Source organism: Lineus longissimus, chromosome 18 (genome assembly GCF_910592395.1).
Source record: "Lineus longissimus chromosome 18, tnLinLong1.2, whole genome shotgun sequence".
NCBI lineage: Eukaryota > Metazoa > Nemertea > Pilidiophora > Heteronemertea > Lineidae > Lineus > Lineus longissimus.
This window is the reverse complement of record NC_088325.1, coordinates 7871252-7995108: the sequence shown is the minus strand read 5'-3', so window position 1 is coordinate 7995108 and position 123857 is coordinate 7871252. Positions and strand designations below refer to the sequence as shown.

General features: G+C 42.8%; 2 protein-coding genes across 2 annotated transcripts; one reads left to right on the top strand and one right to left on the bottom strand.

The window, feature by feature from the left end:
• Positions 1-2746: 2746 nt before the first annotated feature.
• LOC135502204 (protein FAM221A-like) lies at positions 2747-101908 on the bottom strand. Its single transcript, XM_064794858.1, has 5 exons — positions 101774-101908; positions 101412-101509; positions 101086-101276; positions 6656-6758; positions 2747-2756 (listed from the first exon to the last, which is right to left on the bottom strand). The coding sequence occupies exons 1-5, from the start codon at positions 101906-101908 to the stop codon at positions 2747-2749; spliced, it is 537 nt and encodes a 178-aa protein (XP_064650928.1).
• On the top strand, positions 76006-98109 carry LOC135502462 (uncharacterized). Its single transcript, XM_064795300.1, has 4 exons — positions 76006-76325; positions 95885-96769; positions 97128-97318; positions 97629-98109. The coding sequence occupies exons 2-4, from the start codon at positions 96296-96298 to the stop codon at positions 97987-97989; spliced, it is 1026 nt and encodes a 341-aa protein (XP_064651370.1). The 5' UTR covers positions 76006-76325; positions 95885-96295; the 3' UTR covers positions 97990-98109.
• Positions 101909-123857: the final 21949 nt, after the last annotated feature.

The window sequence follows — 123857 nt, the reverse complement described above, 5'->3', positions numbered from 1 at the left end:
AAAATATCGATGATTCAATACATTTGAAATGTTAGAGGGAAAGTTATTATGTTGCACTACAAACAAATGGCAAGAAACGCCTAGTAATTAAAACTTAAGTTGTCATTTTAAAATCGGAATTTGCCACTATTCCGTTATACTACAAACAAATGGCAAGAAACGTCTAGTAATTAAAACTTAAGTTACAATTTTTGTGTTATGGACCAAAAAAATAAAAGTTAGGTTTGAATTTTCTTTTAATTTTCGTTTTCGCATCATTTTATTTGTTGAAAGAATAGTAATACATCCTGTAATTGAAGAGCGAGTGGGGACACCTCTTCTTATCTCTTACAATCAGGAGGCAATTGTGATAGCTTTTGTATTGCCTCATCATTACCTTATCACTACCTCACATGCACCAATTGTTTTTTAACTGCCTCTAAGTTATGTTTGCATTGCCCCGAAATTAGGCAGCGTTTAAGCAATACAATGCCTCTATTGCCTATTTATTGCCTTTCAAACTTTATGAGTATTGCCAATATTAAACTGTAATGTTCCAACATATCAAAATTGACTAGGATACAGTGGACGTCTGTCTTCAATGATAAGCGACTGAGTGTGACATCGGATTGAGTGAGCTTCTTGTCTTTTCAAACCACCCAGTGTTCTCGCCAGGCCATTTAAACGGGGCGCTGGCGCCCCGTTTAAATTTTAGCAGTGAAAATGCGCCCCGTCTAAAATTAGCCCGCCCTGTTAAATTTGCAGCCGCCCTCTTTATATTCACCTCCGCCATGCTTAAATCCAGGCCAATAGTTACACAAACACAGCCGTAAATATCGCATATAAACATTCCGCCGTCACTCAACGATCATTATCCCACCGCAACACGACTGCCAGCCATCTCAATTACCCGGTACAGCAGTAGGGCCTACTACCATTACTATCCACGTGTTCCGGCAGGCGATGGTCGGCCAATAACAATCACCCGTAGCCTTGGCAACGAGGTCAAGGGAGTGGACAAAAGCGCACCTGTACGATTTAGCGGCAGAGCGGGGCCGTTGTAATTATGTCAAAAGAGTGCTTGCAGGTGCTTGCAGGTGGATGATAATAGCTGTCAGTGTAAAATCAGCAGTCTCTTTCAATTGATATACAGGGTACAACAGGATCAAACGAGAAGAAGGCCTCTACAAATTTTTAATAAAGTAAACATTGTTCATGTATAGAAGCGTCGATCATCATCATGTCATCATGAAGAAGCACAGGGCTTGTGCAGTTGGCTACTGCGCATCTATCTTTGGCGCCGCTATCTGGTTACAAAATACCATGTGCTTTGACGATGTCGGGGTCCGGGGAGCAAGCGGGGAGGGCAAGGCCAAGGGGGATCAAAAACTTTTTTTGGAACCAGTGAATTTTATATTCGTACAACTTCACTTTTTTTATCGTATAAACTGTCTTCAGGTGGTTATTTTATGTTGAGTGCCCGTACAAACACAACTTTTTATCTCTCCGTATAATATAGTGTACCCGACCGTACAGCGGTGCACAAACATCGGAAAACGTACAAAATATGGTTGAAACGTACAAGTAAACGCCCTGCGCATGTAACGGTTTGAATACTAGTATTTACGTGGAAACCCCGCCAATGCGTCCCTCCCGCCGATCGACGTGACGCCGCAAATTGCCGTGAAGCGAAATGTTTTGCCTACGATACTAACGCTGCAATGTCGTTTTATATCGTCAGAATTAGGCCTGAAATTGCACCTGAGAGCATCTAGGTTTCAAAATTTTTCCGTAGGAGGGCCCCCGGACCCCCCCTCCAAAAATGCGCCTGCGGCGCATATCGGAGCTCCGGCCAGCTGCGCCCTGTTTGATTGAAATCCTGGCGAGAACACTGCCACCTAAAATAGTTAACTGTCTCATGCAGAAATCAAAAATTACATCCTACTGAGACGGGCTGCTTGATGTTACGAAATATTGGGTTATATGAATAAAGACTAGTAAATGATTTTACTTCAGTTTTGTAGAGAAAGGCCTTGTGTAAATGTACATGGGGTTTTCAGTAAAAGCAATTGCCAGTCTTTATTCATATCACCCATTGTCTCGTTTGACATCACCACATGATGTCTCATACAGGTGACCAGGATTGATTGTGACATCATATCTGATTTCGCTAGGGCTGCCTGCTACGACACTAAAACGGCATTGACATCACCACAAAGACCTATACTCTCACATATGGATGAGCCTGATTTTGCCAAATTTCATGAATGTGATACAGTTGCTATAGAACGTTTGTTTATTGGCCATAGGGACCATGACTTCCGTCAGAAGTGGCATCTAAACAGATAAGATCATTGCCTATTCATTTAACCTTGCCATTCTAATGAAATTGACAGAAGGATGCCACTGCTATTACATTTTATGTGAAACAACCTGACAGATATGTCCATTACAAGTCTGCAATAATGTGGTTCTCAGGTTTATGTATAAATCTACTGCTTCGAAAAAACATGCTGGAGGACACCAACCATTCATGTCCATATATAAGGCACACAATTCAAACACATCCCGGCCACATGGATTAAAGTGCCACGAAATGTACACTCCGGTTTGCAAACTGCTATTTCAGCATCATCAACAGGAACCAAATATTCTCTGGTGTGGTATAAATGGGGAAGAGTGAACATGACAACCGGTCTACCACATGGCGCATTGTTTGACCTTTTCCGCGATATAATGTGCGTGTTCCACAAATGAACGACCTCGTCTAACTCCTCCTGCAAATAAGAAAAGTAGTAGAGTGATTGGAAGGCCCAGGCCTAATGAGAATAATTGTACGGTGAGGACCAATCAACCCGACTGTGTAAGATCCCTTTTGACCAGGGAATCCTGTACAATTGAGCACTCTCCAGGATGGCACTGCTACAATAAAGTGCTACGTATACGCATGTTCATAAATTTAATACACATCCCGCTATTAAAACACGCTAAGAAAAAAATATGGCAACGAAGGGGACTAAACCACAAGAACATCTGAACGCTTTGGAATCACAGTTACATTAAGTAGGGTAAATCAAACTAAAGTATTTCTACTTTTTAAAAACGTTTGATACCTGTAGGACGTTCATGAAGCAAAACTGAACCAGTGATGTATCAAGGAGGTCGCCTGTAAAATGCCCATCGACTTTAATTCGTCTCAGCATTGTAATCCAATTCTGCGCATTCTGACGTCTTAGGATTTCCCACTAGAATTCGATTCTCTGATTATGACAACTTTTTCCATAGAAAAAGCTATTGTTCCCAACCAGGAAGGTCTGCATTTGTGCCACATGTCCGTTTTCGGTACCCATGTCACCTCGTATCTTCTGCGGGCAGCCTTGCCTGGCCTCAACAGCTTCCATGTAATACCCAGCTACAACACGTGGATCACCACTGGTTGAATAAACCTCGAGCCATATTATATTTCGTGAAAACCCATCGATGCAACCAGCTACTGAAGACGAAATGAAAAAGATCATTTTGTCCATGGCTACTAAGTCATGCGAAATTGATCCTATCCCCACATGGCTCCTAAAAAAGAGCATTGGGGACCTTCTTCCGATTTTAACACTTGTAGTCAATGAATCAATGTCAAGTGGGACTTTCCCAGAATGTTACAAAAAGGCTCCTGTGCGCCCGCTTCTGAAGAAACCCTCTCTAGACCCTGAGGTATCGTCAAATTACCGTCCAGTATCAAACCTTCCTTTCATGTCAAAAGTTGTTGAGAAGGTTGTGTCAAGGAGGCTGTCAGATCACTTTGACACAAACAGGTTGTTTGATCCAATGCAGTCAGCATATCGAGCTAAGCATAGCACAGAAACTGCCTTGCTTAAAGTTCACAACGATATTGTCCATGCCATGGATTCTAACAAAGCTGTTCTGTTTGTGGCACTGGATCTGTCTGCTGCTTTTGACACACTGGACCACCCAATTCTCCTCAAACGTCTTGAGAATAGATTCGGGGTTACCGGATCAGCATTGCAGTGGTTCAAATCTTATCTCACGGGGAGGTCACAAGAGGTGACGGTGAAAGACGCTGTATCAGATAAGGTTCCCTTACTTTTTGGAGTTCCCCAGGGTTCTGTACTGGGCCCTCTCTTGTTCACTGCATACAACAGTCCTCTTGGCGACATTATCCGATCATTCCTCCTGCCATATATACTGTTTGCTGATGACAGTGGTCTCTACATTATCTTTGATCCAACTAACCCAACCGTGGTGCAAAATGTTATTTCGAGCCTTACACTATGTGTTGAGTCAATTAAGGAATGGATGGTGAGAAACAAACTGAAATTGAATGACAGTAAGACCGAATTTTTCCTTGCATGTGTAAAGAACCTACAGAAGTATGTGTCTGATCTGAAATTGAAAATTGGCGATACTGAAATTGAGCTGAGTGATACCATCAAGATTCTTGGTGTAACATTTGACAGAGAAATGTCCATGAAAACGCATGTTAACAATGTATGCCGTGCGGCAAATTTCCATCTCTATCGTATAAGCAAGATAAGATCTTTGCTCAGTAAATCAGCAGCAACAAGTGCAGTGCGGACCTTAGTTGTCTCGCGGTTGGACTACGCAAATAGTCTGCTATATAACATCTCTGAGGCCAATGTGCGTAAGCTTCAACTGGTTCAAAACTCGGCAGCTCGTCTCGTCACTAGGGTGTCCAGAGGGGATCATATCACTCCGGTTCTGTGCGCACTCCACTGGCTTCCTTTGAAAGCAAGGCTCGAGTACAAGGTTAATCTAATGGTCTACAAATGTCTACATGATTACGCACCAAAATATCTCGCAGACTGCTTGGAAGTTTACAAACCCTCACGCTCCCTGCGGTCAAGTACAATGGGTCTGTGTAAGGAAATCCGCACAAACCGGGTGATAGGCTCCTCTGCATTCGCAGTGGCGGGACCAAAGCTATGGAATGAGCTTCCAAATAGTGTTCGTGGCCAGAGTACCCTGGGTCGTTTTAAAACTGCACTAAAAACTCATATTTTTAAGAAATTCTTTTGAATCCTTTGCACGTTTTCTTTAGTAATGACTTTTATTCTATCATGTATTAATGTTATGTTTTATTATAAATTGTAAAGCGCTTAGAAGTTTTAACAACGTTAAGCGCTATAAAAATGTTTTTAATAATTTAATAATAAAATTGATACAAAGACCATACGGTTTCAATTTATCATATGAATCAAAGTGCCAAATATAGTTCGGACCTATAGAGAAGTATTCTCTACGGCGCATCCTTCTGCCAGACCTTAACTGAACTCCAACAGGATCAAGAATCTTCAAAAAGAGGCTGACATCCTCTAACGAAACTACAAAGCCTTTCTGAACACATCTTAAATGCATCCATCTGTATCCATATACATCCCCACCTTCTTGTAGCGATCCTTCAATAAAAACTGCCAATTCAACCAGGTCAGATTTGTGCTCACAGCGAAAGATTCGACTCGACGTAATACACGATGGAGGGTTCGTTTGCTCAGTATTATCCTATGATTATGAGCCAGAGATTCAACTATTTTGCTGTAGTTGAGGCCATGTCCAAAAAATTGTACAAGTTGATCCATGCCGTACGTATGTGTAGCAGCGCAATGACGGGCTTCTCGCCGTATGTCCGGTGAGGTGTAAATTTGCAATAAGAAAAAGTCGTAATTACGAGATAAAAGTCGTTATTACGAGATAAAAAGTCGTAATTACGAGATAAAAAGTCATAATTACGAGATAAAAAGTCGTAATTACGAGATAAAAAGTCTTTATTACGAGATAAAAAGTCGTAATTACGACTTTCTGGAGAGAAATTTAATTTCTTTATTGGCACTAAAATGCTGCCGTACATATCATATTCCTTGGCATAAATTAAAATAGGAGTGCGGGAACAAGGTTTTTTAGCAGGAGGAAAGCGAGAACATTTTGCGCCGTCGTATTCCAATATGACTGGTTAGTGGTGAAATCTGCTTTTAATTTTGCAAATTAACATATTCGTTTTTCTAGTTCTAACATCGTCTGAATTAAAGATGCTTTCCCAATGCTTGACTGGTCTGGCAAGAGGCATTGCCAGGAAAACGTGACGTCATTTTGGCCATTCTTCTTACCGCACGCCCTCCCTCTCCGTAAAACTTCCTGACATGGTGTGAAGTGGGAGGACGCACAATGGGAACCACACTGCTGCGATGTTAATAGTTTCTATTTATAGAATTCAGCGGCAGAGATTTTAAGCACGGTAAAAGTAGATTAACTCGGCTAATCTCAATGGATTTTACCCAGGAATGTTTTCAAGGCGAGAGAAACATCTGATTTAAGTACTGCGCTTATTAGATTTCATGTTCATGCCGAAGATTGGCCTAAAACATGGAAGAAAAGAGTGCATTATCGAGTGTTGGAGAGGTCACGTGATTGGACGAGAAACCTGAACAAAGTTTTCGCGCTTTTAGCTGTCAACATCAATGGCTATAATATACTCCTGCAGAATAGTAGAACTAATAGAACTAATTTCCGAAGTTTCCAATAGTTTGAACACAAATCAGAACATCACCCATCAGCTGGACTCAGATCTGCATAAATTACGATAAATAATGAGGTCATCGCTTCAATTTCGCAAAGAAAGTTGACTCCATTCGAAGGTTGTTTTGACCAAATTCCATTGAACTCATTGTTATGAGGGCATTTGAACACATTCTCGTTGATCTTTTCTATAAACGTGTGAAGTTTCGTACCAAAATACGTTTCCGTAAAGGCTTAAAAAAGAAAATTTGTCACTTACAAAATCATCGCTCCGTAGAAATAAAAAGGTCACTGCCATTTTCTTGATGATAGTACTCCAGGTAACCTTGGCGGGAAATTTAAAGCGGAATCATCCAGGGTCAAACAACAGTTTTGCTCACTACCGCCAACCGGTGATATAAATCGACACTTATCTATTTTATATCAAAACTTCTGTATCATGAAGACCTTTTCAAATTTATTTCAAGCTTTTATCTGCTGGAATAGAGCGTCAAAAAATTGTTTTTTCATTAACGCATTTTGCCTCCTGGGGAGCTGAATTTGCGTCGAATCGCCCAAATTTTTTTCCGTAAGCAACATTTTGTGCAGTGTTTATAAGCAAGACTAGATTTGAAGTGCCTCGGTTGTATGATTACAAAATGCCCAACTTTGTCTACAGATGGCTCGATGGAAGGATGGCAGGATGGATGGAAGGATGGAAGGATGGAAGGATGGACACCAATCGAATAGCTATTTGACTAGCTCTGCTGACTTCGTCAGCTGAGCTAAAAACTTATTAAAATACGTATCAAGAAAATTTGAAAATATGATGCAAATTTCCTGAAAATGTAGGTCAACTTGTTTTCAAATATATGTGACAACCCTTGAAAAAAACATGGCAACATTTTGAATAAAATCTCGCAACATTCACGTGACCGAACAATACCACCTGATCTTCCTTTTCCACTGAGGAACGCCATTTTGTTTCCCATATTTGGCACATGCGTCATAATTTATTCATACGAATTCTGTATCCATAGTCATCACTCGAGATTGAAGAACTAGTTTTTCTGCCGACCTGATCACCACTTGCTTATCCGCGAATAGAGTAACAATAGGGAAACACTGAAATACGGGAGACACTGACCGATGATACACTGAAGCACTGAAATACCGATCCACTGTCGTTGTGCGTATATCCATAAGGAGGAGACTTTAGGATTGACATTCACTGCCAGCTTTGGACATTGGCTGATGTCAGGGAGAGGATGGAACAGCAATAATCGTATTCATCTGAAAGAACAAGGAATTATGATATGTTTACAACTATGAAAATTCTCTTAATCTGTACTGTAAACTCGACTATGAACCGTCCTTTCATGGCAGCCTGGATGACATAATTAGACCCCCGAATGGACAAATTACGAACCTTTAGTTCTGGCAAAGACGTGGCAAGTTCAAAAGTTTTGTGAATTTAACTCCAAGTGCCTTTTGCAGTCCACACATCATTTTGCCTTGCGTTCTCAAAGGCGTCTCCTGGTGTAATGAGTAAATGAAATGGCCAGGGCCATTGTGCTCACCTCTAACGTGCCGTCATTGTAAAATGGCGGTGCCATAGGAAAACTTTGACCTCTGTGACCTTGAGAAGTAGGTCAAATCAAAAACCCACATTTATGAAATGAATCCTTGCTAGGAGTACCTACCATAAAAATGTTATGAAAATCAGACCACTTTTAAACGAGCAATCAAACATTTTAACTTTGGACATTAAATTTGGCCCCCGGGTGGCCAAACTAAGAATTTTTCAAGATGCCCGCCTGGCACCCATATTGGCTATCACATTTGATAAAAAATCAAGGATTTAGTAGAGAGTACATAGATATACATCCAGATCAAATTTGGTTGCAATCCAATCATTAGTTTCGGAGTAATAGTACTGTGTTTATTTTTCAAGATGGCTGCCTGGTGGCCATATTTGATGTCCGAACGGCCGAAATTTTAGGGGTGGAATAGAGAATCCCCAGATACATGTCCACACTGGTTTAAAACCTTCTAGCTAAAATAGATAGGAAACATGCTACTGTTCAGTGCATCAGCAAACTTTGACCTCTGTGACCTTGAAAAGGAGGTCAAATCAAAAACCCGGAGGATATATGATGCACCTTTGCTAGAAGTACCTACCATATTTTTTTCAAAATTTCCCGACTACTATTAAGGGAGATATTGCATATTTTCACTTTTAACGTTTGGCCCCCTGGTGGCCAAACCATGAAACGAATCAGACCGAAACTTGGTCTCCAAGGTTTCATTACATAAGGGTACATGTGTACCAAGTTTCAACTCAATAGCTCTAACAGTTACGAAATGTGCCCTGCTAACGGACGACGGACGACGGACGACGGACGCCACGGTTATGGGATAAGCTCACCTCTGCTAAGAGGTGAGCTAAAGATGTGCAGGAAAACTAATTGTCTGATTGAATAATCCGGTTATATGCATGGGCCACAAACAGACCCTGATCCCTACTGAGCTTGGGTCCAACGAGATATTCAATTTAAATGAAATGGCCAGGGCCATTGTGCTCACCTCTTGTGAAGGGAAGATGGATGAAGCATTAGCATGGTTGGGGTACATTTGTACCAAGTTAGGGATCTGTAGCTAAAGCAGTGACAAAACGTGCCGTCATTGTAAAATGGCGGTGCCATAGGAAAACTTTGACCTCTGTGACCTTGAGAAGTAGGTCAAATCAAAAACCCACATTTATGAAATGTATCCTTGCTAGGAGCACCTACCATAAAAATGTTATGAAAATCAGACCACTATTAAACTAGCAATCAAACATTTTAACTTTGGACATTAAATTTGGCCCCCGGTTGGCCAAACTAAGAATTTTTCAAGATGCCCGCCTGGCACCCATATTGGCTATCACATTTGATAAAAAATCAAGGATTTAGTAGAGAGTACATAGATATACATCCAGATCAAATTTGGTTGCAATCCGATCATTAGTTTCGGAGTATTAGTACTGTGTTTATTTTTCAAGATGGCTGCCTGGCGGCCATATTTGATGTCCGAACGGCCGAAATTTTAGGGGTGGAATAGAGAATCCCCAGATACATGTCCACACTGGTTTAAAACCTTCTAGCTAAAATAGATAGGAAACATGCTACTGTTCACTGAATCAGCAAACTTTGACCTCTGTGACCTTGAAAAGGAGGTCAAATCAAAAACCCGGAGGATATATGATGCACCTTTGCTAGAAGTACCTACCATATTTTTTTCAAAATTTCCCGATTACTATTAAGGGAGATATTGCATATTTTCACTTTTAACATTTGGCCCCCTGGTGTCCAAACCATAGCACGAATCAGACCGAAACTTGGTCTCCAAGGTGTCATGACATAAGGGTACATGTGTACTAAGTTTCAACTCAATAGCTCTAACAGTTACGAAACGTGCCCTGCTAACGGACGACGGACGACGACGACGACGACGACGGACGACGGACGCCACGGTATGGGATAAGCTCACCTCTGCTAAGAGGTGAGCTAAAAACGATATCCAAACTCGCATTCTCTCCGACATGTATGATTAACATATAATGGGCGGGCTAATCTATAGGAGGATGACATGAATAGACCCCGAATGGACAAGCTATTCTACATGTTTATAAATTATCAAGAACTACCCTCACAAGCCCTTGTCTGACAACAAAGGTAGGCAAACTATCTTCTTGCAGAGAAGCCCATGTCCCAACACAGGTGCCTTCAGAAAGACTGATTGACTGTCTTCAAGGAGACTGTCAGGCCTTTCAATTGCATGGAGATCAATACACCCAGTATTTTTTCACCCTATTTTGGGCGCTTTTTATACCAATTCAATTCAATTCCGCGCTATAATAGCCTCTTCTGTATGGATGGAGCACAATCACTTGTAAAATAGAAAAATTGCAAGGAAGGTAATCAGTATTAGAGAGCTCTTAGCGAGCTTTATGGTAAGAATCGAATGTGTGTGTGTATACCATCAACGAAAAAAACTTGACCCGGTTGACCGGAACCAGAAAACCTCCACACGCAGGTGACATTTTTGCACGCGAATCGTATACGCTAATGCACAGCAATTTACCTGGGGAGAGATTTTCTTTTTCCAAACAATTCAGCGGGACGCTACGATGTTTACGCAGAGAAGCCGCTGTTCGGTTGAAGATTTCGCCCTAACAGGGCCGAATCAAAGTGTAACGATACCCTGGGGCGAATCGAAATGCATTAAACAACAAGCTGCATCGCTGCCAGAGATTATTTTTCTCTTTCCGCGAAGAAATCGTTCTTTGAACTGGCAAAATTCCGCAAAAGATTTTCCGTCTGCTAACTTTTCCGTAGTTTCAAGCGCACCAACATGATCGGTCCGGGGCTGCCCGTTTCGATGACGATTTCGTCAATATCATGGGGTGTGACAATATGTCGACGGTCTGGTTCCATAAATAATGCAATAATCTTGAAAGTACATTGGTCTCAATGTCTATTTCCCCGTTTCCATGACAAAATCCTACCGTAAAACCTGAAACCACTCGTCCACAACACTGGCCATTTCAATTTTCCGTAGAAAGCGCATGCGCACAAACTCAAACGCACACGCTAACCTCAGGTCTCACAAGCCGGTGCGGAGGCCAGGCCTACCTGCCTCCAAAAATGACGCGACGTCATTTCATGCATACCCCTGTTCCAGCGGCTGTAGACTTGGCAGTACCTTACTCTCACACAGACCTATACATTTCTGAATAGCTTATCTCTTGTAGAATACATCTGACCAAGTTTTAACGTCGTCTAGACATACAGTCATGCATAGACTGATGTAGCACAATGCATGAGACACCCTGTATAACGCAAATTTGAATGAAATGGCCAGGGCCATTGTGCTCACCTCATGTGGAGGAAAGATGGATAAAGAGCATGGTATTGTGTCATGTAGTGTTAGGTTTGATGTAGGTCCAAGCAATTACAATTTCCCCAAAATGGCCAATTTACAGTACATTCGACCTCTGTGACCTTGAAAAGTAGGTCAAATCAAAGAAGACCCGGGTGATACATTGAATGGTTGTTAGAATTAGATGTACCTATGATATAAAATTGGTGCCAATCGGGCAAGTCATTACTAGGAATAATGGCATTTTGATGAATTTAGGATTTGGCCCCCTCCCTGGAGGCCAAACGGCAAATCAGATCGCACCAAACTTCGGTACCTGAGATCACCTGACCAAGGGGTACATGTGTACTTAATTTGTGATCAATAGTCATTGCAGTTAAGAAACATGCCATAGTTACGTCCTGACGGCGAATTTACGTCATTTGACCTCTGTGACCTTGACAAGAAGGTCAAATTAAAAACCTGTGTGACATATACTGTATGGTGGTTAGATGTACCCATGATATCAAATTGGTGGCAATCGGGCAAGAAGTTAGGGAATAATCACATTTTTAAGGTTTTTTGATTTTGCCCCCTGGTGGTCAAGTGGTGAATCATATTGGACCAAACTTCGGTCCCTGAGATCACCTGACTAAGGGGTAAATGTGTACCAAATTTGGTATCAATAGTCATTGCAGTTTAGAAACGTGCCATCGTTACATCCTAACGGCCAATTTACACCATTTGACCTCTGTGACCTTGAAAAGGAGGTCAAATCAAAAACCCGGAGGATATATGATGCACCTTTGCTAGAAGTACCTACCATATTTTTTTCAAAATTTCCCGACTACTATTAAGGGAGATATTGCATATTTTCACTTTTAACATTTGGCCCCCTGGTGGCCAAACCATGAAACGAATCGGACTGAAACTTGGTCTCCAAGGTGTCATTACATAAGGGTACATGTGTACTAAGTTTCAACTCAATAGCTCTAACAGTTACGAAACGTGCCCTGCTAACGGATGACGGACGACGACGACGACGGAAGACGGATGCCACAGTATGGGATAAGCTCACCTCTGCTAAGAGGTGAGCTGAAAATGTCACCTCTATGCCTTATAACTTCAAGATTAACACCTGATCACCACTGGCTAGTGAGACCTCAAACTATTCAGGACAGGGGGGGGGGGGGTCGGCTAAGGTCTTTTTGAATTAGAATATAAATCTTAATTACACTTGGGTCTTGGGATCATTATGCTTATCTCCTGGCAAAAATACCTATCCTTCTCCTGTTGTGTTTAGTTTCCCACATTCTCCCCACTTATTTTCTATACTGCAACAGCGTCTATTAGGTCAACTGCCATGATGGCATCAACCTAACTATATCCCCCCTCTCCCACCCACCAACTACTCGCCATCAATCATTGACAATGGGTGAATTCATAGTTGGTGTTAGTGTTAATTTTGTAAAAGTGTTAGGGCTTTTATGCAGCAACAAGACAACATTTCTGAATGACGCTGCGATCAACACAAACTTAAGGTGTAAAGCTAAGGGTATACAACCTTGTTTGTGGAAATGATGCATCCAGGGCTGCTGAAAAACTATAACACGTTCCCAAAGTTAACACTAACACCAACTTTGAAGTCACCCATTGTGTGCTAGCCAACAGCTTCTTCGGTCAACTGCCATGATGGCATCATCCTAACTATATACCCCCCCCCCCCACCGAGTCTTCTCGCTCACCAGCCCTATTAACGAAGAGCTCCTTATCAAGGCCTGAGCCTTCCTCATATTAGGGAGCTCTTGAGCGAGCTTTATGGTTAGAGTCGAATGTGTGTGTGTATACCGTCAACGAAAAAAACTTGACCCGGTTGACCGGAACCAGAAAACCTCTGCGCCCAGGTGACATTTTTGCACGCGAATCGTATACGCTAATGCACAGCAATTTACCTGGGGAGAGATTTTCTTTTTCCAAACAATTCAGCGGGACGCTACGATGTTTACGCAGAGAAGCCGCTGTTCGGTTGAAGATTTCGTCAAAACAGGGCCGAATCAAAGTGTAACGATACCCTGGGGCGAATCGAAATGCATTAAACAACAATCTGCATCGATGCCAGAGATTATTTTTCTCTTTCCGCGAAGAAATCGTGCTTTGAACTGGCAAAATTCCGCAAAAGATTTTCAGTCTGCTAACTTTTCCGTAGTACGCATGCACACCAACATGATCGGTAGGGGGCTGCCCGTTTCGACGACGATTTCGTCAATACCATGGGGTGTGGTAAGATGTCGACGGTCTGGTCCCATTTATAATGCAATGATCTTGAAAATACATTGGTCTCAATGTCTATTTCCCCATTTCCATGTTAAAATCCTACCGTGAAACCTGAAACCACTCATCCACAACACTGGCCATTTTAATTTTCAGGTCTCACTAGCCGGTGCGGACGCCAGGCCTACCTGCCTCCAAAAATGACGCGACGTCATTTCATGCATACCCCTGCGGCTGAAGACTTGGCAGTACCTTACTCTCACACAAACCTATACATTTCTGAATAGCTTGTCTCTTGTAGAATACATCTGACCAAGTTTCAACGTCTTTTAGACATACAGTCATGCATAGACTGATGTAGCACAATGCATGAGACACCCTGTATAACGCAAATTTGAAAGATGTCACCTCTATGCCTTATAACTTCAAGATTAACACCTGATCACCACTGGCTAGTGAGACCTCAAACTATTCAGGACAGGGGGTCGGCTAAGGTCTTTTTGAATTCAAATCCTACACTTGGGTCTTGGGATCATTATGCTTATCTCCAGGCAAAAATACCCATCCATCTCCTGTTGTGTTTAGTTTCCCACATTCTCCCAACCTATTTTCTATACTGCGACAGCATCTATTGGGTCAACTGCCATGATGGCATCATCCTGACTATACCCCCCCCCCTCCCAACCACCAACTACTCGCCATCATTGACATTGTGTGCTAGCCAACTGCTTCTTCGGTCAACTGCCATGATGACATCATCCTAACTGTATACCCCCCCCCCCCCCCCCACCCGAGTCTTCTCGCTCACCAGCCCTATTAACAAAGAGCTCCCTATCAAGGCCTGAGCCTTCCTCATATTAGGGAGCTCTTGAGCGAGCTTAATGGTTAGAGTCGAATGTGTGTGTGTATACCGTCAACGAAAAAAAATTGACCCGGTTGACTGGAACCAGAAAACCTCTGCACCCAGGTGACATTTTTGCACGCGTATCGTATACGCTAATGCACAGCAATTTACCTGGGGAGAGATTTTCTTTTTCCAAACAATTCAGCGGGACGCCACGATGTCTACGCAGAGAAGCCGCTGTTCGGTTGAAGATTTCGTCAAAACAGGGCCGAATCAAAGTGAAACCATACCCTGGGGCGAATCGCAATGCATTAAACAAAAAGCTGCATCGCTGCCAGAGATTATTTTTCTCTTTCCGCGAAGAAATCATTCTTTGAACTGGCAAAATTCCGCAAAAGATTTTCCGTCTGCCAACTTTTCCGTAGTTTCAAGCGCACCAACATGATCGGTCCGGGGCTGCCCGTTTCGACGACGATTTCGTCAATATCATGGGGTGTGACAATATGTCGACGGTCTGGTTCCATTAATAATGCAATAATCTCGAAAGTACATTGGTCTCAATGTCTATTTTCCTGTTTCCATGACAAAATCCTACCGTAAAACCTGAAACCACTCGTCCACAACACTGGCCATTTCAATTTTCCGTAGAAAGCGCATGCGCACAAACTCAAACGCACGCACTACCCTCAGGTCTCACAAGCCGGTGCGGAGGCCAGGCCTACCTGCCTCCAAAAATGATGCGACGTCATTTCATGCATACCCCTGTTCCAGCGGTTGTAGACTTGGCAGTACCTTACTCTCACACAAACCTATACATTTCGGAATAGCTTGTCTCTTGTAGAATACATCTGACCAAGTTTCAACGTCATCTAGACATACAGTCATGCATAGACTGATGTAGCACAATGCATGAGACACCCTGTATAACGCAAATTTGAAAAATTTCACCTCTATGCCTTATAACTTCAAGATTAACACCTGATCACCACTGGCAGTGAGACCTCAAACTATTCAGGACGGGGGGGGGGGGTCGGCTAAGGTCTTTTTGAATTAGAATATAAATCTTAATTACACTTGGGTCTTGGGATCATTATGCCTATCTCCTGGCAAAAATACCTATCCTTCTCCTGCTGTGTTTAGTTTCCCACATTCTCCCCACTTATTTTCTATACTGCGACAGCGTCTATTGGGTCAACTGCCATGATGGCATCATCCTAACTATATCCCCCCTCTCCCACCCACCAACTACTCGCCATCAATCATTGACATTGTGTGCTAGCCAACTGCTTCTTCGGTCAACTGCCATGATGGCATCATCCTAACTATATACCCCCCCCCCACAGAGTCTTCTCGCTCACCAGCCCTATTAACGAAGAGCTCCCTATCAAGGCCTGAGCCTTCCTCATATTAGGGAGCTCTCAGCAAGCTTTATGGTTAGAGAGTGTGTGTATATCATCAACGAAAAAAAACTTGACCCGGAACCAGAAAACCTCCACGCCCAGGTGACATTTTTGCATGCGAATCGTATACGCCAATGCACAGCAATTTACCTGGGGAGAGATTTTCTTCTTCTACAACAATTCAGCGGGACGCGATGGCGTTTACGCAGAGTAGCCGCTGTTCGGTTAGAGATTTCGTCAAAACAGGGTCGAATCAAAGTGTGACGATACCCTGGGGCGAATCGCAATGCATTAAACAACAATCTGCATCGCTTCCAGAGATTATTTTTCTCTTTCCGCGAAGAAATCGTGCTTTGAACTGGCAAAATTCCTCAAAAGATTTTCCGTCTGCTAACTTTTCCGTAGTACGCATGCGCACCAACATGATCGGTCCGGGGCTGCCCGTTTCGACGACGATTTCGTCAATATCATGGGGTGTGGCAAGATGTCGACGGTCTGGTCCCATTTATAATGCAATAATCCTGAAAGTACATTGGTCTCAATGTCTATTTCCCCGTTTCCATTACAAAATCCTACCGTGAAACCTGAAACCACTCGTCCACCACATTTCAATTTTCCGTAGAAAGCGCATGCGCACTAACTCAAACGCACGTGCTACCCTCAGGGCTCACTAGCCGGTGCGGAGGCCAGGCCTACCTGCCTCCAAAAATGACGCGACGTCATTTCATGCATACCCCTGTTCCAGCGGCTGTAGACTTAGCAGTACCTTACTCTCACACAAACCTATACATTTCTGAATAGCTTGTCTCTTGTAGAATACATCTGACCAAGTTTCAACGTCGTCTAGACATACAGTCATGCATAGACTGATGTAGCACAATGCATGAGACACCCTGTATAGCGTAAAATTGAAAAATGTCACCGCTATGCCTTATAACTTCAAGATTAACACCTGATCACCACTGGCTAGTGAGACCTCAAACTATTCAGGACAGGGGGTCGGCTAATGTCTTTTTGAATTCAAATCCTACACTTGGGTCTTGGGATCATTTAAGCTTATCTCCGGGCAAAAATACCTATCCTTCTCCTGTTGTGTTTAGTTTCCCACATTCTCCCCACCTATTTTCTATACTGCGACAGCGTCTGTTGGGTCAACTGCCATGATGGCATCATCCTAACTATATCCCCCCTCTCCCAACCACGGACTACTCGCCATCATTGACATTGTGTGCTAGCCAACTTCTTCTTCGGTCCAATGCGATGGTACACCGCATAAATGAGGTCGAGGAGAAAACACGCAAAATGAACGATTGGCTGGAAACGATCGCTCGTGAAAACGTGGACTTGAGAAAATCTATGTCAGAGCTGAAGCGTCAGGAGGCACTAAAGTCGTATGCGGAGGTGTTAGCGAGGAAGCTAGGAGGTCACGAAGACAACAAGGAGACAAATATGGACAGTGGTAGCGTGGAATCAACCCATTGTGAAGTAAGAGTTGAAATTACGGGTGAACATGGTGAAGATCAGACTGAAAAAGACAGTAGGTCAGTAGGGTGTGGTTATACGTGGACTGATGTGACACGAGGACGTGGACACAGAGGACGTCTTGGAGGTGGACGTGGTCGTGGCCTTACACATGAAAAACGGTGGCGCTGGCGGAGGAGAATCTCAGCGGCCAATGGCTACACTCAAACCGCCGCAAAATCATAACGTATTAAGGCTAAGGGGGAGCAATACGTCAGTAGATCGTATGAGCGACAGTTCGCAATTCTCCGAGGGTGACTACTGCTACCCTAAATATCAAGAGCGAAAACAACGGAAATATGAGAAAAGAAGGCGAACTGTGATACAAGGAAAGGCAAAGGCACATGGGACTAATTTTAAAGGGGGAGAACCGAACAAGGACCTCTTCATATTTCGAGTAAGCAGGGAAACGGATACGAAGGACATGAAGCAATACATTACGGACAAGGGTTTTGAGGTAGTAGACCTGAAACAGGTATCGCATCAAGAGTCGGCGTTGAAGTCGTTCAGGCTTACAGTGCCAGGGAGTCAATTCAAGGACTTATTCAAGGACGACTTATGGCCAGAAGGCGTAAGGGTCAGAAAATATATCACCTCCAGACGATCTGAGGGGCCGAACAAACTCGTGGGACCTTCATGAGAATTACGCCTCAGACGACACTAATCGGATTACTCATACTAATGAGCTCACTTAGATTGGCCACGTTCAATAGTAACGGACTAGGGGCGGGGCGACCCGAATACCTCAGTGAGGTAATCGAGAACTGTGATTTGTTCTTGATTCAAGAACATTGGTTATTCGAAGATCAGATGTGTAAGTTACAGCAAAAGCTCGGTAAAGATTATATTGTGCACGGACAATCTGGAATGGAGAGTAACGTCTTGTTAATAGGTAGACCTCACGGGGGTACGGCTATTGCTTGGCATTCGGGTATAGAGGCAAAGGTTATACCAGTAGATTGGAAATCAAAAAGAGTATGTGCTACCAGGCTATCTTATGATAACCTGGAGTTATTGGTGTTAAATGTTTATATGCCATCAGATGGAGGGGGTCCAGAAAATGTGAGGGAATATAGAGAAGTGTTGCAAGAAATAGCTGCGATAAAGGAATCAAACGATGCGAGGTACATTATGATTGGCGGGGATTTTAATACAGATCTGAGTAGGTCTCATTCCCCGCACACAATTATGCTTAAACAATTTCTAGAGGAAGAAAATTCAAAATTATTTTTTTTACCAAACAATTTATTTATATCTGTGGACTTGCCACAGCAAATATTTTTTCAATACCTCTCCAAATATGTACTTGAGAGTAAAAAACATGCACGCGTCTAATAGATAGGCCTGGACCCTCCAACCTATGAATATTCATTAGTGGTCTTGTCTCAATGAAGAGGGATCATCTTGAGATATCAATGAAATATGCCTTTTCCCAAGCATTTGAGATGTCTTGACAAACATAACCAAGTTTCATCAAAAATGAACTTGATTTGAGCGAGCTATTAACGTTTTAAAATTTTGTCCGATACAGACAACCTAACTTATATTTCGTCTTCAAATTGTTTAGACTGTCTTCAAGTTAAGCTCATTAACTCGTAGAATTCTTAATCGAATGGTACCGAATCTTCGACAAATCACCAGTGGTCTACAGTCAATCTGAAATAGGAATTTGAAACAATTTTAATTCATGAGAAATATTCAAAAATTTCAATTTTTTGGAAAAAAGTTGTCTTTTTAAAGGATGTTCCAAGGTTGTGACAGTGGTATCATGCTGAAAATGTCAAAATTTCAAATCGAACAATATTAACTTTGTCTGAAATTTGAAAAACAACAAATATATGATGCATTATAAGCATGGAAAGCTAGTTAGTAAGGTGTGAAATGACAAAAAGATTAACCCATATGTTATCTCCCTGTCTGTCACATCCAAGTCTGACACTTCCACAACAGCAACCATTGTCATCGCTATTGTCCTATCAACATCCACCCTTTTGTAATCTCTTGTCCTTTCTTGTGTATTTTCAGTCTGTTGAAGGAAGCATCCCGAAATAGACATCTCCTAGGAGTACGATTTTAAGCAAAGAAAGACAAGTTACGAAAAGACAAGACAAGATGAGGACAAAGGCGAGGAGATTGATAGGAAAACGGGGTTGTCCGAGGCGCGCTAGGTCATCAAATGCAGCAATGAGAACAATGTTCAAGAGCGGACACGTGCGGAGTGGAGGTGTCGAGGTGGTGAGCGACGACGAACGAGAAGTAGGCCTACAACCCGCATGGAGACGACTCACGCCCCAGGAGTACGGACAGGTCACAACGATGGGACACGACGGCAAAAGACACATACTGGATATTAATAACCATACTGCCAAGAATGTCAACTTACTACGGGTCAACATGACAGAAGACAATGATGATGAGATAGAGATACCAGATGAGACCATGGAGCATGATCACGAGAGTTTCGTTGTTCAGACAACCAAACTGATGGATGTGCTCAACGACGTTAACAGGGCCCATAGCGAGTATCACGTGAACTGTCAGCCGATATTCAAATATGGAGAGGTACGTAAGCAGGGGGTATGTTGTTCAGTCACTGTGGTGTGTAAAAACTGTGGTTTTGATTCGAAATTGTATAAACTTTTTGAGGACATAGACACTGGCAAGCGCGGACGAAAAGCCGCTCTTCCAAATGTTGCATTACAGATTGCATTGCAGGACACAATAGAGAATATGATCTTGGGGTTGCATTTGCTGAGACTTTTGAGAAACAGGGCCTACATGTAGAACATTTGACTGCAGATGGTGATTCCAGTTCATTCAAAGGGTTAACTGATGCAACAAAAAAGCTCTTCGGCGGCTTGTTCACGGTGAAGCATCAACTTGACTCTATACATTTGCATCAAGCCCAGACGCGTGCAGGACATAGAGCTGAATTCAGTAAAGGTATGTTCCCGGGACGTACTGCAGAGGAGAGAACACTGTTAAAAACAACGTTTCTGAATGATCTTAGGGTAAGGTCATCCAAGATTTTGCAATCTCTATTCAAGCGCTGCAACGGTGATCTCGACAGGATCATGGGATACCTGTATGACACTGTTGCCTGTGTTGTGAACTGTTATGGTGGTGACTGCACTGGTTGTCCACAGAACGAATTCTCACTGTGCTCAGGCACAACTGGTTCTTGGTGGCACAAATCAACACGATGGTCATCTTACGGTGAGATTCCCAAGTTTAAAATGACAGTGATTGACAAGAACTTGGTACATCTCGTTTTGGAGGTATGCCTTAGTAAAGGAGCGTTGCGACAGCTGAGTCTTGGCGTGACAACCCAGGGGGTTGAGTCCAAGAATCGAGGTCTGTCGGCCAGCGATCCTAAGATTGTGACCAGGAGCAGGAACTCAACCCCTCGTATCCATTCAGCAGCCCACAGAATGAACCATAACATAGCCGAGAGCGGGCGACGGAAACTAAAGTGGTTCAACATCGAAGTCGATACTTGTTGCCGCCCAATGAAAGCGCTGGACAGAATTGCAATGAACAGGCAGTACACAGTCAGGTACCAACGGAGTGCTAGACACCAGAAGTTAGCTGGTGTTTTGAAAAACATCAGGGCAACAGATTACTGCACGAAGAAGAAAAACAAAACCAGGGGTGGTGACTACAAGAAACATGTGATGATAACAATGCCGGACTTGCGAAGGAAGGCTGTCAAGAAGGCTGTTGCACGACGAGACAGACCGCCTGTACCAGAGTGGAAATGTCTCGCCCCAAACAGCAGAAACTATGACCACTCCTACTTTCGGCGACCCTTCCTCTTTCTATTGTTAGGCGCTCGACTTTCACGCACAGAGGATTATGACAAAGATGACTCATATGATAACCTGCGCCAGTTTTGAATTTCAATTCATCATGGTCACATAAAAACATCGCACGGTGTGCTGTCATTGTGACCGGCTTATCCAAAAAACTTACTTTAACAAACGCAAATGTTACCCCCCTCTTTTTTTGTTTAGCCCCTTCCCAATTCAAACAAAAACCGTCACTTTTAGTCTTTGCTAACATTCTCGCTCGTAATTCAGATACTTTTCTCTTGAATTCACCTGCTGAAATAAAAAATTAGTGAAAGCTTGGTACCCTGCCACCCAGCGTGCTCTGTGCCCGACACCTCCCAAAATGAAAATAACATGCAAAACAATCAACACTCTCATTACTATTCACAATTGATGATTGTTATGAAACATATCTAGCCCAAAAAAGTAGAAAAATTTGAAATTATTTGAAATTTTTTGAAAATTTCAATTTTTGGCATTTTCACTTAAAAGCCCTGTAGGACGGGGGGGGGGGTTAAATTTGAGAATTTTCTTTTTTTCCTCATTTTCCAATTTCCATGATATGTCCACACATTCTCAACACATTTCAGCCAATTCAAACGCTTTTTGTGGATTTCAGAGCTCATTTACTATTTTTGACCTGTCACTCAAAACCCTCTAAATAGAGACAAGACCACAATTGATTTTCCAAGCCATTTCCAGTTATTTCAAATGCCCGCCATCAAAGAATGCGTGGAGCTGTGAAACTGAAATTCGGATATGATATACGGGTTAGTCTTGCGAGTAACTGGTGCGATTTAAATTGGTGATTGACCACAGAAATTTTTTTTAAGTGGAATTTTTACCCATTTCGGCCATTTTCACTCCAAATTTGAACCACCCCCAGGGCCAGGTTTTGACCTTATGGCCAGGTTGTCAAAATTCAAAATTATTTTTTTTACCAAACAATTTATTTATATCTGTAGACTTGCCACAGCAAATATTTTTTCAATACCTCTCCAAATATGTACTTGAGAGTAAAAAACATGCACTCGTCTAATAGATAGGCCTCGACCCCCCAACCTATGAATATTCATTAGTGGTCTTGTCTCTGAAGTGAGAGATTTCTCATTTTAGATGTAAATATTGATACAAAACAGCATTGTTACCTGGTTTATTCCTTCACAGCATGTTGCCAACAATATCGTCGTGGTAATTATGAGCTCAAAACGAACTGGAGCAGCAGGTAATGTTGCAAATGCCCTGAATTTGTTGCGTGATGCAAATATGCACACTGCATCTGGGGAAAGGCCTATGAACGAACTCATAACGGATTATTTCTTGGATGATGATGGAGTTGACTTCATTGAATCAGACAGCGATGACGACTCTGTCTCTGATGAGGTTATACCAGCCATTCTTGATGCATCTACTGACCTAAATGAACCAGAGTCTGGGCTTGACTTGCATGATGACAATGTACAGGACAATGCATTAGTCCATGATGATATCAGTAGTAGTGAAGTGAACAACAATGACACTGTCACAGAGGTTGAACCTGAATTTGGCTTAGATGATATTCCTGAGGATGAGGCTGCTATGGCTTTGGTAGACATTGTGAGTGATGACAATATTAAAGAATGTGAGAAAATTCAGAACTTTAAATGTGAGTGCACGCGAAGAGGCAAAAACCTAGAAAATAAAGTGTCGTGTCATACGAAATTGTCCCAGGAATTTATTGCAAAGGTACGGATGGATATGGCCGCACTATCGGATGACGAATGGGACTTGGTGTTAGTTGGCATGATAAGGAGCTTATCCACCTTCAGTGAAGAAACGCAAAGGCCAAGACAAAAGGTGAACACGAAAAGAAAACACCAATGGACAAGGTACATGCTACAAGGTGTTCGAGTATGCCGTTCCACGTTTATATTTGTGCACAAGTAAGTATAGTTAATGATTTGAAAGGTCTGAAACTGAATTAAATAAAACCGGTGCCTTTAGTTTTATTTCAGGAAAATTGTCCAAAAAAAGTGTCCAAGAAATTTACATTTTAGTTTTGGATTTGGATTTGGATTTGGATTTGGATTTTAGTTTAACATTTCAACAAAATTTTAAATTTAACAATTGCCACGGCTCCAGATATGTTACCTCTACATAGATTTTAGAATCACATGGTATTTTATAGCTATATTTTGGCCTTCCTCTTTTAAATGAGATGACTATAGAAAAGGCCTTTGACTGATTCTAATCTTTGCAGTGAATAACTTTTATGACACTGTGACCTTTAAATTTGGAATATTCAGACAAACAGGTGTACATGTAGTCCTTTTCCTTTCAGCACAAGCTTGAATACACTCGATTCCAATATCAAGTTGTATAAAGAAAATGGAATTTCAATTCGTAAGAAGAAGAGGGCGGTAGGCACAAGACGAACAAGCGTTACCTGACTTATGATGACATCCAAAAGGTTGTGCAATTCATATCAAATTTTGCTGAGGCAAATAACATAATACTTCCAGGCCGTCATCTCGGCCAAAAGAACTTCTTCGAAGTTAAGCTGCTGCCATCCCATGTGACGAAAGCTGAGGTATATCGGTTGTACAGGACAGCTATGGGAGAGACTGGCTTGCGCAGTGTAAAACTTAGCACATTCCGCCAGCTTTGGAAGGAACTGCTACCTAAGATTATTCGGACAAAACCCATGACTGATTTGTGTGCAGTGTGTCAAAGTAATAACTATGCTGTTTTCCGCAGTGCCACTCTTAGTGAGGCAGACAAGTCAGATAGGCTCCGGCAGCAAGAAGTACATCTAGTTACTGTTTCAAAAGCCAGGGAGTACTACAAGGGCATGGTTAGTAATGCAAAACTAATCTGTAATGAGCTTGGCATTGTGAAACTACAAAAGTTTCCACCAGTGTCACGTGCAATCAACATGCATTACAGTTTTGATTATGCGCAACAAGTTATGTTTCCCAATGACCCCCTACAACCTGGCCCTATGTATTTTCTCGTGCCGAGAAAATGTGGTGTATTTGGGATATGTTGCAAAGCACTGCCACAACAGATTAACTACCTTGTTGACGAGGGTATGAATATTTCAAAGGGGTCCCAGTCTGTCATAAATTACTTGGACTATTTTTTCCTCAATTATGGGCTTGGGGAATACTATGCTGACCTCCACTGTGACAACTGTTGTGGCCAGAATAAAAATCGTCATGTTCTGAACTACCTCGCCTGGAGGACCATTCATAAACTCCACTTTAAGATCTCCCTAAATTTTTTAATAACAGGCCACACTAAATTTGCCCCAGACTGGTGGTTTGGCTTGTTCAAACAACGTTTCAGGAGGACCCGAGTCAACACTTTGGATGACATAGCCAATGTTGTCAGCCAAAGCACTGTGTCTGGAGTGAATATCCCTCAACTAGCAGGAAAAGAGGATGGTTCAATCATTGTGCCCTGCAAGGTTGCAAAATTTTCTTGATCCATACTTCCGATCATTCCCTAAGATCAAGTCTTACCAACATTTTGAATTAAATTCAAACCATCCTGGTGTTGTTGTAGCTCGGGTTGAGCATGATTCCGTAGAATCGGTTTCTTTCCAGCTATTGAGAGATCCAGAAAATGTTCCTCCTGCAATATGCTCCTTGACAATTAAGCCTCCTGGGTTGGATCTTACTAGGCAAGCTTATCTGTGTGATATCATAAGACCATACGTTGATGACTTCGCTCAATATGTTGTTTGTTCACAGCCTAAGAAAAATCGTAAAACCTAGGTACTACCTTGTCCACAGGTGTGAATCCATTTTTGAGTACACTGCAGGTGTGGAACTAAACGCAAGCAGTTTTTGCTGTTGTTTCAAGTGAAGAATCTATTCATGCTTGAACAGTTTTTATCTAACTCTTGATGATAATGGTACTGCTGGGCAATACTGTCAGCTTTATTTTGTATAAGGTTTGTCAATGTTAATGTTTTGTAATACCAAAATACCTCCATGTAATAAGGAATTCATGCTAGTAACCCCCTCCCTTTCCCAATATCACTGAATATGCCATCCCCCCTGGTGTAGTAGAACACAGGGGGGGGGGGGGTGCATTGGGAAGGCTGGGGCCCCCTGTCAATGACCCCCCCCCCTCCCCGTGTAGTAGAACACAAGGGGGATATTGGTAAGGGGAGAGTGTTGGTAGCTTGCATTCATCTACTCATTTCGGAGTTCCTGTTGATAACCACCTCCCCCTCCAAATATGATAACCCCCCCCCCCCCCGCAGATAGTAAACACAGGTGGAGGGGGCATTATAATGGAAGGGGGAGAGGGTTATAAGCAGGAATTCCTCAATAGGGAGCGGTTCTTTTTATGATGTTAATTATTCATCTACTCATTTAGGAATTCCTGCTGAGAACCATCTCCCCCTTCCCAATAGTGCAAAATGATACCTGTCAAACCCTCCACCCCCACCCCGTAGTAAACACGGGGGGGGGGGGGGGGGCATTATGATGTTAACTGTTGTCCTCTGTTGAAATATGTTTTAGCTAGTTTGAACATGAATATTATTGTATCCTCAAGATGCGGTAACAGTGATGCAGGCCGCAAAATGATGGATTTCTTCATTAAGGAGAAGAAATGAACTTACAAACTCTTTCAAATTTAAGTGGTTAATATTGTGGCAAATAACAAGAAAACAATCAGTACATGTAACTGTAATGTATTTACAGCATTAACAAAAAGGCTAGGTGTTTTATTGTCAGTGTGGAGGTATGGTTGCTATAGTGCTTATACGAGCATACTTTTCTGACTTTTGCCAACTTTTAACACGTTTTTTCTCAAAAGAAGGGTTTACGCCACCGAACATTAAAATTGTCATATCTTGGGTATTTTTCAAGATAAATGGACATGCTATATGTCATTTTAAAGCTGAATAAATGCTGATTCTAAATATATGCATATCTCATATTTGATTTTTTTGTTTATGTGTCTCAAATAGCCAGAGCCAGTCACAATTGGTCTACCTCGGACAGCTCAAGGACGTTTCGGAAAAGGTAAAATCGCATGGTGCCATTGGCGCTCTCAACGTCGAAATCGACGAAATCAAGACATCCAATGCAGATCTTGTCAAAGATCTAGAAGCCGAAAAACTACGTAATAAAACGCTACAAACGGACCTAAAATGTACTCAAAAAAGTATGAAAGAACTAGAAACCCTTTGTCTTGACCTACAGAGGGAGGTTCGAGAGGCTAAATCGGTTGACAGCGAACCAAAGGACCCGCTAGACAACATTGACTGCTGTGTAATAGTTGCTAATCTAGCGGTGGTGCCTGAGAAGGATCTGGCTGCTGAGTGCAGGAACCTGCTAGCAGCGCTAGAGCTCGACCCAACCCCGAATATTCTCAAATGCTTTTGCTACAACCCGCGCAAAGTCGGTCGATCAGGTGTTGTCAAAATAATATTTGAGAACGAAGCCACAAGGAAAAGTGTGATCAAAGTGAAAAAGAGTCTCAAAGACAAGAAAGGTTACGAGAAAGTTTGGATACATAGCTGCAAAACGTTCGCCGAGCGCCAATATGAGAGAAACCTACGGATGATGTTCGAAAAGGTACCAGGAGGGGAAAACCTACGGATATCGGACTCCGGTCAAATTTACGAAGTTGCAATCACGGCAAATGGTCGTAAGTGAAAACGATTCATCTCGGGCAAAAATACCCATATGTGGTTTCAATCGGGGAGGACGCTGATTCAAGGTCTAGTGGTTCAGAGGAGGAGATGGATGATGCACCCCCAGATACGAATACGCAAACACATGACACTGCATAGGCCAGCCGGTTGAAAACAGGCCTTCCGGATTACCTAACAATTGGACAATGGAACGTTAGAGGATGGTCAGAAACTGTGAACCACCCAGCTGGTGCATTGCGCCAGTGGGTGATTCAAAATCAATCAGTGGACATTGTCGTTATATGTGAAACGCATCTTAAAAAGAATGAGAATATAACTGTCTCTGGGTATGATTGGTTCGGAAATAATAGGACTGATCTAAATCCACGCGCCATTAGTGGCTCAGGAGGTGTTGGTATACTGGTACGAAATAAAATCACAGACCTGTTTTCCGTCAACGTCATAGACTAAACATTTGAAGGCATAATTTGGCTGAATCTGACTGCTAAATGTGATCCACTGTTATCCATAAGTGTGTGTGGAAACTATCTTCCACCAGAAAGATCATCTAGAGGAAACACGGCGCAGGAACTTTACGATAAGCTGCTGGACATCACGTATTCAAATTGGGACAACCAGCCACTTGTATTCGCAGGTGATTTTAACGGTAGAATAGGGAGAAAACAGGACAATGCTAGCTGCCCGGAGAGGACAGTCATTGACGAGACACCAAACAAATTTGGAGATCACCTGCTCGAATTCCTGGGAGATGTGAATGCGTGTGTGCTAAACGGTCGAAACTCAATCACAGACAATTTCACCTATGTCTCTGCGCTTGGCCGCTCAGTGGTAGACTATATTGTCGTCCCCGGTTACCAGCTGCCGAATATTTCCGACTTCAAGGTCTTGTTAATGAGTGATTTAGTCAACCCAGCGAACTTTGGGGCTAGATGTAGGGTACCAGATTACTCCTTTCTCCAAGGTAAAGTGGTCCATATCCTGATTTATGCAGACATCTGAAAAGGTCGTTGGAGATCGTCTTAATCAGGGAAAGGAACAGGAAAAGGATAAACTGGAAACCAAGAGGAAGTACAATACCACTAACGTCCCGGAAGACATGTTCCGGAACATGATCATCGAAAGGATTTTAATCCTGGATGTCATTAAAATGACATCCAGACCCAGAGTGACGTGGACAATGCTTATGCGACATTCATTAAGAATTGTCACAGCGAAATGGACGAATTGTTACCGTTCACTGACAGAAAGGTGTACTTTGGCAAAAGACCGCGGATACATAAGCAAAAGCCACGGTGGAATAACGATCTGCAGGAAAAGTGGAAGGCAAGTAAGAATGCGGAGAGGGTTTATCTGAAATGCAAACGGAATAGGACTACCAAGCGTCAACTGTGCGCGAGATTTCGAGACTGTAAACTGCATTCGACAGACAATTTCGCGCGGCGGAACGGCGTTATCTGAAGGAGCGTCTCATGAACATTCAACAGATGAACACGAACAATCCAAGAGAGTTCTGGGATGCAATTAAAAAATTGGGCCCGGGGAAAGAACCGGATAGAATCGAAACTATACGAATGAAGGACAGTTCGCTCTCACGCGAGAAAGGTGATATAATGGACAGATGGACAGAGAAGTATAGTCGGCTATCAAAGCCAACCACCAACCGATCGAGAAGAACGTTACACAGATATCCAGTGGACAATAGAATCGAACCCTAACTTCGATGACGGAAGTATTCTAAACGGCCCTATCACGCGAAGGGAAGTTTGCAAAGCGATCGCGAATTTAAAATCACGGAAAGCAGTTGGTGTGGACGAGATACCAAACGAAATTATCAATTGCCGTAATCTCACGGAGGTCCTCCGAGAATTATTCGATAGAGTGTTCGCGACCAGTAAATTACCCAGTCAATGGAACATCAGCATCATCCACCCGATTCTTAAAAAAGGGAAATCACCCGAGGAGCCGCTTAGTTACCGTGGCATCAGTCTTAATTCCACCGTGGGCAAACTATACAGCGCAGTACTGAACAATAGGCTAAAAATATTCAGTGAAGGAAACGGCCTGATATGCGACGAGCAAAATGGATTTCGCGCCGGGCGAAGTTGCTTAGATCATACATACAGTCTGACGTCGGTTATCAGAAACAGAAAAGGGCTTAAAAAGGATACATTCATGTGTTATGTAGACTTCTCTAAGGCCTTTGACGTAATGAACCGCAAACTTTTGAAGCATAAACTGCACACGCTTGGTATCCGAGGGCATTTCCTAAACAGTCTGAAAGCAATGTATAGTTAAACTACAGCGCGAGTCAGAATAAACAGACACTTCACGTCAGAGTTCGACACAACAGGCGGTGTGAGGCAGGGAGATTGCATGTCTCCCACACTGTTTGCGCTGTATATAAATGATCTCGCGGAAGATATCAAATCACTACAAAAAGGAGTCGACGTTGATGGGGAAATGTTGTCTCTGTTATTATATGCAGATGACATTGTGCTCATTGCTGACTCTGAGGAAGCTCTAAAGGAAATGATAAACACGTTAGAGAGATGGTGCGACAGGTGGGAAATGCACGTAAATACCGACAAAACTAAAGTCACTCACTTTCGGAATAAGACCAAACCGCAGACACCATTCAGCTTCTCATTGAGAGGAGAGTGTATTCAGCAGGTCGATAGCTACAGATATTTCGGATTGGACATTTTGTACTCGCTAGACTTCACCCACAGAGCTAATACACTCGCGTCATCAGCAAGCAAGGTGTTAGGAGGTCTTGCGGCGAAACACTTCGCGGCTGGGGGATTTACATTCGATATATACACAAAACTGTACGAGAACACTGTAGTTCTCATTTTGGATTATGTAGGGGGCGTCTGGGGTTTTAAAAGTTACCCAAAAATTGAGTCCGTGCATTTCCGGGCTATGAGAACATTTCTTGGTGTAGGGAGGTTTTCCGCACTACCCACTATCGAGGGTGACATGGGGTGGACACCAGTCAACATTCGTCACCATATAGAGATGTTAAGATTATGGTTTCGGCTAGTCACTATGGCGGATGATAGACTGGTCAAACGCATTTTCATGTGGGACTATAAACTGAGCAGGTGAGGGAAGCCGAGCTGGTGTAGTAATATCAAAGCTATTCTTGATATTGTGAACAAATTGGACTATTTCACTGATCTAGGTAATAGTGTGATGACAAAACCCATGATAAACAATATGCTTCGGGAGTGTAAGACTACACTTTTATCAAATTATAACGAACAATGGAATGCATCAGTTCAGAACATGCCGAAATTGCGAACATACAGGACTTTGCACAAGGACTTTAGTACAGCCACATATGTGCGCGAGTATTTAGCCATGAGGGACAGATCAACAACAGCGAAATTGCGCAACGGGACATTTAAAATTAATGTGGAGTTAGGCCGGTATCGTGGCCTACCCATTGAGGACAGGACGTGCCCTTATAAGAATTGTCAATCAATAGAAACGGAAGAACACTTTCTATGTGACTGCCCAGCCTACTTGGCTGAGCGGGAACGTTATTTGGGTCCTGGGGTCCTGCCCCTACGGACTCTGCTCACCAGTGGCGGGTCGGGTGGCCCCGTATTGTTGCAGTGCTCTGGCTATCCGGAATGACTCTGGATAGACGGGGGCACTGGGGCCGTGCGGGGTGGCCTGCTCCCCACTCCACTCTCACACTGGGGGTCCTCCCGGGGCTGCCGGTGCGTCCTCGGTGGCGACGCTTCGTGCAGACTCCCCACGCACTGGGTTGACTGGGTGGAGCGTCGCTGCTGGGGGCGATGCGTCTCCCCGGACGGACCTACCAGACCGTTGTCATGGCCTGTAGGCCATCGTATATAATACATAAGTTTTTGATGTGACTTGTAGGCCTGTAAAGGCCGGCTGTATATATACATGCAGATGTCACTTTAATAAACAATAAATAAATAAATAATACATACCAAAAATGAATTTGATCGGACGAACGGTTCTCCTCGAAATTGACAGAAACCAATTTCAAACACGCCGCCCCGGTGGCCATATTGCTAATGGGAACAAGCCCGTTTTCGAAAGGAACCTTCCTCTAGTCACCCCCAATGTACATACCAAAAATTGAATTGATTGTCAAAGCCGTTCTCCTAGAAATCGACGGAAACCCAGTAGAAGACGCCCGCCCGGACGGACGGCGCACGTGACGACAATACCCCTCTAGCCCATTCGGGCTGAGGGGTAAAAAGCAAGGAAAACACAGAGCATTGGGGGCTGATTGGTGATCTCTTCTGATTGGTTGAAAAAAATCCAAAAAATCGACGCGTCGTCTGCTCGCAACAAAGTTTCCCGCAAAAATGACCACAGTAACCACAGTAAAAATTTCAAGATTTTAGCTATCATAATTTATGGGATATAGCCAAAAGTAGTTTTTCACATGAAGCGCCCCCTGGGGCCAAGTGTAGTTTAAAAATCGTCAAAACTGGCAAGAGGCACAATGGCACCATAAGGCCTTCAAACACCCAGAGATGAAATGGCTGGCATTTATGGTTACGGAGTTCGTCAAATCAAAAACCCAGGTATTATGTTATGTAGTCTCATGAGCAGTGTCCACAGTAAAAATTTAATGATTTTAATTGGCAGTATTCATGAGATATAGCCAAAAGATATGACAAGTTTGTCTTTTTCACCTTCCAATCATGGTCAAATTTTTGTGAAACTATCGGCAATGAGAAACAAGAGCATTGCGAATTCAATACAAGGTTCTCATGTTTGCTTTTAAAGCAATCTATGGACTGGTTCCATCTTATATTTCCGAGCTCATTGTCGCGCAGTCTCACTCGTTTGACCTGCGATCGCGGGGGTGTGTCAGGCTGCGGGTGAGTCCAAAGCCGGTTGTACCATCATACAGTGACCGGGCTTTCTCTCTCGCAGCCCCACAGCTCTGGAATGCTCTACCCGAGCGACTGAGATTGTGCGACAACCTTAGCTCATTCAAAGTCCTTCTGAAAACCCACCTCTTTCGGGAGGCCTTTGGATGAGTCGGGGTTTCCATTGTAAAGCGCATTGAGCGGACAATTGTCTGGATACTGCGCTATATAAGCATCATTTATATATATATATATATATATATTGCAAGCGTGGCATATGCCCCCACCCGTGTGTTGGATCCAATGATGGCTACCATGGCAGGTATGTAAATTGAATTATAACAATGTGTTGTGACAGATGAAGTATTTACAGAGAGGCATCAGAGGTTAATTCAATGCCAGGGGCCTTCCTACTTATAGGTGCAGAAGCAGAGCCTATGTTCTCTATCCACCACTGGATATCTGACCTGCAATTCTCAGGGAGTTTGACACCTGCATTAAAGTTCCCATGTGCCTCTTTTAGGCGCTTCATTTTGAAGTTATCACAATTTCTGTAATAGAGCAGGCCATACTCCACCGCAGGAAAGCTGGCCACCATCAGACCTACAAGTTCAGCCAGCTTCCTGATGCTAATCTTAGTGTTCTCAAGTACAAAAATTGCTACACCTTTGATCTTTTCCACTCTTTCATCAGTTAGGAACACAAGCATATCATTAGGAGAAAAGCATAAACTCAACCCCGCGCATGCGCAGACGTGACCCGATCTGACCTAATTGGCAGACCAGCCGGTCAATAGAAAATACATTGAGCACGTAGGTTTTGCCATCTCACGGCTTCCAAGGGAACTGGGGGCAAGTTGCCGATAGCAGACATGAAGGATATAATATATATCTATCCCCTGGCCAAATTTCAAGTAATTTGAAGAAAATTTTAAGTTGAACACGTCGACGGTGAAATTTGCCCGATTTTCCAAGCCTAAATGCATTAGAATTGCTTTGAAAAATGGCAAAATTAGAGAATGTAGTGACTTTGAAGGCTTGTAACTTCGCGCGCGTTGCATGGATTTTAGTTGCCGATAGCAAGTGCAGATGGCGATACCGTATAGAGCACCTCCACCGAGTCCAAATCAAGAAAAACCCATTGATTCTTCTTCCTTAAAATGCAACAGGAGCACACTTTACATTACCTTGAGGATGTTTCGGTTGTGTATGGGTGTGGTGTGGACCTGGCCTGATTATTCCAATGTGTGGTCCTGTTACAGGGCGTAGGCCGGGTGTGGCCTGGCCGGGGGGGGGGGTCGTTACTCCTTGGAAGACCATTTTCAGAATGTTGTAATTTCGTGAAGATGATTCGGTGGTGCATGGATGTGGTGTGACCCTGGCCTGATTACTCCAATGTGGTACTGTTAGCAGGGTGTGGGGTGTGGCCTGGCCGGGGGGGGTCGTTACTCCTTGGAGGTCCATTTTCAGAATGTTGTAATTTCGTCAGAGTCCAAATCGAGCAAAAACCTACTGAATCTTCTTCACAAATGCAACAGGAGCACACTATACATTACTTGAAGATGATTTGGTTGTGCATGGATGTGGTGTGGTCCTGTTAGCAGGGTGTGGCCCAGCTGGGGGGAGAGGGGGCGGGTAGTTACACTTTGGAGAGGAATCCTGATAACAGAGAACACGGTTGACAATAATCGGGATTAACACCGCGAGTGCGTGACAATTCAAAACTTGTTGTTGCGGGATCCATGGTAGCGATTGCGGGCCTCAGATTGGCTGGCGATGTGAACGGTGCTGCCACCTTACGGATAGCGGACTTGCTCCATTTCTCCTAATGTGTACAGAGTCAATTTTAAAACCAAGAAAAACCGGTCTTTGTGCTTGCCTCAAGAAAGACTTTACAGGGTGTGCTGCATAACCACAATCATCTGAAAGGTTAAATGTATCTATGACATTCGTTCTGAAACCCGACAGGTCACCTATCAAAATTGAAACATCAATGAAGGAGGAGTTTAAGTGCCCTTGCTTCCTAAGCTGAGCAAAGAACACTTTGGCAATTTTTGTGAATAATCAGGGCGCGGAGCTGAGACCATTTGGAAGTGCATTGAATTGGAAAATAGTCCCCTCCCAGAGGAATTTTAGATATTTTCTGTCACATTTCCTTACTGGGACTGAAAAGTATGCGTCCTTCCAATCAATGGTAGCCATGTAGCAATTTGGGAAAACAAGGTCCAAGGCATGCTGGAAAGTATCCATGAAAGTATCCATGTTTGAAATGGTGGTATTCAATAAACATATTAAGTTCAGAAAGGTCAAGGATCATCCTGATGCCCCCATTTTATTATCCCTGGTGAAAATGTTGGAAATAAATTCCCCCCGCTCATGCACAGTCTTTTCTACAATGCCTTTTTGTTCCATTTTTTCAATTTGCTCGTTAATAAGAGCAGCCTTGGCCGCATCAAATTTGTAAGGCCTGGGCACATTGGATTGCATTGGCATTATTTTAAACTCCAAAGCTACACCCTGAATATGCTGCAAAATATTACGATCTGTTGTCAATGTTTTCCAAACATCAACATGCTCTCTAAGCTCTCTCAACAGCTGTTTCAGCCCTACCCTGAGCTTGCTGCAAAAAACACTCAAACTCCTCCTCATTGACCTCATGCTTACTTACTTCCTTAGTCTTTACTTGGACTTGGGGAACACTGGCTTTCCCTGAGCGTAAGGCTTCCCTTGATGCTGCCTCCGACGGAAGCTGTTTTGACTTTGGGGGCACGTCTGGCCGTATTGCCTGGGCGTGCCCCACCGCCAATCCCCCGACTGTTGACGACCATGTTGTGCTCGGTTATAATTCTGTGCTCTGTATGTCCCAGGAGGGGGAACTGTGGTCCCTTGTGTGCCCCCTGACTAAATTTAGGGGGGGCAGCAGGTCGTTGCGCTTTCTTCACCAGGGCTAACTTCTCGCCCTCAGCTGCCTCTTTCAAACTTTGTTGGAGGTCTTCCCTAAGCTCATGCATAGCAGCACCTTGTAGGGCCAAGGCATCCATAGCCAACCTAATCGCTTCACCGATTTCGGGCACCTTCACTTTTGGTTTGAGTTTTTTAAGTCTGTTCTTAGCCTTAAAAAAGGAGTTCAGCCGTCCTAACCACTGGAATTTCGCCCTTTGCAACCTTCAATCCAACACGAGCAATGTTCATGTCAGTAATACGCGACGCTGTTGGCAAGATATCCGAGATTTTCTAGTTGACCCTCGGGTTTACCATATTTGGACAATTTTTGGGTCGTAGGTACTCCTCATTGAGGGTTTTTGCCCGATCATCCGCAAGATGTTTGGCAAACATGTCATTGATCAACACATTAAGGCCCAACTTATCATCAATTGGAGGGCCGACCTCCTCAACCGAGGCTGCAAATGCCTTTTTTAACTCATTTAACAGTTCGTCATCTGACTCCTCAGAGTCCTCAACTTCTTCGTCTGACGATTGGAGTTATTTATTCAACTTGTTTTTCTGTTTTCCTTGGCAAACAACAACCTCCATGACCTTGGCCTCATCCTCAGCAGGGACGGCAGGCAGCCCTGTATCAACACTACCTGCCTCACAATCAGACTCATCCAAAAGTCTGTCATCATCAGAAATTGCTACCTTCTCATTGGATTTTCTGGCCGATCTAGTTTTCAAACCAGAAGAAGTAGACACATAGACGGAGAAGCCCCTTTTTTTTGCCGAAGACTTGTCAGCGGATTTTCGGTCCGCTTTGCCAGCTTTATCTACCGTACATTTCTCCTGCTTTTCTTTTGAGGGCGGCGAGGAGTCTTTAAACACCGCCGCAGCCAGGTTAAACTCCCGACATACTGGGCGAAAAGTGGAAAGAATTGAGCAAAAACTTTGTTTATGACATTCGTATTTAGTCTATCCACGCTGTTTTACCGATTGCCCAGGCTACTGCGCAGGCTACCAAGATGGCCGGCCCAGTCCCACGGACTCGCCAAAAACGGCAACAAGTTTCGCCCTGCCAGAAACAAGGACGATAACAAGGGTATCTCGATCCGCCACAGCCGATCCCCTATACAAAACTTATCACAAAAGATTGTTTCCAGCTTCACCACCGTGGCCGTGACAACCACAATAAGTAGATCAACATTTTTCCCTTCTTCAGTAAATTTGATCTGGCGCCGAATTGCATAATTAATTGATCTGCACGCGCATCTCATGTAATATGGTAATGAAGTCAGCTGTATGGTAGAATGGATGTTGGTTAATTTCAATAGTGAAACACTGATGCGTTCATGGAAAGAACAGTGCACTCCTACCAAGGGAAATATGGTGAATATTCTATAAGAATGAAATCCACACAGCTTTCTTATAGAAGTTATAACTCACTGCTGTAACAGTCTGAAATTTTCCTTGTTTGCAATTTGTGAATATTTGATCTATTTTTGTCACTCCATCAGTGGTCGGACCACCTCATGGATAAACAGAGAACAAAAGGTCTTGTAAGAAGTCCAGTAAGTGTGTAGCAAACGGAGAAATTTTGATGAGGCAACATTGAAATCTCCAAGTATCACCGTGGGAACACGAAGGTTAATCTGTGCAGTATTGTCTGAAATAGCACGAATTATCTTCCTTGTAGAGGTACAGTACCGGTACCGACAGATTTCATGCTAATTTCTTGCAAATTTCATAGCATATTCTTGAACTATCCGTGTGCGCAATACCATTCATTTCGTAGGCGAATAATTTCTGAACAATCCTATATAGTGCAAATATTCTTGTGCGAAAAAGCGCCACAAATTTTAGGAATCTTACTATTTGAAAAAATTCGTCTGCGAATTTTCTTTTAGCAAGTTCAGGCCTCTCCATAACAAAGAATACACGACAGATAACACCGTGTGCGCCCAAATTAAGGCAAGACGCCAATAATAGTGTGTTGAAAATAATATTCTTTTTTCATATATAACCAATAAAGCCTGTAAACTTGTTATATTTTATTCGCATATCCCTTTTTTTGGGGGGACGAATCACCAGATCATTGCCAGGAAATTTCTAACAATGCCTCATCGGGGCCGCCCTTCGACAACTACTCTTTGACATATTCACAAAGACATCAGCTATACGCAGTTAAATGAAAAGCTGAGGGACAACCGGCAGAAGCTGCACATACCATAGAGGATTTTTTTGGCACAAAGCGTGAGTTTTTTCACTTTGAAGAGCATTGACGTTTGTTACCTAGAATTTATTGACGGTTACGCGAATTGATCGGATGAGAGGTGCTATGTCATCGACCAGCTGATTCTGTTTGTAAACAATACACCAATCGTGAAACTGATGTCGTTCCTTATAACGACTCCAGAACTAGTAAGTTACCACCATCTTGAAAAGCATTACCGTGGATGTAGTTCAGGAAAGCATCTTTCTTATTGCTGAGAGTCTATCGCATCACCACAAAGCCCGCGAAAATGATTGCTGCCCTATGCTGCGTAGGTAGTTCTCAATACAATCATCTTAAAACCCACCAGTAAGTGTCAAATTCAATTTATAAAGATCATATTTTGTTATTTGTTAATAAAATATAATGTTTTATGAGAGAAAGTAGCACTAATTCGGCCTCAATAATATTTACAGTCTGAACTGGCCACACAGTTAATGACATAGGATTGTCTAAACCCTGAATCTCAGGAGGCTGGCATCCAAGATGGCGGCAATTGATCAAATCCAGTGTCTGAAATTTTTTATTTCGGCACTGGACAAAGTTTGACATTACACCACATGCACAGTGTAAATTGGGTCATCATAAATTATGCAAAGCAGCATGTTACCATGAAATCTGCATAAGAATATTGCTTTATAAGGAAATGTTTGGAGGTTTCCGGCAGCAACAATCGGGTTGCTGAAGAAGAACAGACTTCTAGGAACAAAGTGGTGGTCGTCTTTTTGACATCAGTGTTGCGAATACAGAGTATTTTGATGGAGTTTACGGCCAATTATGGCAGTCTAAAGGCAAAGCAGGAAAGTTTCGAAATTTTACCCAAACTATCTTGACAGGGTTGAATAAAAACACTATTTTTTGATTGAAATCATATCTAATGGGGAAATCAATGCGATTGCCAGTTAGAAAAGTGTGTGCACTGTCCAAAGAGTTCGCAAGACTGATAGCCGTGAATGTTGCCATGTCGGCTTGGCTCTACAATGTTTCAACAACATTGTAATATTTCATTATTATTCGTCAGCAGCCAAGCGGCAAGTTGCTCTGCTTGTATCATTTTTCGCTAGCAAATTATGCCACTGTTAAAATAACGTGGATGAATTTCTGTTTCAGAAAACATGGTCGATTTTTTCGCGTAGGAAAATTCGCCAGGCTTTCTTGCGAAATTTGTAAGAATAATATGCAAAAAGGGTGAGGAATCCAGCTGAATTTCGAGTGAATTTCGTGCAGCCATCTTGGATAGTTGATTCCCCCACTATCAAAACGAACCTTCATCTAACCATTGGCAATTCCCACAGTGAAAATCATTCCATTCCATGAAAGAGTTCTTCTTTAAATGCCCAGAAACGGATTTCAAGATGGCTGCCCTAGTGGCCATCTTGGATAGTTGATGGTGCACATTACTTGAAAGGAACCTTTGCCTGACCATTTGCAATTCCCACAGTGAAAATCATTGCATTCCATGAAAGAATTCTCCTTTAAGTGGCCGGAAACGGATTTCAAGATGGCTGCCCTGGTGGAATCGTGGATAGTTGACGATGCCCATTCAATTTCCACTCAAAGTCAGCCGGCCCTCCTCACGGACTTTCCTTACTGACTTTCCCCCTAAGCGCCGAGATAATCTATTCCAGGTATAGGAGATACCACTCATCATGTAACCAAATTGATTCAGTAAAACTCAAAATTGTGTGTATGTATCAGTAAATTGTCTTTTTGAAATGATTATGAAGTTCATATAAGTTGCCTGTTTATGCCAAAAAACTGCACCAATTGCCTCTACTTAGACTTCTCTTATTGTGTACTAATGAAACCACCCTCCAAGGCTACATGCTGATAGGTTCGTCTGATTCGACTGGTTTGACCGGTTATTTCAAAATGTGAGACGAAAATAGCCGGAATAGCGAACATGAAGTTACAGGGTTTCCGCCAGAGGAAGATGGGGGGGATTCATCCCCCCCTAAAATATTTCAAGGGGGGATATCCCCCCCTTAATTTTGAGCACTAAAGTTTGTTTTACTGTCAAATGAGTAATTTTCATGATTTGATATGAAAAAAAAAACAGCATTTGGGAGCCAAATGTAGCAGATTTAGGGCCAAAAAACGTCTCAGGATGGGTCATATACCCTTTTTAAGAAAAAAAAAATTTTAGAAAAAAATATGTTTTTTAGAAAAAAAATTTTCTTTTCCACCCCCTCAAATTCAATCCTGGCGGAAACCCTGAGTTAAATGGGATAGCAGCGAACAGATAGTTGATGACGCCTATTATCAAACGGAACCTTCGTCTAACCATTGGCAAATCCCAAATTGAAAATCATTGCATTCCATGAAAGCGTTCTCCTTTAAAAGCCTGAAACAGATTTCAAGATGGCTGCCCTGTTAGTCTGATATCTAAAGTATCCGACCCAACTGTTTCCTTCTTTTATGGTGTACTATTCATCAAAAGTACAAATTTACAAGTTATCATTTCTCATAATGTTTAAGGTGAATATTTGACATATCGAACATGTCAAAACACAAAACTAGTTAGCTAATTCTGAAAACAATGCTTACTGAGGGTTTAACTCTTTCACTATAAGGTCATTTTTTTATTAATCAAGTATGTTCAGACAAGTTGGAGACGCTTGATTGGCAAGTGTAATTAGTATAAGTTTTTTAATCAGAAACATGTTTGATTTGTCAAAGTTTGTAATATGTCTCCTTGGTGATTTTGTGTTGTTATAGTTTTCATGGTAAATCAAAGATTGTATATGGTCATTCAGGTCTTGGACTCCAGCCTGTAAACACCAGATTTGGACTCGCCAATCTGTGACTGTCCATTACATAAATGCTGTATTTTGAAGAATTTGGAATATACATATATAACTATAAGAAGAAAGGATCTCCATCTTCAAGTTATTTTGTCAGAAGCTAGTAGTCCTCCATAATACTTCACTTTATCGCCAATATTCCCTCTTTTGGTGCCAGTCCGCCCAACAGCTTTTGCCAGGTGTCCCGATACACAAAAACACATCACAGTAACTCCACTTGAAAACTGACTTGCACCGTTTTGGCAGGTCTTTGTCATTTGCCTGACAGTTTCCTGTAATTCATACTGCACACAACACAACGATAGTCTCTGCAACCATCCGATCGCTTTTCAACGTCAAGGTGAGTGCCTCATCTGAGAATTCTACGGCAGTTTGGCTCATACCCTCTCCGCAACATACTCAGAGAGTCGGGAATCGGCAAGGATCAGACCAGAACCCACTAGAAGCAAGTAGCTTGTGCTCACTCATTCCCAGCATCAGCCAGTCCAGAATACCGAGACACCGGCCGATAATTATGGTAACCAGCGGTATGCTCAGTCACATCCAAGGCGCAGTCAAAGTTCAGTGATGAGCCTAGTCGGAACAGAGGAACAGACAGTTGATGGATGGATCGATCAGCAGACTCCGGGAGTGGAGACAGAATTACCTGGTGAAATGCCTGGAATGCAGGACCAAGACAAATTGATAGCCTACCTTGTGAGGGGGGAAAGCGAGAAAGGCCTACCAGCCATGGAACTTCACATATTCAGCGGTTCGGCCAAAGTTCATTGAGAGATTCCACGAACAGGTGCATCAAAAACCATGGACTAACTGTTAAGACGCACGTCGCATGAACATTTTTTAGTCGCATCTTGCTAGTACAGGGGATAGGTTTTTCTGGAAAGTGCAACACTGAAGCTCTCCTTGACCTAAAATGCACGTTCGGCCTCACAATAAGGTAGCCTGGGCCTATTATGCAGTCACTTCTGGTCCAGTGATACCGGCCCACAACATTTCAATACTTAGGGAATTTCCAAGAACATCAGAGTTCAGTTCAGGCCTCTCAATACACAGAATAAACGACAGACAACATCGCATCCAAATTAAGGCAATACACCAATAATAGTGTGCTGAAAATAGTATTCTTTTTGATATATAAGCAATAAAGCATATAAACTTGTTATACTTTATTCGCAAATCCCATTTCTTGTTCGCGATCGACACCACACACTTCAATACATTATGCATGTTATGTTAATGACACAAGTCTTCCTGGTCTCGAGCATGAACAAACACATCTGTAACTACGATCTGGGATGTATGAATATCCTGACGTGCGCAAGACTTGCAGAAGCGGGACGAATTACTAGATCTTTGCCAGGAAATTTCTCAATTAAAACAATTCCTCATCGAGGCGGCTCTTTGACAACTAATCATACACATAATCGCAAAGCCAGCAGTCATAAGTCTAAACGAAAAACTGAGGGACAACCGAGGTAGTAGCTGCACATACAATAGAGGATCTTTTTGGCAAAAAGCGTGGGTTTTTTCACTTTGAAGAGCATTGACGTTTGTGACCAATTTGACCTGACTCAATTGACGGGACGCACACGGTTACAGGAATTGATAGGATGAGAGGTGCTACGTCATCGACTGGCTGATTCTGTTGGTAATCATACACGAAGAGGTTGGCGTTGCGCATGCTCCATGGGCCAGTGCGCTTGCGCAGTGTAAATTGGGTCATCATAAATTATGCAATGCGGCATGAAATCTGCATTAGAATATTGTTTTATTATAAGGAAATGTTGATCATAACAAACTAGACAGGGTTGAATAATAAACTCTTTTTTGATTGAAATCATATTTAAGTGGGGAAATCAAAGTGATTGGCAGGAAGAAATGTGTGTGCACCATCCAAAAAATTTCACAAGACTGACAAAAAAATTAATTTCTCTTAATTACAACACCTGAAGACTCGACTATGTTGCCACGTCAGTTTGGCTATAATTTTTCAACAACAATGAAATGTTTCATCATTATTCGTCACCAGCCAAGCTGTGAAATGCGCTGGTGGGTATAATTTTTCGCTGGCGAATAATGCCTCGGTGGACAAATTTCCATTCAGAAAACTTGGCCAATTGTGTACGAAATTTGCCAGGCTTTCTTGCGAATTTTGTACAAATAAAATGCGAAAAGGGTAAGGAATCCAGGCGAATTTCGTACGAATTTCGCAGTGGGAAGTAGCGAATGACCAGTACTGTAGATGCAGCCAATTCATAGCAAAGGATCTAACAGCTAGACGCGAATTGGTGAAGACACTGCAGCTGTGCTATAATTGCCTCAAGTCGCACCAAGTTAAAATGTGCCCATCTACTGTCAGATGCAAACAGGATGCATGAGGGAGGAAACACTACAGTCTGCTGCATGAGATCAAACCCCAGGTCCACGAAAACAGAACTTCTAAAGCTATGTATCACAAGCAGGTCAATCAGGGAACCTTCTTTCAATTGGTCAAGATATACGCCATGGAGAACAATGGGAGAATCATACGCACAGTAGCAGTTTTGGACCTCTGGGAGTCAGATAATGCTTATCCACAAGAGCTAGCTGAAGATCTAGGATTGAAAGGAGAAATAAGACAATTCACTGTGAAGACAATGACGTCTGAGGCCACCATAGATTCGTACATTGTAAATCTGAGGATTTGTGCTAAGGACTCAAATTGGGGAGAAACTCTTCACGCTTGTGAGGCACTCCCACAAAATCAGTCGCTTGTCGCACGGCCCTGTTTCAAGAAACAGGAATCCCGAACTGGGTCAAATTTTCATCAAACTTTTTTATCACATAAATTGATAGAAAAAGGTCTAAATTTCGCTATAAACTGTGTAATATTATGAGTTCAACAGGGGATATAACGTTAGAAAACAGCATGTACATCGTTTCAGCATTGTCCAGTCCGTGTTTTATTTCTACCTTTCGAAAGAGCCAATCAAATCTGATCGTTTGGTACCGAATACTCATATGCTTTCTACAGTGATATTTCCCGCAATTTCGCTCTGAAAATCAAACCAGCGGAAACACCGAATTCTGACGATAGTTCAAAATCACATTTTCACCCCAAAAAATAACCAATTCATGTTGAAATTTCTTTAGCTTCATCCAGGATAGTGTACTAAACAATTATCAGAAGAGATCTGCTACAATTACAAACAATTACTAAAGTACATTTTAGAAAATTATTTCAAAGAAATCGGACATTCTGGGGTAGGAAAATGTAAAACATGGTTGACACTAAAAGGGTTAAGTGATCGAAATAGTGACTTTCATGCAAAACGCTGAAGTTGGGATTTATCAAGATGGCCGCCCGTTGCTAATGGCAACCAAATTTTGAGGCCTTATAAAGCCTGCAAATGTTCCTGACAAGTACTTTTTTTTCAGTATCAACCTTGTATTATGTTTCTTTTCAAATAAAGTTCCATAAGAAACTGTTTAAATTCAAGTCATACTTTATACTTTTTTTTATAGATTTTCTCCATTTCTGTATAAAAACTCAAAATTTCAAAACATGAAAAAAGTGAAAAAAGTGAAATTTTGCCCAACTAGAGATTGGGAGTGACCTGGAACACCTTCTCCTGGATAGTCTTTAACCCATACTACAAGAAAAACATTGATTCCTCCCTCGGATTTGATGGTTGCCGAGGACAAATGCAGGAGAAACTGTGAAAAGTGTACTCCAACTTCAAAGGTATTTTTCTCATTTTCGGCGGTTCCTGAAACCATGACAAACCACCAAATTCATTTGGCCATAACTTTTTTATTTATGGTCCGATTTCCAAAAGGTTTGGTGTTTTGTGTAGCTCTTGATGCCAACTAGTCATATATAAGGCTAACTCAATTTGAAAAAAAAATGCCCAAGTGACTGATTTTGTGGGAGCACCTCACATTTGTAAAGCCTGGACAGTGGAATCTGATACGTTCAAGTGTTCGTCGCAGAGACTTAGCCACAGTTGGGGTCATTGTCGGGATCTTGGAATACCGGATTACATAGACACGTCAGAGGTCAAGATGTTAATTGGTATCGACTGCCAAGAGATACACCTACAGCATGAGGTTTGCAGAGGGGGAGAGGATCAACCCATAGCTGTACGGATCAAACTGGAATGGACCATTATGGGAGTAGGCGCAAAGACAGAAGCGGAAAATGAAGCTATCGAGGCCAGGGTTAACTTCATCAAGACAGAAGACCAGGCACTCCAGGACCAACTGAAAATGTTCTTGGAAACTGAGTCATTTGGTATCACCAACGACACCAAGGATCCAACTTCATCTGAGGACAGGCGTGCCCTTGAGATACTGCAGAACAGCACCAAGTTAGTAAACAGACACTGTCAGGTTCCAATATTATGAAAGAATGACTATAGAATGACTATTATAAAAGCAGTGACATGGCAAAAAAACGCTACCGTGGTCTTATTAATTGATTTCAGAAAGACACAGATTTCAAAGATCTGTACTGCAAGACAATGAACACACACATTACTAGCGGATTTGCTCGACAGCTTACAGAGGTCGAAGCAGCATCCATTTTCCCTAAAACATGGTACTTGCCACACTTTGGAGTGACAAATCCGCACAAACCGGGAAAGGTCAGGATAGTTTTTGATGCTGCAGTGAAATCGAGAGGAACCTGCCTAAATGACAACCTTATGACGGGACCAGACTTGCTGAATACAGAATAGTCTGTTTGGGATTCTGCAAAGGTTTCGTCTGTACAAAGTCAACTATTGGGCAGAGGTGGAAGCAATGTTCCACCAGGTGAAAGTAGATAGAGAAGATGCAGATGCCTTACGCTTTCTATGGAAGAGAGATATTGAAGCCCCTGGACCATCCAAGGTTTAGCAATGGACTCTCCTGCATGCGCAAACTATGTACTGAGGAGGACAGGAATTGACAACAAGGATTAGTTCAGCCAGGAAGTCGTTGATGCCATGTCCACAGATTTCTACATGGATGACCTGCATAAATCGATTGACTGTACACCTACAAGCATTACCTTTGCCACAGATGTCATAAAGCTGGCGAGAAAAGGGGATGGCGGCTCCAACAAATGCACGCAATACAGGAGGTCGATTTCGACAAAGAGGAGGCTCCATTACAGAAAACCCTGGGAGTAAGGTTGAATGTTTGAGAAGATATTTCCTGTTCATCTGTCAGCCAAAACAGATTGTCATGGCCAAGAGGGGAATTGTCAGCCTTCTGTCGTCGATCAACGACCCATATGGATACATCACACCTTTCACAATCAGGGCAAAGTTCCTTAACCAGGAAGTTTGGAGAAGCAGTTCAGATTGGGATGAACCTTTGACCAGGGAATTGGAAGAAAGGGGATAACGTGGTTGGATGAGCTGAAGGACCTCGTCTTTTTCAAGTTACCTCGACATCATGAACACTTCACAACACAAGTAGCAGAAACAGAGACACACATCTTCTGCGATGCGTCAAAACTGGGATTTGGAGCTGTTGGATACCTGAGATCTCTCCTAGCTTCAAAAAAACATTTTGCCCCACTGAAAACGATCTCAATCCCCAGACTCGAACTACAAGGAGCTGTTCTAGCTGTGAGACTTGGGAAGCTGCTAGAAGAGGAACTACACTTGAAGCGTATCAAGATTGTCTATTGGACAGTCTCCATGATTGTACTCCAGTATCTGAGAAACAAGACGCAGAGATTCACACCTTTCGTAGCGAATGGGGTGACAGAAATTTTGAAACAGTCAAAAGTTGCAGATTGGTATCATGTTGCGACCAAGTTCAATCCAGTCGACCACTGCACGAGGGGACTGAAGGCTGCATGACTCCAGTCAGAACACATCTTGGCGAATCCAAGCTAAAGGGGAACAAGTGGTTTGTTCCGATTACATTGCAGATAATTTTGTAAAAGGTCAACAATTTCCACCAAAACCCATATTGTCTTCTAGGGGGTGCGGTAGAGAAACTGTCAACACAGTGGCATCAAAGGAAAATGCTCCTGTGAAAAATAATTGAGGTTATGTTGAAGTGTCCACACAGATTTTTTCCCACCAAAATGTGACATAATTGGCAACCTCCACTTCGGGCTCTAATATTTATCATTGTGGGGTACTTTAAAAGACATTTGTTGTGATTTTCTATGAAACAGGTATCAAACTATGTGTCACATACGTTTCATGCAATTTCGTCAACGCAATCATTGATAAAATGACTTTTATAAAAAAAATTATGGGCGTAACGATCGTCGGTCACGGGAGTTATGCACATTAGTTCGGCATACACCACTAAGAGGTTGTATTCTAAGCTTGGTTTTAGATCAGAATATTCGAAATAAAGTGGGTATATTATATTGCACAGTGTTCTGTCTTCCTTTTTTAAATGTCGTTTGATCCTTTGGCTTTTAAAATCACGGCCGGCGAAGTCTGTCCCAATTTTTCTACATGCGTGACCTCCACTAAAATCCCCGCTACATAATGAGGGGGCGGCGCAGTGATTGCTCTTTTGTTGAATAAACGCGTATGCCTTGTATTGAGACGTCTATCAAACTTGGTAAACAACATGGCGATAGTGCCAAAGTTTCTGATTTTTTTCGCCTGGTCTGTCCTCAATATTACGCATGTAGAGATCATCGTAAACCCCATCAATTCAGATGAGGTTTGTTGCCTCGCTGTCGGCGATCGATGCATGGTGTGACCGATCATGCTGGAATCAGCGGCTTTACATGCGTAACCTGGACCGAGAAAATTCACATTATTGTGCCAGATTTCCCTCAAAGCATGTTCACTTTCATTTTATTGATTTTTACCGTGATTTTAATCGGTAATTCCCGGCTGAAAACCGTGAAATCCAGTGTCTGCTTCGTCGTCTATGGTGTGCACTGTACATTTTCTATACATACGTAATGTTTCCACGGTGTGACAGACACTGTCTGTTCGGTCCTGTGTTACGCATGTATAGAGCATGCCTGAGGCAAGCTTCAAACACCGGTTTCTGTGAGGGATATGCCTAGTATCATGAGTCTATCAGGTTTCTATGCATTCTGCAGGGTGTTTCAAGAAAAAAATCTTTCGATTCATATGACATATAGGCCTAGGCCGATATAGGCGTATGTTCTGGCTGGCTACCATACCGCCACCGTCCAAATTTTTGCTCATGTTATAGAGGATGTGCAGCGAGACTATGTCATCACCGTGATGACGAGTAGCCGCCATGTTGGACGGCAACCCCATCGTGTTCGATCATCGTACTGTTAGATGAGGTCCAACATGGCTGACACGCGAATCATGACATCACTGATGACGTGACGTGCACATCCTCTATTGTGATTGTGTAGGCCTAGTGCATAGTTTTGGCTTGAAGGCATGGTTTTAAATCCGAGTTTATATTTTCTTTAGGCACGATGCTGAAGGTTAAACTCCGTTCTTGGAAGAGAAAAGCGCAGGACTTAGGAGGTAGATGAGACAGTGTCAAAAGGTGTGTTGACAGTGGTGTCAAGTCATGCAAGAATTATCGAGAAAAAAATGCAGAAAGAAAGACCAGACAAATACAGAGTTTACTGTGAAAACGAAAATGACAGATCGCGGAATTTCAGGAAAAAATGAGTGAGGAGAAGAAGAAGGCCTATAATGAAAAAACAAGAATTCGTATGGCAAGGATGAGAGAACGCAAAAAGTTAGAACTGCAAAATGCGACAAGCACTGTCAACATGCCTGGGGTGAACATTCCCCACACAAGATCAACGGAGGAGCAGCTTAAAGGAAAGAGAGAGAAAGATAAATTGAGGAAAAGAGCATGGCGGGACAAGCTGAAGCCTCAAAAAAAATAGAGGATAAAGAAGATAGATGCTCTATATCATAGAGAAAAGAGGGAAAAACTGAAAAAGACAGTGAAAGCTGCTGCTAGTGCTGATCCAGGGGTAGACCATCTGTTTGACGACACACCATTTGCTACCAGGAATGCATGTAGGAAAGCTATATCAAGGGCATGACAACAAATCCCGAAGTCTTCTTCAAAAGGAGCAGAAGTTTTGAAAGGACTTGTCATGACGGCATCACCCAAGGAAGATACCGCGGTGACGTCATATCACGTGATCACATCCCATATTAGTGATCGCTATGGCCAATCAGATTCAGTCTACTGACAGCACCAGCACTGAACACATCTCTACGTCCCACTGTCTGGTGCGCTCCTGTACACAAAAACACCAATAGACATGAAATATTGCAATACCTAGTATGGATTCTTCCTGTGTAAAATAAAATTTACAGAGCAGATTAACTTCCACGAATAAAAAAGACGTTTAGCGTGGCCAAAGTGCGGAAATAATGTCTCCGCTAAAATACACTACGAAATACACTAGGCAATGCACTACGCGATACACGGTAGAGATGCAGTTGAGTTTGTTATTGTTTTGACTTAGAAGCCCGCCCATATCATAATATATTCATGTATTCGAGAAGTATGAACTCATTTCTGTCCCATACAACTCTAAGAACAGTCAATTTCTCCTTTAATCATCACCGAAACCGCGATATCCGCAGGAAGATTTCGTTCTAGTGTCCGAAAATGCATGATCTTACAGGGGCGCTAACTCGACAAATAGATGGGATCTATGGGGATCTATGCGAGTTTTAGGTCCTACATGTCTCGAACTTGTAAAATCTGTAAACATGCCTCCAAATCCCATTATGATAATGAAGAGATTGCCCCATATCTGGGAGACTGTTTTGAAACCATCGCTAATTTTGGAAGATCGGTGCCCGGCTATTTGGCTTTAAAAACCCTATTTTTCCCCATCAAAACAGCAATTTTCATTATTCAAATGATAACTTGTTGTCTGAAGACTTATTTCATAGCAGAAAAGTACTAATAACTCTGATTTGATGCGAAAAATCTAACTTTGTTTGATGACTTGATTTTCCCTTGGCCGTGGATCGAGTTTGTTTACAATATGCAGCGCCATCTTGGAAAAGCCGTGACGTCACCGCGGTATCCTCCTTGGGCATCACCTAGAAAAAAGTTGCGTTTGGAAAAGGATGGGATTTTGGCGAGACACGCTGAACAAAGTTGTGATGGTGACCTGGTGTCTGCTGTCAGCATGGCGTGTGAGGAGATTGGTAGAGAGAAACGGAAACTGTTCATCCATGGACTGTCTGGTCAGCTTGATAAAGTGTATGGAACAAACTTCCCAAGCGCATACAAGATTGCCAAAACACTGACACTTTCAAGGCACAACTAAAAACGCACTTATTTACAAGATCACACGGAGAGGGAGCGCCTTGAGCATGGACCAAATCCATGGAAAAGCGCTATACAAAAACTTCATTATTATTATTATTATTATTATTATGATTTGAAGTCAAGGGCATGCCGCTCAATGGGTTTCTGATGGAAGTACCTAAGTTGATGTAACACACAGGAAAAACCCTCCGATGCTGTGCAAGGTGACGTTCAGCAGAAAGTTAAAGACCATTACCTGAGACCTGATATTTCAACAGAGATGCCGAATAAGAAGGGCCTTGCTGCAAATGCAGTGACTGCGAAGCATGTCCTACAGCGGTCGGTCAACTCGACATACGAGTCGTTGAAGGAAGAGAATCCTGCAGTTAAAGTTGGTCGTTCTACATTTGCCTCCCTGCGTCTAAAGGAAGTCCTCACCCAGAAACATGCACAACTGTATCAATGTTTGTGTGAATATTGTGCAAATGTGGAGTTGAAGATAGATGCCATACGAAATGAATTGACACGTCGCAAAGAGTTTAAGCTGCTGAATGATCTCCTTGGGGACAAGTATGATGTTTGTGCAAAAACTGTTTGCAGTCATGATGATCAGTATCCCAAGCTTATTTGTATTGAGAGGCGCTGTCCAGAATGTGGTGTGGATAACCTGAAATCAGCCTTAGCGGATATCTTGGGGCCTAACCCAGTATCATGGCGGAGGTGGGAGCAGATGGAATACCCAGATGGCAAAAAGAGAATAGGAAGGAAGCTCTGTGAAGGTACCGGCACAGAATTAGCTGCAGAGCTGACGAAAGAGTTGATTCCCTTCGCCCAACATCTGCTTGATGCTCGCTGGCAACAGGTGCAGTTTTATAACGCGATCACCAATCCTCCCCCAGACTCTGTAGTAGGGGTCATGGACTTTGCAGAGAATTTGTCCTGCATCACTCAGAAGGAAGTACAGGGGGCACATTGGTACCAGACCAACATAACACTTCACCCTATGATTGCATACTTCAAGTGCCAAGACCCAGACTGTGACCTGAAACAGCAACCTGTGAGGGAAGCTATCCATAGTCGTAGTTCCACCTATCATAAAACCCCGTGTTTTTTCAAGACCCGTGTCTTCGCCGTGTGTCAAAAAACCCGCGGCGCACTTACACCTATCAGTTGTGTTAGATAATGGTTAATAGCCCCGGCGACAGGTGCGCTGTAGGTAGGGAGCTCGCCTGTGTTTCTTTCCCGTTGGAGGGGGCGCAATACCGAGGCAACTACACCGCGCCATCTGTTGCCGGATCTTAGAACTTGCAATTGCCGTGTCTATTCAGATTCCACCTATCAAAAAACCCGTGTTGAACACGGGTCTAAATTAGCCCCCGATTAGCCCCATCGAGCTCGATGGGGCTAACAGACACGGGGATTTGACACACGGGTCTATTTAGACACGGCAATTCATAGGTGTAAGCGCAAAAGACACGGGGATTTGATAGGTGGAAGTACGACTCATATAATTTCTGATGACAATCAACATGATGCGAATGCTGTGCACCACTTTACGCTGATTGCTACTGTCCACCTTCGAGAGGTCCGAGGCATTACAATAGAGCGACTCATCCAATTTTCTGACGGCTGTGGGGCACAATACAAGTCGAAGACGCCTTTCACCGGTCTATCCTTTGCCAGTCAAGATTTAGGAATCAAAACCGTGGAGCGTCATTACTTCGGGTCCAGACATGGGAAGAATCCCTGCGATGGAGAGGGTGGTGTAATCAAGAACTCGGCTTCTACAGCAGTCAGTTCAGAGAGAGACCTAGAAATCAACTCGGCAGATAGCTTCTTCGCATTTGCAGTTTCAAGGCTCACCAGAGGACCACGACTGCCAGATAACTCTTGCAATCACTAACGACGCACCTTCTACCTGGTGAAACGGGGTGAAGTGAAACGAGATAGGCCCACAAGAACAGAGAGCCTTACACTTCCTGGCACAAGGTCAGTCCATGCAGCAGTTGGAGTGGAAGGGTACAAACTCGAAGTCAGAGAGCTATCCTGCTTCTGCAATTCATGCAATGGTGTGAATGACACTTCATGCCCTAACATGCCTTAGCACTCATGCTGTACACATCGAATTAGCAGACTCTCTCGAAACGGATGACTTTATCCTCTGCCTGAGAAAGTTCATTGGACGTAGTGGTCATCCAAAGGAAATGTAATACGACAATGAAACCAATTTCAAGGCGCTGATGAAACGTTGTCTGAAGAGCTTGGACCAGAAGAAGATACGTGGATTCCTAACACCTGATGGAATCTCGTGGCACTTGAATCCTCCTCTGGCCCCACACTGGGAGGTACCTGGGAGAGGCTGTTCAGCTCAGTGAAGAGAGCATTAAATGCAACCCTCGGCACATCTAAGGTTGAAGAATCTGCATTACGCACTGCTCTCATTGAGACGGAGGGAGTACTGAACAGTCGCCCACTTACACACTCAAGCACGGATTTGTATGATTTCAGTCCTCTCACTCCAAACCACTTTTTGCTTGGGAGAGCAGACAGCACCATCCCACATGATCACTTCGAAGATAGGGAGATCAACAGCAGACGGAGATGGTGTCAAAGTCAAGTAGTCGCAGACCATATTCAGAAACGCTTGCTCCAGGAATACTTACCTAATTTATCCACTCGGCAAAAATGGAGAAGGGATGATAAAAATGTCGGTAAAGGTGACCTCGTGGTAATTGCAGACGAATACTTACCTCCCAGAAAATGGGAAATGGCTAACGTAGTGGAGTTACTGCCAGGCGATTGACGGGAGAGTACGCGCAGTCAAGTTAAAGAACGCAAGGAACGAATTCACAGGCCTGTTACCAAGGTAGCTGTGTTCGAGGAAAACAGGATGGACACTGAAATGAATTAGGCATTGAGCAAATCTTCATTACATTAAATCAGTAAATAAGACTGCTTTAAACAAGGTTACTTCACTAGGACATTTTATCTTGTGAAATGATATTTAAGGTGATGTGCTAGCAACCTCTCACCTTTCCTCTTATCTCATAAGTCTTACCCGTCTTGCCTTAGAACCCCTTTTGGTAAAGCTCTCTTTGGCTTGTAAGGTAAAATGGGGTAATTGTAGCCCCTTTTTCACCTAAAATTTTGGTTTCGCAAGAGATTTCCAGGCAGTGTAGTGTAGTGGCACCTCTTCCAAATGTACAGCCTGCAATTTAGGGCACTTAATTTAAAACTATGCCTCTTAGAGACAATACAAGACTACGGATACCCCGTGGCCTTGGGGAATTTGTAGCCCCTGACTAAAATTTAAAATTGCATGTTTTTTTAAGAATGAGAACACTTTTTTGCACAGGTTTATGGTCTTTATGGTAATAAAGCTTTCAATATTATTCCAATCTAGGTTGAGGATGAGATTTTGCTGGTATCAAATGATATCTATTAAACACATTAAGTGTTGTTAGATACAATCACTTACCAACAATTTAAACAGTATCGTCACAAATCAGACTAATTTTAAACTGGTGTAAAAACACAACGTTCTATTTATCACCTCTGTTGTACATTAAACCTTGTGTCAGACAACATCTTGTGACATTCTGAATTGACTGACATTCTTGCAGAGTGCCATTAAAAACTTTAGTTTCAGTTACGGGTCATGTATCAACCCCAACTTTAGCTGGCACCACTTAATGGTAATGTAATGTACCATGAGAAATGCTGCCATCTAGTCAATGGAATTGCTTATTTCGAAATAATTTTAGATAAACTGGTATGAAACATCAAATCTATCATTGTTGGTACATAAAGCCAAAAGGGATTGTATATAAATTGGATAGATTTATGATCAAATAATATAATTCGGGTAAAAGAAACCTAGCATTTTCAGGATATATTGAGCTTTTTATAGGGGCTACAAATACCCCGAGGGTACCTTGGTCATAAAAGTGTCTCTAAAACATTCACTTTTGATAATGACATCAGATGCTGCATACAACATTCTCTACACTCAATACTGATCACCTGAACCAAGTTTCAAATATATCAATGCTCTGCAAGTGTGGAAAATTCAGACCTGTAAAAAGTTCGATCCCAACTTTTTTTGTTCATGTGTTTGATTTGTTTACTTCTTATAGCCAAAGCTCTTACATAACATGCTGCATAATCCAAAACTATTTATATTGTGATACTCAAGAGTCACCTTTTTCATATCCATGCTTGGGTTGGCTAAATAATTCTGTGGTAACCAGAATATGAATCAAAAACATTGCCAGGGGTTACAATTAGACCGGGGCTACAAATACTTTCGTAACGGTTTCAGGCACATTTTTTCACCGTTTTGTGTCGATTTCCTCTAAAATTTCTCACATTCTACATTCAGTACAATTCTTTCGGATATTGCACACAATGTTATGTAAGTTGTACAAGATTTCTAATATATTTCATAATGTTTACTGCGTTTTTAGAAGCCGGCGATGCCAGTTTAAACCCTTGGACGCCTTGTCTCTCTTTAGATTACAATCTGCCTCGTTTTTCCCTTTTATGTTGGATCCAGTATTACTTATATGTATCTATGGCTGACGAAATGAAGTACATGAAGATATATTGTTTTTTTAGCTTTAGTTTGAATTTTCTATATTAGATAAGTATCCGTATCAAGCTTGTGTTTGTAAATGAACAGGAAAGCATTTTCTTCCGGAATCCGTGAGATGATTGATTCCGCTTGGGTTGTTAGAGCCTATAATTGGATGCGTCAGATTCAGGATCTTAAGTTCTTATTTTGCGTGGGTAGAGAGTAAACTGTGTATTGTTTTATGGTGCACTTTTCATCAAAAGTATAAATTTACACGTTATCATGTCTCATAATGTTTAAGGTGAATATTTGACATATCGAACATGTCAAAACACAAAACTAGTTAGCTAATTCTGAAAACAATGGTTACTGAGGGTTTAACTCTTTCACTATAAAGGTCATTGTTTTATTAATCAAGTATGTTCAGACAAGTTGGAGACACTTGATTGGCAAGTGTAATTAGTATAAGTCTTTCAATCAGAAGCATGTTTGATTTGTCAAAGTTTGTATTATGTCTCCTTGGTGATTTTATGTTGTTATAGTTTTCATGGTAAATCAAAGATTGTATATGGTCATTCAGGTCTTGGACTCCAGCCTGTGAACACCAGATTTGGACTCGCCAATCTGTGACTGAACCTATCCATTATATAAATGCTGTATTTTTTAGAATTTGGAATATACAAGAAGAAAGGATCTCCATCTTCAAGTTGTTTTGACAGAACCTGATTATTCCCCCCATAATATTTGGTGGAGAACCCAAAGAATCCTGAACATTTTTCATTATGACGCTATCAGCAGTCCCGCCATCGCTAACATCAGTGTTAGAACATCTCGGATTAACCAAATCACCAAACGGGTGGAATCTCTCATCAACTGGAGATGGATTATCATTAACACTAAATTGGAATCAGGATGGAGCAGCAATATTATGTTACACCTCCCCAACAAGGATAAAAGGTATGAAATCGCCATCAACGCTTCGCCGGGATCATTGCCATATGCAAGCCTACTTGCAGAAAATCAGGAGCCAAAATGTAAGTGACACTGTTACAAACAATCCTTCTGTGACTTTTACTGATCATGTTCCCGACCTCCTCATTTCCAAGGATAAGTCAGCAGTAATGTCAGCTCCAGAGATTCGGGTCATACACATACCCCCAGCAAAAAGGATATCAGTTGGTGTAGAATGTGTACCGGAAAGTTCATCAGTAAGTATCCAGTGTAATCCAGAAACTGTATCTTGTGCTGTCCAATGCATCGCGGACAGTATTTCGATTGGAATCCAGTGCAGTAAGGACACCATGTCAACATCTAGTCAATGTGACCAGCTCATTTCATCTGATGCCGTATTACAGACAGAAACTGAAGAGGACATAACTCTCACTGTGTCATCAAAGCCAAGTCCAGCTAAGTTGAAGAAGTCTATCAGACAAACAAGTGAAAGTGACACACAAAGTGTTATCAAAGCGCAAATGTTACAATGGAGAACAATTTTATTTCATTGAGTGGCGACATCCATGTCACAGGGACGACTCATCTTGGGTACATGTTGATGATCTCGACTGTGAAGCCAAGGAATATATTGGAACTCATGGCGACAACATTTTAGACTCAGACGCTTTAGCACACATAGCTTCAACTAAAGTGCGCGATGTGAATCCTGTTCCGAAATTTCCTCCGTATAAACCATGTGCTAGGAACTTTGATTATACCGAGTTACTGGCTGTTCATCTCCAATCAGTACCAGGCAACAGTATGGAGACAGTCTATTTGCACCCTACAAGCACAGTGGCGGACAGTATCAGATTAGTCCTTCAGAGTTTCCCACGCTTGCGTCATGTACCACCATCTCGGATTAGTGTGTATTTCCATCACAAGCGACTGAAGAAAACATTCTCATTACAACAGGACTTGCAATTCTTAAAGTTACCAAACACAGGGAAAGTGCATGTCTTGGACAATACACAAGTATGTGATGAACTATATCTCACGTTCAATTTTCATAAAAAAAGTCTTCAAATTGAATGTGCCGAATTAACGGGTGTTAATCTTATCTTAAAACAACAGGAGTATTTTATGGAGTGAATCTAGTTATCACAGGACACTGCATGCTTCAACTACGAACTCATTTTCAGAACAATGATTTAAACTTTTTCGGACGTCGGGGAATATTTTTGAAGTTTTAGCTCTTTCCATCTGCCTAGAGAAAAGACATTATAAAGCAGAAACTTGACTTTAATTTTCATTCGTTAAAATGCTAATTGCAGCACAGTTTTTTGGTAATGATCTGAACCAGAATAGCGTAAAGACTCTTTGTCACAACTTAAGTGTTGAAATAATGTTGATTTATTGTATTTCATGTCACTTCATTTTATAAGTCTATGCATACTTGTACATGGTTTTGTCCTTGGTAGACAACGTATAATTCGCAGGAGTCTTTTATGGTGCACTTTTCATCAAAAGTATAAATTTACACGTTATCATTTCTCATAATGTTTAAGGTGATATTTGGGCTAGGCTATTTACCCATTAGGGGTGTGTGTAATTAGGTATAAATGATGATAATATATATGTTTATTTTTCGTACTAGGTACAATCAGAAGTGCATGGTGTTGAAATATATACAGTGCTGTAACAAGTTTGACAAAATATCGATACAAAATGAGGACATATAATTTAGTTGTACATGAGGCACTCCAGCGGTAGAATCCCATCAACCAACGAAGTCACCTAAGATGTACATAAATAGTCATCTCATTGATCTCCTCGGTTGCTAAGAATCCATCACCCGAGTCCCTCATGTGAAGCAACTCTTGAATCTGAGTACACAGAAATGACGATGGGATGATGTTCAGATGTTTTTAGTAAGTCCTGGCAGATCCAGAAAGCCAGCCTTCACCCTCTGTAGCTAAACAAGACATTTCTCTTGAAAAGCACCAGAGCATTTTAATTGACTTCACCCTTGACCTTACAGCATGGTAAGATCCCTTTATATCAACTCTTGTTGATACTTTGTTGTGCGCCTTATTTTGTAATGTTTTAGTGTCGGTTGTAGATACGAGGTTAGAGTGACGTGGATAATAAACAATGTAAATACATATCTTAGTTGGTTTAGTCTGTGGGTTCGAGTTCAGAGTTGCGAAGTTTATACGGTGACAAAATATTATAAGCCCTTTTACTGCTACACTTGATTGGCAAGTGTAATTAGTTGAAGTCTTTCAATCAGAAGCATGTTTGATTTGTCAAAGTTTGTATTATGTCTCCTTGGTGATTTTGTGTTGTTATAGTTTTCATGGTAAATCAAAGATTGTATATGGTCATTCAGGTCTTGGAATCCAGCCTGTGAACATCAGATTTGGACTCGCCATTCTGTGACTGTAGCTATCCATTATATAAATGCTGTATTTTTAAGAATTTGGAATATACAAGAAGAAAGGATCTCCATCTTCAAGTTGTTTTGTCAGAAGATAGTTTTCCCCCATAATAATTGTCATAGTAATGAAAGACATACTTATCCCAAGGGTATTGTGTTGCTAGGCTCGGCAGCAAGTTGTAAAGAATGCCTTTGACTGTCCTATTGCTGCCTCTTGCGTAGGTGGATAACTTCCCTTCTTAGATATTATCTTTACTGATTAGTTAGTTTCTGATTATATACTCTTGGTGGTCCTAAACGCAACTGGGCCTGGTCTCTCTGACCCCACCTACTCACACCCACGCATAGCATATTAAGTAATGAAGATTTGATCAGAGAAGTTAGTGTTAAAGTAAATTCTGAAGTGTTATGACCCCTGTTATGACATCTGTTCAACAGTTTAGGAGTAATAGGACTTCGTTGGATTTTCAAAATGGCTGCCTGGCGGCCATATTTATCTTTGAAAATTAGGAATATTGAGTACATAGATACATAACCACATGAAGTTTGGTTGCAATCCGATCATAGTTTTGGAGTAATAAGACTTGGTTTAATTTTCAAGATGGCCGCCTGGTGGCCATACTGGTAAATGGATTTGACTGAAAATCAGGGATGTTGTAGAGAGTACATAGATTTACAATCACATGAAAGGGGATGTTCGGCTAAGGGACCTGATTACCAAAATTTTTTTAGGGTATTTATAGTAGGAATTAAAAGATGAAATTTGCATGGATGGTACAAAAGACCGAACTCTAGATGATGAAAAAAGAAAATCTCGGCATATCTGTAATTAAGGATGGAAAACAATGAGGTTTCTAAAAAGTGGCAAAAAAGGTAGAAAACAGTAAGAAATTAAAAATATTAATATGAATATCTTTAGAATTCATTATAATCTGTACCCTGACAAAAAATTATTTTGATCCGAGATTGCCTTCATGCAGAAAATCGAGAAAAATCAAGAAAAAACGTCATATTGCTGGGTGTGTGTATTGCATGGAATAGCCATATTGAACTTAACTAACAATAGAAAACCACAACACCGTGAGGCATTATTTGCCAGACATGAATCTATTTCAATAAGCTTTATAAATGCTGTAATTGAGTAGTTCAATTGTTAAGTGACTGTCAACTTTACCAACTGGAAGAAGTTAACCCATTCTGTCCCAGCAAGATAATAATATTAGACATTTGTTAAAATCATTTGATTTTTACGATCTACATGTAATTTGTAATTGAAGTACAGAGAAATTCCTTAATAAATGGTGATATTTTGATCCTGCTCCCAATCTTTATCTTCTTTGTAATGAAATAACATACTATAATATAACATGTTAATCTCACCTTTCTTTGCCCCAACAATGAATAATTGGGCATTTTAAACCCATTCTAACCATGAGTATGTTTTTGTGTTAAAAGAATGCCTTTTTTTGTCCCATATACAAGGGGGTCATAAATATGATGGCCTTGGCCGCTGTGGAAATATTTCTTAAAGCTTATAAAGAAGTTGAAATCGTATTTAACCCTGTGACCGCCATACACGATATACTATTTTCCTTTAAAATATTTCCTATGATTTTCCATGAGAATCGGTTGGATGTAAAATATATATCAATATTTTTTTAGGAAATATTTTGAACAATCAAGTAATGTATCGTGTATGGTGGGGTCATAATTTTTTTTAGTATTGTTAACCCTTTACAAACCAGATACCGGGTACCTATAAAGCATTGTAGTCGATGATCGCCGGCCCGAAAGTTCAATTTGACATAAAAATGTAGCCCCAGCTTAAACGGTCAAATTAATTATTTCGCATAGCATTTTTTGAACGAAATGAATAGGACAGAACCTATTTGTGGAGTTTTTTTTCCTTTACGATAAAAATTGAACAATGTTTCCTGACAGACACGTTGCCAGTTTTTCCTATCCAATTCCTATACGATGAAAATGTACCGTGTGTGGCAGGCATTAGGCATGATTTTTTAGGTAGAAGACTGTGTTTAAGGATGAGGTCTGTCCTCAACTGTTCTAAGACCTAACAGAATAAATGCTGTTTCCGGTTACCCGACCCCCCCTCCAAAAAGAAGTAAACGACCCAGGTTGAGGCAGACTTCTGTGAAATCTGAGTAGGCCTACCATACATCAATTTCTTCCATCTCCAAGTGTCCTTGACGCTCATCTTCTGTGCGACATGCACATGGTGGATCATATCTTATTCTGTTAGGCCTGATGAATAATATCCAATGCAACAGTTGAACACTTCAATTAAATGTGTTCTTAAGGCTGGGTTTTCATCCCGCATACATACAGCGACATGGTATACAGGGCCGGATTTACATACATCAACATGGGGCTTACATGCAACACAGTATACAGGGCCGGGTTTACATTCAGCGACATGGTATACAGGGCTTGGTTTACATTCGGGGACACGGTATACGGGGCCGGGTGTACGTACATACAGCAACACAGTATTACAGACATGCTGGTGAACAGTGGATTCATGGTGATGGTCATGTGAAGTCATTGTTCAGTGGCTTGTCCGTAAACCGTGTAGCTCTATGTAAACCCGGCCAGTTGGGTCTTCAGAACCATGCAGACTGCGATCACAATAAAATCAGGAAATACTCTATCCGCAGACTTCAAAGGCCAGTTTCGCATTCATAAATTTTCGCATTCATAATTTCCTGGTTGCCCGTGTGGGGCCTCATATTTAGAGGGACATTAATTTGAAGTGCATTTTGTATTGGATCTAGATATACAATTGTAAAGATTTACTACCGGGATTTACATTGTGTCATAATTACAGTATTTCAATACAGAAAGCCATACATGCAGATGCATGTAAATAGTACATAGCTAGTTCATGTACTATGTACCCATGAACTCATCTGTCATGAGATTGTAAAAAAATGCCAGAATTCAAAATAAATTATTAAAGTCTGCGGATACAATATGTAAACCTAACAATCATTTCGGAATTATTACTTGCCTTTTAATATGCAATATTTTCTTGAAATCTACAGAAGCATTTATGTTCATTGATAAAGTCACAGTGGGAACATTTGCTGTTGTAAAGATTGCAGCCAATACCAGTGCTTATCCCCCCCCCCATCAGGGACCATTTGAAAAGTATTTTGAAACTAAAAAGACTTAAGTCAGTTAGTCAGGGGATGGTGTTTTTAATGTTTGACATCGCCACTTAGTATTTTTTATTACTTTTGGCTTCACTTGTTTTGAACTTGAAAATCATAAAAGAAACACAACCCAAATCTTCCAAACACTGGCGACGAATTCATAAACTGTGTGCAACAGGTAGTGGTATTAAATCTGAGCAATGGCTGTATAAGAGTAGACTACATGGGCATTTATCTTTGGCTTCATCCAAACGATGTTGGGAAAAATCAGGCTTGGACCCCAAGGGAAGACATTAGTTTCACAGATACATACCGTAGTCTTTATTCACGAAAGAAAAAGTAAGTTTTTTAATAGCGATTCACCTTGTATGACCCATGGATAGTTGGTTGACATGGTTGATATTATGTTTTTTAAATAGTGTTTGAGGGAGGGAGGGGGTCAGACCAAACACTAAGTAACTTAATAGTCATTTTGGCTTCAAAATACTTTTGAGATGGTCCGTAAGCTCAACTTCTTACCACGCACTCAGATTCATTTCTGATAGTTAATTTGGTGGTGGATTGAATACAGTTTGTGCATCATTTCCATACAATCTAAAACACAGTGCTATAGAATTACTTAAATACACCTTACCTCAGTTTTCATGAGTGTAGCTCCTATCCTGGGGAACGAAATCGTTGAACTACCCACTAACACAGAGTATTATCCATTTAAATATTCCTCAGGTTTGTTCTAAAGCTAACACAGAACATTATCTATTTGATATTCCCAAAGGTTGTTGTCAAGGTAACAGAGTATTATCCATTTGATATATCCCAACTAGGTGCGTTGTCAAGGTAACAGAGCATTATACATTCCGTATTCTAACTATTTGTTGGGAAGGTAACAGAGGATTATCCATTCGATATTCCAACTAGTTGTTTTCAAGGCAACAGAGCATTATCCATTTGATATTCCAACTAGTCATTGTCAAGGTAACAGTGCATTATCCATTCCATATTCAAACTAGTTGTTGTCCAGGCAACAGAGCATTATCCATTTGATATTTCAACTAGTTGTTGTCAAGCTAAAAGAGGATTATCCATTCAATATTCCAACTGGTTGTTGTCAAGGTAACAGAGGATTATCCATTCTATATTCCAACTAGCTGTTGTCAAGGTAACAGAGGATTATCCATTCAATATTCCAACTAGTCGTTGTAAAGGTAACAGAGCATTATCCATTTGATATTCCAACTAGTTGTTGGGAGGGTAACACATATTATCTAGTAGCATGTTCTAACTGTGTTGGCAACACAACACAGCTGTTTCTATCCTTAGCCAAGTCACTTCACCTCGTCATCTGCTCCCCCATTTGATAAGCTCAATGACCAAGTGAACAATATTAGTACTGTCCTTCAAATGTCTCTCTTCAACTCTTTCTCTTCTCGGGTAATCTCGTCAACTGGATGATACCAGCAATTGCCATTTCACGACAAACTCTTTCCCGCTGGCCGCTCGATGACTCAAGTGAACAATACATATTACGATTGTCCTTCAACTCTTTTTCTTCTCCGGTAATCTCGTCAACTTGTTGATACCAGCAATCGCCATTTCACGACTAACTCGTTCATGACACAGGTGAACAATACATATTACGATTGTCCTTCAACTCTTTCCCTTCTCGGGTAATCTCGTCAACTGGTTGATACCGGCGTTTGCCATTTCATGACATCCATGCTTTAACTGTTTCTCTTCACGGGGAAGTCACTTCATCTCTGAGCATTTACGTATTTACAAAATGTTAGCCTATTGTCCTGAGACCAGAGTTGTTCTAGGCTAAATTGTTTGAAACATTTCAAAGTATGTACAAATTTAAGCTTGGTTCTAATGCTGCCTATTCTAGCGAAAGAATATCGCATTTATTGTAAGTAGATTGCCCTGGGTCTCCCAGGGTGAAACTTTAACTGGCCGCTGGCTATCATCTAGCTTCCACCAATCCTGTCTCGTGTCTTTTAGGAAACATAACCAGTGACCGATGTCACAGGACTTTCCTGAATGGCATAGCACTGCCATTGCTGTTTGGTTAGTGAAAACTTCTGAAGTTGGAGCAGAGATACTAGTAGTACACTTTGTGTTGGATAACAGATCGAGGCGTCTGTTTAGTTCTATAATTGACACCTGTCCTTGCCTGCATACTTGTAATCCGATGCCACTTTGAGCGCATAATCTATTTCTAACTGGTGTCTCACATATCAGTGGAACTGGTGCTGCCTCTTCAAAATAATGTTCATACATATGTTGCAGCGAAGCACGATTTCCTTGTGGAACATTAAGTCGGATGCTGAAATTATCGGCACCGACCATTTTCTGTGACACATGCCCGGAAGGACACACCAGTTCTGCAGGCCAAGAGGTGAGGAAACCCTCGTTTATGTGCAGTTTCTGCAGAAGTTCCATTAGAAATTCTCCGGCGTCATTATACAGTGGGATTCTGAATCCTGCTCCTTGCATTGTTGCATTGACTGCACGGATTAGAGGAATGAGCGAGAACTCCTCACCCCCAATTCTCTGGCAGGTGTTCATAAAAATATTATCAAGTGCACTTGTTCCTCGAATGTTGTCATGTAAGCCCACATGCTTTAAACATTGACTAACAGCAATGCTGTAGCATATGTTACAGTCATTTGTTAGGCCAAGAAATCCAGAAGTAGATGCAGCTGAGGAAGTACCAGGTGACACTGTTGGTATCCTGGTTGTGATTGGTGGTGATTGGGTCTGTGCACTGCAAGATCGACTGGCTGAGGAAGTACCAGGTGACACTGTTGGTATCCTGGTTGTGATTGGTGGTGATTGGGTCTGTGCACTGCAAGATCGACTGTCTGCTACTGAAGTGCTCACCCCAAGTTGCACTGTGGACTGATGTTGACTATTTGCAGAATTTACGCTCACTTGTCTACAAATCTGTGGCCCAGCATAACTTGGCTGTAGTGAGAGAGGCAACTTCGGATCACTCATGTGACATAGTCTGATCACTGGCCTGTGTGGTAGATTTCCACATATTATGATCAGTAAGGCTAGTACATGGGCGTCAGATACAAGGATGCGTGATCCTAGATCGCTTCCAGCTGCCGAGCTGCAATTCCAGCCCACAAGTTTCATTAGAGGTCCTGTGAAACCCAGGTAATTGTTTGGAACATCAGCGAAGACCAACAGTGGGCGTTTGAGATTTGTAGTGTTACGGTTTGATCGATTTGCTGATGGCATCTTTGCTGTAATGATTTTAATTCCACCAGAGACTGGCCATTGGAAATAGCGCTGTTCATCCCATCCCTGGGGTTCATTTGCCAGTGTTCTGTAGTAAACAACAGTTGTAGAAGGAGGCTCGCGCATTGCATCCCAGAGGTCACTGATGTCTTCAAAACTGTCAAGAATCGGAGGGATGTCTAGCTCCAGCTGCCGCAGGTGTGTGATATAGGACAGAGCTCTTTTGAACAGGAATGGACCCAATGGCAATTCATAAAAGCTATCCCGTTCCTGCGCATCGACTGTGGGGAGATTCAGCTGATTTCTGAGAGTCCCAGTTCCACTCATTGTTATCGTACTCCAGCCGCTGGAAGCAGCATTTGACCTCGGAATGTCAGTGATATTTACTGGCCACTGAATGTCAAGATCGTGCAAGAAACTTGTTTGATTCAGCCGAAGTTTCACCAATTGCGCTAGTCGTATCTGTTCCTGGTTGCTGACGAATTTCAAGCTGAATTTCCTATGGAATTGGTTGTACACGTTCACACTGGCTAGCCATATTAAAGACAAGCGAGGGCTGTTCGCATAAACCAAGGGAATGTGATACTTCTGGCAAAATGATTCTCCAAGGGGTAGCAGAAACTGATATGGCACTGTGGTAAAGATCTTCTCCTGCCTCATGGCCCCATGAAATTGCTCAACACCTGGACGCAGCTTTCCAACAATGGCTCGACTATTCTTTGTCAGAATGGGATCCCCAGGACAGTCCACGAATTGAATGTTATTATTTCGTACTTGCAGGATTTGTTCATCTCCATCACTGGGCCATATTACAAAGCATCCATTTGTCTTACACCACTCTTGGAAGTTCTGAATGTTGTTCAGGTTGACATTATGAGGAACGAAGATGTACCCTTTATCTACAGCAAGGACAACAAAGTAACGATCTGTGCCTTTCAAGAGGGACGTCATCCCATGATCCCCTGTATTCTGGTGTGACTCACGGGCAATTTCGAGGCCTGCCAATTGGCTGTCACCACATCTTGGAGTTGCTGCTGCAGCTATTGGCGTTGTCAACAAAACATGCCCTGTTGTGCTGACTAATGAGGTAAATGTGACACAATGACCACCCTTCTTTGGGTAATAAGAAGCTTTCTGATTATCGTAATCCATGGAATTTGGCACCCGCACCTTCTTGGAATCAAGGGAAATTCCTACTGGGCTACGGTGTCGTCCTGTTGGGTCATCCATATACGATAGCAACTCCCTGTGGTATGGCGACTCTGCTTGTTGAACACTTTGAAAAAACTTATCTTTTTCGGTTGTTGTGGTTGATGGAGACCAGAAGAGATTTGGTATATGACTATTTTGGAAAAGATGATAGGTCAATTGTGACCAGAAGATGTCGTGCGCAGTTGATGCAGCGACTTGGAAGGTGGCCGAAATGTCAATGAAGTCAACGTTTGACCTCATTCTATACCTATACAGCAACACACGTGCAGAAATATCTAATCCCGAGTCTCTGTGAACGGTATCTCTCTGTAGCCATACAAGATTCTAGAAATCTCTGACCCTTAGTCCTGAACAGTTCTGAAGTTGGCCTTCCTGCAACATCCATGGATGACGGAAACAGTTTTTACTTTCCCGTCTTTCTTTTGGCCACTGATGCCTCTCATACACTTCATCATAATGACTATCAGTTTGTTTATATGTATATCCACTCTGTCCATTTTGTCCTGCACTGCTCTGAACATTCGATTCAGAACACCCCTGAATATCATCTTCTTCATCTGAAAAATCCAGATAACCGTATTCCTCATCGCTTGAGTCTCCATGTGAACTTGTACTATCCTCAGCTGAAATATCCTGGCTATGCTGTGATGCTCCAAGATGTCCGGGTTGTGAGTGTGGCTGTATCTTGTTTAAAATAGAAAGAAGCATACTACAGGGTGGGTAAATAAAAGGTTAATACATCCAGGATAATTATTTTTGGCTAAATAATTGTATAATGAGTTATTGTCTTCAAACAATATCAGTTCGGCAAAAGTGAATATTCAACAGTGCTGTCAAATATGACAACCCTTGGTCTCATAGTAATGGAAATGCTATAGACAGGGTTGTCATATTCAACAACTCTAGGGGTAAATATTTCCAATCATTATTGGGGGGACGTGTGAAGGATTAGTGATTTCTCTTTCTGTTCATGGTAGACAGTGCTGAATTTACTAAAAATCTGCCCTGGGACATTTGCTCTTTCCCTTGCATTCCCGCCAAAATCAGATGTTTACCCTCCTTCAATACAAGAAATTGGCCAAGAAATCGACCTTATTTCCAAACGCAGTGAAAGGTTCAAATGTCACAGGGCAGATTTTTAGTAAAAATGGCCAATTAACGCTATTTGACCTCTGTGACCTTGTAAAGTAGGTCAAATGAAATAGAAATGGTATTTCTCATTCAAATTGCAAATCACTTCGTCTATATCCAAAAGCCAAAAGTACATTTTTCACAAAGCGCCACCTATCCGGCTGAGCATGTCAAAAATGACTGAAACCGCCAAAAGGCACAATGCAACATCATCCCAGGTGGTGAGAACCATGATGACGCGAACCTGGTCCTATAGGCTATGGGTTTAAGTATCTACCCAGTAAACATCACACAATGTCGGAGTGAAGACTAGGATGAGTATTTGTAATAGATCATGCAGTAAAACTGCTGTGGCAAAGTAACCTAGTTTTCGCAAAACCTGCATACTCACCGAGCTTTGCACAATTGTTACCATATTTCCACTAATACTAGACGAATATTGACATCCTCCTGGTGGTAGAGTCCATGGCGGACATATAGTATAATCAGTATTAGAGGAAATGTCATGAATTTTCAGGTATGCATTATAAGTTATGGTGCCATTGTTTTTGAGAATTGTGTGCAACTCCTGATGGGGATTGATAGCTGCTAGCTCCTTTAGCTTCAGATAAGCTGTTGCATTTATTCTGCCGGGTATAAACACAAATGGCCACACTCCTGGTACAGCAAGTTTGCCGGCCTGACAAATAATAAGTCGCTCACAAATTGAATTGGCTCCCAAAGCATCCTTAACACTATTTACGTTGCTTGGTCTTTCAAGAGTTTGAAAGGTAGCTGCATCCACTGCACTCACTCTAAATGGACACGAATGTGTCAACAAATGACTCCATCGGGTGAATACATGGGTACAGTGTTCACATTGGTTTTCAGGCATCTTTGAAGAACAACTGTGCACTACTGAAATACACAGGTAAAATTCCCCAACACTATTACAAGGACTATTACATAACAAGAAATGAACCCACTGCCTAAAAACGGCATTTAGTCATGGACAGCCAATGTCATTAGAGTGGAAAACAACTATAGAAATTGCTTATGAACCATGACCAACACAAAAGGGGTGGGTGGGGGGAGGTATTGTGATGACATCATGATCAAGTTGAGGGATTTATATAATTTGGTTTTGCCACTGGGCATCATGTTCAGAGTATGGCTTGATGATGTAATTACTTTGATCTTGTCACACACATAAAAATCACATTGTAGATGGCCTATTCTATACTCAATAATAAGACAATACCACTAAAAAAGCAAGAACACCAACATAAAAAAGAACCAAATATTGAGTACTGATAACTGATGTACATTTTGACATGTTTAAAAAAAACACAAGTTAATAATATAAGTACCAATTGCCTGCACATAAAGTCGATATGAATGGGAAACACCCTTGCCAATCCAATTCTTGCACAAACGCTATATGCATGTAGTTTTTCTTCGCTGAACATACAGTATATACTCAAATTGGGGTGAATAAATTCTGACCAGCGCTGGAGACACACATGAGCAAAAAGGGTTAACCGCCTGGTCATCAAGAGGTTATGGAATGCATGCATACAGAGCCAAATCAATCTTCAACCAAACTAGTCAATTAATGAAACAGACACAGGGCCACAGGACTGTGTTATCAAAGTTATTACTGGTTCATTTATTCTTTTGTGCTGGTCATTTTAAATGGCTATTCCATGCAATACACACACCCAGCAATATGACGTTTTTTCTTGATTTTTCTCGATTTTCTGCATGAAGGCAATCTCGAACAAAATAATTTTTTGTCAGGGTACAGATTATAATGAATTCTAAAGATATTCATATTAATATTTTTAATTTCTTACTGTTTTCTACCTTTTTTGCCACTTTTTAGAAACCTCATTGTTTTCCATCCTTAATTACAGATATGCCGAGATTTTCTTTTTTCATCATCTAGAGTTCGGTCTTTTGTACCATCCATGCAAATTTCATCTTTTAATTCCTACTATAAATACCCTAAAAAAATTTTGGTAATCAGGTCCCTTAGCCGAACATCCCCTTTGGTTGCAATCTCACTTTGTTTCATTTTCAAGATGGCCGCATGGTGGCCATATTTGAAGTCCGAGCGAGACAAATTTTTGGGGTAGAATCGAGGGTCTCTTGATATATGTCGTCACAAGTTTACCTTCTAGCTCAAATAGAAACTAAACGTGCCACCTATCGGTGTTTAGTGAACTTTGGCCTCTGTGATCTTGAAAAGATATTGCATATTGCCCAAAGCTACCATCACACCAAGTTCTAGCCATCTAGCCCCAGCGGTGACGAAACTTGTTCCACTAACGGACGACGACGACGGCGGACGCCACAGTATCGTAGCTCCCCAGAGGTGAGCTAAAAACAGAAGTTTGGAAAGCAATAAGCAAACTGAAGAATAGAAAGGCAACCCGAATCGACAAGTTACCAAACGAGATATTGAAGTGTCTAAACTCGTTATTTAACAGTATCTTCTCGCGTTGATAAGTACCTCAAATTTGGAAACAAAGTGTAATTCACCATATCAACAAATGAAACGGCCAGGGGCCATTGTGCTCACCGTATACATCTTTTATTAGGCAGGATCATGCTTAGTTTAGAGGTGAATATGGTGAACACAATCAGGCATGAAGACTTTTTTTAGATGTGTATTGATGTCAAGTAATAAGACAGGGCAGTATATATAAGTTTATGATCCAACCAATAATTGTCTATGACATCAACAAGATCAATATCGTGTGATTGCTAAGAGTCCCTGCAATAAAAAATTCATCGAAAAAAAGTCATTAATAAGCGAGATATTGCACGTCCTACTTTTTCAGTTTTGACCCCCTGGTGGCCAAATCAAGAATCAGATCAGGCCAAAATTCGGTGTCAGAGATTATCTGATGTAGGGGGTTACATGTACCAACTTTCAAGTTCATAGCTTTAGCAGTTAAGAAACGTGCCATAGTTACACTCGAACGGTCAATTTACGCCATTTGACCTCTGTGACCTAGAAAAGGAGGTCAAATCCAAAAATCATAGGAAATGTGATGTATCCTTGCTAGGAGTCCCTGCCATAAAATTTTATCGAAAACAATTCACTCAAATAGGCAAGATATTGCACTTCTTCCTTTTTCCGCTATGGCCCCCTGGTGGCCGAATAAAGAATCAGATCAGGCCAAAATTCGACATCAGACGTTATCTGATGTAGGGGGTTATATGCACCAAGTTTCAAGTTCATAGCTTTACTGGTTAAGAAACGTGCCATAGTTTACACTCTAACAGCCAATTTACGCCATATGACTTCTGTGACCTTGAAAAGTAGGTCAAATTGAAAACCCGTAAAATATGTGATGTATTCTTCCAAACAGTACCTACCATAAGAATTTTATCGAAAACAAGTCACTTATAAGCGAGATATCACACTTTTTAGATTTCCACTTTTGGCCCCCTGGTGGCAAAGTTAGGAATCAGATCGAACCAAAATTCAGCGCCAGAGGCTATGTGATATAGGGGGTTATATGTACCAAGTTTCAAGTTCATAGCTTTAGTGGTTAAGAAACGTGCCATAGTTTACACTCTAATGGCCAATTTACGCCATATGACCTCTGTGACCTTGAAAAGTAGGTCAAATTGAAAACCCGTATAATATAAAATGTATATTTGCTATGAGTACCTACAACAAAAGTTTTATCGAAAACAAGTCACTAATAAGCGAGATATCACACTTTTTAGATATCGACATTTGGCCCCCTGGTGGCCAAACAGAGAATCAGATCGGACCGAAAATCAGTGTCAGAGGTCAGCTGACCTAGGGCATTCTGTGTACAAAGTTTCAAGTTCATAGCCCTAGCAGTTAAGAAACGTGCCACTGTTAGGATACGACGACGACGACGACGACGACGACGGACACAGCGCTATCGTATAGACTCCCCTTACGGTGAGCCAAAAAGGAAAGGACCGTTTGGAACCTCTAAGTTATCAGGTCATAAGCCTGAACTCAACAGTGCGCAAGTTGTTCAGCTCAGTATTGCATAATAGGCTAACACGCTTTATTGACGAGAATAATCTTTTGTGTGAGGAACAAAATGGCTTTCGTCCCAGTAGGAGTTGTGTAGTCCATATTTACACATTTAAGTTTAGTTATCCAAAATAGAAAGATAGCAAAACAATCTATCTACGTAGGTTTCATAGACTTCTCTAAGGCGTTCGATTTAGTGGATAGAGTATGCCTCCTATACAAACTACAGTAACTTGGAGTATCGGGAGCGTTCCTGAGTTGCATCAAGGCCACGGACAACACAGCCCGCATTCGTATATTAAATTTGGTTGACTCGCTTCTTTGCACTTGAAACATTCTACATTTATAGTATATAGGTCAAACCAAAGTCGGTTTGACATATGATGTATCGTTGCTTGGAGTACCTACCATAAAAATATCATCAAAAACAAGTTACTAATAAGCGAGATTTTGCACTTTATAGCTGTTTTAGTTATGGCCTCCTGGTTGCCAAGTCGAGAATCATATCAGATCGAAATCTTAGGCTATTTACATGACAGTAGGGAATCATGTGTACCAAATTTCAAGTAAATAGCTAGCGCCAATAGCGGTTAAGAAACGAGGCATAGTTACACTCAAACGACCAATTTATGCCATTTGACCTCTGTTACCATGAAAAGTAGGTCAAATCAAAAACCCATATGATATGTGATGTATCCTTGCTAGGAGTTCTAACCTACCATAAAACTGTTATCGAAAAGGAGTCATATCACACTCTTTAGGTTTCCAGTTCTGACCCCTGGTGGCCAAGTCAAGACCGAAATTTGGTGTCAGAGGTAACATGACATAGGGAATCAGGTGTACCAAATTTCAAGTTCATAGCTTTAGCGGTTAAGAAATGTGCCTTATACATGCTTTCCGAAATTGGTGGCTTGCATTGGAACTAACTTTTTCCCCCTTGTCTGTCATCAAATGCATTCAAGTGTGTTGGTCAACCATGACTATCTCCTTTGTCCCTCCACCATAAGGCCTAGTTTCCCCTTATGACATCACTATTTCGAACACTCAGCGCCCCATTTCTGGAAAGGTGTATAGTTACACTCAAACGGCCAATTCACACCATTTGACCTCTGTGACCTTGAAAATTAGGTCAAATCAAAAACCCGTAGGAATTGTGATGTGCCCTTGCTCTCTGAGTACCTACTATAAAAATTTCATTGAAAATAAGTCACTGTTAAGCGCGATATTGCACTTTTTACCATTTTTTGTTTTGGCCCCATGGTGGCTAAGTCGAGAATCGGATTGGATCGAAATTCAGTATCAGAGGTTATATCAATCATGTAGGGAGAAAGATGTCGCATTGCGGAAATACATAATAAATATAAATTTTAACATTGTCATTGTGTAGACAGATATACCAATACTATGAATACCAAGTTTAAACAAATTTTTACACATAATAACTGCACTACAGCAATATGTATTGGTGGATTTCTATTTAACTGGACCACACACAAGTAATTACGACCGGCGTACCCCTTTAACCCTTTAGCTCCTGTACCGCCTGTAGCCGCCCGTGTTTAAAACTCCCACCCTAAGATATCCAAGGGGCCGAGAAGTAAAGTAACACCACAGGGGCGACGCTTAGAGTGTCATCTTCCTCGTTCCTAGGTGGGTTGCTGTACATTTTACCGAGTAATACTAATACAGGGCGAGTTGGCGAGTCAGCCTCCTGACCCCATTCATGTATTCATGTACAGGAGACAGCCGGGTTGTGTTTTTCGGTCAAAAGTATTAGGTTGGATTATCGTACATTAGGGTTTCTTTAAAGATTTTTTTGATTAGGTAGGAACTTTTTATGATTCTATTGTTTACTACAGGGCCTTTCTATCTATTTTCACTAAATTGCTGAGAGTGTTAATGCTTTCGATACCAGGGGGTTAAAATGAAAAATTAATGATATCATATTGTAGGTATGATAGTTAGCTTCAAAATAAATAATATGGGGAAGGCTCAGGCCATGATAGGGAGCTCTTCGTTAATAGGGCTGGTGAGCAAGAAGACTCTGGTGGTGGTGGTGGTGGGGGGGGGGGGGTATATAGGATGATGCCATCATGGCAGTTGACCGAAGAAGCAGTTGGCTAGCACACAATGTCAATGATGGCGAGTAGTTGGTGGTGGGGAGAGGGGGGAAGGGGGATATAGTAATTATATAGTTAGGATGACGCCATCATGGCAGTTGACCCAATAGACGCTGACACAGTATAGAAAATAGGTGGGGAGAATGTGGGAAGGAAACTAAACACAACAAACAGGAGAAGGATAGGTATTTTGCCCGGAGATAAGCATAATGATCCCAAGACCCAAGTGTAGGATTTGAATTCAAAAAGACCTCAGCCAACCCCTTGTCCTGAATAGTTTGAGGGTAGCGCATGCGTTTGAGTAAGTGCGCATGCGCTTTCTACAGAAAATTGAAATGGTTTGTGTTGTGTTGTGGTTTCACGGTAGGATTTTGTTATGGAAACGGGGAAATAAATATTGAGACCAATGTACTTTGAAGATTATTGCATTATAAATGGGACCAGACCGTCGACATCCTCCCACACGCCATGACATTGACGAAATCGTTGTCGAAATGGGCAGCCCCCGACCGATCATGTTGGTGCGCATGCATACTACGGAAAAGTTAGCACACTCGAAATCTTTTGCGGACTTTTGCCAGTTCAAAGCTGGTGAGCAAGAAGACTCTGGTGGTGGTGGTGGGGGGGGGGGGGGATATAGGATGATGACATCATTGCAGTTGACCGAAGAAGCAGTTGGCTAGCACACAATGTCAATGATGGCGAGTAGTTGGTGGTGGGGAGAGGGGGGAAGGGGGATATAGTAATTATATAGTTAGGATGACGCCATCATGACAGTTGACCCAATAGACGCTGACGCAGTATAGAAAATAGGTGGGGAGAATGTGGGAAGGAAACTAAACACAACAAACAGGAGAAGGATAGGTATTTTGCCCGGAGATAAGCATAATGATCCCAAGACCCAAGTGTAGGATTTGAATTCAAAAAGACCTCAGCCAACCCCTTGTCCTGAATAGTTTGAGGGTAGCGCATGCGTTTGAGTAAGTGCGCATGCGCTTTCTACAGAAAATTGAAATGGTTTGTGTTGTGTTGTGGTTTCACGGTAGGATTTTGTTATGGAAACGGGGAAATAAATATTGAGACCAATGTACTTTCAAGATTATTGCATTATAAATGGGACCAGACCGTCGACATCCTCCCACACGCCATGACATTGACGAAATCGTTGTCGAAATGGGCAGCCCCCGACCGATCATGTTGGTGCGCATGCATACTACGGAAAAGTTAGCACACTCGAAATCTTTTGCGGACTTTTGCCAGTTCAAAGCACGACTTCTTCGCAGAAAGAGGAAAATAATCTCTGGCAGCGATGCAGATTGTTGTTTAATGCATTTCGATTCACCCCAGGGTATTCGTCACACTTTGATTCGCCCCTGTTTTGACGAAATCTCCAACCTAAAGCGGCTACTCTGCGTAAAAATCATCGGTCCCCCTGCATTGTTTTTGAAAAAGAAAATCTCTCCCCAGGTAAATTGCTGTGCATAGGCGTATACGAATCCTCGCGTGCAAAAATTTCACCTGGGCGAGGTGGTTTTCTGGTTCCGGGTCAACTTTTTTTCATTGACGGTATACACACACTCTCTAACCATATAGCTCGCTTAAGAGCTCCCTTTCACTTGTAGTACTTCATTTCCAACTTTTTGCATATAGATCTCTTTTGCCCAAAGACAGTCTATAAATGCTTCCCGAAATTGGTGGCTGGCATTGGAACTAACTCTTTCCCCCTTGTCCGTCAAGGCATTCAAGTGTGTTGGTCAACAATGACTTTCTTCTTTGTCCCTCCACCATAAGGCCTAGTTTCCCCTTATGACATCACTATTTCGGACACTCAGCGCCCCATTTTTGGAAAGGTGTAGGCCTATACACTATAGGCATAGGCTACCTGGAAATCTTCAGGGAGATGCTGGAAAAAAATTTGTAGATCCCCAGGAGCTAAAGCAGTAAAGGGTTAAAACATGGCGGATGGTAGTTGCTATTTACAAAGGTAGTCGCGCGGTGGCATGGCTTCCTCTTTTTCAAACATGGCGCAGGCACCTTATGGAGACAGTTCAGCTTTAAAGTGATACTATGATGTGATTTACAACTTTGCGGTAATACAACCGTTTTTAATTGTTGATCACAAATGTAAAGCTCAAATTTTCCATTTTTGATTAGATTTATTATAAAATCGCTGAATGTAAACCACCGCGACCGCGAAATAGTTCGTGTTGTGACATCATCAACGAAAACGGCATCGAAGCGGGCGGGATACCATCAATTTCTAGAAAATGTGCATTTCGATTCGAAAACCTTACCGATTTAAATGAGAAAGTGACGTAGTCATTTGTCAAAAACTGCTAAAACATAATATCATAATAGGCCTATGGTGAAATTTGACACGAGTTACCCTTTAAAAGCCCAGAATCATGGAAATAGCCAGGTTAAATATGAACAGCACCTTCTGCGAAATTTCCGGAATGTTGTATATCATATGCTTACCATTTTGTTTATGACGTGGCACTACTGCAGGATCCCTTACAAAAAGTATAACCCTAACCCTACCCTAACCCTTGACATGATGGTTTCACTGAATAAAAATGTTTTGTAAGGGATCCTGCGGTCAAGCCGTTTAGGTCGGAGTGAATTCACTGCCTCTTTTTTGTTCCAATGATGCAGATAAATGCCTCTTCAAATCAAACTCGTAGATACGATAGACATGGACGAGAACATTTTCAATTACACCGCGGCTTGGGCCAAACTCGCACAGTGCCGAAATTTGTAAGCAACAAAATCAGCGCCTCTAGTGTCAAGATCGGCCAGGAATTTGCCGAGGTCGCATGACAGACAAAAATAGATTCGAATTCGAGAAACTTGCATATTAAACTATCAAACACCTCGTTGCTCGCCGAGTATTTTGCAAACTTGCTCAGGATGTTTTTACTTCTTGTTAGTTTTAACATAGTGTTTTAGCAACCTCATTCTGAGCGTACAGAAAGATGCTCTACATCTTTGCGGACCGATCTTGACACTCGAGGCGCGGATTTGGCCTACAGGAGGGAGGCCAGATCATCAACGATGCGAGTCGATGTATTGCGCATGTGCTCAATTGAAATAATGTCATTGTTTACGATCGATTGCACATGCGTTGAAATACCACGTGTCATTGTCGTTTTCTGTATTTAGGCTGCAGTAAACAGTACCACGTGCTATTTCTTGGCAGATGCATTCATTACGGAGTATGTAATCATTTTTTAGCTCAGCTGACAAAGTCAGCGAAGCTGGTCACATTACTAAGGGAATGGTGTCCGTCCTTCCTGCCATCCTTCCATGTCAATTTTGGGCATTTTGTAACCGTAAGACCTAGGCACTTTAATGACGCTGCTAAATTAGGAGTAGCCCAAGGGGAACTTAGAAACCAAAAATCAGCGCGATCCGACCTACATTCGGCGAATGAGGTCATCGGGAAGTTTAAACTTCTTTCCTTTTATACCTCGGTCCACAGAGGAAATATTGTTTTCAAATCTGGCCGAATATTTTTAAATAATTTTTCATTTTGACTTGTAATGGAATTAGTATAATTTTCACCGCCAGTTGGCGCTACAGGCACATTTGACAGATTTTTTGACGATTTAAAAGCCCGGGTTATGACGTATTGTTGCGCAGTTGTATTCTGCGCATTGAATTGGCCAAGGAACCCATCCTCGGCACCCAGTGGTTTTCCATATGCTCCAGCTCTCGCTATTACAAACCCCTGGGGAAATCCATGCCCTTCAGACGGATTGTAGCGGTAGAAAAAAGCGCTCAATCAGAGCGTCGGTTGTATTTGAGTCTCGGAAATTCGTAAACCACGGACCCAGGAATTAATGCTCTCAGATGCACTATCAATTGTATAGTCTTTTGCGCCATAGGGCTCGGGTCCGAGGTAGGTTAGTTAAATTTCAAAGATGGCCATGAAACGCGTATTTTCATTAGCTGCTATTTTTAGAACATCCGGGTATTTAAGAAAATTCTGAATTTTTCAGTGATGTTCCTTCGTATTGCGCGCACCCCGCTGCAAATTTATTTCATTACTTAATTAAAACACAATTACACGTCTACACAATGTTTAACAGCATAGAATCGATGAAGTATAAAACGATTTTACGATAGGATTATCTTAAACTTTATTCATATACATTTTATTGTCATATAAAACACTATATATACATACATTACGCACAGTGTATCAGGTTATCAGAACAGCCACCCTTCGCTGTCGATTCTAATGGATTTTCTCAGGGTTTTGTATGGGACGTAGGAGTATCAAAAACCTGAAGCTCAGGATGAAGGAACCAGGCTATATTTCAGCATACCCACTCAATCTTGACACTAGAGGCGCTGATGTCGTTCTGCAATTGAATTTTAATTTCGGCACTGTGCGAGTTTGCATACCCACTGTCTGACTGTGACCAGTCTAAAGATGGAAGATTGATTTTGCAACAAGTAACCAATTTTCTGCTAAAAAGTAGTCAAGTAGGCGATATTATCACTAGTTCCTTTCAGTGGGTAGTCATAAGGTCTTAAGGGAATACCTTCAGAAATTAGTTCTTTAAAATTTGGCCACAATTCTGTGAAAACGATATCGGAAGTGAATGCTCGGCATGCTCTGTTCGCGATGTATTTTGAAGTGGAGAATTCCCAGTATGTGCAGTGAATCGGCATGATTCTGTTTGCATATTAATTTTTAGTACTACGATTCTTACATGAGTAAAAAGTAGACGTTTTAAGCAACACAATAATGTTACTCCCATAAAAATTGATTCAAAATTGACGGAGCTACGCCACGGCATTCTGTTCGGCAATTAGCAGCGCTGATAAAATACGTTTCATAATTACATGCCAAATGGCACACTTAAAAAGCGCTCATTGGACAACGTAGGGAATCACCAGAAATGACGTCATCGCTGGTCTAAATCTTCTATATAATAATATTAGAAGGGGGACGAATAAAGTCACACTTGGAGGCGTTGGAGCGCCTTGAAATTTTGCATGAATGGTGGTGACACCTTACCCTGATGCAACGTCTTGGTTTTATTCAAAAACTTACTTAGCGGAGCAGTAATGAGGGATTTTTAATCGGACACTGTAAATTCTCCTTACCCATCACAGAAGGGTTCATCCCCATTTCGCCTACACCCATTTCGCCTACACCCATTTCGCCTACACCCATTTCGCCTACACCCATTTCGCCTACACCCATTTCGCCTACACCCATTTCGCCTACACCCATTTCGCCTACAAAATTTACCCGTTTCGCCTACTCACCATTTCGCCTACTCACCATTTCGCCTACACCCATTTCGCCTACTCACCATTTCGCCTCACCATTTCGCCTACACCCATTTCGCCTATTCACCATTTCGCCTATTACCCATTTCGCCTATTACCCATTTTGCCTACATCATTTCAAATGTTTTATGATAGTGACTTCAAATTCAAAAGATTTTTCAGCCTTCTAGTCTAATTTGAAATGTCTATTGGTGCCAGAATTTTGTAATGCTTTTAGAAATATGCAGTTTATCCAACTAAGTACCAACTAAATACTATCAGACGAACTGAGTAGGGTCATGAGTAGGGTCATGATTTGGCTGAAAACAGTGTAAATGTCATGGTCTCTCAAATTTGTCCAATTTGAAGAAAAAAAATTTGTGGACAGCCACCAGTTTTAATAAAATTACACCATTATAATACTCCCCTGACTGTCTGGAATGTCATATCCAAATTTCAGATTCACAACCCGAAGCATTATTTGATGCAAGGCGGTCAAACTGTGACAATTTAACTGCAAAAAGGCTTAAAAATCAATGGTGGTCTTGTCTCAAGAGGAATGTCTTGCCTCAAGTTGGAATGATAAAGTATGGTAAAGTTTAACTGGGAAATATAATATGATATGAAGGAAAAAAACCAAGCTAAACAATTCGTCAAATTGTTCAAATGTCCAGCGCACACCCCTCTTTTCCTTTTTAGTAGGGGAAATGGTGAGTTGGCGTAATGGTGAATAGGCGAAGTGGGTGTAGGCGAAATGGTGAATAGGCAAAATGGGGGTAGGCAAAATGGGGGTAGGCGAAATGGGTGTAGGCAAAATGGGTAATAGGCAAAATGGGTGTAGGCGAAATGGGGGTACACCCACAGAAGCCAAGCCATTGCTGTTAAGTTATGCTGGGGCTTAATCAATTACCTGCACTCCCTGTGGGGTGAATAACATTACCTTTTGAACAGCTGGCTATAGGGGGATGATTGGAACAGCCGGTATACCTGCTGACCTGCTGAACCCAGGTTGATGTTATTTTCAATCCACGATTGCAGGTCACCTGATTTTCGAGATTTCACGGGAAATGAAATTGTAAACAAACGCATGTGTGCAGTTCAAATGTAAACGAAAATGTATTTTTGGTACTTTTGGTTGCTGGACTTGGGTTTTCCCGCAGTTAGGAGCTGGGGTCAAATTGGTGGTCTATTGTTTATGGGTGCTGTTTTAGTCAGAGGTAGCCCTTGATTATGAAGGGATTTTCAAATTAAGGTGACCATGGTCTTTTTATGTGCTCACCACGGCTTTCATTCAATTATTGATTGATTCAAAATTGACGGAGCTACGGCATTCTGTTCGGCAATTGGCAGCGCTGATAAAATACATTGCATGCTAATACATGCCAAATGGCACACCTTAAAAAGCGCTCATTGGACAGCGTAGGGAATCACCAGAAATGACGTCATCGCTGGTCTAAATCTTCTATATAATAATACTGGAAGGGGGACGAATAAAGTCACACTTACTTGATGTATCTGAAGAGTCGCGCGGAACCTGACATGGCCTTACCAAGGAGCTGTTCACAGTGCTGAACTTCTAGCTTGCCTGTCGACTAAGTGCCTTTTTGGCCGAGACATTGCTACATGTAGGAGGAGCACGCATTTTATAGTTATAGTAGTGACAGTACAGTTGGTTCGAGCCATTTGGAAGCTGACGTGTGAAGGCCTATCTGGGTTCTCCTTTTTCTCCGTATAAAAAGGGGCATATTGCTGACTTAGGAACGAGGCATATTGACATTGCCTCATCATCTCTATCGGACCAATAGCATTCCGCGAAGATGACGTCACTGCAGCTGCTGCCCTCTATTTCCCCATCGCTGAATTACAGGCAATGTCGGACAAACATGCTGTTTCGTAATGGATTCAGGCTTTCTAACTAGGGCAGTTAAATTCAATCTGGCACATGTCCGAGTGTTGGAAATACTACATAATTGTTCTGAATATTTCTCTCTCTGACTCCATGGTATCATTCATGCTAAAAACAATGCAGGGTCAAAGATAATTGAGCTCAAATGCGTAGAAATAAGTGTCGATGTCCGACTGTCACGTGACTAAAACGTCATCAATATCTTATGCAAATGACCTTGTGAGCTATAAATAGTAACTTCGCGGAATGCTATTGATATACTTTTATATGCACGCATACATCACGCCATTGCAGGGTCCGAGTCTGTGGAAAATTGTGTTATTGATTAGATTGATTAGCCACGCCCACCACCACGTGCGTTTTGGTGACCATGTGACTTAACGGAGAAGTAGGTCAGGAGGAAGGGCCGCGTGAGCTTCTGTCATGGATGAGAGTCATCCTGTATTGTGTAGCCGTAGGAAGTTTCTGATAATAAGTATGTTGTGAATAATCTGTCGCATTTGTTAGTGTCTTGTTCTGTATTGGATTGTGGCTGTCATGGAGGAACAACTAACGGTGCAGACCCCCAAACACGACATGGTGGAGAAGCTGCGGTAAAAAAAAAATTGTGATTGAGATACCTCGAAACAACTTGTCCATCCATGTCACATGTGGATGTGTGTGCGTTGAATGTAGAACGTTTTGCATAGTGCATGGAAGCTCGCTACATTAGTACATATGTATGTTTGTTGCTATATGTCAAGACTACTGTAAAGAGTCCGAGATTCGCTCAGCTCAAGACATGAAGAAGTGAGACACTGCAGTGCACCATGTGATTGAGTACATGCGCATGCAAGTGCATGTTGAAACTGAGTGCAGGTTAATTTCATCCTGTTTGTGTTTGACATTTTTGGAATTGGCTGATGTGTCGCTATCACTTTTATCAGACTTTCTGTCAGCGTATCTGAGGATTACTTCGTCATGTTCGTCACCCTGGCTGCCTATTTCTGACGTAATCATCGACATCGCCGCTGTCATTATTGTTTTATGGAGACAGAGCTTTTTTCATTGTCTTTGGCCAAGGAACAGTTAACTGTTTTCTTTCTCGCTGTTTCAACCAAGTTAAACTGAGACGTGAGTGGTTTTCTTCAACATGCAATTCAAGATCAAGACTGCCTTCTTCAACTTCGATGTTGTCGCTGTGCCTATGTGTCCGTGTGATCGTAAACTGTGACTTTCTGTTGTTGTGTCGATTCAATTGTGGACTGTTGATGTGAACTTATGTGCATTTTGAACTGTGACTCAATGAAAACATCGATTTCAATCGTAATAAGGACAGACAACAGTGATAATCGGTGTTTGTGTTAAGGCTCACTTGGTGAAGAATTCAATTGAAGTTTTGGGACCACGTTGGATGAAGTACAGGAATTGGTCAGGTCGGTCAAAGTTTTAAACTCATTGTCTGCCACTTCTACAACATTTCTCGATTTTGACGTCCTTGAAAACTCTATTGCTTGTGTGTATATTTTAAGTTTTTATATATATACATACATTTTGTTTTTCTTTCAAATATTTTGTCAACACGTGTCACAATTCAACATACATGTCCATTATTTGTATTAGGCTATTTTCATACGGTATCTTCATGAATACTATTGTTTTTCAGCCAGCCTGAATCACACGAGGTCGAGGAGACTAACTTTTCACTTTCAGCTAGTCATCTCCCATTTTGATGCTGACCCGGCGTACATGTAACTGATACCATTTTATTCCAGCCATATAAATACATCTTTTTAGTGGATTTGATATTGGTGTTGTCACCTACTGTTTGCATACATTAGTAATTTTGATTGCGCGTTGACTTGAGATTGAAAATATGGCAGCACTACGACCAACAGATTTCTTGCCATCTCCTAAGTTTAGTGGTGAAACTCAGAGTCATGAGAGAGCATATGCTCATTGGTTGTTGTTCACTGATTACTTGCAAGTACATGCACTCGCAGACCCAGATGAGGAGCACATGGCCGATATTGCATGCCGCTTTCGACTTTCGCTATCCTCAGAAGCGAGACTATGGATCCAAGGGAAGGTTTTCATGGATTTAGATGAGATGAAGGACGCATTTCTTAGCCGATTTGGTCGAACCCATTCCGATTTTGCTCATGTCCGTCTTTTCGAGGAGAAAACCTACAAGAGTGGTGAAGCTGCTGAACAGTATCTTAGTCGAATCAGGGTAGCTGTCCAAAGGATTAACTATGATCAACATACGATCCGCAACAAGTTCCTACAAACCTTACCGGCAGAGTGTCAACGTGCTGTGGTCATGTCCGCTCCACCCGATGCAGACGCTGATGACCTAGCCACCCTAGCCCAGAAATACCTGGACCTCTTACCGACCACGAAGACAGTAACTTTTCCAGATCAGGTCCGTGTTACAGCTCATGAGTGTGACCTCAGCTCGATCAGAGACGAACTCAAAACGCTGCAGCCTGGGTTACAACAGCTTCATTTCACAAAAGGTGATCCGCCGTCTGAAAACAGACCCAAGCCCAAGCCCAAGGAGACCCAGGCATCGCAATGACAACCGTCACTACCGAAAGCGTTCGCAGAGCCCATTCAGGCCAAGATCACAGACACCAAGCGGAGACAGGAGTGGAAACAGACGTGATCGACCGCCCATCCGCTGTCATTTTTGCTCCAAAACTGGACATGTGTGGCGTAAATGTTTCCAGTACCTCCCGCTAGTACAGTCGCAATAAGGAGTACCACCACCACCATGGATGCAACCACCAAGTTTCCCCCAACAGCAATCAGGATATGCCTATCAGCCATCAGGCTACAGCAGTTACCAGGACCAAAGCCAAAGCCAAAGGGACTGATCAGCAGCGTCAAAATAACCAAAATTTTTAAAGTCGGATGGTTCAGAAGGGCCAAATGGATCATCCGAGTCTGTTCCAAGCATTAATAACAAGTCTGAATTTTAGGAGGAGAAACAGTGGAGTTGCAGTTAAATTCACGAAACTATGTTAAGGGGTATCTCCCTAACCAACAAGGGTTAGTTCTTTTATTTGATTCTGGAGCAACGTCCACCCTTGTATCATCAACTATAGTGAGAGAATCAAAATATCTGTCACAGCTCCTACAGTTTGATGTCAACCCTGTAAGATTTAAGATTAGAAATGGTGAATTTATAATTGCGCGAAAGGCGATATCCTTCAACGTTAATATTCAGGGTAATGATTTTCGAATTTATGCACTTGTTGCTGACAATCTTGTAGGACCAGATGTTTTGGTTGGTACATCCACGCTTTCAGATTTTAAGGGATCTTTAGATTTTTGCTACTCATAAATTCACTGCCAGACCAAAGAGAGTTTGGTTCACGCCTACGCAGAATCATGTCATCAAACCAGGACAATCCAAACTAGTGTCAATTGGAGGGAAAGTGCCGAAGTATATGAAAAACTCAGAAATTCTGCTCCGAGCTAACCTCTGCAAGTGTTGCCCTTCTTACATGTTAGTACGTCTCAGGAAAGGCAATTGCAGTATCACAGTCTCCAATTCTAGCCGCAAGTCATTACATATGTACATTCAAATAAACCTCTTGTTTTTAGCTCACCTCTTAGCAGAGGTGAGCTTATCCCATACCGTGGCGTCCGTCGTCGTCGTCTTCCGTCGTCCGTCGTCCGTTAGCAGGGCACGTTTCGTAACTGTTGGAGCTATTGAGTTGAAACTTGGTACACATGTACCCTTATGTAATGACACCTAGGAGACCAAGTTTCGGTTCGATTCGTTTCATGGTTTGGCCACCAGGGGGCCAAACGTTAAAAGTGAAAATATGCAATATCTCCCTTAATAGTAGTCGGGAAATTTTGAAAAAAATATGGTAGGTACTTCTAGCAAAGGTGCATCATATATCCTCCGGGTTTTTGATTTGACCTCCTTTTCAAGGTCACAGAGGTCAAATGGTGTAAATTGGCCGTTAGGATGTAACGATGGCACGTTTCTAAACTGCAATGACTATTGATACCAAATTTGATACACATTTACCCCTTAGTCAGGTGATCTCAGGGACCAAAGTTTGGTCCAATATGATTCACCACTTGACCACCAGGGGGCAAAATCAAAAAACCTTAAAAATGTGATTATTCCTTAACTTCTTACCCGATTGCCACCAATTTGATATCATGGGTACATCTAACCACCATACAGTATATGTCACACAGGTTTTTAATTTGACCTTCTTGTCAAGGTCACAGAGGTCAAATGGCATAAATTTGCCGTCAGGCCGTAACTATGGCACGTTTCTTAACTCCAATGACTATTGATCACAAATTAAGTACACATGTACCCCTTGGTCAGGTGATCTCAGGTACCGAAGTTTGGTGCGATCTGATTTGCCGTTTGGCCTCCAGGGAGGGGGCCAAATCCTAAATTCTTCAAAATGCCATTATTCCTAGTAATGACTTGCCCGATTGGCACCAATTTTATATCATAGGTACATCTAATTCTAACAACCATTCAATGTGTCACCCGGGTCTTCTTTGATTGGACCTACTTTTCAAGGTCACAGAGGTCGAATGTACTGTAAATTGGCCATTTTGGGGAAATTGTAATTGCTTGGACCTACATCAAACCTAACACTACATGACACAATACCATGCTCTTTATCCATCTTTCCTCCACATGAGGTGAGCACAATGGCCCTGGCCATTTCATTTCTGATATTGATGATTTTCAGGTACAAGCTTCTCAACCAGTACCAGAGGAATGTTTACAGGCACACCTCAGAAAGTGTGAACCAGGTATACAGGCGAAAAACCTAGCGAGGTACCCACACCTCGAGGCATCCGATCCAGTATTGAAGATGACTGAAGCCCAGATCCTGCGAGACACCATAGACCTGGATGCTGAGACCTGTCTTTTATATCAAGACGGAAAAGAAGAAGTGAGGGACATGCTTTCACCACAGAAATGCCGCCTTTTCCGCCGCCGATGTACCTACATTGGACATGTCATAACCGTGACACCAGAAGGAATTGTGCAAGTACAGGCAATAAATGACAAGTGCAGTGCCATAAGGAACATGAAGACACCAACCACCCCAAGGGAAGTAAGAAGATTCATTGGAGCAGTGAATTTCCTCTCTATGTACTTGCCACGCGTACAATTGTTACTGAAGCCTTTACACACCCTAACCAAGAAAAATAAAGCCTTCATATGGGGAGAAGAACAAAAGGAGAACTTTAACAAGATAAAGGAACTTCTAGTGTCGCCACCTGTACTCTGTGCACCACAAGGAAATGGTGACATGCATCTCTACAGTGATACCTCAAGGGAAGCAAGAGGAAGTGTTCTTATGCAAGAAATCGAAGGGGAAGAACGTGTCATAGCTTATTACTCAAAAAGGTTACCTATCTGCTGCTCGGTTTTCTGTTTCAGAGCTTGAACTTACTGGTCTTTACATTAATATTACAGCTTTCAAGTATATCTTACAATCTAAGGTTTTTCATTGCTACGTTGATCATTCATCACTGGTACAAATCTACAAATCCAAAAACCAGCCACCGACCTTGAGACTGCAAAAACTTTTGGAACGTTTGTCGCAGTATTGTTTTGATTTATCCTATCGTGAGGGTTCGGACATGGTTCTTGCCGATTTTCTAAGTAGGGCTCCTAGTGATGATGATGACGTATTTGACAGAATAATGCCGATCGCTTTTCCTGTACACCTCTATCAAGACCAAGCCTATCCAACTGCCTCAACTGTTGAATGACCCGTAACAAGAGCTCATGCTAAACGCATGAACATTCAAGTCAAATCTTATATCCGGAGAAACCACAAGTCCAGGACAATACCAGAATTGAAAATGCCGCTCAACAGAGACCTGTTGCACCAGAACACCAACAGAGATGGGAAAGTAACCAAAATGATCATCAGCCCCAGAATGAAGTGCCACAGGATTTAGAAAAGCCACCGCAACCAGCACAAAACCGTCCTATCCCATGACCAAGGGCAAGGAGACCTACGGTACCCGCCCCAGGGGTACGACAACCCAGTATAGGAGGATTTACACCGCCTAAACCCAAGCCTAAAGCACCACATACAGACCAGTTGGAACCTAGATTAGTAGACAGAGTGCTTACGCGTCAAACCGAGGTCAAGGATCAAGTGACAAATGACGAATGTCCCGAGTTTTTGCGCAAACCTTCGCCAATGGTGACATCGATTGATGAAGTAACAGCAAAGCACATCCCAGACCAAGCAGAGTTGAACAGAGTCCTAAAAGTAATAAAACGCAAGATAATCAGGGATTATAATCTTCCTTTCGAAGCTCAACAGTTCAGGAGTGAACAACAGGCATCACCTCATTTCAAACAGATTTTTGACTTTCTTGCTCATAATATTTTGCCGAGTGATCGAAAATCAGCCAGAGTTGTAATGCTAAAAGCTGAACAGTACATACTTTGCAATAACATTCTTTTCCGACTATTTTTCCCACCCAACAGTGATCAATTCTGTCTTCAGCTGGTAATACCAGAGAAATTCATCGATCCATTGATCTCTAAATATCACGGTTCACTGTTAAGTAACCATCAAGGATGTGTACTATGAGGAGGTTATTTTACTTCCATGGTATGTTCCAGCGAATAGTGTCATATGTCCAGAGTTGTTCAAGATGCCAGGAATTCAAGGGTAAAACAGATACCATACGACCGTATCACGAGAGAATACCAACCAGTTACTGTCCATTCCAGACCATCTCACTGGACTTCAAGCAAATGGTGACTTCGAAGTCGGGTTATTCATGGCTCATGGTAATCACATGTGCAATTACACGATACACTGTCTGTGTTCCTATGAGGACCCTCGATGCCCCTGCAATCGCCGAAGCCTTGATCCAGAGAGTTTTCATGTGTTTTGGGATCCCTGAAGTTTTGGTGACTGACGCCCAGACTTCACTTGTAGGAAAAATTATGGAGATTCTTTGCAATGCTTTGAGTATTACCCAGAAAGTTATTTCTGTGTGCAACCATGGATCACTTCATGTTGAGAGACAAATCAGGTCAATTGCGGACCTCATAAAGGTCAACCTAGATCAATATGGAGATGATTGGGTGAGATATTACAGCGTCGCACAGTACTCGTTTAATACATTCAGCTCACCGCAGCTTGGAAATCATTCACCATACTATTTGTTATTTTGCCGAGAACCAGCAGACATCAGTGGAATAAATTTCAAGTCCTTACTGGGATTGACAAACTCTCAGGTTGAGTATGTTGATCAGCTACGAGATAAGTTCAAAAATGTGTCAAAGTTCATGTTAGAACTGCAGCGCCATCAACAATTAGCCCAGAACGAAAAGATATCGCACAAGTTGTCAAAGCACCCAACTTATGCAAAGGGACAGTTGGTATACCTCCACAAGCTGAACAGTTGATCTTTAACAGCCAATGCAAGAAAGTTTACTGCACAGTATGTAGGGCCATTCGTTATCCATGAAGTTTTGGACTCCACCCATATGCTCTTGGCAGATCTCAAAGGCTGAATCCTGCGTGATGTCTTCAGTGTCAATCGCCTGAAACCAGCCTTCATGAGATCCACCGACTGCAAAAACATATCCAACCTTCAGAAGCTAAGGGAAGCGCTTGGAGTCAATGACAAGGAGCAACAGTGTCATTTAGCAAACCAGGACGTTGATGATTTTCAAGTGGTTGATGAAACAGGAACAGAGCTCATTACTGATGACTGCGACCTTGTCTTCACCGCACAGACGGATCCTATTGACTTGAGTAGCATTAGGAAGCATCTTCAGGTTAACCACAGTTTGGCTGCACCAATTCCCTTGTCAGTTGATAGACAGCGTCGTCTTCTAGAAAAATTACAGAATACTCCATCGAGTAATGCTGTTTACACTGTACAGAGAGCACGATTCAAAGCAGTAGAGCTACAATTGCTATTGTCTGTTCCACTTCAGAAAAGTGAATACAGATTCTGGTGGGACCCACAAAATGACTTAAATTGCCCCGAGATTGTTGGGAAAGTTTTAGGAGAGCACAGTAAAGTAAAATGTAATGGTTCCCAACGAAACTTTATGAGAAGAGTACACGGGATGCTCAGGCTGCACTGAGATGAGTAAGCCACATCCTGCTAACATTGAGTGACAAGATTTCAACTGAAGATTTGTTGTTTTTAGCTCACCTGTCAGGTGAGCTTATACGATACTGCGGCGCCTGGCGTCCGTCGTCGTCGTCCGTCGTTAACTTTTGACAAAATAGTGGCACGTTTCTTAACCGCTTGACCCAGAAAGTTCATACTTGGTGTGTGGGTACCCCTAGGCATGACCTTTCTTCACAATGAAAATCAGCGCAATTTGACTGCTGGTCTGCCATATAGGGGGCAGTCTTTGAAAACCTATTTTTGTCATTTTGAAGCTTATGGTCAAAGCTAGACCGATGAAACTTTTATGGTTGGTGTATCTAACAAAGGTACATCACATATCACACGGGTTTTTGATTTGACCTTCATTTCAAGGTCACAGAGGTCGAACTCTAAAATTTCTTTGATGGTGGCACGTTTCTTTACTATTGGTCATAGACTCTAAATTTAATATGTAGACACCTATTATGCATCTCTTCATGCTGACACAGATTTAGGTCAGTGTGACCTACAGTTCAGTTATAAGTAGGTCAAGGTTAAAAAAGCCCATTTTCTTTATTCCAGCAGATTGAAGTTTGAAATGAAGTTTTAGAGGTCTGCATGATATAGAGGTTTCGATATCAAATAGATTAGTTACGTTTCACCTCACTAGTTGGCGGTATTGGGCAAAAATGTTAGTTGGCACATTGCCAGCAGTTTTGAATTTCGCGGTTCGAGGCAATCCGTCGGTATCCCAGATGCGCAGTGTTGTTCTGCGCCGCTAGAGCGGCATACCACAAGTATGGACGACAGCCATTTTATAAGTTTGAAGCGAGACGAACAAGGAATTAAATCACCTTCAATCAATGGTATAAGTCGATCATCCGCTCTTCAGACCAGGTGGTATGTGTTAATTACATTCTTGTGATTGTTTTAAAATTATTAGTTCGTTCTCATTGCCGATTGTTTCAGAAAAATTTGACCAGGATTGGAAGGTAAAATGACAAACTTGTCGGATTGTCCTTCGGTTTGGAAACAAGGGGGAGGAAATGTGTAATTTGTTTATCCAGCTTGTTGGTTTTATTCAGTAGATAATTTCAAGTGAAATTAGAGTTGTAATGATCGTAACAAAAGTATAGGCCTATGCTATGCTATCCTATGCTAGAGTGTTGTTGGTTTGTTTTGTTTTGTTTTTTTACAGTGCACTTAGACTATAAGAAAGAAAAAAAAAAGAAATAAGGGGGATGTTATATATTGATTAGATTGATTAGCCACGCCCACCACCACGTGCGTTTTGGTGACCACGTGACTTAACGGAGAAGTAGGTCAGGAGGAAGGGCCGCGTGAGCTTCTGTCATGGATGAGAGTCATCCTGTATTGTGTAGCCGTAGGAAGTTTCTGATAATAAGTATGTTGTGAATAATCTGTCGCATTTGTTAGTGTCTTGTTCTGTATTGGATTGTGGCTGTCATGGAGGAACAACTAACGGTGCAGACCCCCAAACACGACAATTGGTTTGATTAATTTGTCTCTTCGATATTGCTCCTTTATTGCATTAGATTTTCATCGCAATTCAATCTATTCAAGATATAGCCAATTTGAACCTGTCTGCGCCAAGGATAGATTGGTTCCCGATCGACTCACTAGGGATACGCAATTCCAATCACCTGCAGGACAGGTCAATTTCTCTCAATAAAATTAATTTTGTTGACTCCTGTAATCTCTACCTTATTTTTAAAAAAAACAGTGGTGTTAGTCCCAAACTGGTAATTTCTATTTATCTTGACCTCTGTTAAATCAGGATACCTCTCAATTACAGACAGCATTTTGTATCCTTGTGCTGTACAACCCAGCCTGGACATACCACAGTTGTCCATGGAGAAGTCTCATCCTCTGACACTTCTTTTCTGTAAAGCTACCGAAACAACATACTGAACTAGGGATATCTTCCATTGCCTCCTGTAATATTTACATACCATGGCTGATTGGTTCAATCATATTTCATCCAGCTGGCAGCTCTGCATTGGAAATTTTAGTGGTATAACGTGTTCTCTTGACCTTCAAACAGTAGTATAAAGCCGATATTTACTACTTTACACCCTCAGTCCTATGTTATTAGGTCATCCAGCTGAGCGCCAGGCCCTTGGGCCTCTTGTCATCCTATCAAATTACATTAGGGTCAAGTAAATGATGTCTGCTAGTATATGTCTGGGGGAGGGGGAGGGTAATTGTCCCACTGTACTCCCAGTGCCAGTCTAGTTGTATTCTCACGAAAACGTACATTTTGAAGGTTTACTTTCTTCCCAACTTCTGTCTGGAGGTAACCCATCTGCAGATTGTAGAACTGCAACACCATTTATCTCTCAAGTTCTCTGATCCTTGTCAACTTCCAGCTGGTTTTGTGTCAGTCCTGTTACGGCCACATGCCTTCAAATCCTTTATATACCCTTTGCGTACTCAACATACTTTATGGTGGTATCTATCTCGTAGCTTCTTATTATCTTATTCTCAACAGTCAATAAATCATTCACGATTAGGGAAAACTCACCATTCTTCTCTGACTTCGACAACTCACACCATGTCAGTCGAGTTTACTTTATGTGACTAATACTACACGTGCTTCTAGAATTCCGCCATAACATTGACTCGGATCGTTGACCTAGCTGTAAAGTTAACCAATTTCTATGTGTGTCTCAAGGCTCCCTTAGGGTCACTATCAAAGGATATGAACGTCTTCCGCACTCGTTGTGGTGGGTGTGGTTAGGAGGGGATAAATAAATGGACCCCAAAATAGGCTAGACTAGCTCATTTAGAAACCTGTTGCAAAATGTTTCAGAACTTTGCTTTCCTCGCTTTCGTTTTCTGAAGCAAAGTTTCGCACTTTTGTACATTTCACTCTTTCCAGGCTCCCATTCAAATTCAATTGTGCAAAGTTTAGATAGAAAAGAGACTTACTCTGTGTACAATAAATTTCTCAGTTGTCATCGTCCACGCAGGGTGGGGGGGGGGATGTTGATTATGTGCGTCTGGTGGGGGTAACCCACCACACAAAGGGTCTGGCATTGGTTTTTCTTGAAACGTGAGGATTATATGCTGATTATTTTGCAACAGGTTTCGTGCGGTTGGCATGGTTTAAATGAGCTAGTCTAGCTTAGATCTGGGGTGAGGCAATTAGGGACGTTTGGCGGGGGTTACCCCACCCGCTCAAAATGTCTGGCGATGATCAATCTTGATACATGTAAATATGCTGAACATTTTGCAACAGGTTTCGTGCGGTTAGTAAAGCCGAATCGGTAGATGTCGTCCTGGCTACCCCTAAAAGGTACCCAGGACCGACCTGGGTACCCTTAAAAATTACCTTCCGTTTTTAGCTCACCCCTGGGGAGCTTATACGATACTGTGGCGTCCGCCGTCGTCGTCGTCCGTTAGCAGAACACGTTTCGTCACCGCTAGGGCTAGATGGCTAAAACTTGGTTTGATGGTAGCTTTGGGCAATATGCCCGGAAGTATTTTCCTTTTTCGCAATATGACCTACTTTCTGGCCTCCAGGTGGCCATCTTGGAAATTGTTTTTGCCTTTTTGAAGCTAATGGTTGTACGTAGAGTGACGAAATTTTAATGGTATCTAATAAGGTTTAATGCCATTTCGTCGTCGTCGTCGTCGTCCGTCGTCCGTTAGCAGGGCACGTTTCGTAACTGTTGGAGCTATTGAGTTGAAACTTGGTACACATGTACCCTTATGTAATGACACCTTGGAGACCAAGTTTCGGTCCGATTCGTTTCATGGTTTGGCCACCAGGGGGCCAAACGTTAAAAGTGAAAATATGCAATATCTCCCTTAATAGTAGTCGGGAAATTTTGAAAAAAATATGGTAGGTACTTCTAGCAAAGGTGCATCATATATCCTCCGGGTTTTTGATTTGACCTCCTTTTCAAGGTCACAGAGGTCAAATGGTGTAAATTGGCCGTTAGGATGTAACGATGGCACGTTTCTAAACTGCAATGACTATTGATACCAAATTTGATACACATTTACCCCTTAGTCAGGTGATCTCAGGGACCGAAGTTTGGTCCAATATGATTCACCACTTGACCACCAGGGGGCAAAATCCCAAAACCTTAAAAATGTGATTATTCCTTAACTTCCTGCCCGATTGCCACCAATTTGATATCATCAGCCTTCTCCACGGTCCATTCAATCGGGGCGCCCCGCCCCGATTGAATCTGAAATATACGAAGTCCGCCCCGATCAAATTTTGCCGCCCCAATCAAAAAGTACGCCGCCCCGATTTATAACCTGCATCGCTATTTTGTCTCCCCCAGAAAAAAACGAAATTAGAAGCCCGGAGATGCATCTGATAAACGAATAAAACCTGTATGCCACCCTTTATACTGTGCAGTTGTGTCGGGACGGACGGATTTCCTTCCCGCCGGCCTAAACTTGCGCATCGCGAACCCACTCCTGACAGAAAATCAATAATTTATGGCGCAGAAAACCTCGGACGGAACACGGCGACCAATGAAATAATTGTCCGGCAAACCTTATTAGCAACCTTGGAAATGGCACACTCACTGTCTTCCTCCAGCGTAACTTGTTCTATATAATTCCCTCCTAGTCCTCGAGGTCTCCGGCAGTCACGTTAATCGCTATTAGGCGACGTGGTTATCGTCAAAATTTACCAGCACTTCACTTTGAATACAGCTCAACGTGCTAAATTTCGTACACCGCGCATGCACGGAAAAACCGAACCCTGACGATAATTCCCGAGACAAATATGGTCATCGTACGCTGCTGACCAATCACCTCGAGGAGCGGGAGTATACATGTCATTGACGACGGGCTCCACGCTCCACAACCAGATCGAACAGTGCGCCGTGAATGCAAGCCGCTGACCTCGGCGGCGGAGAGTCAGTAGCCTTCTCTTTGATCTCTTTGATCTGGCACCGCATCCACTAAATTATTTATTTTTAACTGAGCGGCGGCGAATAAGCTGTCCTAATTTCACGTCAATCATCGACACACGCGATGCTTGGATGGGGCTACGCACAACGAAATCAGCGGCTCTAGTGTTGAGATTGGAATAGGTCTTAAATGCTGGTGACGACGGAGGAAATTGCGCGCGAATTCATTGATTCGTTTGCATGGGTCTGCCGATTTGTGAGCATGGATACTTATCAGCTGAGCAGGGTCAATCGTTACTGATTATCAAATAGATATTAAAGGCCTACGCAGTCCTTTTCTCTCGTTGGGTCTGCTTGTAAGCGGTGCAATGTAAGTCCAGCTAAGCGATTTTTTCAGCTTACTTCAGTCTTAGTTGATTGAGGTTGCCGATCAACATGCTACCAGCTTTGTTATCTCCGAATTTTTGAAGCTCTACGTATTTTATTTATAGTGAGATGATTAAAGATGATATTTTACAACCGAAAAACGGCATTATTCAAGCCTAAACTGCCGCACTCATCGGCAGGAAATCTGCGCTCCAGATGCCGGGAAATCATGTCTAAGCCATTCTAGAATTCAAAATTTTCTGGGGGAGGTCCCCCAGATCCCCCGCTCGGGAGCGCGCCTGCGGCGCGCATCACCGACTTCGTCGGCGAAAGTATCAGTGATCGGGGCTAAACCGCCCTGATTAAATTAAGACCTGTGGAGAAGGCTGTATCATGGGTACATCTAACCACCATACAGTATATGTCACACAGGTTTTTAATTTGACCTTCTTGTCAAGGTCACAGAGGTCAAATGGCGTAAATTGGCCGTCAGGCCGTAACTATTGCACGTTTCTTAACTGCAATGACTATTGATCACAAATTAAGTACACATGTACCCCTTGGTCAGGTGATCTCAGGTACCGAAGTTTGGTGCGATCTGATTTGCCGTTTGGCCTCCAGGGAGGGGGCCAAATCCTAAATTCTTCAAAATGCCATTATTCCTAGTAATGACTTGCCCGATTGGCACCAATTTTATATCATAGGTACATCTAATTCTAACAACCATTCAATGTGTCACCCGGGTCTTCTTTGATTGGACCTACTTTTCAAGGTCACAGAGGTCGAATGTACTGTAAATTGGCCATTTTGGGGAAATTGTAATTGCTTGGACCTACATCAAACCTAACACTACATGACACAATACCATGCTCTTTATCCATCTTTCCTCCACATGAGGTGAGCACAATGGCCCTGGCCATTTTCATTTTCAAGATCACAGAGGTCAAAGTTCACTAAACACCGATAGGTGGCACGTTTAGTTTCTATTTGAGCTAGATAAGAAGGTTCGAAACTTGTGACGACATACATCAAGAGACCCTCTATTCTACCCCAAAAATGTGTTTCGCTCGGACTTCAAATATGGCCGCCATGCGGCCATCTTGAAAATGAAACAAAGTGGGATTGAAACCAAATTTCATGTGATTGTATATCTATGTACTCTCTACCATATCCCTGCTTTTCAGTCAAATCCATTTACCAATATGGCCGCCAGGTGGCCATCTTGAAAATTAAACCAAGTCCTATTACTCCAAAACTAATGATCGGATTGCAACCAAACTTCATGTGGTTATGTATCTATGTACTCTTATCAATATCCCTAATTTTCAATGACAAATATGGCCGCCAGGCCGCCATCTTGAAAATCCAACGAAGTCCTATTACTCCTAAACTGTTAAACAGATGTCAGCCAATTTCCATGTGACATGTACACTCTTCAATAACCCTGAAATTCAGTCAACTTTATAACCAAAAAGCTATACTTATTGGTGTGTTACGCTGGGGATCAATAAATGCCACGTCGTAGGTGTCCGGATTATCAAGGGGCGCGGTTACCGTTATACAATTTTTCAAAGTCCTTTACCCATGTATACATAATATCCGTTCTACTCTGCGATATGGTACCATTCTCCATGTGAACTGCTTCTGTTTCCTGCCTTTCTTTTCCTAGGCCTAACTTTCTAATTTCTTGCCAGAATACTCGCGGATTGCGTGTTTGTAACTGTTCAATATTTTCTAGTTGCCTGCTATGAAATGCACAATTGGATTTGCGGAAGTATTTATTAAATCTTACTTGATCGTCTTTGTACAATGTTCTGAGTGCTTGCTTTAAGTCTTGATTTCCTTTACATTGGAGATTCCTCTTAGCTACTTTGCACAGTTTCCATAGTCCTTCAAGCTCAGGACTCCATCAGGTTTTTTTATATATTGATATATATTGATATATTGTTTTTATCAGGATTGTCCGTCCGACCATCTGGCCGTCCGTCTGTCTGTATGTCACACTCTTGTGACCTCTTTACATTCTGAATGAGTTCGCCTAGACATGTCATATTTGGTGTGCACGTGTATCGGGTGAATATCAAGGCCAACTTCGATAATGGCTGATTTCGCACTCAAGATGGCCGACTGTCGGCCATTTTGTTTTAAAACTTGCAAATGCCTTGTGACCTCTCTACATTCTGAACGAGTTTGCCTAGACATTTCATATTTGGCGTGCACGTGTATCAGGTGAATATCAAGGCCAAGTTCAATATGGCTGATTTCGCACTCAAGATGGCAGACTGTCTGCCATTTTGTTGTAAAACTTCCAAATCCCTTGTGACCTCTCTACATTCTGAACGAGTTTGCCTAGACATTTCATATTTGGTGTACACGTGTATCGGGTGCATATCAAGGCCAAGTTCGATAATGGTTGATTTCGCACTCAAGATGGCCGACTGTCTGCCATTTTGTTGTAAAACTTCCAAATCCCTTGTGACCTCTCTACATTCTGAACGAGTTCGCCTAGACATTTCATATTTGGTGTGTATGTGTATCGGGTGAATATCAAGGTCAAGTTTGATAATGGCTGATTTTGCATTCAGGATGGCCGACTGGCAGCCTTTTTGTTGTAAAACTTGGAAATATCTTGTGACCTCTCTACATTCTGAACGAGTTCACCTAGACATTTCTTGCTATAGAAATAGACTACCCAAAATAATAATAAAAGCCACTCCAATCATCAGCTTCCTTCTTTACTATTCTATTCAGTTACACTACCAGCAACCTGATTTCACCAAAGTGCGGCTATACTAGCGTTTGCCAGCAAACGTGGTGCCTCTAGTGTATATTTACTTTTACCTTTTTAGCTCACCTCTCGGGAGCTTATACGATACCGTGGCGTCCATCGTTAGGGCTAGATGCTAGGGCTAGATGGCTAAAACTTTGGGCAATATGCCCAGACGTATTTTTCTTTTTCACGATATGACCTACTTTCTCTGACCTCCAGGCCGCCATCTTGGAAATTGGGTTTTTGCCTTTTTGAAGCTAATGGTTGTAGCTAGAGCGATGATAGGTGGCACGTTTCATTTCCATTTGAGCTAGAAGGTTCTACACTTGTGAGGACATACATCGAGGGACCCCTCTATTTCTCTATTCAGGCGGCCATCATGAAAATTAAACAAAGTCCTGTTACTCCAAAAACTAATGATCGGATTGCAACCAAACTTCATGTGATTATGTACCTATGTACTCTCATCTATATTCCTAATGTTCAGTCAAATCCCATGACATATATGGCCGCCATCGTGAAAATCCAAGAAAGTCCTATACTCCTAAACTGTTGAACAGATGTCAACCAATTTCCATGTGACATGTACACTCTTCAATAACCTGAAATTCAGTCAATTTTATAACCAAAATGCTATACTTAGATGGTACCGGTATTTTTTCTTTTTTGCCAGTGAGCCGAAAGGAAGAATATTATCCAATACGTGTGACATATACGAAGAAGTAATGAAGAGAACGGCTGGATGGTTCCTATAAACCTTAAAGTTGATTCACAAAACCCTCTAAGATTTCTGATCTAAGAGTTCTCTTAGAGGACACTTACGGAAAATGTACACAAACACTAAGATTCATTCACAGAACCTTCTTAGCCTATTCTAAGCAATTGCGTAGGATAAGTGAACAAGTAACGTTAAGTGAATGCGTAACTACAGCAATAACCATTGTATGTGGGTTCACAGCCAGCGCAAGACTGGCCTTATTATGCAAATAGCGTTATTATGTGAAAAGGATCACAGTACACCTTTATAAGACTGTTTCTTGTAAAATTTCGCACACACTTTGTATCGGTGACTAGGCCAGCAGTGATGACGGACAGACATGACAGTGAGAAAAGGCAAAGAAAGGAAAACTTCACGCCACGAGAAATACAAAAACTCGTCGATCTGTTGTCCGCGAGGTGGAAACTGATAAGCAGCAAGTTTGGGGATAATGTGACTCTTGAACGAAAAAACAAGGCCTGGAAAGAAATTACTCTTAAAATTAACAGTATTTCGCCATGCCTTCGAACTAAGGAAGAGTTGAAGAAAAAATGGGACGATCTCAAACTGAATGCGAAGAAGAAGGCATCAAAGAAGACGCGTTCGGTGGCTGTAACAGGGAATCTACCCCTAGACGACCCGTCCTCGGGTGACAATTGTGCCAGTGGTGGAGGAATGTCATGTAGCCTCAACGACATGGACGAGAGGATTGTTGGACTAATGGGCAATGACCTTGTCCAAGGCATTGATGGAGGGTTCGGCTCGGCAGCCAGACAAACCACACCCAAAAGCAGGACAAAGGTATGTACTGTAAAGTCGGCTCAAAAAGAGGGCCAAAAAAATTGTCACCAAAGACTCTTTCTGCAATTGGTTCATTCACATTCAAGGCTTCAACATTGATTGGTTGAATCAAACTACTGATGCTTATTGTCAAAAATTGCCTCAGCACTTTGTGTTGCTCACTGAATTACCATCGCATTGGCTTTCTCAAGAGCCGAAACTAGTCGCGGCTGACGCATGTACCTAATTGTCCCGCTATTTTCATAGGTTGAAAAATATGTGGTATTGCGTGACTCGTCCATGGTATTGCAAATAATGTGGTTCCCAACGTTATTGGGACCATCTGCTTGCATCTATTGAAGATACCCTCTGTTTTCAGACTGTGAAGTCGCCAACTATGATGTCACCAAGTCACTGCGCATCAGGTAGTGACGCATCAGGTAGTGATTTGGATGACTTTGATATCTCGCAAGGCAGCCCCACTTTTGGCATCACATCGAAGAGGTCGAAGAATAATCCGCATTATGAAGGGTCTCCAATTAAAAGCCCAACACCACCACCGTTTGAGAGGTAAGAATATAGGCCTACAGAGGGTAGAAAAATGTATAAATAGGCATAACGGGCACGTTGTTTTAAAAGTTCTCTTCTCCTACTGTAGTAAATGCAGCTTGGTCGTTAGAGGCCACTAAAATATCCCGTCAAGCCGAAACTAGAGTGTTCTGTAGTACCGGTACATGTAGTAGGTCAATGAAGGCGGATGACACGTTGTGTTACTTCTGCTGGAGACAAAGCCATACAATTATAGCAATGATGAAAACTACTGTTACTTGAAAACCCCTCCAGTGGAGTTTCCTTTTAAAATGGCTGTTTTTTCCAACAGAACGCAAATGCAAGTGAAGCACCAGCCCTGCGTCAAAAGACCAAATGCGTCTGCTGCTGTCGGGGTTACCATCGGGACACCAGAAGCGAAATCCTCTAAGACCGCACCTCCCCCAACGCCAACTGCCGAACTGGTCACCACTGAGAAACAACGCCTGGAAATCTACAAGCAGCGGCTAAAGCTTGAAGAAAAAAGAACGAAGTTGACAGAGACGGCTGTAGAATTGCTTCAAACCTTGGTGTCTATTGAGAAAGATAAAGTGAAGGGCAATGAAAGTCGTGTAGACAAATCAAAGGATGATGTACATGTACCTGTTAATATTTTTGAGCAATTTAAAAAAAGGAAGCAGACCAAGAAGTAAGTTGTGGGTCTCAGTACATTTCATTAAATTTTGCCCTTCACATCTGAAAGAATGGACTGGTCTATTTCAACACGGAAGTGCGGTAAATATATAGGACTGGCGGTAAGCCAATAAAGTTCATAGTTGACCTAAATGTTTTCCACAAGCCAAATTAGCATCTGAAAGTGTGTTTCACTTTGTCTTTACTTTGAAATTAAATTCTGATAAGTTCGGTAACACTTCTTTACATGTTCTTCTTCAGTTAGTTAAAATGTTCCCTTATAATCTTCGCTCTTGTCCTACGACCGTCCTCGTCATCTTGCAGTAGAGGTGGGTTGTCATCATCATCTGGATCGTCGTCATTATTAGGCACACCGGGTGAAAGAGGTACACCACGTTCTTCACATACATTGTGCAACACTGCGGTTGCCACCACAACCTGGCAACACTTCCTTGGGATCAGCCTAATGACACCATCTGAAACGACGAAAATGTCTTGATTTCCTTTTTCCAAATACATGTACACAGGCATTGCCATGCTGCAGAATCGGGTCAGGAGCCGTTGTAACTTTCCAGGTGACAGCACCTACATTTTAATATTAAAATGGATTACATTGAGAGTGCTGCCACCTGGAAAGTTGCAACGGTTCCTGACTGATTCTACAGTATTTAGAATCTTTGGTTTCTTGTTTATTCTTGGGTGGGGGGGGGGGGGGAATTTTCCCTACACGATCGTTTACAGCACATGAATACATGTAGGTGAAAGCCTAAGGCCATAACACCTCGTGTAAGCCAAAGCTGTCACAGGCATAAGGCGTTAACAAAAATTAACAAGCATTACCTTCTCTGGTGAGGCACAGCCATCTCATCTTCCAACGCCCAAATGCCCTTTCGATGACTGAACGTACTCGCCGATGGTGAGCGTTGTACCGCCTTTCAGCTGCATCCGCTGGATTTCGAACTGGGGTAAGAAGCCACGATCGCAATGGATACGCCTTGTCTCCAAGAAACCCGGCATGACCAATACCTTGTTGCATTTCACGATTTAGTTCACTATTGGACCATATGAATACATCATGAGTGGATCCGGGCCAACGTGCGACGATATCCGTGAACTTCAAATCAGGGGAGCACACACCCTGGATGTTCAAAGCATGGAAACCTTTCCTGCACACATAAGCCTCTTCATTCTGAGTTGGACTTCTGACGGCAACCAAACTCCCATCAATGCAGCCAAGTACGTTTGGAATCCTATTTCTCCTCGTGTAAAATCCTTCAGAAATGCGCTCTTGGGTCTCCAGATCATGAGGAAACGAAATGAACTGCCTTGCTCTGTTTACCAGTGCTTCCGATACTCTAGTAATTATCCTCAACACGGTTGGCTGACTTACATGAACCATATCAGCATTCGCTAATTGCAAGGATCCGGTAGCGTAGTATCTTAGAGCTGTTAGCACTTGTAATGTACTAGGGATAGCATGGGACCTTCTCGTTGGGTGTTCTACATCTTGTCCTATAAGGTCTATTACTTCCAGAATGATTGGTCGGGTCAGTCTGTAACGCCTAGAAGTTGATCGTCATTGAACTCGTCTAACGGGTGCACACGATCTCGGAAAACCTGCTCGCGACGAATAGCTCGCTGGTTTTCCTCCTCAATAACAACGAGAGCGGCTGCCATCTTCACGACACTCGCCTACATAGCACTAAGTGTACTCTAAGAGGGTGTCAGGACCACACGTAGATTTACGGACTTGTTACGCATTCACTTACAATTAAGAGTGCTTCGTGAATACCACGTAACTGCTAAGGAAACACTCAGAGGAGGTTACGCACACGTAACTCGTTAAGTGGGCTTTGTGAATCAGGTCTCTGGTTTCTGAAAAAAATATAAAATGATACAAAATTGAGAACACTCTCAAATCCAATAACACCTTGTCACATGTCACTTCCGTTCTATAGTAATAAAAGAAATTACTACCTGGAGTCACATTATTAGGCCTAGAAACAAGTACCTTGACCAAGAAACTCATTGCAAACTATTCCCATATTTTAATTCAAGACCGTCAGGTGCTGCCACCAGCACTACGGTGGACAAACTACAAAATCAGGGAAATCTCACATTTTCACTCTCTGTCATGAAAAGACCAATAGTTCCCAATCAAATACCTAGATAAACCAAGATCGAGTACAACAGTTCAGCTACCAGCAATGGCATTTAAAATATAATGGGAACTCACCAATATTGCAAATAGAGACTTCGCCCTGAACATAATCACACACGTGGATATTCCTACACACACATCAGCGTGGCGACACAGAAAGAATCGCGACGTCACTGAGAAAGATTGAAGTTTTCCTTGAGTAAAGAATGTGCTGAGATTAACAGATTATTAAACTAAAGAAGTGGCTGGGACTATCAACTAGTGTTTTCGGAGGCTGACCAAAGTCAGAGTCACTAGGCCAATAAACCTTATTGGGTCAACAATGACTCCAGTTCTGACATGCATCCACATATTGATTGTTAAAATTACTCAAAGCAAACTCATTCTCGAATTTACTGAGTCAGTTTGCCGATCAACAAAAACGATCACAGCCGTGCCTATTCAAATCATTCTTGTCATGTTTACTTTTTCTGGTCGGCCCTGGACTTGAGAGGTGGCCGATACACATTGGATTTCTTTTGCTGAAAAAAAACAGAAAGAGAGGAATGAAATTTCATGATAGTTAAGATTGCATTTTGACACCTGAAAATAAGAACATATTCATTCGACTGAAGCTGTATGAAGCTTGCAGGGAAACGCTTCATACGAGAAACTTTCACAGATTTCATAACTTCAAAGATACCTCCACTCCTTATAAACCCAGACTCTAACTACAAGTTGACCAACAATAGATTAAAAACTTCTGAGGCACAAGTTGGTCAACTGACCCTTTCCTGGTAGCGCCTCTCATAGAAATCCATCTCCGACTCCCCGGGCAGGTGACCTTGTATGTTGAACAGTTGGGTGCCAACTGACTCAGCCTTTAGCCAGGACAGAGAAGTCCATCGTGAATCCATGTGTAGGGATATCAGGACATGTACATGAAATTATGAAATTGAAGACTTGTTCAACTTACACTTCTTGCACTTCATGAGATTCGTCTCCGAATGTTCGTCGGGGTAATGTTTACAGCCGCACCTGATTGGTTGAGAGCCATTCAGCGGGACGTAGCTGTACGAGTTACAGCGGCAGCCACGGATTTTGCACGGCTGAAGGATGGGGCGGGCCTCCGGGATTGTTTCAAAGTCTGTTTTGTGTTGCTTATATCTGGAAGAGAAGGTTACACTTCTGTCATTTTATTAAAATTGGCATCCTGGACTTTTCGGGCTATCTGGGAGTGGCGCAGTAGATAAGACTGTTACGTCTGAGGTCAGCAGTTTGATTCTAAGTCAGACTACAAACCTGTGAGTACAGAAGCATGGCGTCGCTGGGCCAACCAGCTTGCAGTCGATACCAGTCGGCGGAGAATACCAGCTGACATACAGGCGGTTCTTCAGACGCTGAAATTATAACATCCAAATAAAAATATGTTGTGATATAGAATTTGACTTCGAGCAGATAAATTTTGCTTCCTTAAGGCCAGGGCTGAACTGGAACGAAAGGTTGGCAGTCCGACAGCTTGACTGCTGTAAACTGAGAATCTGAGATACTGTTAACTGGGTAATGTTCAAAACATTAAACTTGCTAATACATGTTTTTCTTTTTATTGTTTACATAGGGTTCTTAGATGATATAAATGAAAACCAGCCGAGTTCTATGCCTACCATTGGCAGAACTCTTCTCTGGTAATCTTCAAAGTCCTCAGGTGACATCATGACACCCCCATCATCATCGCCAACAATTTTGAAAAGATTCAAAACGTATGTGATTGGAATGATACGGAAGTTAAAAGAAAACATCCAGCAAACAAGTGATTTTTAATCGCTGTGACCTGTGATTTTAGTAAATCGTCACAATCTTGGATGAGTGTTTGTGTGGCTCACTTGGAGACAGTAGTCACAATCTGGATGAGTGTTTGTGTGTCTCACTTGGATACAGTCAGAGTCTGGATGCGTGTTTGAGTGTCACACTTGGAGACAGTCACAATCTAGACCAGTGTCTGTGTGTTTCACTTGGAGACAGTCACAATCTGGACGAGGGTTGCTGGTGTCTCCCTTGGACTGGAGACAGTCACAATCTTGGATAAGTGTTTTGTTTGTTTCACTTGGAGACAGTCACAGTATTGAACTCGCTCCTTTGAACATATAAGTTAGTGGCATTTTTGATAACACACCCTGTATGCCTAGTATCCACTCAGATCCAGATGATTTTTTTCGGCATTTGATAGCAATATTACACTACTGGCGATGAAAGTTGGTCGGCGATGGCTCTTGTCTCGACCGATCACGCTCATTGGCTCACCGTAGGGGAGTCTATACGATACCGCAGTGTCCGTCATCCGTCGTCGTCGTCGTCGTCGTCGTCGTCGTCCGTCGTATCGTAGTTCAAAAACAGTGGCACGTTTTTTAACCGCTAGACCTATGAACTTAAAACTTTGTACACATGACCCCCTAGGTCAGATGACCCGTGACACTAAATTTCTGTCCGATCTGATTCTCTACTTGGCCACCAGGGGGCCAAATGTGGATATCTAAAAAGTGTGATATCTCGCTTATTAGTGACTTGTTTTCGATAAAACTTTTGTGGTAGGTACTCATAGCAAGGATACATCATATATCTTACGGGTTTTTAATTTGATCTACTTTTCAAGGTCGCAGAGGTCAAATGGCGTGAATTGGCCGTTTGAGTGTAACTATGGCACGTTTCTCAACCACCAAAGCTATGAGCTTGAAACTTGGTACATATAACCCCCTATATCAGACAACCTCTGGTGCTGAATTTCAGCCTGATCTGATTCTTGACTTTGCCACCAGGGGGCCAAAACAGAAAAAGTAAGAAGTGCAATAGCCTGCTTATTAGCAAATTGTTTTTGATGAAGTTTTTATGGCAGGGACCCCTAGCAAGGTTACCTCAGATGTTGCACGATTTTTCGGATTTGACCTACTTTTTAAGGTCGCAGAGGTCAAATGGCGTAAATTTGCCGTTTGAGTGTAACTATGGCACGTTTCTCAACCACAACAGTTATGAACTTGAAACTTTGAACAAATGACCCCCTAGGTCAGTTGACCTTTTACACTGAATTTTGGTTCAGTTTGATTATTGACTTGGCCACCAGGGGGCCCAAACTCAAAACTCAAAAAGTGTGATTTCTCGCTTATTACTGATTTGTTTTTGATAAAAGTTTCATGGTAGGTACTCCCAGCAAGGATACATCACATATCTTACGGGTTTTTGATTTGACCCACCTTTCAAGTTCGCAGAGGTCAAAGTTGAAAACTTTACCGTTCTTGGTACGTTTTGTCGTTGTTCAATGTAAAGAGTTTTAATTTTGTGTAATGATGCATCTAAGAAGCCACTATTTGTATGCCAAGTTTCAGCCAGATCGGAATTCAAATATGGCCGAAATTGCATGTTTTGTGAGTTTTCCCTCGTATTGTGGCAACCCAAAGGTCGTGAGTTCAAACCCCGGTCAAGGACAGCCAAAAATATTTTTATTTTTCATCTTTTCCTTTTTTCTTTTCTGAGTTCTATCTTACATTTTCTTCATTTTTTGATTTATTTGGTGCCATAGATTTAATTAGGCGGCCATCTTGGAAATCGTTTTTTGCCGATTGCTGTAGTGTAACGAGTGATGAAATTGTTATGGTCAGGTGGATGTGTCTACATCACATATCACCCTGGTTTGTTATTTGACCTACCTGTCAGGGTCACTGAGGTCAAAGTTGAAAATATATTCACCATTGTCATGGAGTGGCACGTTTCTTCACTATCATTTTCACCTAGACTCTACAAGCTTGGAACCACAAGTCTCGGATTCACCACTTGGCCAGGGCCGGCTCTGAACTGGTCACAGATGCATGTATAAATTATGAGAGGCCTACATACTGTAGCACTTTCTGTAACTGTCTACTAAAAATACTTACGGTGAGCATAATGGCCCCTGGCCGTTTCATTTTGGTTATACAGAGTCGAGATGACCGATGGACACACTGAGACCGAAATTTCGAGATTCTGCGATGATAAGTTGTCATTCGACTAGCGATATAACACTACTGGCGATGAAAACCAGTCAGCAATGGCGCTCGTCGCGACTGTACGAGCTCCTTTTGGTTATACAGAGTTGAGATGACTGACTGGAAAAAGTAAGACCGCAATTTCGAGATTCTGCGACGAGAAGTTGTCATTCGACTGGCGATATAAGACTACTGGCGATGGCGATGGCGCACGTCGGAACCGATCGCTGTCATGTTGGTTATACAGGGTAATGATGACCAATTGGAAAAGTGAGGCTGCAATTTCAAGATCCTGCAGCGATAAGTTGTCATTCGAATAGCGTTATAAGACTATTGGCGATGCTAGTCGATCGGTGATGGCGCTTGTCACGACCGATCACGCTTATTTTTGGTTATACAGAGTTTAGATGCTCGATTTGGAAAACCTGAGACCTCAATTTCGAGATTCTACGACGATAAGTTGTCACTCGACTAGCGATATTAGACTACCGGCAATGGTGATTGCGCTCGTCACAACCGATCACCATAATTTTGGTTAGCGATGACCATTTGGACAAACTGTCGTCGTCGTCATCGTCGTCGTCATTGTCAACGTCATCGTCATCATCATGATCCTCGTCATCGTCATCATCCTCGTCATCGTCATCATCGTCATCATCATCGTCATCACCATCGTCATCATCATCGTCATCATCATCATCATCGTTATTATCATTCTCATCATCGTCATTATGCGCCGCCGCCTAATCATCATCATCATCATTATCGTCATGATCATCGTCGTGATCATCGTCATGATCATCGTCATCGTCATTGTTATGATCATTGTCATCGTCATGATCATCGTCATCGTCATCATCATCATCATCGTCATCATCATGGTCATCGTCAACTCTGTATAACCAAAAGGAGCTTGAACAGTCGCGACGATCGCCATCACCGACCGACTTTCATTGCCAGTAGTGTCATACCGCTATCGAATGACAACTTATCATCACAGAATATCGAAATTGTGGTCTCAGTTTGTCCAATCGGTCTTCTCGACTCTCTATAACCAAAATGAGCGTGATCGGTCGCGACGAGTGCCATCGCCGACCGACTTTCATCGCCAGTAGTGTAATATTGCTAGTCTAATGACAACTAATCATCGCAGAATCTCGAAATTGCGGTCTCAGTTTGACCATAGCTCCTCTCGACTCTCCATAACCAAAATGAGCTTTATCGGTCGCGACTAGCGCCATCGCCGACCGACTTTCATCGCCAGTAGTGTAATATTGCTAGTCTAATGACAACTAATCATCGCAGAATCTCGAAATTGCGGTCTCAGTTTGACCATAGGCATCTCGACTCTGCATAACCAAAATGAGCGTGATCAGTAGCGACAAGCGCCATCGCCGACCGACTTTCATCGCCAGCAGTGTAATATCGCTATGGAATGACAACTTATCATCGCAGAATCTCGAAATTGCGGTCTCAGTTTGTCCAATCCGTCATCTCGACTCTGTATAACGAAAATGAACGTGATCGGTCGCGACGAGCGCCATCGCCGACCGACAATCATCGCCAGTAGTCAAAAATCGCTATTTGAATACTAACTGATCATCGAAGAATCTCGAAATTGCGGTCTCAGTTTGTCCAATCGGTCATCTTGACTCCGTATAACAAAATGTGTGAGATCAGTTGTGACAAAGGCTATCACCGACAGACAATCATCACCAGTAGTCTAATATTCCTAGTCGAATTACAACTTCTCATCGCAGAATCTCGAAAAAGCGGTCTAAGTTTGTCCATCGGTCTTCTCGACTCTGTATTACCAAAAGGAGCTCGAACAGTTGCGACGATCGCGATCGCCAACCAATTTTCATCGTCAGTAGTGTAATATCGCTATCGTATGACAACTTATCATCACAGAATCTCGAAATTGCGGTCTCAGATGGTCAAATCGGTCATCTCGACTCTGTATAACCAAAATGAACATGATCGGTCACGACGAGGGCTATCGCCGACCGACCATCATTGCTAATAGTCTTATGTCATTAGTCGAGTGCCAACTTATCATCGCAGAATCTCGAAATTGCGGTCTCAGATTGTCAAATCGGTAATCTCGATTGTGTATAACCATAATGAGCGTGATCGGTCGTGATGAGCGCCATCGCCGACCGACTTTCATCGCCAGCAGTGTAATATCGCTATCGAATGACAACTTATCATCGCAGAATATCAAAATTGTGGTCTCAGTTTGTCCAATTGGTCATCTCAACTCTGTATAATCAAAAAGAGCATGATTGGTCGCGACGAGCGCCATCGCCGACCTACTTTCATCGCCAGTAGTGTAATATCGCTATATCGCTAGATGACAACTTATCATCGAAGAATATCGAAATTGTGGTCTCAATTTGTCCAATTGGTCATCTCGACTCTGTATAACTAAAATGGGCGTGATTGGACGTGACGAGCGCCATCGGTGACCGACTTTTTTCGCGAGTTGTGTAATATCGCTATCGAATGACAACTTATCATCGAAGAATATCGAAATTGTGGTCTACATTTGTCCAATCGGTCATCTCGACTCTGTATAACCAGGATGAGCGTGATTGGACGTGCCGAGCGCCATCGCCGACCGACTTTCATCGCCAGTAGTGTAATATCGCTAGTCTAATGACAAGTAATCATCGCAGAATCTCGAAATTGCGGTCTAAGTTTGACCATAGGTCATCTCGACTCAGCATAACCAATGTGAGCGTAATTGGACACGACGAGCGCCATCGCCGACCGACTTTCATCGCCAGTAGTGTAATATCGCTATCAGATGACAACTTATCATCGAAGAATATCGAAATTGTGGTCTCAATTTGTCCAATCGGTCATCTCGACTCTGTATAACTAAAATGGGCGTGATTGGACGTGACGAGCGCCATCGCCGACCGACTTTCTTCGCGAGTTGTGTAATATCGCTATCGAATGACAACTTATCATCGAAGAATATCGAAATTGTGGTCTACATTTGTCCAATCGGTCATCTCGACTCTGTATAACCAGGATGAGCGTGATTGGACGTGCCGAGCGCCATCGCCGACCGACTTTCATCGCCAGTAGTGTAATATCGCTAGTCTAATGACAAGTAATCATCGCAGAATCTCGAAATTGCGGTCTAAGTTTGACCATAGGTCATCTCGACTCAGCATAACCAATGTGAGCGTAATTGGACACGACGAGCGCCATCGCCGACCGACTTTCATCGCCAGTAGTGTAATATTGCTAGTCTAATAACAAGTAATCATCGTAGAATCTCGAAATTGCGGTCTCAGATTGTCAAATCGGTCATCTCGACTCTATATAACCAAATTGAGCGTGATCGGTCGCGACGAGCGCTATCGCCGACCGACTCTCATCACCAGTAGTGTAATATTGCTATCGAATGACAACTAGTCATAGCAGAATCTCGAAATTGCGGTCTCTGTTTGACCATAGGTCATTTCGACTCTGCATAACAAATGTGAGTGTGATTGGACGCGACGAGCGCCATCGCCGACCGACTTTCATCGCCATTAGCGTAATATTGCTAGTCTAATGACAACTTATCATCGCAGAATATCGAAATTGTGGTCTCAGTTTGTCCAATCGGTCATCTCGTCTCTGTATAACCAAAATGAGCGTGATCAGTCGCGACGAGCGCCATCGCCAACCGACTTTCATCGCCAGTAGTGTATTATCGCTATTGAATGACAACTTATCATCGAAGAATATCGAAATTGTGGTCTCAGTTTGTCCAATCGGTCATCTCGACTCTGTATTAGGAAAATGAACGTGATCGGTCGCGACGAGCGCCATCGCCGACCAACTTTCATCGCCTGTAGTGTAATATCGCTATCGTATGACAACTTATCATCGCAGAATCTCAAAATTACAATCGCAGATTGTCAAATCGGTCATCTCGACTCTGTATAACCAAATTGAGCATGATCGGTCGCGACGAGCGCTATTGCCGACCGACCATCATTGCCATTAGTCTCATATCGTTAGTCGAGTGACACTTATCATCGCAGAATCTCGAAATTGCGGTCTCAGTTTGTCCATCGGTCATCTCGACTGTGTATAACCAAAATGAGCGTGATCGGTTGCAACGAGCGCCATCGACGACCGACTTTCATCGCCAGTAGTGTAATATTGCTATTGAATGACAACTTATCATCGCAGAATTGGTCATCTCCACTCTGTATAACCAAAATGAGCGTAATCGGTCCTGACTAGCGCCATCGCCGACTGACTTTCATCGCCAGAGTGTAATATCGCTATCGAACGATAACTTAACATTGCAGAATCTCGAAATTGTGGTCTCAGTTTGTCCAATTGGGCATCTCGACTCTGAAAAACCAAAATTAGCTTGATCAATCACGACAAGCGCCATTGCCGACTGACAATCATCGCCAGTAGTCTTATATCGTTAGTAGAGTGACAACTTATCATCACAGAATCTCGAAAATGTGGTCTCAGCTTGTCCATCGGTCGTCTCGACTCTGTATAACCAAAATGAGCGTGATTGGTCACGACGAGCGCCATCGCCGACCGACCGACATCGCCAGTAGTCTTCTATCGTTAGTTGAATGACAACTTCTCATTGCAGAATCTCAAAATTGCGGTCTCAGTTCGTCTAATCGGGCATCTCGACTCTGTATAACCAAAATGAATGTGATCGGTCGCGACGAGCGCCATCGCCGACCGACCGTCATCGCCAGTCGTGTAATATCTGTAGTCGAGTGACAACTTATCATCACAGAATCTCGAAAATGCGGTCTCAGTTTGTCCAATCGGTCATCTCGAATCTGTATAACCAAAATAAGCGTGATCGGTCGCGACGAGCGCCATCGCCGACCGACTTTCATGCTAGTAGTGTAATATTGCTATCGAATGACAACTTATCATCGCAGAATCTCGAAATTCCGGTCTCAGTTTGTCCAATCGGGCATCACGACTCTGTATAACCAAAATGAGCGTGATCGGTTGCAACGAGCGCCATCGACGACCGACTTTCATCGCCAGTAGTGTAATATTGCTATTGAATGACAACTTATCATCGCAGAATTGGTCATCTCCACTCTGTATAACCAAAATGAGCGTAATCGGTCCTGACTAGCGCCATCGCCGACTGACTTTCATCGCCAGAGTGTAATATCGCTATCGAACGATAACTTAACATTGCAGAATCTCGAAATTGTGGTCTCAGTTTGTCCAATTGGGCATCTCGACTCTGAAAAACCAAAATTAGCTTGATCAATCACGACAAGCGCCATTGCCGACTGACAATCATCGCCAGTAGTCTTATATCGTTAGTAGAGTGACAACTTATCATCACAGAATCTCGAAAATGTGGTCTCAGCTTGTCCATCGGTCGTCTCGACTCTGTATAACCAAAATGAGCGTGATTGGTCACGACGAGCGCCATCGCCGACCGACCGACATCGCCAGTAGTCTTCTATCGTTAGTTGAATGACAACTTCTCATTGCAGAATCTCAAAATTGCGGTCTCAGTTCGTCTAATCGGGCATCTCGACTCTGTATAACCAAAATGAATGTGATCGGTCGCGACGAGCGCCATCGACGACCGACTTTCATCGCCAGTAGTGTAATATTGCTATTGAATGACAACTTATCATCGCAGAATTGGTCATCTCCACTCTGTATAACCAAAATGAGCGTAATCGGTCCTGACTAACGCCATCGCCGACCGACTTTCATCGCCAGAGTGTAATATTGCTATCGAATGACAACTAGTCATAGCAGAATCTCGAAATTGCGGTCTCTGTTTGACCATAGGTCATTTCGACTCTGCATAACAAATGTGAGTGTGATTGGACGCGACGAGCGCCATCGCCGACCGACTTTCATCGCCATTAGCGTAATATTGCTAGTCTAATGACAACTTATCATCGCAGAATATCGAAATTGTGGTCTCAGTTTGTCCAATCGGTCATCTCGTCTCTGTATAACCAAAATGAGCGTGATCAGTCGCGACGAGCGCCATCGCCAACCGACTTTCATCGCCAGTAGTGTATTATCGCTATTGAATGACAACTTATCATCGAAGAATATCGAAATTGTGGTCTCAGTTTGTCCAATCGGTCATCTCGACTCTGTATTAGGAAAATGAACGTGATCGGTCGCGACGAGCGCCATCGCCGACCAACTTTCATCGCCTGTAGTGTAATATCGCTATCGTATGACAACTTATCATCGCAGAATCTCAAAATTACAATCGCAGATTGTCAAATCGGTCATCTCGACTCTGTATAACCAAATTGAGCATGATCGGTCGCGACGAGCGCTATTGCCGACCGACCATCATTGCCATTAGTCTCATATCGTTAGTCGAGTGACACTTATCATCGCAGAATCTCGAAATTGCGGTCTCATTTTGTCCATCGGTCATCTCGACTGTGTATAACCAAAATGAGCGTGATCGGTTGCAACGAGCGCCATCGACGACCGACTTTCATCGCCAGTAGTGTAATATTGCTATTGAATGACAACTTATCATCGCAGAATTGGTCATCTCCACTCTGTATAACCAAAATGAGCGTAATCGGTCCTGACTAGCGCCATCGCCGACTGACTTTCATCGCCAGAGTGTAATATCGCTATCGAACGATAACTTAACATTGCAGAATCTCGAAATTGTGGTCTCAGTTTGTCCAATTGGGCATCTCGACTCTGAAAAACCAAAATTAGCTTGATCAATCACGACAAGCGCCATTGCCGACTGACAATCATCGCCAGTAGTCTTATATCGTTAGTAGAGTGACAACTTATCATCACAGAATCTCGAAAATGTGGTCTCAGCTTGTCCATCGGTCGTCTCGACTCTGTATAACCAAAATGAGCGTGATTGGTCACGACGAGCGCCATCGCCGACCGACCGACATCGCCAGTAGTCTTCTATCGTTAGTTGAATGACAACTTCTCATTGCAGAATCTCAAAATTGCGGTCTCAGTTCGTCTAATCGGGCATCTCGACTCTGTATAACCAAAATGAATGTGATCGGTCGCGACGAGCGCCATCGCCGACCGACCGTCATCGCCAGTCGTGTAATATCTGTAGTCGAGTGACAACTTATCATCACAGAATCTCGAAAATGCGGTCTCAGTTTGTCCAATCGGTCATCTCGAATCTGTATAACCAAAATAAGCGTGATCGGTCGCGACGAGCGCCATCGCCGACCGACTTTCATGCTAGTAGTGTAATATTGCTATCGAATGACAACTTATCATCGCAGAATCTCGAAATTCCGGTCTCAGTTTGTCCAATCGGGCATCACGACTCTGTATAACCAAAATGAGCGTGATCAGTGGCGACGAGCGCCATCGCCGACCGACTTTCATCGCCAGTAGTGTAATATCGCTAGTCTAATGACAAGTAATCATCGCAGAATCTCGAAATTGCGGTCTAAGTTTGACCATAGGTCATCTCGACTCAGCATAACCAATGTGAGCGTAATTGGACACGACGAGCGCCATCGCCGACCGACTTTCATCCCCAGTAGTGTAATATTGCTAGTCTAATAACAAGTAATCATCGTAGAATCTCGAAATTGCGGTCTCAGATTGTCAAATCGGTCATCTCGACTCTATATAACCAAATTGAGCGTGATCGGTCGCGACGAGCGCTATCGCCGACCGACTCTCATCACCAGTAGTGTAATATCGCTATCGAATGACAACTAGTCATAGCAGAATCTCGAAATTGCGGTCTCTGTTTGACCATAGGTCATTTCGACTCTGCATAACAAATGTGAGTGTGATTGGACGCGACGAGCGCCATCGCCGACCGACTTTCATCGCCATTAGCGTAATATTGCTAGTCTAATGACAACTTATCATCGCAGAATATCGAAATTGTGGTCTCAGTTTGTCCAATCGGTCATCTCGTCTCTGTATAACCAAAATGAGCGTGATCAGTCGCGACGAGCGCCATCGCCAACCGACTTTCATCGCCAGTAGTGTATTATCGCTATTGAATGACAACTTATCATCGAAGAATATCGAAATTGTGGTCTCAGTTTGTCCAATCGGTCATCTCGACTCTGTATTAGGAAAATGAACGTGATCGGTCGCGACGAGCGCCATCGCCGACCAACTTTCATCGCCTGTAGTGTAATATCGCTATCGTATGACAACTTATCATCGCAGAATCTCAAAATTACAATCGCAGATTGTCAAATCGGTCATCTCGACTCTGTATAACCAAATTGAGCATGATCGGTCGCGACGAGCGCTATTGCCGACCGACCATCATTGCCACTAGTCTTATATCGTTAGTCGAGTGACACTTATCATCGCAGAATCTCGAAATTGCGGTCTCAGTTTGTCCATCGGTCATCTCGACTGTGTATAACCAAAATGAGCGTGATCGGTTGCAACGAGCGCCATCGACGACCGACTTTCATCGCCAGTAGTGTAATATTGCTATTGAATGACAACTTATCATCGCAGAATTGGTCATCTCCACTCTGTATAACCAAAATGAGCGTAATCGGTCCTGACTAGCGCCATCGCCGACTGACTTTCATCGCCAGAGTGTAATATCGCTATCGAACGATAACTTAACATTGCAGAATCTCGAAATTGTGGTCTCAGTTTGTCCAATTGGGCATCTCGACTCTGAAAAACCAAAATTAGCTTGATCAATCACGACAAGCGCCATTGCCGACTGACAATCATCGCCAGTAGTCTTATATCGTTAGTAGAGTGACAACTTATCATCACAGAATCTCGAAAATGTGGTCTCAGCTTGTCCATCGGTCGTCTTGACTCTGTATAACCAAAATGAGCGTGATTGGTCGCGACGAGCGCCATCGCCGACCGACCGACATCGCCAGTAGTCTTCTATCGTTAGTTGAATGACAACTTCTCATTGCAGAATCTCAAAATTGCGGTCTCAGTTCGTCTAATCGGGCATCTCGACTCTGTATAACCAAAATGAATGTGATCGGTCGCGACGAGCGCCATCGCCGACCGACCGTCATCGCCAGTCGTGTAATATCTGTAGTCGAGTGACAACTTATCATCACAGAATCTCGAAAATGCGGTCTCAGTTTGTCCAATCGGTCATCTCGAATCTGTATAACCAAAATAAGCGTGATCGGTCGCGACGAGCGCCATCGCCGACCGACTTTCATGCTAGTAGTGTAATATTGCTATCGAATGACAACTTATCATCGCAGAATCTCGAAATTCCGGTCTCAGTTTGTCCAATCGGGCATCACGACTGTGTATAACCAAAATGAGCGTGATCGGTTGCAACGAGCGCCATCGACGACCGACTTTCATCGCCAGTAGTGTAATATTGCTATTGAATGACAACTTATCATCGCAGAATTGGTCATCTCCACTCTGTATAACCAAAATGAGCGTAATCGGTCCTGACTAGCGCCATCGCCGACTGACTTTCATCGCCAGAGTGTAATATCGCTATCGAACGATAACTTAACATTGCAAAATCTCGAAATTGTGGTCTCAGTTTGTCCAATTGGGCATCTCGACTCTGAAAAACCAAAATTAGCTTGATCAATCACGACAAGCGCCATTGCCGACTGACAATCATCGCCAGTAGTCTTATATCGTTAGTAGAGTGACAACTTATCATCACAGAATCTCGAAAATGTGGTCTCAGCTTGTCCATCGGTCGTCTTGACTCTGTATAACCAAAATGAGCGTGATTGGTCGCGACGAGCGCCATCGCCGACCGACCGACATCGCCAGTAGTCTTCTATCGTTAGTTGAATGACAACTTCTCATTGCAGAATCTCAAAATTGCGGTCTCAGTTCGTCTAATCGGGCATCTCGACTCTGTATAACCAAAATGAATGTGATCGGTCGCGACGAGCGCCATCGCCGACCGACCGTCATCGCCAGTCGTGTAATATCTGTAGTCGAGTGACAACTTATCATCACAGAATCTCGAAAATGCGGTCTCAGTTTGTCCAATCGGTCATCTCGAATCTGTATAACCAAAATAAGCGTGATCGGTCGCGACGAGCGCCATCGCCGACCGACTTTCATGCTAGTAGTGTAATATTGCTATCGAATGACAACTTATCATCGCAGAATCTCGAAATTCCGGTCTCAGTTTGTCCAATCGGGCATCACGACTCTGTATAACCAAAATGAGCGTGATCAGTGGCGACGAGCGCCATCGCCGACCGACTTTCATCGCCAGTAGTGTAATATCGCTAGTCTAATGACAAGTAATCATCGCAGAATCTCGAAATTGCGGTCTAAGTTTGACCATAGGTCATCTCGACTCAGCATAACCAATGTGAGCGTAATTGGACACGACGAGCGCCATCGCCGACCGACTTTCATCGCCAGTAGTGTAATATTGCTAGTCTAATGACAAGTAATCATCGTAGAATCTCGAAATTGCGCTCTCAGATTGTCAAATCGGTCATCTCGACTCTATATAACCAAATTGAGCGTGATCGGTCGCGACAAGCGCCATCGCCGACCGACCGTCATCGCCAGTCATGTAATATCTCTAGCCAAGTGACACCTTATCATCACAGATTCTCGAAAATGCAGTCTCAGTTTGTCCATCAGTCATCTCGACTCTGTATAACCAAAATGAGTGTGATCTGTCGCGATGAGCGCCATCGACGACCGACTTTCATCGCCAGTAGAGTAATATTGCTATTGAATGACAACTTATCATCACAGAATCGGTCATCTCGACTCTGTATAACCAAAATGAGCGTGATCGGTCGCGACGAGCGCCATCGCCGACCGACCATAATCGCCAGTCGTGTAATATCGCTACTCGAGTGACAACTTACCATTGCAGAATCTCGAAAACGCGGTCTCAGTTTGTCCAATTGGTCATCTCGAATCTGCATAACCAAAGTGAGCGTGATCGGTCGCGACGAACGCTATCGCCGACTGACTTTCATCGCCAGTAGTGTAATATCGCTATCGAATGACAACTTATCATCGCAGAATCACAAAATTGTGGTCTCAGTTTGATCATCGGTCATCTCGACTCTGCCTAACCAAAGTGAGCTTGATTGGTCGTGACGAGCGCCATCGTCGACCGACTTTCATCGCCAGTAGTGTAATATTGCTGTCGAATGACAACTAATCATCGCAGAATCTGGAAATTGCAGTCTCAGTTTGTCCCATTGGTCATCTCGACTCTGTATAACCAAAATGAACATGATCGGTCGCGACGAGTGCCATCGCCGACCGACCGTCATCGCCAGTAGTCTCATATCGTTAGTTGAATGACAACTTATCATCGCAGAATCTTGAAATTCCGGTCTCAGTTTCTCCAATCGGTCATCTTGACTCTGTATAACCAAAATGAACGTGATCGGTCGCGACGAGCGCCATCGCTGACCGACTGTCATCGCCAGTCGTGTAATATCTCTAGTCGAGTGACAACTTATCATCAGAGAATCTCGAAAATGCGGTCTCAGTTTGTCCATCGGTCATCTTGACTCTGTATAACCAAAGTGAGCTTGATTGGTCGTAACGAGCGCCATCGTCGACCGACTTTCATCGCCAGTAGTGTAATATTGCTGTCGAATGACAAGTTATCATCGCAGAATCTCGAAATTGCGGTCTCAGTTTGATCATCGGTCATCTCGACTCTGCCTAACCAAAGTGAGCTTGATTGGTCGTGACGAGCGCCATCGTCGACCGACTTTCATCGCCAGTAGTGTAATATTGCTGTCGAATGACAACTAATCATCGCAGAATCTGGAAATTGCAGTCTCAGTTTGTCCCATTGGTCATCTCGACTCTGTATAACCAAAATGAACATGATCGGTCGCGACGAGTGCCATCGCCGACCGACCGTCATCGCCAGTAGTCTCATATCGTTAGTTGAATGACAACTTATCATCGCAGAATCTTGAAATTCCGGTCTCAGTTTCTCCAATCGGTCATCTTGACTCTGTATAACCAAAATGAACGTGATTGGTCGCGACGAGCGCCATCGCTGACCGACTGTCATCGCCAGTCGTGTAATATCTCTAGTCGAGTGACAACTTATCATCAGAGAATCTCGAAAATGCGGTCTCAGTTTGTCCATCGGTCATCTTGACTCTGTATAACCAAAGTGAGCTTGATTGGTCGTGAGGAGCGCCATCGTCGACCGACTTTCATCGCCAGTAGTGTAATATTGCTGTCGAATGACAACTTATCATCGCAGAATCTCGAAATTGCGGTCTCAGTTTGATCATCGGTCATCTCGACTCTGCCTAACCAAAGTGAGCTTGATTTGTCGTGACGAGCGCCATCGTCGACCGACTTTCATCGCCAGTAGTGTAATATTGCTGTCGAATGACAACTTATCATCGCAGAATCTCGAAATTGCGGTCTCAGTTTGTCCAATCGGTCATCTCGACTCTGTATAACCAAAATGAACGTGATCGGTCTCGACGAGCGCCATCGCCGACCGACCGTCATCGCCAGTCGTGTAATATCTCTAGTCGAGTGACAACTTATCATCACAGAATCTCTAAAATGTGGTCTCAGTTTGTCCATCGGTCATCTCGACTCTGTATAACCAAAATGAGCGTGATCAATCGCGACGAGCACCATCGCCAACCGACTTTCATCACCAGTAGTGTATTATCGCTATTGAATGACAACTTATCATCAAAGAATATCGAAATTGTGGTCTCAATTTGTCCGATCAGTCATCTCGACTCTGTATTAGGAAAATGAGTGTGATCGGTCGCGACGAGTGCCATCGCCAACCAACTTTCATCGCTTGTAGTGTAGTATCGCTATCGTATGACAACTTATCATCGCAGAATCTCGAAATTGCGGTCTCAGTTAATCCAATCGCTCATCTCGACTCTGTATAACCAAAATGAGCGTGATCGGTCGCGACGAGCGCCATCGCCGACCGACCGTCATTGCCATTCGTGTAATATCTCTAGACGAGTGACAACTTATCATCGCAGAATCTGGAAATTGCAGTCTCAGTTTGTCCAATCGCCCATCTCGACTCTGTATAACCAAAATGAGCGTGATCGGTCGCGATGAGCGCCATCGCCGACCGACCGTCATCGCCAGTCGCGTAATATCACTAGTCGAATGACAACTTATCATCGCAGAATCTCGAAATTGCGGTCTCAGTTAATCCAATCGCTCATCTCGACTCTGTATAACCAAAATGAGCGTGATCGGTCGCGATGAGTGCCATCGCCGACCGACTTCCTTCGCCAGTAGTGTAATATTGCTATCGAAAGACAACTTCTCATCGCAGTATCACGAAATTGCAGTCTCAGTTTGTCCAATCGGGCATCTCGACTCTGTATAACCAAAATGAGCGTGATCGGTCGCGACGAGCGCCATCGCCGACCGACCGACATCGCCAGTAGTCTTCTATCGTTAGTTGAATGACAACTTCTCATTGCAGACTCTCAAAATTGCGGTCTCAGTTCGTCTAATCGCTCATCTCGACTATGTATAACCAAAATGAACGTGATCGGTCGTGACGAGCGCCATCGCCGACCGACCGTCATCGCCAGTCGTGTAATATTTGTAGTCGAGTGACAACTTATCATCACAGAATCTCGAAAATGTGGTCTCAGTTTGTCCAATCGGTCATCTCAAATCTGCATAACCAAAGTGAGCGTGATCGGTCGCGACGAACGCCATCGCCAACTGACTTTCATCGCCAGTAGTGTAATATCGCTATCGAATGACAACTTATCATCGCAGAATCTCAGATTGCGGTCTCAGTTTGTCCAATCGCTCATCTCGACTCTGTATAACCAAAATGAGCGTGATCGGTCGCGATGAGCGCCATCGCCGCCCGACCGTCATGGCCAGTCGTGTAATATCGCTAGTCGAATGACAACTTATCATAGCAGAATCTCACAATTGCGGTCTCAGTTTGTCCATCGGTCATCTCGACTGTGTATAACCAAAATGAGCGTGATCGGTCGCGACGAGCGCCATCGACGACCGACTTTCATCGCCAGTAGTGTAATATTGCTATTGAATGACAACTTATCATCGCAGAATCGGTCATCTCGACTCTGTATAACCAAAATGAGCGTAATCGGTCCTGACTAGCGCCATCGCCGACCGACTTTCATCGCCAGAGTGTAATATCGCTATCGAACGATAACTTATCATTGCAGAATCTCGAAATTGTGGTCTCAGTTTGTCCAATTGGGGATCTCGACTCTGAAAAACCAAAATTAGCTTGATCGATCACGACAAGCGCCATTGCCGACTGACAATCATCGCCAGTAGTCTTATATCGTTAGTAGAGTGACAACTTATCATCAAAGAATCTCGAAAATGTGGTCTCAGCTTGTCCATCGGTCGTCTCGACTCTGTATAACCAAAATGAGCGTGATCGGTCACGACAAGCGGCATCGCCGACCGACCGTCATCGCCAGTCATGTAATATCTCTAGCCAAGTGACACCTTATCATCACAGATTCTCGAAAATGCAGTCTCAGTTTGTCCATCAGTCATCTTGACTCTGTATAACCAGAATGAGCGTGATCGGTCGCGATGAGTGCCATCGCCGACCGACTTCCTTCGCCAGTAGTGTAATATTGCTATCGAAAGACAACTTCTCATCGCAGTATCACAAAATTGCAGTCTCAGTTTGTCCAATCGGGCATCTCGACTCTGTATAACCAAAATGAGCGTGATCGGTCGCGACGAGCGCCATCGCCGACCGACCCACATCGCCAGTAGTCTTCTATTGTTAGTTGAATGACAACTTCTCATTGCAGAATCTCAGATTGCGGTCTCAGTTTGTCCAATCGCTCATCTCGACTCTGTATAACCAAAATGAGCGTGATCAGTCGCGATGAGCGCCATCGCCGACCGACCGTCATTGCCAGTCGTGTAATATCGCTAGTCAAATGACAACTTATCAACGCAGAATCACGAAATTGCGGTCTCAGTTTCTCCAATCGGTCATCTTGACTCTGTATAACCAAAATGAACGTGATCAATCGCGACAAGCGCCATCGCCGACCGACCGTCATCGCCAGTCGCGTAATATCGCTAGTCGAATGACAACTTATCATCGCAGAATCTCGAAATTGCGGTCTCAGTTAATCCAATCGCTCATCTCGACTCTGTATAACCAAAATGAGCGTGATCGGTCGCGACGAGCGCCATCAAAGACCGACCGTCATCGCCAGTCGCGTAATATCACTAGTCCAATGACAACTAATCATCGCAGAATCTGGAAATTGCAGTCTCAGTTTGTCCAATTGGTCATCTCGACTCTGTATAACCAAATTGAACGTGATCGGTCGCGACGAGTGCCATCGCCGACCGACCGTCATCGCCAGTAGTCTCATATCGTTAGCTGAATGACAACTTATCATCGCAGAATCTTGAAATTGCGGTCTCAGTTTGTCCAATCGCTCATCTCGACTCTGTATAACCAAAATGAGCGTGATCGGTCGCGACGAGCGCCATCGCCGACCGACCGTCATTGCCAGTCGTGTAATATCTCTAGACGAGTGACAACTTATCATCGCAGAATCTCGTAATTGTGGTCTCAGTTTGTCCATCGGTCATCTTGACTGTGTATAACCAAAATGAGCGTGATCGGTCGCGACGAGCGCCATCGCCGACCGACTTTCATGCTAGTAGTGTAATATTGCTATCAAATGACAACTATCATCGCAGAATCTCGAAATTGCGGTCTCAGTTTGTCCAATCGGGCATCTCGACTCTGTATAACCAAAATGAACGTGATCGGTCGCGACGAGCGCCATCGCTGACCGACCCACATCGCCAGTAGTCTTCTATTGTTAGTTGAATGACAACTTCTCATTGCAGAATCTCAGATTGCGGTCTCAGTTTGTCCAATCGCTCATCTCGACTCTGTATAACCAAAATGAGCGTGATCAGTCGCGATGAGCGCCATCGCCGACCGACCGTCATTGCCAGTCGTGTAATATCGCTAGTCAAATGACAACTTATCAACGCAGAATCACGAAATTGCGGTCTCAGTTTCTCCAATCGGTCATCTTGACTCTGTATAACCAAAATGAACGTGATCAATCGCGACAAGCGCCATCACCGACCGACCGTCATCGCCAGTCGCGTAATATCGCTAGTCGAATGACAACTTATCATCGCAGAATCTCGAAATTGCGGTCTCAGTTAATCCAATCGCTCATCTCGACTCTGTATAACCAAAATGAGCGTGATCGGTCGCGACGAGCGCCATCAAAGACCGACAGTCATCGCCAGTCGCGTAATATCACTAGTCCAATGACAACTAATCATCGCAGAATCTGGAAATTGCAGTCTCAGTTTGTCCAATTGGTCATCTCGACTCTGTATAACCAAAATGAACATGATCGGTCGCGACGAGTGCCATCGCCGACCGACCGTCATCGCCAGTAGTCTCATATCGTTAGTTGAATGACAACTTATCATCGCAGAATCTTGAAATTGCGGTCTCAGTTTGTCCAATCGCTCATCTCGACTCTGTATAACCAAAATGAACGTGATCGGTCGCGACGAGCGCCATCGCTGACCGACTGTCATCGCCAGTCGTGTAATATCTCTAGTCGAGTGACAACTTATCATCAGAGAATCTCGAAAATGCGGTCTCAGTTTGTCCATCGGTCATCTTGACTCTGTATAACCAAAATGAGCGTGATCAGTCGCGACGAGCGCCATCGCCGACCGACTTTCATGCTAGTAGTGTAATATCGCTATCGAATGACAACTTATCATAGCAGAATCTCACAATTGCGGTCTCAGTTTGTCCATCGGTCATCTCGACTGTGTATAACCAAAATGAGCGTGATCGGTCGCGACGAGCGCCATCGACGACCGACTTTCATCGCCAGTAGTGTAATATTGCTATTGAATGACAACTTATCATCGCAGAATCGGTCATCTCGACTCTGTATAACCAAAATGAGCGTAATCGGTCCTGACTAACGCCATCGCCGACCGACTTTCATCGCCAGAGTGTAATATGGCTATCGAACGATAACTTATCATTGCAGAATCTCGAAATTGTGGTCTCAGTTTGTCCATTTGGGCATCTCGACTCTGAAAAACCAAAATTAGCTTGATCGATCACGACAAGCGCCATTGCCGACTGACAATCATCGCCAGTAGTCTTATATTGTTAGTAGAGTGACAACTTATCATCACAGAATCTCGAAAATGTGGTCTCAGCTTGTCCATCGCTCATCTCGACTCTGTATAACCAAAATGAACGTGATCGGTCGCGACGAGTGCCATCGCCGACCGACCGTCATCGCCAGTCGTGTAATATCTGTAGTCGAGTGACAACTTATCATCACAGAATCTCGAAAATGCGGTCTCAGTTTGTCCAATCGGTCATCTCGAATCTGCATAACCAAAGTGAGCGTGATCGGTCGCGACGTACGCCATCGCCAACTGACTTTCATCGCCAGTAGTGTAATATCGCTATCGAATGACAACTTATCATCGCAGAATCTCAGATTGCGGTCTCAGTTTGTCCAATCGCTCATCTCGACTCTGTATAACCAAAATGAGCATGATCGGTCGCGATGAGCGCCATCGCCGACCGACCGTCATCGCCAGTCGTGTAATATCGCTAGTCGAATGACAACTTATCAACGCAGAATCACGAAATTGCGGTCTCAGTTTCTCCAATCGGTCATCTTGACTCTGTATAACCAAAATGAACGTGATCAATCGCGACAAGGGCCATCGCCGACCGACCGTCATCGCCAGTCGCGTAATATCGCTAGTCGAATGACAACTTATCATCGCAGAATCTCGAAATTGCGGTCTCAGTTAATCCAATCGCTCATCTCGACTCTGTATAACCAAAATGAGCGTGATCGGTCGCGACGAGCGCCGTCAAAGACCGACCGTCATCGCCAGTCGCGTAATATCACTAGTCCAATGACAACTAATCATCGCAGAATCTGGAAATTGCAGTCTCAGTTTGTCCAATTGGTCATCTCGACTCTGTATAACCAAAATGAACATGATCGGTCGCGACGAGTGCCATCGCCGACCGACCGTCATCGCCAGTAGTCTCATATCGTTAGTTGAATGACAACTTATCATCGCAGAATCTTGAAATTCCGGTCTCAGTTTGTCCAATCGGTCATCTTGACTCTGTATAACCAAAATGAACGTGATCGGTCGCGACGAGCGCCATCGCTGACCGACTGTCATCGCCAGTCGTGTAATATCTCTAGTCGAGTGACAACTTATCATCAGAGAATCTCGAAAATGCGGTCTCAGTTTGTCCATCGGTCATCTTGACTCTGTATAACCAAAATGAGCGTGATCAGTCGCGACGAGCGCCATCGCCGACCGACTTTCATGCTAGTAGTGTAATATCGCTATCGAATGACAACTTATCATAGCAGAATCTCACAATTGCGGTCTCAGTTTGTCCATCGGTCATCTCGACTGTGTATAACCAAAATGAGCGTGATCGGTCGCGACGAGCGCCATCGACGACCGACTTTCATCGCCAGTAGTGTAATATTGCTATTGAATGACAACTTATCATCGCAGAATCGGTCATCTCGACTCTGTATAACCAAAATGAGCGTAATCGGTCCTGACTAACGCCATCGCCGACCGACTTTCATCGCCAGAGTGTAATATGGCTATCGAACGATAACTTATCATTGCAGAATCTCGAAATTGTGGTCTCAGTTTGTCCATTTGGGCATCTCGACTCTGAAAAACCAAAATTAGCTTGATCGATCACGACAAGCGCCATTGCCGACTGACAATCATCGCCAGTAGTCTTATATTGTTAGCAGAGTGACAACTTATCATCACAGAATCTCGAAAATGTGGTCTCAGCTTGTCCATCGGTCGTCTCGACTCTGTATAACCAAAATGAGCGCGATCGGTCGCGACAAGGGCCATCGCCGACCAACCGTCATCGCCAGTCATGTAATATCTCTAGCCAAGTGACACCTTATCATCACAGATTCTCGAAAATGTAGTCTCAGTTTGTCCATCAGTCATCTTGACTCTGTGTAACCAGAATGAGCGTGATCGGTCGCGATGAGCGCCATCGCCGACCGACTTCCTTCGCCAGTAGTGTAATATTGCTATCGAAAGACAACTTCTCATCGCAGTATCACGTAATTGCAGTCTCAGTTTGTCCAATCGGGCATCTCGACTCTGTATAACCAAAATGAGCGTGATCGGTCGCGACGAGCGCCATCGCCGACCGACCGACATCGCCAGTAGTCTTCTATCGTTAGTTGAATGACAACTTCTCATTGCAGAATCTCAAAATTGCGGTCTCAGTTCGTCTAATCGCTCATCTCGACTCTGTATAACCAAAATGAACGTGATCGGTCGCGACGAGTGCCATCGCCGACCGACCGTCATCGCCAGTCGTGTAATATCTGTAGTCGAGTGACAACTTATCATCACAGAATCTCGAAAATGCGGTCTCAGTTTGTCCAATCGGTCATCTCGAATCGAAGCGACGAACGCCATCGCCGACTGACTTTCATCGCCAGTAGTGTAATATCGCTATCGAATGACAACTTATCATCGCAGAATCTCAGATTGCGGTCTCAGTTTGTCCAATCGCTCATCTCGACTCTGTATAACCAAAATGAGCATGATCGGTCGCGATGAGCGCCATCGCCGACCGACCGTCATCGCCAGTCGTGTAATATCGCTAGTCGAATGACAACTTATCAACGCAGAATCACGAAATTGTGGTCTCAGTTTCTCCAATCGGTCA

What these genes read in the sequence shown, in the direction of transcription:
- LOC135502462 (XM_064795300.1), top strand. Translation starts at nt 96,296, where the DNA reads ATGACGGACAGACATGACAGTGAGAAAAGGCAAAGAAAGGAAAACTTC. An exon ending in CACCCAAAAGCAGGACAAAG is followed by an intron (nt 96,770 to 97,127) that starts GTATGTACTGTA and finishes CTCTGTTTTCAG; the next exon opens with ACTGTGAAGTCGCCAACTAT. An exon ending in ACACCACCACCGTTTGAGAG is followed by an intron (nt 97,319 to 97,628) that starts GTAAGAATATAG and finishes TTTTTCCAACAG; the next exon opens with AACGCAAATGCAAGTGAAGC.
- LOC135502204 (XM_064794858.1), bottom strand. Translation starts at nt 101,908, where the DNA reads ATGTTTTCTTTTAACTTCCGTATCATTCCAATCACATACGTTTTGAAT. An exon ending in CCATGCTTCTGTACTCACAG is followed by an intron (nt 101,277 to 101,411) that starts GTTTGTAGTCTG and finishes CTTCTCTTCCAG; the next exon opens with ATATAAGCAACACAAAACAG. An exon ending in TCTCATGAAGTGCAAGAAGT is followed by an intron (nt 6,759 to 101,085) that starts GTAAGTTGAACA and finishes TTCTTTTTTAAG; the next exon opens with CCTTTACGGAAACGTATTTT.